The sequence below is a fragment of the Chiloscyllium plagiosum genome, unplaced genomic scaffold, assembly GCF_037043375.1.
Source record: "Chiloscyllium plagiosum isolate Xiang-an unplaced genomic scaffold, Cpla_swu_hap1 HiC_scaffold_45, whole genome shotgun sequence".
NCBI lineage: Eukaryota > Metazoa > Chordata > Chondrichthyes > Orectolobiformes > Hemiscylliidae > Chiloscyllium > Chiloscyllium plagiosum.
This window is the reverse complement of record NW_028270183.1, coordinates 50,224,155-50,368,333: the sequence shown is the minus strand read 5'-3', so window position 1 is coordinate 50,368,333 and position 144,179 is coordinate 50,224,155. Positions and strand designations below refer to the sequence as shown.

At 47.9% G+C, this 144,179-nt stretch overlaps 1 pseudogene; it reads right to left on the bottom strand.

Annotated features, from left to right (window-relative positions):
* Positions 1 to 52,620: 52,620 nt before the first annotated feature.
* LOC148136659 (putative G protein-coupled receptor 139) lies at positions 52,621 to 130,186 on the bottom strand (annotated as a pseudogene).
* Between the last annotated feature and the right edge of the window lie 13,993 nt (positions 130,187 to 144,179).

Sequence of the window (144,179 nt, the reverse complement as noted above, 5' to 3'; positions counted from 1 at the left end):
CTGTCATCCAGACCGCCTCACACTCATACCATCTCCGTCAACCTGACCCCCTCACACTCACTCCATCACGATCACCCTGACACCCTCACACTCTCTCCTTCGACGCCACCCTGATCACCTCACAATCGCTCCATCACCATCACCATGACCCTCTCATACTCACTCCATCACCGTCTCCCTGACCCCCTCGCACTCACACGATTACAGTCACACTGTACCCTCACACTCACTCCATCAGTATCACCCTGACCCCCTTACACTCACTCCATCACCGTCTCCCTGACACCCTCACACTCACACCATCAGCGTCATCCTAACCCCCTCACACTCGTTCCATCACCATCACCGTGACCTCCTCACGTTCACTCCATCACCATCAAACTAACTCCTCACATTCATTCCATCAGTGTCACCTTGACCTCCTCAAACTCACTCCGTCAGTGTCAACCTGACCCCCTCACAAACACTACTTCACCGTCACCCTGACCCCCTCACACTCACTCCTTCACCGTCACTCTGACCCCCTCACTCTCACTGCATCACAGTCTCCCTGACCCTCTCACACTCACGCCATTACCATCTGCCTAATCCCCTCACACTCACTCGCTCACCGCCACCCCGATTCTGTAAAACCCACTCCTTCACCGTCACCCTGACGCCCTCAAATTCACTCAATCAGTGTCAACCTGACCTCCTCGCACTCACTCCATCGGTGTCACTCTGACGCCCTCACACTCACTCCATCACAATCACCCTGACTCCCTCACATTCACTCCATCACCATCACCCTGACTCCCTCACATTCACTCCGTCAGTGTCCCCCTGACCACGTCACACTCACTTAATCACTGTCACCCAGACCGCCTCACACTCACACCATCACCGTCAACCTGACCCCCTCACACTCACTCCTTCACCGTCACCTTGACCCCCTCACACTCACACCATGAACATCACCATGACCCCCTCACACTCACGCCATCACCATCACCTTGACCCCCTCACACTCACTCCATCACGATCACCCTGACCCCCTCACATTCACTCCTTCACTGTCACACTGACCCCCTCACACTCACTCCATCACCGTCTCCCTGACCACCTCACACTCACACGATTACAGTTACACTGCACCCTCACACTCACTCGTCAACATCACACGGATTGCCTCACACTCACGCCATCACCGTCTCCCTGACGCCCTCACACTCACACCATCTCCGTCACACTGACTCCCTCACACTCACTCTATAACCGTCACAATGACCCTCTCACACTCAGTGTATCACCGTCATCCTGACCCCCTCGCACTCACTCCATTACCGTCACCATGACCCCCTCACACTCATTCCATCACAATCACCATAATTCCCACACATTAACTCCAACAGTGTCACCCTGACCCCCTCACAAACACTCCTTCAGCGTCACCTTGACCCCCTCACAAACACTCCTTCACAGTCACCGTGACGCCCTCACACTCACTCCTTCACCGTCACTCTGACCTCCTCACTCTCACTCCATCACTTTCCCAGACACTCTCACACTCACGCCATCACCGTCTGCCTAACCCCTTCACACTCACTCGGTCACCGCCACCCTGATGCCCTGAAACTCACTCCATCACCAACACCATGACTACCTCACATTCACTCCATCAGTGTCACACTGACCCCCTCACACTCACTCCATCTCCGTCACACTGATCCCCTCACACTCACTCCATCACCGTCACACTGACCCCCACACACACTCACTCCAACACCATCACACCCTTCCCTCACCCTCTCTCCGTCAACGTCACACTCATCCCCTCACACTCACTCCATCACTGTCACCCAGACCACCTCACACTCACTCCATCATCATCACCCTGACCCACTCACCCTCATGCCATTATCCTCACCCTGACCCCCTCACACTCACACCATCATCCTCACTCTGACGCCCTCACACTCACTCCATCACCATCACCCTGACTCCCTCACATTCAGTCCATCAGTGACACCCAGACCCGCCTCACACTCACTCCTTCTCCATCTCACTGACAACCTCACACTCACTCCATCACCGTCACCCTGACCCCCTCACACTCACATCATCACCATCACCCTGACAACCTCACATCACTCCATCACCGTCACACTGACCCCCTCACACTCGTTCCATCACTGTCACCGTGACTCCCTCACACTCACTCCATCACCATCAGCCTGACCCGTCACACTCGCTCCATCACCGTCACCATAATCCCCTCACACTCACCCCATTACCGTCACACTGACCCCCTCACACTCACCCCATCACCGTCACCATGACTCTCTCACACTCACTGCATCACCGTCATCCTGACCCTCTGGCACTAACTCCATCAACTTCACAGTGATCTCCTCTCACACATACTACATCAACATCTCCCTGACAACCTCACTCTCACTCCATTACCAACACCCTGTCCCCCTCGCAATCACTCCATTACTATCACCATGACCCCGTCACACTCACTCCATCACCCTTTCCATGACCACCTCACACTTTAGCGGTCCCAGTCACACTGCACCCTAACACTCACTCGGTCAACGTCACCCTGATTTCCTCACACTCACTCCACCACCGTCTCCCTGATACACTCACACTCATAGATCTCCGTCACACTGAACCCCTCACACACGCTCCATCACCATCTCCCTGACATCCTCACACTCACTCCATCTCTGTCACACTGACACACTCACACTGACTCCATCAACTTCACACTGACCCCCCCTCACACTCGCTCCATCATCGTCACCATAACGGCCTCGCACTCTCGTCATCACCATCACATTGACTCCCTCACATTCGTTCCATCAGTGTCACCCTGACCTCCTCACACTCACTCCATCAGTGTCACCCTGACCCCCTCACACTCACGCCATTACTGTCACCTTAACCCCCTCACACTCCACCACGATCACCCTGAGCCCCTCACACTCACTCCATCACAGTCAACTTGCCCCCTCAAACTCACTCCATCACTATCACCATAACTCGCTCACATTTACTCCATCAGTGTCACGTTGACCTCCTCAAACTCACTCCATCAGTGTCACTCTGACCCCCTCACAAACACTCCTTCACCGTCTCCCTGAACCTCTCACACTCACGCCATCACCGTCTGCCTAACACACTCACACTCACTCAGTCACCGCCACCCTGATTCCCTCAAACTCACTCCATCACCATCACCCTGACTCCCTCACATTCACTCCATCAGTGTCACCCTAACCCTCTCACCGTCACCCTGACGCCCACACAAACTCACTCAAACACCATCACGCTGATCCCCTCACAGTCACTCCATCACTATCACCCAGACCGCCTCACACTCACTCCATCATCATCACCCTGACCCTCTCACCCTCACTCCATCATCGATCTGACACCCTCACACTCATTCTATCAGTTACCCTGACCTTCTCGCACTAACTCCATCACCATCACCCTGACCGCCTCACACTCACTCCATCACCGTCACACTGACACCCTCACACTCGCTCCATCACTGTCACTGTGACCCCCTCACACTCACTCCTTCACCGTCACCCAGACCCTCTCACACGCGCTCCATCACCATTAACCTGACTGCCTCACATTCACTCCATCAATGTCACCCTGACCGCCTCACACTCACTCCATCACCATCAAACTGACAACCTCACACTCACTCCATCACCGTCACACTGACACCCTCACACTCGCTCCATCACTGTCACTGTGACCCCCTCACACTCACTCCTTCATCGTCACCCTAACCCTCTCACACTCGCTCCATCACCATTAACCTGACTGCCTCACATTCACTCCATCAATGTCACCCTGACCCCCTCACACTCACTCCATCACCCTCACCCTGACCCCCTCACACTCACTCCGTTACCGTCACACTGACCCCTTCACACTCACTCCATCACCGTCTCCCTGACATCCTCACACTCACTCCATCTCTGTCACACTGACACACTCACACTGACTCCATCAACTTCACACTGACCCCCCCTCACACTCGCTCCATCATCGTCACCATAACGGCCTCGCACTCTCTTCATCACCATCACATTGACTCCCTCACATTCGCTCCATCAGTGTCACCCTGACCTCCTCACACTCACTCCATCACTGTCACCCTGACCCCCTCACACTCACGCCATTACTGTCACCTTAACCCCCTCACACTCACTCCACCACGATCACCCTGAGCCCCTCACACTCACTCCTTCACCGTCACCATGACTCCCTCACATTCACTCCATCAGTGTCACCCTAACCCTCTCACCGTCACCCTGACGCCCACACAAACTCACTCAAACATCATCACGCTGATCCCCTCACAGTCACTCCATCACTATCACCCAGACCGCCTCACACTCACTCCATCATCATCACCCTGACCCCCTCACCCTCAATCCATCATCCTCACCCTGAGCTCCTCACACTCACTCCATCAGTGGCACCCAGACCCCCTCACACTCACTCCTTCTCTTTCTCCCTGACAATCTCACACTCACTCCATCACCTTCACACTGGTCTGCACACACTCACTCCATCACCGTCACACTCATCTCCCCACATTCGCTCCATCCCCATCGATCTGACATCCTCACACTCATTCTATCACAGTTACCCTGACCTTCTCGCACTAAATCCATCACCGTCACCCTGACCGCCTCACACTCACTCCATCACCATCACACTGACAACCTCACACTCACTCCATCACCGTCACACTGACACCCTCACACTCGCTCCTTCACCGTCACTCTGACCCTCTCACACTCGCTCCATCACCTTTAACCTGACTGCCTCACATTCACTCCATCAATGTCACCCTGACCCCCTCACACTCACTCTATCACCCTCATCCTGACCCCCTCACACTCACTCCGTTACCGCCACACTGACCCCTTCACACTCCCTCCATCACCGTCCCCCTGACCCCCTCACACTCACTCCATCACTGTCACCCTGACCCCCCACACACTCACTCCAACACGTTCACAGCGATCCCCTCACCCACACTCGATCACCGTCACACTGTTCTCCCCACAGTCACTACATCCCTACCCCTCTGACCCCCTCACACTCACTCCATCACAGTCACCCTGATCCCCTCACACTCACTCCATCTCCGTAACATTGACCCCCTCACACTCACTCCTTCAACGTCACCATGACCCTCTCGCACTCACTCCATCAACTTCACACTGATCCCGTCTCACACACACTACTTCACCATCATCCTGACAACCTCACACTCACTCCAATACCATCATCCTGACCCTCTCACACTCTCTCCATCACCGTCACACTGACCTCCTCACACTCACTTCATCACCGTCACACTCATCCCCTCACATGCAGCCCATCACCGTCACCCTGACCCTCTCACACTCACTCCATCACCGTCACACTGACCTCCTCACACTCACCCCATCACCGTCACATTGACCCTCTCACACTCACATCATCACCATTACACTGACTACGTCACATTCTCTCCATCAGTGTCACACTGACCCCCTCACACTTACTCCATCACTGTCAAACTCATCCCCTCACACTCACTGCATCTCCGTCACCCTGACATCCTCACCCTCACTCCATCACCATCACCCTGACTCCCTCACATTCATTCCATCAGTTCACCCTGACCTCCTCACACTCACTCCATCAGTGTCACCCTGACCCCCTCACAAACACTCCTTCACCAACACCATGACCCCCTCACAATCACTCCATCACTGTCACCCTGACCCCCCCACACACTCATTCCAACACCATCATGCTGATCCCCTCACCTCCACTCCATCAATTTCACACTCATCTCCTCACACTCAGTCCATCACTGTCAACAAGACTGCCTCATACTCATCCATCAGCATCACACTGACCCCCTCACAGTCACTCCATCATCCTCAGCCTGACCCCCTCACACTTTCTCCATCACCGTTACACTGACCTCCTCACACTCACTCCATCACCGTCACACTCATCCCCTCACACTCAGCCCATCACCGTCACCCTGACCCTCTCACACTCACTCCATCACCGCTACACTGACCTCAACACCCTCACCCCATCAGCCTCACCCTGACCCCCTCACACTCAATCCATCATCCTCACCCTGTCTCCTCACACTCTCTCCATCACCGTCACACTGACCTCCTCACACTCACTCCATCACCGTCACACTCATCCCCTCACACTCAGCCCATCACCGTCACACTGACCTCCTCACACTCACTCCATCACCGTCACACTCATCCCCTCACACTCAGCCAATCACCGTCACACTGACCTCCTCACACTCACTCCATCACCGTCACACTGAGTTCCCTCACATTCGCTCCATCACCTTAATCATAATCCCCTCACTCTCACTCCATCACCATTATACTCACTCCGTCACATTCGCTCCATCAGTGTCACACTGACCACCTCACTCTCACTTTATCACTGTCACCCAGACCGCCTCACACTCACACTATCACCGTTAACCTGACCGCCTCACACTCACGCCATCACCGTCACCTTGACTCCCTCACACTCACTCCATCACGATTACCCTGAGCCCCTCACACTCATTCCTTCACCATCACACTGACCCCCTCACACTCACTCCATCATCCTCACCCTGACCCCCTCACACTCAATCCATCACTGTCACACTCATCCCCTCACACTCACTCCATCTCCGTCACCCTGACCTCCTCACCCTCACTCCATCACCATCACCCTGACTCCCTCACATTCACTCTATTAGTGTCACCCTGACCTCCTCACACTCACTCCATCACCATCACCCTGACTCCCTTACATTCACTCCATCAGTGTCACCCTGACCTCCTCACACTCACTCCATCAGTGTCACCCTGACCCCTCATAAACACTCCTTCACCAACAGCCTGACCCCCTCACAATCACTCCATCACTGTCAAACTGACCCCCACACACACTCACTCCAACACCATCATGCTGATCCCCTCACCTACACTCCATCAATTTCACACTCATCTCCTCACACTCAGTCCATCCCTGTCAACCAGACTGCCTCATACTCACTCCAGCAGCATCATACTGACCCCCTCACAGTCACTCCATCATCCTCACCCTGACCCCCTCACACTCAATCCATCATCCTCACCTGTCCCCCTCACACTTTCTCCATCACCGTCACACTGACTTTCTCACACTCACTCCATCACCGTCACACTGAATTCACTCACATTCGCTCCATCACCTTCATCATAACCCCCTCACTCTCACTCCATCACCATTATACTGACTCCGTCACATTCGCTCCATCAGTGTCACACTGACCACCTCACACTCACTTTATCACTGTCACCCAGACCGCCTCACCCTCACACTATCACCGTTAACCTGACCGCCTCACACTCACGCCATCACCGTCACCTTGACTACCTCACACTCACTCCATCACGATCACCCTGAGCCCCTCACACTCACTCCTTCACCATCACACTGACCGCCTCACACTCACTCCATCATCCTCACCCTGACCCCCTCACACTCAATCCATCACTGTCACACTCATCCCCACACACTCACTCCATCTCCGTCACCCTGACCTCCTCACCCTCACTCCATCACCATCACCCTGACTCCCTCACATTCACTCCATCAGTGTCACCCTGACCTCCTCACACTCACTCCATCAGTGTCACCCTGACCCCTCATAAACACTCCTTCACCAACACCCTGACCCCCTCACAATCACTCCATCAGTGTCACCCTGACCCCCACACACACTCACTCCAACACCATCACGCTGATCCACTCACCTACACTCCATCAATTTCACACTCATCTCCTCACACTCAGTCCATCACTGTCAGCCAGACTGCCTCATACTCACTCCATCAGCATCACACTGACCCCTCACAGTCACGCCATCATCCTCACCCTGACCCCCTCACACTCAAAACATCATCCTCACCCTGCCCCCCTCACACTCTCTCCATCACCGTCACACTGACCTCCACACACTCACTCCAACACCGTCACACTCATCCCCACACACTCAGCCCATCACCGTCATCCTGACCCTCTCACACTCACTCCATCACCGTCACACTCATCCCCTCACACTCAGCCCATCACCGTCATCCTGACGCTCTCACACTCATTCCATCACCGTCACCCTGACCTCCTCACCCTCACTCCATCATCCTCACCCTGACCCCCTCACACTCAATCCACCATCCTCACGCTGTCCCCCTCACACTCAGTCCATCATCGTCAACCTGAATCTCTCACACTCACTCCATCACTCATCTCCCCACGCACACTCCATCCACACCACGCTGACCTCTTCACAGTCATTCCATCACTGTCACCCTGACCGCTTAACACTCACTCCATCACCGTCAACCTGAAAACCTCACACTCACTCCATCACCATCACCGTGACTACCTCACACTCACTCCACCACCGTCTCCCTGACCCCCTCACACTCACGCAATTACAGTCACCTTAAACCACTCACAATCACTCCATCACCGTCTCCCTCACACCCTCACACTCAGACCATCACCATCACACTGACCCCCTCACACTCACTCCATCAACTTCACACTGATCCCCTCACACTCACACCATCATCCTCACCCTGACCCCCTCACATTTACTCCTTCACCGTCACACTGAACTCCTCACACACACTCCATGACCGTGACAATGTCCCCCTCACACTCACTCCATCATCGTCACACGCATTCCCTGACACTCACTCCATCTCCGTCACCCTGACCTCCTCACACTCACAGCATCAACATCACCCTGACCCCCTCACACTCACGCCATCACCATCACCTTGACCGCCTCACACTCACTCCATCATGATCACCCCGACCCCCTCACATTCACTCCTTCACCGTCACACTGACCCCCTCACACTGGCTCCATCACCGTCACCATGTCCCTCTCATACTCACTCCATCACCGTCTCCTTGACCATCTCACACTCACACGATTACAGTCACACTGCACCCTCACACTCACTCCATCACCGTCACTCTGACCCCCTCACACTCACTCCATCACCGTCTCCCTGACCCCCTCACATTCACTCGGTCACCGCCACCCTGATTCCCTGAAACTCACTCCATCACCATCACCATGACTCCCTCACATTCACTCCATCAGTGTCACCCTGACCCCCTCACACTCACTCCATCTCCATCACACTGACCCCCTCACACTCACTCCATCACCGTCACACTGACCCCCACACACACTCACTCCAACACCATCACACTGATCCCCTCACGCTCTCTCCATCAACGTCACACTCAACCCCTCACACTCACTCCATCACTGTCACCCAGACCGCCTCACCCTCACTCCATCATCCTCACTCTGAGCCCTCACAATCACTCCATCACCGTCACCCTGATCCCCTCACACTCACTCCATCACCATCACCCTGACAACCTCACACTCGCTCCATCACCATCACAATGACTCCCACACACTCACTCCATCAACCTCACCTTGACCCCCTCACACTCATTCCATCACCATCACACTCATCCCCTCACACTCAAGCCATCATCCTCACACTGTCCCCCTCACCCTCTCTGCATCACCGTCACACTGACCTCCTCACACTCACTCCAACACAGTCACCCTGATCCACTCACAATCACTCCATCTTCACCCCACTGACCCCTCACACTCACTCCAGCACAGTCACCCTGATCCCCTCACACTCACTCCATCTCCATCACACTGACCCCCTCACACTCACCCCATCACCGACACCATGACCCTCTCACACTCATTGCATCACGGTCATCCTGACCCTCTCGCACTCCCTGCATCAACTTCACACTGATCCCCTCTCACACATACTACATCACTATCACCATGACCCCCTCACAATCAATACATTACCGTTTCCCTGACCACCTCACACTCACGCTATCCCAGTCACACTGCACCCTCACACTCACTCGGTCAACATCAGCCTGATTCCCTCACACTCACTCCATCTCCGTCTCCCTGACAACCTCACACTCACTCCATCTCCGTCACACTGACACACTCACACTGACTCCATCACCGTCACCCTGACACACACCACACTCGCTCCATCACCGTCATCATAAATCCCTCACATTTACTCCATCGGTGTCACCTTGACCTCCTCAATCTCACTCCATCAGTGTCACTCTGACCCCCTCACAAACACTCCTTCACCGTCTCCCTGACCCTCTCACACTCACGCCATCACGTCTGCCTAACCCCCTCACACTCACTCAGTCACCGCCACCCTGATTCCCTGAAACTCACTCCATCTCCCTCACGCTGACTCTCTCACATTCACTCCATCAGTGCCACCCTGACCCCCTCACACTCACTCCATCTCTCTCACACTGACCCCCTCACACTCACTCCGTCACCGTCACCCTGACGCCCACTCAAACCCATGCAAATACCATCACACTGATCCCCTCACAGTCACTCCATCACTGTCACCCAGACCGCCTCACACTTACTCCATCATCATCACCCTGACCCCCTCACCCTCACTACATCATCCTCACCCTGACGCCCTCACACTCACTCCATCACCATCAACCTGACTCCCTCACATTCACTCCATCAGTGTCACCAAGACACGCTCACACGCACTCCTTCTCTGTCTCCCTGACAACCTCCCACTCACTCCATCACCTTCACACTGCTACCCACACACTCACTCCATCACCGTCACACTCATCTCCCCACATTCACTCCATCCCCATCGACCTGACACCCTCACACTCATTCCATCACAGTCACCCTGATCTTCTCACACTCAATCCATCACCGTCACCCTGACCCCCTCACAATCACTCCATCCACTTTACACTGATCCCCTCACACTCACTCCATTACCATCACCCAGACAACCTCACACTCACTCCTTCACCGTCACACTGACCCCGTCACAAACTCCTTCATCGTCACCCTGACCCCCTCACACGCCCTGCATCACCGTCACCATGACCCCCTCACACTCGCTCCATCACCATTAACCTGACTGCCTCACATTCACTCCATCAATGTCACCCTGACCGCCTCACACTCACTCGGTCATCGTCACCCTGACCCCCACACACACTCACTCCAACGCCTTCACACCGATCCCTCACCCACACTCCATCACCGTCACCCTGATCTCCCCACACGCACTACATTCCCACCCCACTGACCCCCTCACACTCACTGCATCACCGTCATCCTGATCCCCTCACACTCACTCGATCCCCGTCACACTGAGCCCATTAAATTCACTCCGTCAGCGTCACCCTGACCCCCTCACACTCACTCCATCAACATCACACTGACCACCACACACTCAATCCATCACCGTCACACTGACTCCCTCACAGTCACTCCATCAGTGTCACCCTGACCCTCTCACACTCACTGCATCACCGTCACCCTGACCCCCACACACACTCACTCCAACACCATCACACTGATCCTCTCACACTCACTCCATCACCGTCACCCTGTACCCCGCACACTCAGCCATCAATGTCACCCTGATGTCCTCACACTCACTCCATCACCGACACCATGTCCCCATCACACTCACTCCTTCACCATGATCCCCTCACACTCACTCCATCTCCGTCATGCTAATCCCTCACACTCAGTCAATCTCCGTCACACTGTTCCCCTCACACTCACTTCATCACCATCATCTTGACCACCTCACACTGCTCCAGCCCCGTCACCCTGAACCGCTCATACTCATTCCATCACGTCACCCTGATGTCCTCACACTCACTCCATCACCGTCACCCTGACCCCCTCACACTCACGCCATCTGCGTCACACTGACCCCGTCACACTCATTTCATCACCATCACCCTTACCCGCTCACTCTCATTCCATCACCATCACCCTGATGTCCTCACACTCACTCCATCATAGTCACCCTGACCCCCTCACACTCACGCCATCTGCATCACACTGACCCCGTCACACTCACTTCATCACCGTCACCTTTACCCACTCACACTCATTCCTTTATTGTAACCCTGACCCCAACACAAGCACACCTTCACCATCTCACCAATCCCTACACACTCACTCCATCTCCATCGCACTGACCCCCTCACACTCACTTCATCACCATCATCCTGACCAACTCACACACGCTCCAGCACCGTCACTCTGACCCGCTCACACTCATTCCATCACTGTCACCCTGACCATGACACACTCACACCTTCTCCATAACTTTGACCCCCTCACACTCACTCCATGACCCTCACACGGACTCAATCACACTCGCTCCAGGACCGTCACCGTGACCCCCTCACTTACTCCATCACCGACACCCTGACCCCCTCAGACTCACTCCATCACCGTCAAACTGACCCCCTCACACTCTCTCCATCACCGTCACCATGAAACCCTCACACTCAATCCATCACTGTCACACTCATCCCCTCACACTCAGCCCATCACCGTCACACTGACTTCCTCATACTCACTCAATCATCGTCACACTGAATTCCCTTACATTCGCTCCATCACCTTCATCATAACCCCCTCACTCTCACTCTATCACCATTATACTGACTCCGTCACATTGGCTCCATCAGTGTCACACTGACCACCTCACACTCACTTTATCACTGTCACCCAGACCGCCTCACACTCACACTATCACCGTTAACCTGACCGCCTCACACTCACGCCATCACCGTCACCTTGACTCCCTCACACTCACTCCATCACGATCACCCTGAGCCCCTCACACTCACTCCTTCACCATCACACTGATCCCCTCACACTCAATCCATCATCGTCACCCTGACCCCCTCACACTCAATCCATCACTGTCACACTCATCCCCTCACACTCACTCCATCTCTGTCACCCTGACCTCCTCACCCTCACTCCATCACCATCACCCTGACTCCCTCAAATTCACTCCATTAGTGTCACCCTGACCTCCTCACACTCACTCCATCACCATCACCCTGACTCCCTCACATTCACTCCATCAGTGTCACCCTGACCTCCTCACACTCACTCCACCAGTGTCACCCTGACCCCTCTTAATCACTCCTTCACTAACACCCTGACCCCCTCACACTCACTCCATCACTGTCACCCTGACCCCCCCACACACTCACTCCAACAACATCATGCTGATCCCCTCACCTACACTCCATCAATTTCACACTCATCCCCTCACATTCAGTCCATCACTGTCAACCAGACTGCCTCATACACATCCATCAGCATCACACTGACCCCCTCACAGTCACTCCATCATCCTCACCCTGACCCCCTCACACTCTCTCCATCACCGTTACACTGACCTCCTCACACTCACTCCATCACCGTCACACTCATCCCCTCACACTCAGCCCATCACCGTCACCCTGACCCTCTCACACTCACTCCATCACCGCTACCCTGACCTCAACACCCTCACCCCATCAGCCTCACCCTGACCCCCTCACACTCAATCCATCATCCTCACCCTGTCCCCCTCACATTCTCTCCATCACCGTCACACTGACCTCCTCACACTCACTCCATCACCGTCACACTCATCCCCTCACACTCAGCCCATCACCGTCACACTGACCTCCTCACACTCACTCCATCACCGTCACACTGACTTCCCTCACATTAGCTCCATCACCTTCATCATAACCACCTCACTCTCACTCCATCATCATTATACTGACTCCGTCACATTCGCTCCATCAGTGTCACACTGACCACCTCACACTCACTTTATCACTGTCACCCAGACCGCCTCACACTCACACTATCACCGTTAACCTGACTCCCTCACACTCACTCCATCACAATCACCCTGAGCCCCTCACACTCACTCCTTCACCATCACACTGACCCCCTCACACTCACTCCATCATCCTCACCCTGACCCCCTCACACTCAATCCATCACGGTCACACTCATCCCCTCACTCTCACTCCATCTCCGTCACTCTGACCTCCTCACCCTCACTCCATCACCATCACCCTGACTCCCTCACATTCACTCCATTAGTGTCACCCTGACCTCCTCACACTCACTCCATCACTGTCACCCTGACCCCCACACACACTCACTCCAACACCATCATGCTGATCCCCTCACCTACACTCCGTCAATTTCACACTCATCCCCTCACACTCGGTCCATCACTGTCAGCCAGACTGCCTCATACTCACTCCATCAGCATCACACTGACCCCTCACAGTCACGCCATCATCCTTACCCTGACCCCCTCACTCTCAATCCATCATCCTCACCCTGCCCCCCTCACACTCTCTCCATCACCATCAGACTGACCTCCACACACTCACTCCATCACCGTCACACTCATCCCCACACACTCAGCCCATCACCGTCATCCTGACCCTCTCACACTCACTCCATCACCGCGACCCTGACCTCCTCACCCTCACTCCATCATCCTCACCCTGACCCCCACACTCAATGCACCATTCTCACGCTGTCCCCCTCACACTCTCTCCATCACCGTTACATTGACCTCCTCACACTCACTCCATCACTGTCACACTCATCCCCTCACACTCAGTCCATCACCGTCAGCCTGAACCTCTCACACTCACTCCATCACCATCACCCTGACCTCCTCACCCTCACTCCATCACCGTCACACTCATCTCCCCACACTCACTCCATCCGCACCACGCTGACCTCTTCACACTCATTCCATCACTGTCACCCTGACCGCTTAACACTCACTCCATCACCGTCAACCTGAAAACCTCACACTCACTCCATCACCATCACCGTGACTCCCTCACACTCACTCCACCACTGTCTCCCTGACCCCCTCACACTCACTCCATCAACTTCACACTGATCCCGTCACACTCACTCCATCACCATCACCCTGACAACCTCACACTCACTCGATCCCCCTCACACTGACGCACTCACACTCACTCCATCATCGTAACACTGACCCCGTCAAACTCACTCCATCACCATGACACTGACTCCCTCACATTCTCTCCATCCGTGTCACCCTGACCACCTCACACTCACTTCATCACTGTCACCCAGACTGCCTCACATTCACACAATCACCGTCACACAGACCCACTCACACTCACAGCAGCAACATCACCCTGACCCCCTCACACTCACGACATCACCGTCACCTTGACCGCCTCACACTCAATCCATCACGATCATCGTGACCCCCTCACATTCACTCCTTCACCGTCACGTTGACCCCCTCACACTGGCTCCATAACCGTCTCCATGACCCCCTCATACTCACTCCATCACTGTCTCCTTGACCATCTCACACTCACACGATTAAAGTCACATTGCACCATCACACTCACTCCATCAGTGTCACCCTGACTCCATCACACTCACTCCATCACCGTCTCCCTGACACCCTCACACTCACACCATCTGCGTCACACTGTCTCCCTCATACTCACTCTATCACCATCTCAATGACCCTCTCACACTCAGTGCACCACCGTCATCCGGACCCCCTCACACTCACTCCATCACCATCACCCTAATTCCCTCACATTCACTCCATCAGTGTCACCTTGACCTCCTCAAACTCACTCCATCAGTGTCAACCTGACCCCCTCACAAACACTCCTTCACTGTCACCGTGACTCCCTCACACTCGCTCCTTCACCGTCACTCTGACCCCCTCACTCTCACTCCATCACCATCTCCCTGACCCTCTCACACTCACGTCTTCAGCGTCTCCCTGAACCACTCACACTCACTCGGTCACCGCCACCCTGATTCCCTGAAACTCACTCCATCGCCATCACCATGACTCCCTCACAGTCACTCCATCAGTGTCACCCTGACCCCCTCACACTCACTCCATCACCGTCTCCCTGACACCCTCACACTCACTCCATCACCGTCACCCTGACCCCCCTCATATTAGCTCCATCACCTTCACCATAACCCCCTCACTCTCACTCCATCACCATTACATTGACTCCGTCACATTCGCTCCATCAGTGTCACGCTGACCACCTCACACTCACTTTATCACTGTCACCCAGACCGCCTCACACTCACACTATCAACGTTAACCTTACCCCCCACACTCATGCCATCACCGTCACATTGACTCCCTCACACTCACTCCATCACGATCACCCTGAACCCCTCACACTCACTCCTTCACCATCACCCTGACCCCCTTACACTCAATCCATCATCCTCACGCTGTCCCCCTCACACTCTGTCCATCACCGTCACACTGACGTCCTCACACTCACTCCATGACCGTGAACGTGACCCCCTCACACTCACTCCATCTCCGTCACACTCATTCCCTCACACTCACTCCATCTCCGTCACCCTGACCTCCTCACCCTCACTCCATCACCATCACCCTGACTCCCTCACATTCACTCCATCTGTGTCACCCTGACCTCTTCACACTCACTCCATCACTTTCACCCTGACCCTCACACACACTCACTCCAACACCATCACGCTGTTCCACTCACCTACACTCCATCAATTTCACACTCATCCCCTCACACTCAGTCCATCACTGTCTTCCAGACTGCCTCATACTCACTCCATCAGCATCACACTGACCCCCTCACAGTCACTCCATCATCCTCACCCTGACCCCCTCACACTCAATCCATCATCCTCACTCTGTCCCCCTCACACTCTCTCCATCACCGTCACACTGACCTCCTCACACTCAGCCCATCACCGTCACCCTGACCCCCTCACACTCACTCCATCACCGTCACACTGACTTCCCTCACATTAGCTCCATCACCTTCATCATAACCACCTCACTCTCACTCCATCATCATTATACTGACTCCGTCACATTCGCTCCATCAGTGTCACACTGACCACCTCACACTTTATCATTGTCACCCAGACCGCCTCACACTCACACTATCACCGTTAACCTGACTCCCTCACACTCACTCCATCACAATCACCCTGAGCCCCTCACACTCACTCCTTCACCATCACACTGACCCCCTCACACTCACTCCATCATCCTCACCCTGACCCCCTCACACTCAATCCATCACTGTCACACTCATCCCCTCACTCTCACACCATCTCCGTCACTCTGACCTCCTCACCCTCACTCCATCACCATCACCCTGACTCCCTCACATTCACTCCATTAGTGTCACCCTGACCTCCTCACACTCACTCCATCACCATCACCCTGACTCCCTTACATTCACTCCATCAGTGTCACCCTGACCTCCTCACACTCACTCCATCAGTGTCACCCTGACCCCTCATAAACACTCCTTCACCAACACCCTGACCCCCTCACACTTTTCCATCACTGTCACCCTGACCCCCACACACACTCACTCCAACATCATCATGCTGATCCCCTCACCTACACTCCGTCAATTTCACACTCATCCCCTCACACTCGGTCCATCACTGTCAGCCAGACTGCCTCATACTCACTCCATCAGCATCACACTGACCCCTCACAGTCACGCCATCATCCTCACCCTGACCCCCTCACTCTCAATCCATCATCCTCACCCTGCCCCCCTCACACTCTCTCCATCACCGTCCGACTGACCTCCACACACTCACTCCATCACCGTCACACTCATCCCCACACACTCAGCCCATCACCGTCATCCTGACCCTCTCACACTCACTCCATCACCGCGACCCTGACCTCCTCACCCTCACTCCATCATCCTCACCCTGACCCCCCACACTCAATGCACCATCCTCACGCTGTCCCCCTCACACTCTCTCCATCACCGTTACATTGACCTCCTCACACTCACTCCATCACTGTCACACTCATCCCCTCACACTCAGTCCATCACCGTCAGCCTGAACCTCTCACACTCACTCCATCACCATCACCCTGACCTCCTCACCCTCACTCCATCACCGTCACACTCATCTCCCCACACTCACTCCATCCGCACCACGCTGACCTCTTCACACTCATTCCATCACTGTCACCCTGACCGCTTAACACTCACTCCATCACCGTCAACCTGAAAACCTCACACTCACTCCATCACCATCACCGTGACTCCCTCACACTCACTCCACCACTGTCTCCCTGACCCCCTCACACTCACTCCATCAACTTCACACTGATCCCGTCACACTCACTCCATCACCATCACCCTGACAACCTCACACTCACTCGATCCCCCTCACACTGACGCACTCACACTCACTCCATCATCGTAACACTGACCCCGTCAAACTCACTCCATCACCATGACACTGACTCCCTCACATTCTCTCCATCCGTGTCACCCTGACCACCTCACACTCACTTCATCACTGTCACCCAGACTGCCTCACATTCACACAATCACCGTCACACAGACCCACTCACACTCACAGCAGCAACATTACCCTGACCCCCTCACACTCACGCCATCACCGTCACCTTGACCGCCTCACACTCAATCCATCACGATCATCGTGACCGCCTCACATTCACTCCTTCACCGTCACGTTGACCCCCTCACACTGGCTCCATAACCGTCTCCATGACCCCCTCATACTCACTCCATCACTGTCTCCTTGACCATCTCACACTCACACGATTAAAGTCACATTGCACCATCACACTCACTCCATCAGTGTCACCCTGACTCCATCACACTCACTCCATCACCGTCTCCCTGACACCCTCACACTCACACCATCTGCGTCACACTGTCTCCCTCATACTCACTCTATCACCATCTCAATGACCCTCTCACACTCAGTGCACCACCGTCATCCGGACCCCCCCACACTCACTCCATCACCATCACCCTAATTCCCTCACATTCACTCCATCAGTGTCACCTTGACCTCCTCAAACTCACTCCATCAGTGTCACCCTGACCCCCTCACAAACACTCCTTCACTGTCACCGTGACTCCCTCACACTCACTCCTTCACCGTCACTCTGACCCCCTCACTCTCACTCCATCACCATCTCCCTGACCCTCTCACACTCACGTCTTCAGCGTCTCCCTGAACCACTCACACTCACTCGGTCACCGCCACCCTGATTCCCTGAAACTCACTCCATCGCCATCACCATGACTCCCTCACAGTCACTCCATCAGTGTCACCCTGACCCCCTCACACTCACTCCATCACAGACTCCCTGACCCCCTCACACTCACTCCATCTCCGTCACACTGACACCCTCACACTCACTCCATCACCGTCACCCTGACCCCCCTCACATTAGCTCCATCACCTTCACCATAACCCCCTCACTCTCACTCCATCACCATTACATTGACTCCGTCACATTCGCTCCATCAGTGTCACGCTGACCACCTCACACTCACTTTATCACTGTCACCCAGACCGCCTCACACTCACACTATCAACGTTAACCTTACCCCCTCACACTCACGCCATCACCGTCACATTGACTCCCTCACACTCACTCCATCACGATCACCCTGAACCCCTCACACTCACTCCTTCACCATCACCCTGACCCCCTTACACTCAATCCATCATCCTCACGCTGTCCCCCTCACACTCTGTCCATCACCGTCACACTGACGTCCTCACACTCACTCCATGACCGTGACCCTGACCCCCTCACACTCACTCCATCTCCGTCACACTCATTCCCTCACACTCACTCCATCTCCGTCACCCTGACCTCCTCACCCTCACTCCATCACCATCACCCTGACTCCCTCACATTCACTCCATTAGTATCACCCTGACCTCCTCACACTCAGTCCATCAACATCACCCTGACGCCCTCACATTCACTCCATCTGTGTCACCCTGACCTCTTCACACTCACTCCATCACTTTCACCCTGACCCTCACACACACTCACTCCAACACCATCACGCTGATCCCCTCACCTACACTCCATCAATTTCACACTCATCCCCTCACACTCAGTCCATCACTGTCTTCCATACTGCCTCATACTCACTCCATCAGCAGCACACTGACCCCCTCACAGTCACTCCATCATCCTCACCCTGACCCCCTCACACTCAATCCATCATCCTCACTCTGTCCCCCTCACACTCTCTCCATCACCGTCACACTGACCTCCTCACACTCAGCCCATCACCGTCACCCTGACCCCCTCACACTCTCTCCATCACCGTCACACTGACCTCCTCACAATCACTCCATCACCGTCACACTTATCCCCTCACACTCAGCCCATCACCCTCACCCTGACCCCCTCACACCCAATCCACCCTCCTGACGCTTTCCCCCTCACACTCTCTCCATCACCATTACACTGAGCTCCTCACACTCACTCCATCACTGTCACCCTGACCTCCTCACCCTCACTCCATCACTGTCACACTCATCTCCCCAAACTCACTCCATCCGCACCACGCTGACCTCCTCACACTCATTCCATCACTGTCACCCTGACCACTTAACACTCACTCCATCACCATCACCGTCACCCCCTCACACTCATTCCACCACCGTCTCCCTGACCCCCTCACACTCACGCAATTACAGTCACCCTAAACCCCTCACAATTACTCCATCACCGTCTCCCGCACACCCTCACACTCACACCATCTTCGTCACACTTACCCCCTCACACTCACTCCATCAACTTCACACTGATCCCGTCACACTCACTCCATCACCATCACCCTGACTCCCTCACATTCACTCCATTAGTGTCACCCTGACCTCCTCACACTCACTCCATCACCATCACCCTGACTCCCTTACATTCACTCCATCAGTGTCACCCTGACCTCCTCACACTCACTCCATCAGTGTCACCCTGACCCCTCATAAACACTCCTTCACCAACACCCTGACCCCCTCACACTTTTCCATCACTGTCACCCTGACCCCCACACACACTCACTCCAACATCATCATGCTGATCCCCTCACCTACACTCCGTCAATTTCACACTCATCCCCTCACACTCGGTCCATCACTGTCAGCCAGACTGCCTCATACTCACTCCATCAGCATCACACTGACCCCTCACAGTCACGCCATCATCCTCACCCTGACCCCCTCACTCTCAATCCATCATCCTCACCCTGCCCCCCTCACACTCTCTCCATCACCGTCCGACTGACCTCCACACACTCACTCCATCACCGTCACACTCATCCCCACACACTCAGCCCATCACCGTCATCCTGACCCTCTCACACTCACTCCATCACCGCGACCCTGACCTCCTCACCCTCACTCCATCATCCTCACCCTGACCCCCCACACTCAATGCACCATCCTCACGCTGTCCCCCTCACACTCTCTCCATCACCGTTACATTGACCTCCTCACACTCACTCCATCACTGTCACACTCATCCCCTCACACTCAGTCCATCACCGTCAGCCTGAACCTCTCACACTCACTCCATCACCATCACCCTGACCTCCTCACCCTCACTCCATCACCGTCACACTCATCTCCCCACACTCACTCCATCCGCACCACGCTGACCTCTTCACACTCATTCCATCACTGTCACCCTGACCGCTTAACACTCACTCCATCACCGTCAACCTGAAAACCTCACACTCACTCCATCACCATCACCGTGACTCCCTCACACTCACTCCACCACTGTCTCCCTGACCCCCTCACACTCACTCCATCAACTTCACACTGATCCCGTCACACTCACTCCATCACCATCACCCTGACAACCTCACACTCACTCGATCCCCCTCACACTGACGCACTCACACTCACTCCATCATCGTAACACTGACCCCGTCAAACTCACTCCATCACCATGACACTGACTCCCTCACATTCTCTCCATCCGTGTCACCCTGACCACCTCACACTCACTTCATCACTGTCACCCAGACTGCCTCACATTCACACAATCACCGTCACACAGACCCACTCACACTCACAGCAGCAACATTACCCTGACCCCCTCACACTCACGCCATCACCGTCACCTTGACCGCCTCACACTCAATCCATCACGATCATCGTGACCGCCTCACATTCACTCCTTCACCGTCACGTTGACCCCCTCACACTGGCTCCATAACCGTCTCCATGACCCCCTCATACTCACTCCATCACTGTCTCCTTGACCATCTCACACTCACACGATTAAAGTCACATTGCACCATCACACTCACTCCATCAGTGTCACCCTGACTCCATCACACTCACTCCATCACCGTCTCCCTGACACCCTCACACTCACACCATCTGCGTCACACTGTCTCCCTCATACTCACTCTATCACCATCTCAATGACCCTCTCACACTCAGTGCACCACCGTCATCCGGACCCCCCCACACTCACTCCATCACCATCACCCTAATTCCCTCACATTCACTCCATCAGTGTCACCTTGACCTCCTCAAACTCACTCCATCAGTGTCACCCTGACCCCCTCACAAACACTCCTTCACTGTCACCGTGACTCCCTCACACTCACTCCTTCACCGTCACTCTGACCCCCTCACTCTCACTCCATCACCATCTCCCTGACCCTCTCACACTCACGTCTTCAGCGTCTCCCTGAACCACTCACACTCACTCGGTCACCGCCACCCTGATTCCCTGAAACTCACTCCATCGCCATCACCATGACTCCCTCACAGTCACTCCATCAGTGTCACCCTGACCCCCTCACACTCACTCCATCACAGACTCCCTGACCCCCTCACACTCACTCCATCTCCGTCACACTGACACCCTCACACTCACTCCATCACCGTCACCCTGACCCCCCTCACATTAGCTCCATCACCTTCACCATAACCCCCTCACTCTCACTCCATCACCATTACATTGACTCCGTCACATTCGCTCCATCAGTGTCACGCTGACCACCTCACACTCACTTTATCACTGTCACCCAGACCGCCTCACACTCACACTATCAACGTTAACCTTACCCCCTCACACTCACGCCATCACCGTCACATTGACTCCCTCACACTCACTCCATCACGATCACCCTGAACCCCTCACACTCACTCCTTCACCATCACCCTGACCCCCTTACACTCAATCCATCATCCTCACGCTGTCCCCCTCACACTCTGTCCATCACCGTCACACTGACGTCCTCACACTCACTCCATGACCGTGACCCTGACCCCCTCACACTCACTCCATCTCCGTCACACTCATTCCCTCACACTCACTCCATCTCCGTCACCCTGACCTCCTCACCCTCACTCCATCACCATCACCCTGACTCCCTCACATTCACTCCATTAGTATCACCCTGACCTCCTCACACTCAGTCCATCAACATCACCCTGACGCCCTCACATTCACTCCATCTGTGTCACCCTGACCTCTTCACACTCACTCCATCACTTTCACCCTGACCCTCACACACACTCACTCCAACACCATCACGCTGATCCCCTCACCTACACTCCATCAATTTCACACTCATCCCCTCACACTCAGTCCATCACTGTCTTCCATACTGCCTCATACTCACTCCATCAGCAGCACACTGACCCCCTCACAGTCACTCCATCATCCTCACCCTGACCCCCTCACACTCAATCCATCATCCTCACTCTGTCCCCCTCACACTCTCTCCATCACCGTCACACTGACCTCCTCACACTCAGCCCATCACCGTCACCCTGACCCCCTCACACTCTCTCCATCACCGTCACACTGACCTCCTCACAATCACTCCATCACCGTCACACTTATCCCCTCACACTCAGCCCATCACCCTCACCCTGACCCCCTCACACCCAATCCACCCTCCTGACGCTTTCCCCCTCACACTCTCTCCATCACCATTACACTGAGCTCCTCACACTCACTCCATCACTGTCACCCTGACCTCCTCACCCTCACTCCATCACTGTCACACTCATCTCCCCAAACTCACTCCATCCGCACCACGCTGACCTCCTCACACTCATTCCATCACTGTCACCCTGACCACTTAACACTCACTCCATCACCATCACCGTCACCCCCTCACACTCATTCCACCACCGTCTCCCTGACCCCCTCACACTCACGCAATTACAGTCACCCTAAACCCCTCACAATTACTCCATCACCGTCTCCCGCACACCCTCACACTCACACCATCTTCGTCACACTTACCCCCTCACACTCACTCCATCAACTTCACACTGATCCCGTCACACTCACTCCATCACCATCACCCTGACAACCTCACACTCACTCAATCTCCGTCATAGTAACACCCTCACACTCACTCCATCACCGTCTCCCTGACGCCCTCAAACTCACTCCATCAGCATGACACTGACTCCCTCATATTTGCTCCATCAGTGTCACCCTGGTCACCTCACACTCACTTCATCACTGTCACCCAGACTGCCTCACCCTCACACAATCACCGTCAACCTGACCCCCTCACACTCTCTCCATCACCGTCACCCTGACTCCCTCACACTCGCAGCTTCAACATCACCATGACCGCCTCACACTCACGCCATCACCGTCACCTTGACCCCCTCACACTCACACCATCATCCTCACCCTGACCCCCTCACATTTACTCCTTCACCGTCACACTGAACTCCTCACACACACTCCATGACCGTGACAATGTCCCCCTCACACTCACTCCATCATCGTCACACGCATTCCCTGACACTCACTCCATCTCCGTCACCCTGACCTCCTCACACTCACAGCATCAACATCACCCTGACCCCCTCACACTCACGCCATCACCATCACCTTGACCGCCTCACACTCACTCCATCATGATCACCCCGACCCCCTCACATTCACTCCTTCACCGTCACACTGACCCCCTCACACTGGCTCCATCACCGTCACCATGTCCCTCTCATACTCACTCCATCACCGTCTCCTTGACCATCTCACACTCACACGATTACAGTCACACTGCACCCTCACACTCACTCCATCACCGTCACTCTGACCCCCTCACACTCACTCCATCACCGTCTCCCTGACCCCCTCACATTCACTCGGTCACCGCCACCCTGATTCCCTGAAACTCACTCCATCACCATCACCATGACTCCCTCACATTCACTACATCAGTGTCACCCTGACCCCCTCACACTCACTCCATCTCCATCACACTGACCCCCTCACACTCACTCCATCACCGTCACACTGACCCCCACACACACTCACTCCAACACCATCACACTGATCCCCTCACCCTCTCTCCATCAATGTCACACACATCCCCTCACACTCAATCCATCACTGTCACCCAGACTGCCTCACCCTCACTCCATCATCCTCACTCTGAGCCCTCACAATCACTCCATCATCCTCAACCTGGACCCCTCACACTCACTCCATCACCATCACCCTGACTCCCTCACATTCAGTCCATCAGTGGCACCTAGACCCCCCTCACACTCACTCCTTCTCTGTCTCCCTGACAAACTCACACTAACTCCATCACCGTCACCCTGATCCCCTCACACTCACTCCATCACCATCACCCTGACAACCTTATACTCACTCCATCACCTCACACTAACCCCTCACACTCGCTCCATCACGGTCACCCTGACCCCCTCACACTCACTCCTTCACCGTCACCCTGACACCCTCACACTCGCTCCATCACCATCACAATGACTCCCTCACACTGACTCCATCACCATCACCCTGACTGCCTCACATTCATTCCATCAGTGTCACCCTGAACCCCTCACACTCATTCCGTTACCGTCACCCTGACCCTCTCACACTCACTCGATCACCGTCACCCTGACCCCCTCACACTCACTCCGACATCGTCACCCTGACCCCCACACACACTCACTTCAACACCATCACACTGATCCGCTCACCCACATTCCACCAACGTCACACTTATCTCCTCACACTCACTGCATCATTGTCACTCAGACTTCCTCATCCTCACTCCTTCAGAGTCAGCCTTACCGCCTCACACTCACTCCATCATCCTCACCCTGACCCCCTCACCCTCACTCCGTCAACCTCACCTTGACCCCCTCACACTCATTCCATCACCGTCACACTCATCCGCTCACACTCAATCCATCATCCTCACCCTGTCCCCCTCACCCTCTCTGCATCACCGTCACACTGACCTCCTCACACTCACTCCATCACAGTCACCCTGATCCACTCACACTCACTCCATCACTGTCACACTGATCTACCCACACTCACTCCATCTCCATCACACTGACCCCCTCACACTCACGCCATCACCGACACCATGACCCTCTCACACTCATTGCATCACGGTCATCCTGATCCTCTCGCACTCACTCCATCAACTTCACACTGATCCCCTCTCACACATACTACATCACCATTACTCTGACCCCCTCACAATCACTCCATTATCGTTTCCCTGACCACCTCAAACTCACGCGATCCCAGTCACACTACACCCTCACACTCACTCGGTCAACATCAGCCTGATTCCCTCACACTCACTCCATCACCGTCTCCCTGACACCCTCACACTCACTCCATCTCCGTCACACTGACACACTCACACTGACTCCATCACCGTCACCCTGACCCCCCTCACACTCGCTCCATCACCGTCATCATAACTCCCTCACATTTACTCCATCAGTGTCACCTTGACCTCCTCAATCTCACTCCATCAGTGTCACTCTGACCCCCTCACAAACATTCCTCCACAGTCTCCCTGACCCTCTCACACTCACGCCATCACCGTCTGCCTAACGCCCTCACACTCACTCAGTCACCGCCACCCTGATTCCCTAAAACTCACTCCATCTCCCTCACGCTGACTCCCTCATATTCACTCCATCAGTGCCACCCTGACCCCCTCACACTCACTCCATCTCTGTCACACTGACCCCCTCACACTCACTCCGTCACCGTCACCCTGACGCCCACTCAAACTCACTCAAACACCATCACACTGATCCCCTCACAGTCACTCCATCACTGTCACCCAGACCGCCTCACACTTACTCCATCATCATCACCCTGACCCCCTCACCCTCACTACATCATCCCCACCCTGAGCCCCTCACACTCACTCCATCATCCTCACACTGAGCCCCTCGCACTCACTCCATCATCCTCACCCTGACGCTCTCACATACACTCCATCAACATCACCCTGACTCTCTCACATTTACTCCATCAGTGTCACCCAGACCCGCTCACACTCACTCCTTCTCTGTCTCCCTGACAACCTCCCACTCACTCCATCACCTTCACACTGGTACCCACACACTCACTCCATCACCGTCACACTCATCTCCCCACATTCACTCCATCCCCATCGACCTGACACCCTCACACTCATTCCATCACAGTCACCCTGACCCCCTCACACTCACTCCATCACCATCACCCTGGCAACCTCACACTCACTCCATCACCTCACACTGACCCCTTCACACTCGCTCCATCACCATCACCCTGACTCTCTCACACTCACTCCATCACCATTACCCTGACTGCCTCACATTCATTCCATCAGTGTCACCCTGACCCCCTCACACTCACTCGATCGCCGTCACCCTGACCCCCTCACACTCACTCCATCACCATCACCCTGGCAACCTCACACTCACTCCATCACCTCACACTGACCCCTTCACACTCGCTCCATCACCATCACCCTGACCCCCTCACACTCTCTCCATCACCGTCACACTGACCTCCTCACAATCACTCCATCACCGTCACACTTATCCCCTCACACTCAGCCCATCACCCTCACCCTGACCCCCTCACACCCAATCCACCCTCCTGACGCTTTCCCCCTCACACTCTCTCCATCACCATTACACTGAGCTCCTCACACTCACTCCATCACTGTCACCCTGACCTCCTCACCCTCACTCCATCACTGTCACACTCATCTCCCCAAACTCACTCCATCCGCACCACGCTGACCTCCTCACACTCATTCCATCACTGTCACCCTGACCACTTAACACTCACTCCATCACCATCACCGTCACCCCCTCACACTCATTCCACCACCGTCTCCCTGACCCCCTCACACTCACGCAATTACAGTCACCCTAAACCCCTCACAATTACTCCATCACCGTCTCCCGCACACCCTCACACTCACACCATCTTCGTCACACTTACCCCCTCACACTCACTCCATCAACTTCACACTGATCCCGTCACACTCACTCCATCACCATCACCCTGACAACCTCACACTCACTCAATCTCCGTCATAGTAACACCCTCACACTCACTCCATCACCGTCTCCCTGACGCCCTCAAACTCACTCCATCAGCATGACACTGACTCCCTCATATTTGCTCCATCAGTGTCACCCTGGTCACCTCACACTCACTTCATCACTGTCACCCAGACTGCCTCACCCTCACACAATCACCGTCAACCTGACCCCCTCACACTCTCTCCATCACCGTCACCCTGACTCCCTCACACTCGCAGCTTCAACATCACCATGACCGCCTCACACTCACGCCATCACCGTCACCTTGACCCCCTCACACTCACACCATCATCCTCACCCTGACCCCCTCACATTTACTCCTTCACCGTCACACTGAACTCCTCACACACACTCCATGACCGTGACAATGTCCCCCTCACACTCACTCCATCATCGTCACACGCATTCCCTGACACTCACTCCATCTCCGTCACCCTGACCTCCTCACACTCACAGCATCAACATCACCCTGACCCCCTCACACTCACGCCATCACCATCACCTTGACCGCCTCACACTCACTCCATCATGATCACCCCGACCCCCTCACATTCACTCCTTCACCGTCACACTGACCCCCTCACACTGGCTCCATCACCGTCACCATGTCCCTCTCATACTCACTCCATCACCGTCTCCTTGACCATCTCACACTCACACGATTACAGTCACACTGCACCCTCACACTCACTCCATCACCGTCACTCTGACCCCCTCACACTCACTCCATCACCGTCTCCCTGACCCCCTCACATTCACTCGGTCACCGCCACCCTGATTCCCTGAAACTCACTCCATCACCATCACCATGACTCCCTCACATTCACTACATCAGTGTCACCCTGACCCCCTCACACTCACTCCATCTCCATCACACTGACCCCCTCACACTCACTCCATCACCGTCACACTGACCCCCACACACACTCACTCCAACACCATCACACTGATCCCCTCACCCTCTCTCCATCAATGTCACACACATCCCCTCACACTCAATCCATCACTGTCACCCAGACTGCCTCACCCTCACTCCATCATCCTCACTCTGAGCCCTCACAATCACTCCATCATCCTCAACCTGGACCCCTCACACTCACTCCATCACCATCACCCTGACTCCCTCACATTCAGTCCATCAGTGGCACCTAGACCCCCCTCACACTCACTCCTTCTCTGTCTCCCTGACAAACTCACACTAACTCCATCACCGTCACCCTGATCCCCTCACACTCACTCCATCACCATCACCCTGACAACCTTATACTCACTCCATCACCTCACACTAACCCCTCACACTCGCTCCATCACGGTCACCCTGACCCCCTCACACTCACTCCTTCACCGTCACCCTGACACCCTCACACTCGCTCCATCACCATCACAATGACTCCCTCACACTGACTCCATCACCATCACCCTGACTGCCTCACATTCATTCCATCAGTGTCACCCTGAACCCCTCACACTCATTCCGTTACCGTCACCCTGACCCTCTCACACTCACTCGATCACCGTCACCCTGACCCCCTCACACTCACTCCGACATCGTCACCCTGACCCCCACACACACTCACTTCAACACCATCACACTGATCCGCTCACCCACATTCCACCAACGTCACACTTATCTCCTCACACTCACTGCATCATTGTCACTCAGACTTCCTCATCCTCACTCCTTCAGAGTCAGCCTTACCGCCTCACACTCACTCCATCATCCTCACCCTGACCCCCTCACCCTCACTCCGTCAACCTCACCTTGACCCCCTCACACTCATTCCATCACCGTCACACTCATCCGCTCACACTCAATCCATCATCCTCACCCTGTCCCCCTCACCCTCTCTGCATCACCGTCACACTGACCTCCTCACACTCACTCCATCACAGTCACCCTGATCCACTCACACTCACTCCATCACTGTCACACTGATCTACCCACACTCACTCCATCTCCATCACACTGACCCCCTCACACTCACGCCATCACCGACACCATGACCCTCTCACACTCATTGCATCACGGTCATCCTGATCCTCTCGCACTCACTCCATCAACTTCACACTGATCCCCTCTCACACATACTACATCACCATTACTCTGACCCCCTCACAATCACTCCATTATCGTTTCCCTGACCACCTCAAACTCACGCGATCCCAGTCACACTACACCCTCACACTCACTCGGTCAACATCAGCCTGATTCCCTCACACTCACTCCATCACCGTCTCCCTGACACCCTCACACTCACTCCATCTCCGTCACACTGACACACTCACACTGACTCCATCACCGTCACCCTGACCCCCCTCACACTCGCTCCATCACCGTCATCATAACTCCCTCACATTTACTCCATCAGTGTCACCTTGACCTCCTCAATCTCACTCCATCAGTGTCACTCTGACCCCCTCACAAACATTCCTCCACAGTCTCCCTGACCCTCTCACACTCACGCCATCACCGTCTGCCTAACGCCCTCACACTCACTCAGTCACCGCCACCCTGATTCCCTAAAACTCACTCCATCTCCCTCACGCTGACTCCCTCATATTCACTCCATCAGTGCCACCCTGACCCCCTCACACTCACTCCATCTCTGTCACACTGACCCCCTCACACTCACTCCGTCACCGTCACCCTGACGCCCACTCAAACTCACTCAAACACCATCACACTGATCCCCTCACAGTCACTCCATCACTGTCACCCAGACCGCCTCACACTTACTCCATCATCATCACCCTGACCCCCTCACCCTCACTACATCATCCCCACCCTGAGCCCCTCACACTCACTCCATCATCCTCACACTGAGCCCCTCGCACTCACTCCATCATCCTCACCCTGACGCTCTCACATACACTCCATCAACATCACCCTGACTCTCTCACATTTACTCCATCAGTGTCACCCAGACCCGCTCACACTCACTCCTTCTCTGTCTCCCTGACAACCTCCCACTCACTCCATCACCTTCACACTGGTACCCACACACTCACTCCATCACCGTCACACTCATCTCCCCACATTCACTCCATCCCCATCGACCTGACACCCTCACACTCATTCCATCACAGTCACCCTGACCCCCTCACACTCACTCCATCACCATCACCCTGGCAACCTCACACTCACTCCATCACCTCACACTGACCCCTTCACACTCGCTCCATCACCATCACCCTGACTCTCTCACACTCACTCCATCACCATTACCCTGACTGCCTCACATTCATTCCATCAGTGTCACCCTGACCCCCTCACACTCACTCGATCGCCGTCACCCTGACCCCCTCACACTCACTCCATCACCATCACCCTGGCAACCTCACACTCACTCCATCACCTCACACTGACCCCTTCACACTCGCTCCATCACCATCACCCTGACCCCCTCACACTCTCTCCATCACCGTCACACTGACCTCCTCACAATCACTCCATCACCGTCACACTTATCCCCTCACACTCAGCCCATCACCCTCACCCTGACCCCCTCACACCCAATCCACCCTCCTGACGCTTTCCCCCTCACACTCTCTCCATCACCATTACACTGAGCTCCTCACACTCACTCCATCACTGTCACCCTGACCTCCTCACCCTCACTCCATCACTGTCACACTCATCTCCCCAAACTCACTCCATCCGCACCACGCTGACCTCCTCACACTCATTCCATCACTGTCACCCTGACCACTTAACACTCACTCCATCACCATCACCGTCACCCCCTCACACTCATTCCACCACCGTCTCCCTGACCCCCTCACACTCACGCAATTACAGTCACCCTAAACCCCTCACAATTACTCCATCACCGTCTCCCGCACACCCTCACACTCACACCATCTTCGTCACACTTACCCCCTCACACTCACTCCATCAACTTCACACTGATCCCGTCACACTCACTCCATCACCATCACCCTGACAACCTCACACTCACTCAATCTCCGTCATAGTAACACCCTCACACTCACTCCATCACCGTCTCCCTGACGCCCTCAAACTCACTCCATCAGCATGACACTGACTCCCTCATATTTGCTCCATCAGTGTCACCCTGGTCACCTCACACTCACTTCATCACTGTCACCCAGACTGCCTCACCCTCACACAATCACCGTCAACCTGACCCCCTCACACTCTCTCCATCACCGTCACCCTGACTCCCTCACACTCGCAGCTTCAACATCACCATGACCGCCTCACACTCACGCCATCACCGTCACCTTGACCCCCTCACACTCACACCATCATCCTCACCCTGACCCCCTCACATTTACTCCTTCACCGTCACACTGAACTCCTCACACACACTCCATGACCGTGACAATGTCCCCCTCACACTCACTCCATCATCGTCACACGCATTCCCTGACACTCACTCCATCTCCGTCACCCTGACCTCCTCACACTCACAGCATCAACATCACCCTGACCCCCTCACACTCACGCCATCACCATCACCTTGACCGCCTCACACTCACTCCATCATGATCACCCCGACCCCCTCACATTCACTCCTTCACCGTCACACTGACCCCCTCACACTGGCTCCATCACCGTCACCATGTCCCTCTCATACTCACTCCATCACCGTCTCCTTGACCATCTCACACTCACACGATTACAGTCACACTGCACCCTCACACTCACTCCATCACCGTCACTCTGACCCCCTCACACTCACTCCATCACCGTCTCCCTGACCCCCTCACATTCACTCGGTCACCGCCACCCTGATTCCCTGAAACTCACTCCATCACCATCACCATGACTCCCTCACATTCACTACATCAGTGTCACCCTGACCCCCTCACACTCACTCCATCTCCATCACACTGACCCCCTCACACTCACTCCATCACCGTCACACTGACCCCCACACACACTCACTCCAACACCATCACACTGATCCCCTCACCCTCTCTCCATCAATGTCACACACATCCCCTCACACTCAATCCATCACTGTCACCCAGACTGCCTCACCCTCACTCCATCATCCTCACTCTGAGCCCTCACAATCACTCCATCATCCTCAACCTGGACCCCTCACACTCACTCCATCACCATCACCCTGACTCCCTCACATTCAGTCCATCAGTGGCACCTAGACCCCCCTCACACTCACTCCTTCTCTGTCTCCCTGACAAACTCACACTAACTCCATCACCGTCACCCTGATCCCCTCACACTCACTCCATCACCATCACCCTGACAACCTTATACTCACTCCATCACCTCACACTAACCCCTCACACTCGCTCCATCACGGTCACCCTGACCCCCTCACACTCACTCCTTCACCGTCACCCTGACACCCTCACACTCGCTCCATCACCATCACAATGACTCCCTCACACTGACTCCATCACCATCACCCTGACTGCCTCACATTCATTCCATCAGTGTCACCCTGAACCCCTCACACTCATTCCGTTACCGTCACCCTGACCCTCTCACACTCACTCGATCACCGTCACCCTGACCCCCTCACACTCACTCCGACATCGTCACCCTGACCCCCACACACACTCACTTCAACACCATCACACTGATCCGCTCACCCACATTCCACCAACGTCACACTTATCTCCTCACACTCACTGCATCATTGTCACTCAGACTTCCTCATCCTCACTCCTTCAGAGTCAGCCTTACCGCCTCACACTCACTCCATCATCCTCACCCTGACCCCCTCACCCTCACTCCGTCAACCTCACCTTGACCCCCTCACACTCATTCCATCACCGTCACACTCATCCGCTCACACTCAATCCATCATCCTCACCCTGTCCCCCTCACCCTCTCTGCATCACCGTCACACTGACCTCCTCACACTCACTCCATCACAGTCACCCTGATCCACTCACACTCACTCCATCACTGTCACACTGATCTACCCACACTCACTCCATCTCCATCACACTGACCCCCTCACACTCACGCCATCACCGACACCATGACCCTCTCACACTCATTGCATCACGGTCATCCTGATCCTCTCGCACTCACTCCATCAACTTCACACTGATCCCCTCTCACACATACTACATCACCATTACTCTGACCCCCTCACAATCACTCCATTATCGTTTCCCTGACCACCTCAAACTCACGCGATCCCAGTCACACTACACCCTCACACTCACTCGGTCAACATCAGCCTGATTCCCTCACACTCACTCCATCACCGTCTCCCTGACACCCTCACACTCACTCCATCTCCGTCACACTGACACACTCACACTGACTCCATCACCGTCACCCTGACCCCCCTCACACTCGCTCCATCACCGTCATCATAACTCCCTCACATTTACTCCATCAGTGTCACCTTGACCTCCTCAATCTCACTCCATCAGTGTCACTCTGACCCCCTCACAAACATTCCTCCACAGTCTCCCTGACCCTCTCACACTCACGCCATCACCGTCTGCCTAACGCCCTCACACTCACTCAGTCACCGCCACCCTGATTCCCTAAAACTCACTCCATCTCCCTCACGCTGACTCCCTCATATTCACTCCATCAGTGCCACCCTGACCCCCTCACACTCACTCCATCTCTGTCACACTGACCCCCTCACACTCACTCCGTCACCGTCACCCTGACGCCCACTCAAACTCACTCAAACACCATCACACTGATCCCCTCACAGTCACTCCATCACTGTCACCCAGACCGCCTCACACTTACTCCATCATCATCACCCTGACCCCCTCACCCTCACTACATCATCCCCACCCTGAGCCCCTCACACTCACTCCATCATCCTCACACTGAGCCCCTCGCACTCACTCCATCATCCTCACCCTGACGCTCTCACATACACTCCATCAACATCACCCTGACTCTCTCACATTTACTCCATCAGTGTCACCCAGACCCGCTCACACTCACTCCTTCTCTGTCTCCCTGACAACCTCCCACTCACTCCATCACCTTCACACTGGTACCCACACACTCACTCCATCACCGTCACACTCATCTCCCCACATTCACTCCATCCCCATCGACCTGACACCCTCACACTCATTCCATCACAGTCACCCTGACCCCCTCACACTCACTCCATCACCATCACCCTGGCAACCTCACACTCACTCCATCACCTCACACTGACCCCTTCACACTCGCTCCATCACCATCACCCTGACTCTCTCACACTCACTCCATCACCATTACCCTGACTGCCTCACATTCATTCCATCAGTGTCACCCTGACCCCCTCACACTCACTCGATCGCCGTCACCCTGACCCCCTCACACTCACTCCATCACCATCACCCTGGCAACCTCACACTCACTCCATCACCTCACACTGACCCCTTCACACTCGCTCCATCACCATCACCCTGACCCCCTCACACTCTCTCCATCACCGTCACACTGACCTCCTCACAATCACTCCATCACCGTCACACTTATCCCCTCACACTCAGCCCATCACCCTCACCCTGACCCCCTCACACCCAATCCACCCTCCTGACGCTTTCCCCCTCACACTCTCTCCATCACCATTACACTGAGCTCCTCACACTCACTCCATCACTGTCACCCTGACCTCCTCACCCTCACTCCATCACTGTCACACTCATCTCCCCAAACTCACTCCATCCGCACCACGCTGACCTCCTCACACTCATTCCATCACTGTCACCCTGACCACTTAACACTCACTCCATCACCATCACCGTCACCCCCTCACACTCATTCCACCACCGTCTCCCTGACCCCCTCACACTCACGCAATTACAGTCACCCTAAACCCCTCACAATTACTCCATCACCGTCTCCCGCACACCCTCACACTCACACCATCTTCGTCACACTTACCCCCTCACACTCACTCCATCAACTTCACACTGATCCCGTCACACTCACTCCATCACCATCACCCTGACAACCTCACACTCACTCAATCTCCGTCATAGTAACACCCTCACACTCACTCCATCACCGTCTCCCTGACGCCCTCAAACTCACTCCATCAGCATGACACTGACTCCCTCATATTTGCTCCATCAGTGTCACCCTGGTCACCTCACACTCACTTCATCACTGTCACCCAGACTGCCTCACCCTCACACAATCACCGTCAACCTGACCCCCTCACACTCTCTCCATCACCGTCACCCTGACTCCCTCACACTCGCAGCTTCAACATCACCATGACCGCCTCACACTCACGCCATCACCGTCACCTTGACCCCCTCACACTCACACCATCATCCTCACCCTGACCCCCTCACATTTACTCCTTCACCGTCACACTGAACTCCTCACACACACTCCATGACCGTGACAATGTCCCCCTCACACTCACTCCATCATCGTCACACGCATTCCCTGACACTCACTCCATCTCCGTCACCCTGACCTCCTCACACTCACAGCATCAACATCACCCTGACCCCCTCACACTCACGCCATCACCATCACCTTGACCGCCTCACACTCACTCCATCATGATCACCCCGACCCCCTCACATTCACTCCTTCACCGTCACACTGACCCCCTCACACTGGCTCCATCACCGTCACCATGTCCCTCTCATACTCACTCCATCACCGTCTCCTTGACCATCTCACACTCACACGATTACAGTCACACTGCACCCTCACACTCACTCCATCACCGTCACTCTGACCCCCTCACACTCACTCCATCACCGTCTCCCTGACCCCCTCACATTCACTCGGTCACCGCCACCCTGATTCCCTGAAACTCACTCCATCACCATCACCATGACTCCCTCACATTCACTACATCAGTGTCACCCTGACCCCCTCACACTCACTCCATCTCCATCACACTGACCCCCTCACACTCACTCCATCACCGTCACACTGACCCCCACACACACTCACTCCAACACCATCACACTGATCCCCTCACCCTCTCTCCATCAATGTCACACACATCCCCTCACACTCAATCCATCACTGTCACCCAGACTGCCTCACCCTCACTCCATCATCCTCACTCTGAGCCCTCACAATCACTCCATCATCCTCAACCTGGACCCCTCACACTCACTCCATCACCATCACCCTGACTCCCTCACATTCAGTCCATCAGTGGCACCTAGACCCCCCTCACACTCACTCCTTCTCTGTCTCCCTGACAAACTCACACTAACTCCATCACCGTCACCCTGATCCCCTCACACTCACTCCATCACCATCACCCTGACAACCTTATACTCACTCCATCACCTCACACTAACCCCTCACACTCGCTCCATCACGGTCACCCTGACCCCCTCACACTCACTCCTTCACCGTCACCCTGACACCCTCACACTCGCTCCATCACCATCACAATGACTCCCTCACACTGACTCCATCACCATCACCCTGACTGCCTCACATTCATTCCATCAGTGTCACCCTGAACCCCTCACACTCATTCCGTTACCGTCACCCTGACCCTCTCACACTCACTCGATCACCGTCACCCTGACCCCCTCACACTCACTCCGACATCGTCACCCTGACCCCCACACACACTCACTTCAACACCATCACACTGATCCGCTCACCCACATTCCACCAACGTCACACTTATCTCCTCACACTCACTGCATCATTGTCACTCAGACTTCCTCATCCTCACTCCTTCAGAGTCAACCTTACCGCCTCACACTCACTCCATCATCCTCACCCTGACCCCCTCACCCTCACTCCGTCAACCTCACCTTGACCCCCTCACACTCATTCCATCACCGTCACACTCATCCGCTCACACTCAATCCATCATCCTCACCCTGTCCCCCTCACCCTCTCTGCATCACCGTCACACTGACCTCCTCACACTCACTCCATCACAGTCACCCTGATCCACTCACACTCACTCCATCACTGTCACACTGATCTACCCACACTCACTCCATCTCCATCACACTGACCCCCTCACACTCACGCCATCACCGACACCATGACCCTCTCACACTCATTGCATCACGGTCATCCTGATCCTCTCGCACTCACTCCATCAACTTCACACTGATCCCCTCTCACACATACTACATCACCATTACTCTGACCCCCTCACAATCACTCCATTATCGTTTCCCTGACCACCTCAAACTCACGCGATCCCAGTCACACTACACCCTCACACTCACTCGGTCAACATCAGCCTGATTCCCTCACACTCACTCCATCACCGTCTCCCTGACACCCTCACACTCACTCCATCTCCGTCACACTGACACACTCACACTGACTCCATCACCGTCACCCTGACCCCCCTCACACTCGCTCCATCACCGTCATCATAACTCCCTCACATTTACTCCATCAGTGTCACCTTGACCTCCTCAATCTCACTCCATCAGTGTCACTCTGACCCCCTCACAAACATTCCTCCACAGTCTCCCTGACCCTCTCACACTCACGCCATCACCGTCTGCCTAACGCCCTCACACTCACTCAGTCACCGCCACCCTGATTCCCTAAAACTCACTCCATCTCCCTCACGCTGACTCCCTCATATTCACTCCATCAGTGCCACCCTGACCCCCTCACACTCACTCCATCTCTGTCACACTGACCCCCTCACACTCACTCCGTCACCGTCACCCTGACGCCCACTCAAACTCACTCAAACACCATCACACTGATCCCCTCACAGTCACTCCATCACTGTCACCCAGACCGCCTCACACTTACTCCATCATCATCACCCTGACCCCCTCACCCTCACTACATCATCCCCACCCTGAGCCCCTCACACTCACTCCATCATCCTCACACTGAGCCCCTCGCACTCACTCCATCATCCTCACCCTGACGCTCTCACATACACTCCATCAACATCACCCTGACTCTCTCACATTTACTCCATCAGTGTCACCCAGACCCGCTCACACTCACTCCTTCTCTGTCTCCCTGACAACCTCCCACTCACTCCATCACCTTCACACTGGTACCCACACACTCACTCCATCACCGTCACACTCATCTCCCCACATTCACTCCATCCCCATCGACCTGACACCCTCACACTCATTCCATCACAGTCACCCTGACCCCCTCACACTCACTCCATCACCATCACCCTGGCAACCTCACACTCACTCCATCACCTCACACTGACCCCTTCACACTCGCTCCATCACCATCACCCTGACTCTCTCACACTCACTCCATCACCATTACCCTGACTGCCTCACATTCATTCCATCAGTGTCACCCTGACCCCCTCACACTCACTCGATCGCCGTCACCCTGAACCCCTCACACTCACTCCGACACTGTCACCCTGACCCCCACACACACTCACTTCAACACCATCACACTGATCCGCTCACCCACATTCCACCAACGTCACACTCATCCCCTCACACTCACTCCATAATTGTCACTCAGACTTCCTCATACTCACTCCTTCACAGTCACCCTGACCCCCTCACACTCACTCCATCATCCTCACCTTGACCCCCTCACCCTCACTCCATCAACCTCACCCTGACCCCCTCACACTCATTCCATCACCGTCACACTCAGCCCCTCACACTCAATCCATCATCCTCACCCTGTCCCCCTCACCCTCTCTGCATCACCGTCACACTGACCTCCTCACACTCACTCCATCACAGTCACCCTGATCCACTCACACTCGCTCCATCACTGTCACACTGATCTCCCCACACTCACTCCATCTCCACCCCACTGACCCCTCACACTCACTCCATCACAGTCACCCTGATCCCCTCACACTCACTCCATCTACATCACACTGATCCTCTCACACTCATTGCATCACGGTCATCCTGATCCTCTCGCACTCACTCCATCAACTTCACACTGATCCCCTCTCACACATACTACATCACCATCACCCTGACCCCCTCACAATCACTCCATTACCGTTTCCCTGACCACCTCACACTCACGCAATCCCAGTCACACTACACCCTCACACTCACTCGGTCAACATCAGCCTGATTCCCTCACACTCACTCCATTACCGTCTCCCTGACAACCTCACACTCACTCCATCTCCGTCACACTGACACACTCACACTGACTCCATCACCGTCACACTGACCTCCCTCACACTCGCTCCATCACCGTCATCATAAGTCCCTCACATTTACTCCATCAGTGTCACCTTGACCTCCTCAATCTCACTCCATCAGTGTCACTCTGACCCCCTCACAAACACTCCTTCACCGTCTCCCTGACCCTCTCACACTCACGCCATCACCGTCTGCCTAACCCCCTCACACTCACTCAGTCACCGCCACCCTGATTCCCTGAAACTCACTCCATCTCTCTCACGCTGACTCCCGCACATTCACTCCATCAGTGCCACACTGACCCCCTCACACTCACTCCGTCACCGTCACCCTGACGCCCACTCAAACTCACTCAAATACCATCACACTGATCCCCTCACAGTCACTCCATCACTGTCACCCAGACCGCCTCACACTTACTCCATCATCATCACCCTGACCCCCTCACCCTCACTCCATCATCCTCGCCCTGAGCCCCTCACACTCACTCCATCATCCTCACACTGAGCCCCACACACTCACTCCATCATCCTCACCCTGACGCCCTCACACTCACTTCATCACCATCACCCTGACTCCCTCACATTCACTCCATCAGTGTCACCCAGACCCGCTCACACTCACTCCTTCTCTGTCTCCCTGACAACCTCACATTCACTCCATCACCTTCACACTGCTACCCACACACTCACTCCATCACCGTCACACTCATCTCCCCACATTCACTCCATCCCCATCGACCTGACACCCTCACACTCATTCCATCACAGTCACCCTGATCTTCTCACACTCAATCATCACCGTCACCCTGACCCCCTCACACTCGCTGCATCACCGTCACCATGACCCCCTCACACTCGCTCCATCACCATTAACCTGACTGCCTCACATTCACTCCATCAATGTCACCCTGACCCCCTCACACTCACTTTGTCATCGTCACCCTGACCCCTACACACACTCACTCCAACTCCTTCACACCGATCCCCTCACCCACACTCCATCACCGTCACCCTGATCTCCCCACACGCACTACATTCCCATCCCACTGACCCCCTCACACTCACTGCATCACCGTCATCCTGATCCCCTCACACTCACTCCATCACCGTCACACTCATTCCCTCGCACTCACTCCATCACCACACCCTGACCTCCTCACCCTCACTCCATCACCATCGCCCTGACTCCCTCACATTCACACCATCAGTGTCACCCTGGCCTCCACACACTCACTCCATCAGTGTCACCCTGACCCCCTCACAAACACTCCTTCACCAACACCCTGACCCCCTCACACTCACTCATCACTGTCACCCTGACCCCCACACACACTCACTCCAACACCATCTCACTGATTACCTTAGCTACACTCCATAAATTTCACACTCATCCTCTCACACTCACTCTATAACTGTCACCCAGACTGCCTCATACTCACTCCATCACTATCACACTTTTCCCCTCACACTCTTTCCATCATCCTCACCCTGACCCCCTCACACTCACTCCATCATCCTCACCCTGACCCCCTCACACTCAATCCATCATCCTCACGCTGTACCCCTCACACTCTCTCCATCACCGTCACACTGACCTCCTCACACTCAGTCCATCACCGTCACACTCATCCCCTCACACTCAGTCCATCACCATCACCCTGACCCTCTCACACTCACTCCATCACCGTCACCCTGACCGCCTCATACTCACTCCATCATTCACACCCTGACCCCCTCACATTCAATCCACCATCCTCACGCTGTCCCCCTCACACTCTCTCCATCACCGTTACACTGACCTCCTCACACTCACTCCATCACCGTCACCCTGACCCTCTAACACTCACTCCATCACCATCACCCTGACCTCCTCACCCTCGCTCCATCACCGTCACACTCATCTCCCCACACTCACTCCATCCCCACCGCGCTGACCCCCTCACACTCATTCCATCACTGACACCCTGACCCCTTATCACTCACTCCATCACCGTCTCCCTGACCCCCTCACACTCACGCAATTACAGTCACCCTGATTGCCTCACACTCACTGCATTACCGTCTCCCTAACGACCTCACACTCACTCGATCACCGCCACCCTGAATCCCTCACACTCACTCCTTCCCCATCACCCTGACCCCCTCATACTTGCTCGACGCCCGTTACACTGACCCCCTGACACTCACTCCATCACCATCTCCCTGACCCCCTCACACTCAGCGCATCACCGTCATCCTGACCCTCCCTCTCTCACTCCATCAACTTCACACTGATCCGCTCACACTCACTCCATCACCATCATCCTGACAACCTCACACTCACGCGATCCCAGTCACACTGAACCCTCTCACTCACTCAGTCACCATCACCCTGATTCCCTGACACTCACTCCATCACCATGACACTGACCCCCTCACACTCACTCCATCACCTTCCCGCTGATTCCCTCACAGTCACTCCATTACCGTCACTCTTACCTCTCACACTCACATCATCACGGTCACCCTGACCCTCTCACACTTACTCAATCTCAATCTCACTGAACCCATCACAATCACGCCATTATACTTTCCCTGACCCCTTCACACTCCTCCATCACCGTCACACCGACCCCCTCACATTCACTCCATCACCGTCACCCAGACCCCCTCACACTCACTCCATCACTGTCACCATGGCACCCTCACACTCGCTCCATCACCATTAACCTGACTGCCTCACATTCACTCCATCAATGTCACCCTGACCCCCTCACACTCACTCGGTCATCGTCACCCTGACCCCCTCACACTCACTTTGTCATCGTCACCCTGATCCCCACACACACTCACTCCAACTCCTTCACACCGATCCCCTCACCCACACTCCATCACCGTCACCCTGATCTCCCCACACGCACTACATTCCCACCCCACTGACCCCCTCACACTCACTGCATCACCGTCACCCTGATCCCCTCACACTCACTCCATCACCGTCACACTCATTCCCTCGCACTCACTCCATCACCGTCACCCTGACCTCCTCACCCTCACTCCATCACCATCGCCCTGACTCCCTCACATTCACTCCATCAGTGTCACCTTGGCCTCCACACACTCACTCCATCAGTGTCACCCTGACCCCCTCACAAACACTCCTTCACCAACACCCTGACCCCCTCACACTCACTCATCACTGTCACCCTGACCCCCTCAAACTCACTCCATCACTGTCACCCTGACCTCCACACACACTCACTCCAACACCATCTCACTGATCACCTTAGCTACACTCCATAAATTTCACACTCATCCTCTCACACTCACTCTATAACTGTCACCCAGACTGCCTCATACTCACTCCATCACCGTCACCCAGACCCCCTCACACTCACTCCATCACTGTCACCATGACACCCTCACACTCCCTGCATCACTGTCCTCCTGACACTCTTTCACTCACTCCATCAACTTCACACTAATCCCCTCACACTCACTCCATCACCATCACCCTGACATCCTCACACACACACCATCATTGTCACCGTGACCCCATCACACTCACTCCATCACCGTCACCCTGACCCTTTCACCCTCACTCTATCATCCTCACCCTGACCCATCACACTCACTCCATCATCATCACGCTGTCCCCCTCACACTCTCTCCATCACAGTCACCCTGATCCCCTCACAATCTCTGCATCACCGTCACACTAACAACCTCACACTCACTCCATCACCGTCACAATGACCCCGTCACACTCACTCCATTACCGTCACCCTGACCCCCTCACACTCACTCCATCATCGTCACTCTCACCCCCTCACCTTCACACCATCTGCGTCACACTGACCCCCCTCACGCTCACTCCATCACCGTCACACTAACAACCTCACACTCACTCCATCATCGGCACCCTGTCCCCACACACTCAATCCTTCACCGTTACCCTGAACCCCTCACCCTCTCTTCATCACCGTCACCCCGACCCCCTCACACTCACTCCATCACCGTCACCCTTACCACCTCACACTCAATCCATCACCCTCACCCAGACGCCCTCACACACACTCCATCACCGTCACACTGACCCTTACACACTTACTCCATCACCATCACAGTGACCCCCTCACACTCACTCCATCGCCATCAGCCTGATCCCCTCACACTCACTCATCACCGTCACACTGACCCCCTCACACTCACTCAATCACCGTCACACTGATCCCCTCACACTCACTCCATCACCCTCACCGTGACCCCCTCACACTCACTCCATCACCGTCACCCTGACCCCCTCACACTCACTCCATCTCCATCACACTGACCTCCTCATACTGACTCCATCACCGTCAACCTGACACCCACACAATCCCTCCATCATGGTCACCCTGACCCCCTCACACTCACTCGATCTCCGTCACACTGAGCCCATTAAACTCACTCCGTCAGCGTCACCTTGACCCCCTCACACTCACTCCATCTCCGTCACACTGAGCCCATTACATTCACTCCGTCAACGTCACCCTGACCCCCTCACACTCACTCCATCACTATCACCCTGACCACCACACACTCCGTCCATCACCGTCACCCTGACTCCCTCACAGTCACTCCATCAGTGTCACCCTGACCCTCTCACACTCACTGCATCATCGTCACCCTGACCCCCACACACACTCACTCCAACACCATCATACTGATCCTCTCACACTCACTCCATCACCGTCACCATGATCCCCTCACACTCACTCCATCTCCGTCATACTAATCCCCTCATACTCACTTCATCACCATCATCCTGACCACCTCACACTGCTCCAGCACCGTCACCTTGACCCGCTCATAATCATTCCATCACGTCACCCTGATGTCCTCACACTCACGCCATCTGCGTCACACTGACCCCGTCACACTCATTTCATCACCATCACCCTTACCCGCTCACTCTCATTCCATCACCATCACCCTGATGTCCTCACACGCACTCCATCATAGTCACCCTGACCCCCTCACACTCACGCCATCTGCATCACACTGACCCCGTCACACTCACTTCATCACCGTCACCTTTACCCACTCACATTCATTCCATTATTTTCACCCTGACCCCAACACAATCACACCTTCACCATCACACCAATCCCCACACACTCACTCCATCTCCATCGCACTGACCCCCTCACACTCACTTCATCACCATCATCCTGACCAACTCACACACGCTCCAGCACCGTCACCCTGACCCCCTCACACTCAATCCATCACCGTCACCCTGACCCCCTCACACTCGCTCAATCACCGTCACCATGAACCCCTCACACTCACTCCATCACCGTCACACTCATCTCCCCAGACTCATTACATCCCATCACCCTGACCCCCTCACAATCCTTCCATCACAGCCACCCTGACCTCCTCACACTCACTCCATCACCGTCACACTGGTCCCCTCGCACTCTCTCCATCACCGTCACACTGACAATCTCACACTCACTCCATCACCGTCACACTGTTCCTGTCACACTCAATCCATCACTGTCACCCTGACCACCCCACACTCACTCCATCACCGTCACACTGACCCCCTCACACTCACTCCATCATCATCACCCTGACTCCCTGACACTCACTCTATCACCATCTCCCTGACCTTCTCACACTCACTCCATCACTGTCGCCCTGCCTCCCTCACATTCACTCTATCATCGTCACCCTTAGCCTCTCACAATCATCCCGTGACCGTCACCATGACTCCTTCACACTCACTCCATCATCTTCACGCTCACCGCCACACACTGATTCTATCACCGTCAAACTGACCCCCTCACACTCAATCCATCGCCATCACCCAGACCCCCTCACACTCACTCCATCATCGTCACCGTCAACCCCTCACCCTCACGCCATCTGCGTCACACTGACCCTCTAAAACGGACTCATCATCGTCACCCTGACCCCAACACACTCACTCCATCACCATCACCCTGACCCCCTCACACTCACTCATCACCGTCACCCTGACCCCCACACACTCACTCATTACCGTCACCCTGACCCCCTACACTCACTCCATCACCGTCGCCCTGACCCCCACACACTTACTCCATCACCATCAAACTTACCCATAACATTCACTCCATCACCGTCACCCTGACCCCACATACGCACTCCATCACCATCACCCTGACCCCATCACACTCACTCCATCTCCGTCACACTGACTCCATTGAACTCACTCCGCCAGCGTCACACTGACCCCCTCACACTCACTCCATCACCCTCACAGTGACCCCCTCAGATGCACTATATCACTGTCGCATTGACCCCCTCACACTCACTCCATCACTGTTACACTGATCCACACACACTCTCTCCATCACCGTCACCCTGACCCCCTCACACTCACTCCAACGCCATCACCCAGACCCCCTCACATTCACTTCATCGCCGTAAGCCTGACCCCCTCACACTCACTCAATCTCCTTGACACTGACCCCATGAAACTCACTCCGTCAGCGTCACACTGACTCCCACACTCACTCCATCACCCTCACCCTGACCTCCTCACACTTACTCCATCACCATCAAACTGAGCCCCTCACACTCACTTCATCAACGTCATTCTGACCCTCTCACACTCACTCCATCTCCGTCACGCTGACCTCCTCACACTGACCCCATCACTGTCACCCTGACACCCTTACACTTACTCCATCATGGTCACCCTGACCCCCTCACACTCACTCCATCTCCGTCACACTGAGCCCATTAAACTCACTCTGTCAGCGTCACACTGACACCCTCACACTCACTCCATCCCAGACACACAGACCCCCTCACAAAATCTCCATCACCATCACCCTGACACCCTCACACTCACTCCATCACCGTCACCCAGACCCCCTCACACTCATCCATCATCGTCATCCTTAACCTCTCACAATCATCCCGTCACCGTCACAAGGACCCCTTCACACTCACTCCATCATCTTCACGCTTACCGCTGCACACTCACTCCATCACCGTCAAACTGACCCTGTCACACTCACTCCATCACCGTCACCCAGACCCCCTCACACTCAGTCGATTGTCATCACCCTCACCCCCTCACCCTCACGCCATCTGCGTCACACTGACCCCCTCACACTCACTCATCACCGTCACCCTGACCCCCAAACACTCACATCTTCTCCATCACCCTGACCCGCTCACACTCTCTCCATCACCATCACCCTGACCCCATCACACTCACTCATCACCGTCACCCTGACCCCCACACACTCACATCTTCTCCATCACCCTGACCCGCTCACACTCTCTCCATCACCATCACCCTGACCCCAACACACTCACTCCATCACCGTCACCCTGACCCCCAAACACTCACTTCTTCTCCATCACCCTGACCCGCTCACACTCTCTCCATCACCATCACCCTGACCCCGTCACACTCACTCATCAGCGTCACCCTGAACCCTGCACACTCACTCCATCACCGTCACGCTTACGCCCACACACTCACTCCATCACCGTCACCCTGACCCCCACACACACTCCAACATCGTCACCCTGACCCCCTGACACTACTCCGTCACCGTCACCCTGACCCTCTCACACTCACTCCTTCACCTTCACTCTGACCGCATCACATTCACTCCAGCTCCGTCACACTGACTCCATTAAACTAACTCCGTCAGCGCCACACTGACCCCCTCACACTAACTCCATCACCCTCACAGTGACCCGCCAGATGCACTATATCACTGTCAGATTGACCCCCTCACACTCTCTCCATCACTGTCACACTGACCCACACACACTCACTCCATCACCGTTACCCTGACCCTCTCACACTCACTCCGTCGCCGTCAGCCTGATCCCCTCACACTCACTCCATCGTCGTCACCCAGACCCTCCCACATTCACTCCATCACCCTCACATTGACTCCCTCACACTCACTCCATCACCCTCACCCCGACCCCCTCACATTCACTCAATTGCCGTCAGCCTGACCCCCTCACACTCACTCAATCTCCTTCACTCTGACCCCATTACACTCACTCCATCAGTGGCACACTGACACCCTCACACTCACTCCATCACAGTCACCCTGACCCCCTCACACTCACTCCATCACCATCACCCTGACCTCCGCACACTCACTCCATCACCGTTACCCTAACACCCTCACACTCACTCCATCACCGTCAGCCAGACCCCCTCACACTCGCTCCGTCACCATCAAACTGACCCTCTCACACTCACTCCATCGCCGTCCATCTGAACCTCTCACACTCACTCCATCACGTCAAACTGATGCCCTCGCACTCACTCCATCACCATCACCCTGATGTCCTCACACTCACTCCATCATCGTCACCCTGACCCCCTCACTCTCATGCCATCTGCGTCACACTGACCCCGTCACACTCACTCCATCACTGTCAGCCTGACCCCGACACACCCACTCCATCTCCGTCACTTTGACCCCCTCACACTCACTCCATCACCGTCACCCTGACCCCCTCACACTCACTCCATCTCCGTCACACTGATCCCCTCCCACTTACTTCATCACCATCATCCTGACCACCTCACACTCTTTCCCTCATCGTAACCCTAACTCAATCATACTCGCTCCAGCACCGTCACCCTGACCCGCTCACACTCATTCCATCACCATCACCCTGACCACGACACACTCACTCATTCTCCGTCACTTTGAGCCCCTCACACTCACTCCATCACCCTCACCCTGACTCAATCACACTCGCTCCAGCACCGACATCCTGACCCCCTCACTCACTACATCTCCGTCACACTGACCCCCTCACACTCACTGCATCACCGTCACCCTGACCCTCTTGCACACACTCGTTCAACTTCACACTGATCACCTCACACTCACTCCATCACCGTCAACCTGACCCCCTCACACTCTCTTCATTACCGTCACCGTGACCCCCTCACACTCACTCCATCACCGTGCCGCTGTCCCCCTCACATTCACGCGATCACAGTCACAATGACCCCCTCAAACGCACTCGGTTAATGTCACCCTGATTCCCTCACACTCACTCCATCACCGTCTCCCTGACCCTTTCACACTCACTCGGTCACCGTCATCCTGATTCCCTCACACTCACTCCATCAGCGTGACATTGACCCCCTCACACACACTCCATCGCCTTTACTCTGATCCCCTCACAGTCACTCCATTATCTTCACACTGCCCCCCCCGCACTCACTCCATCACCGTCACACTGCCCCCCACACTCACTCCATCACCATCACACTGACCCCCTCACACTCATTCCATCACCATACCCTGACCCATTCACACTCACTCCGTCACCGTCACCCTGACTCCATTAAACTCACTCTGTCACCATCATTCTGACCCCCTCACACTCATTCCATCTCCATCAAACTGACCCACTCACACTGACTCCATCACCATCAAACGGATCCCCTCACACTCACTCCATCACCGTCATCCTGACACACTCACACTCACTCTTTCAACGTCACCCTGGCCCCCTCACACTCACTCTTTCAACGTCACCCTGTCCCCAACACACTCACTTCCTCTCAATCACTTTGACCCCCTCACACTCTCTCAATCACCGTCTCCCTGACCCCCTCACTGTCACTCCTTCACTGTCACCCTGACCCCCTCACACTCACTCCATCTCTGTCACACTGACCCCATTAAAATTACTCCATCAAGGTCACACTGACACCCTCACACTCACTCCATCACCGACACATTGACCACCTCACACTCACTCCATCACCCTCACCCTGACTTAATGACACTCACCCCCACACATTCCACCACCGTCAGACAATTTGGCCCACACCACCCTCACCATCACGCTCACCCCCACACAATCCACCAGCATCACACACACTGCCACACACCACCCCCACCATCACGCTTAATCCCATTCAAACACTACACTCATACACATTGCCCCAGACCACCCTCACCGTCACACTCACTCCCACACACTCCACCACACTCATACACACTGCCCCACACCACACCCACCGTTATGCTCACCCCCACATACTCCACCATCCTCACACACACTGCCACACACCACCCCCAATGTCACTCTCATCCCCACACACTCCACCACCATCATACACACTGCTACACACCACCCTCACCATCACTCTCACCCCCACACACTCCACCAACCTCACAAACACGGCCCGACACCACCCCCACTGTCATGCTCACCCACACACACTCCACCACCCTCACACACACTGCCCCACACCATCCCCACCGTCATGCTCACCCCCACACACTCCACCACCATAACACACAGAGCCACACACCACCCTCATCGTCATACTCACCCCCACACTTTCTGCAACCATCACACATGCTACCCCACACCACCCCCACCATCACACGTCACCCCACACACTCCACAACCATCACACACACTGCCCCACACGACCACCACCATTACGCTCACACCCATACACTCCACCACCATCACACACACACTGCCCCACACTACTCCCACCATCACGCTCACCGCCACACACTCCACCACACTCACATACACTGCTCCACAGCACCCTCACCGTCACATATACACCCACACACGCCACCACCATCACATACACTGCCCCATACCACCTCCACCGTCACGCTCACCCCACACACTCCACCACCCTCATACACACTGCCCCACACCACCCTCACCATCATACTCACCCACACACAATCCACAACCATCACATATGCCGGCACACCCCACCCTCACTGTCACGCTCACCACCATACACTCCACCACCCTCACAAACACTGCCCCACACCACCCTCACCAACGCGCTCACTCCCACACACTGCCCCACACAACCCCCACTGTCACACTCACCCCCACAAACTCCCCTACCGTCATGTTCACTCCCCTGCATAGTCGCACACCTTCACACACCCTCCACCACACATAACCCCACTGTCATGCTCACTCATCCTGCACAAAGCCTCACCATCAGACTCACTCAAGCACACTCTCCCCCACTGTTTTGCTCACTCCCCCACACACAGCCCCACCCTGAGTCTCAGACCCCGGGCACTGCCCCACCATTATGCTCACTCTCCCGCACATTCCCATTGTCCCGTTCACTCCCCTAAACACGCCCCCATCGTCACTCTCACTTCCCCACACTCTCTCCCACCGTCACGCTCTCTCCCCCACACATTCCCCCACCATCACGCTCACTCTCTCGCACACTCTCCCAGCATCATACTCACTCCCCCACACATTCCCCCACCATCACGCTCACTCCCTCGCACACTACCCCAGCATCACACTCACACGCCCACGCGAGTGTGAGACGCACTCTCCCACCATAACATCCCTCACGCGCCTTAAACTGAGCTCCTGCCTGTGAACACCGACCGAGTTCATCCCCTCTAAATGGCCTTTAACCCCATCCCCATTCTATTCCCTGAGTAACAGACAGTATGTCCCACACAATGTGTTCTGTTTGTCATATCCTGTTGTACCAGTCTCAGGCACAGCCTACGGTGCCACTCCACCTATTACCCCCAAGTAACGGCTCGTGTTCTCACACACAATATGTCCCCGAGCAATGGCGTTTGTCCCAAGCTCCATACTGTTGCACTGGCAATGGCCTGATATGGCGTCCCAATCTCTGTTCCCTACCATCGGCCTGAAGATCGAAACCCTCTTCTGTTCCCCCAGCACCGAAGATTCGAGGAAGACAGTAACATTGGGAGGTTATGATCGCAAGCTGGAGAGAGAGTGAATGAGATTGGGGAAGGCAACGACAGTGGAATTGAGTGTGTAAATGGGAAAATGAGAGAGAAATAGCAGTGCAGTGTGAGAGTGGGAGGGATATATGGAGGGAGTGGGACAAAGGGAGCAAGGTGAATACTGCTGAGAGCAAAGTTGGAGTGGGAGACCCAGAAGGGAAAGTAAGGACAGAGGGAGTTAAACCCGGCTCCTGAGCTCAGGGCGCGGTGCCCTCCCCTTCCCTGAGGACCAGGACTTGGGGCTGAGTCTGTCTCTCTCCAGCTCAGTTTCTCCAACACAAAGACACACAACAACATCGGTCACTCTGCTACTCGGCACGCGTTAATCAACATTTTTATTGGTTACAAATGGAAGTGATGGATACAGTCAGTGGGATGGTGCCTTTTCTCACTGGCCCCTGAGTTGTGAGAAACATTGAAATATTTCCCTGTAACCCCCCTGTGGGATAAGGATGGACAAACCAGCACTACCCTCAGTCTGTTACCACAGCGACAGGCTGCTCCATCGCTGAAACACTGAACTGAAATGGGAAAGTCCCGGATGGTGTGATTAATGAGGGAATTTGATGGATCGATGGATGTGGGTCAAGGGATATTTCAGCACATTCTTCAGCTGCTGCCTGAACTTGGTCTGTGTCACGGCATAAATCACGGTGTTTGTGCAGCAATTGAGGAGCTGCAGCATGAAGCCCAATTCCTGCACAAACCAATCGAGATACACAGACTGATAACCAATCCAAGACATCCGTGTCCAAATAGAAAACAGCATTAACATTGACCATAACAGGATGAAATTGGCCGAGATCACAAACAGTAAAATGATGGATTTTTTTCGGTTTCTCATTTCTGTGTCAGACTGAGCATCCCCATTGGTGTGAGCGCGGAGTCTCCTGCGGGCTCTGCTGGTCACTAAAATGTGTCTGACGGTGAGAACATTGAGCAGCAGAATCAGGAGAAATGGGGCACACGGGATTAGAATGTGGTGGAGGAACTCGATTGTGACCCAGACACTGGATAATAGAACAGCGTCTGTTACATCACAAAACCAGGGGAGGTTCCACAGCCGGTACCGAGCCGTGAGCATAAAATACCAGGAAATGTTCTTTAAACAGCTCAGCACAGTCACTGCTCCCAGAACCACAGCCGCCGTTTTCTCACTGCAATATTTACTTTTCAGCTTCTGGCAACAAATGGCCACAAACCGATCAAAGGTGAAAGTGACGGTGAACCAGACAGAGCAGTCAGTGGCTGCATAAAGCAGGACGGCGTGGATATTACACACGGGGATGGAGTACAGGAAATAAAACTGTTCCCGATAAACAATGGGAATGTGTCTCAGGATCAGGTCGAGGATAATGACCAGGAGATCCGCCGCTGCCATGGCCCCCAGGTAACATCTGACACATGGAGACAATCCACAATCTTTATAAAGCAGGACATAGATGGTCACTACGTTAACTATGAGGAAGGAAAACAAACCCATTATCCATCAGCCTGGAGGCAAAGGGACCCGTTTGATTGGGGACCCAGTGAGATTTTCAAATGTGTCCCAGTATTCAGGGATTTATTAAAATAATTGGAGCTGGAATAACAAATGGGAAGGACTGAATTACTGACAAAATGTGACATTAACCACAAGAAACCCTCCCTCCCCAAACACACAGAGACACATCCATAAGGACAGATGGTTTCTCGAACATTCCCACACACTCGATCACTCGAGACCAGACACAGGTCATTCCTTCCCAGTTCCTAATACAGAGGGTGGAAACGTTGCTGTCCTGAAGGATTCTCTCCCAGTTTCCTGAAGACAAACGGAGTTTGGGAATTCCTGTATTTTGGTCTAAATTGTGTCGACCCTGTGTCGTGGAGAAATGTAAACGCAGGGAAAACGTATTGACCCCTTTAACTGCCTGAGGGGCCTTCGGAACAGTGTCTCCTTCTCCCTGGAACGGGATCTCTTCCCTTGGGATATTATCGTTGTTAAATTCACTGAAGTCCGGCCGTTCACAAACAATGTCAGGGACAGAACGTTCAGGGGACTGTTAGTTATAGAATGTCAGGGACAGAGCATTCCGGGGAACTCCTTGATCTGTCCATCACCTTTCCACCCTATCCACCCACCAACATGATGTAAAGTGCCTGGGAACACTGTAACATTAATGGGGTGAGAGACGGAGGGTCCACTCACAGTAATGGGAACTAAAAGCATTGCCAGATCAGCTGAAATGGTTTGATATACCACATTCTCAATCCACCTCACAGAACCAGCCCAGACCCCAAAAACCCAGTGGAGATATCTGTTCACCGTGGAACACTCTGTAGACCAGGCCCGTGTACTGCTCAGTACAACCCAGCAATCTGTCCAGAATGGAACATTGCACAGATAAGATCAGGGCATTGATCGATAAACCCAGACCATATATCTTTCCAGCGTGGTGAGCTGTGCAGACCACACCCGTGCATTGATCTATAAACCCGGACAAGACATCTGTCCAGCAACTGGAGAAGTGCAGACCACAGCAGGGCATTGATCTACAATCCCAGACTAGATATCTGTTCAGCAGTGGGAGGTGTGCAGACCACAGCAATGCACTAATGTGCGAACCTGAAACATATATCCATCCAGCATGGCGAGCTACACAAACCACATCATTGCATTATCTATAAACCTCAACCAGATAGTCTGCCCAGCACAGCGACCTGTGCAGTGATCACCCGTGAATTAATCTGTAAACCAGGAGCAGTTACCCCCCCCCCCCCACACACACACACACACACACAGCATGTAGGACTGTGTACACCACCCCAGTGCATTGATCTGTAAACCAGGAGCAGTTACCTTCCCAGCAAATAGGACTGTGTACACCACCCCAGTGCATTGATCTGTAACCCAGGGGTAGTTACCCTCCCAGCATGTAGGACTGTGTGCACCACCCCAGTGCATTGATCTGTAAACCAGGAGCAGTTACCCACACAACATGTAGGACTGTGTACACCCCAGTGCATTGATCTGTAAACCAGGTGCAGATACCCACCCAGCATGTAGGACTGTGTAACCCACCCCAACGCATTGATCTGTAAATCAGGAGCAGTTATCCCACCAGCATATAGAGCTGTGTACCCCAGCCCAGTGCATTGCTCAGTAACATGTGTTAGATCACTGCCCTGCGTGGGGAAAATTACAGTCCATGCTGGAAGTGCAAGGATGTGCAACTCCCATCCATTTACAGCTCCATATCTCCATTGTGCCATGACAAGGGGGTGCTGTGGGTGTAAACATCACTGCCAGAGAGTGATAGCGGGGGCATCAGTTTAAATATCACCACATGGGAGGGGTTTGAGATACAGACAGAGAGGGGGAGACTGAGAGACAGTGTTATGGAAAGATGTGTTCCCAGGTTTCAGAATGCTGAAATGTAGACACTTGGATAGCATCCTGTGACATGAGCCAACTTCCCAGGAAAGTTGGGAAAAAGGGATATCGGAGTGACGTCAGATGAGCATTTGTTCTGCATCTTTTTAACTGGAATTGGTTTCGATACAATCTATGACTCATTGGGCAGTTTCTAACAATAATTTGTCTCAATGTGACAGAAGGATTATCTGCACGAGGTTGAACTAGTTTCCTCGTGCTTTCTTATCGAACTCATTAACTACCCATCCCACCCCATGGTGTCCCTCTTATTCAATACCAGACCGATTCTCCCATCCATCATGGTTGGAGGTACACACCATCGCCTGATTTTCCCTGGATATTCCGTGATCCCTGACACAGGTGCCATCTTTGAAAGGCAAATGGGGATACAGTTGAACTTTCTTATTTCGGAACTGCCCTGCACAGTTTACCCCGAGCATGGGGGATAAGGGACAATTACACTACAGTTTGTCGACAGGGGCATGGAAGTCCTGGTACAGAGGGGGACCATTCTCTTCCCAGAGTAAGGCACACCACCAGACCCACCGAGCATGGTCTGAGCTCCCCACTCAGCTCAGTGCAGTATCTGCGGTCTGAAGAAATGCCCAGCAACACAGGACAAGCATCAATAACCTTCCCCATTCTGTCAGGGTAAGGGTCGCTGTATTCTCTCTGCTCCCGCACACTCACGGTATATCTATTATAGCGCTGACCACCGAACAAGGCTCATGCTCCACCACTCACACTACTGGATGCAGTACCTTCTCTCTGTCTCTGTCTCTGTCTCTCTCTGTCTCTCCCTTCACCCTCTCTCTCTCACCCTTCCCTCTCTCTCTCTCTCCCCCTCTCACTCTCTCTCCCTCTCTCCCTCAACTTTACCTCCTACACCAATAACACTGCCTGGATACAACACTGTGGACTGACTCCCTCCGGACACCTCACCAAATCTCCCCCATCCCCACCTACACCGATGCTAACAGCAGGACCACCCACTCCCACCCTCACTCCCTCCATCCCTTTCTCCCATTCGAGGAGAAACAGGAATAGGACAGGTAGGGCCTATCCGGGTGGTGGAGTGCCCGATATCCGTTCCCTCACCCCCCTCCCCCTGCCATGTGGGGAGGACCCTGGTAGGAGCCGGAGAGGACCGGGACGCCTCGTGTGGAGATTCTGAAACATCCACGTTCCACCGACCGAGTAAGGAGCAATGTTCAGTGAAGGGCAATTCTCACTTTAAGCCCACTGGCAGCTCCGTTTCCCCCCAGCACAACTTAGAAGCCGTGGTCCTGATGCCATCTCCCTTTTGTGTCGAGCTGGTACAAATGGAATCCCCACGGTCTCAGTGGACAGGAGGGTGGGCTCACAACCCACATCGTCTCCCCCACCTCCCAGGAAGGGAGCATGGAGGCTCCCTCCTGCACCACCTCCTGTAAACAGCTCAGAAACTGAAACTAATCTGTGATAGTTCCTGCTCTCCTCATTTGTCCTGACATCTTCAACAATCTTGCTCATATACACCCAGCGCTCTCTGCTCCTGCACCACCTTTATAGCGGTGCAGCCTGTTTTGTTTTGTCTTTCATTGTCCTTCCTACCAAAGTGCATCACCTCACACTCCTCTGCATTGATCCCCATCTGCGTGAAAACTACACCAATGAGTGATTTCACTGTTAGAGTTCCACACTGTCCTCCATAGCCTTCAGAGTTCTTCCAGTTTCGGTGCCATTTACAAACATTGAAATTGTCAGAGCATCACAGACCCCAAGAAACAACTGAAATCCTGCCACACTCACGAGTGCGAGCAAGTGAAATACTGATATATTCCCACGGAGGGAATTAAATAATGACATACTGTCAACAGACAACAAAAATCCTGACACCCACCAGGCACAGTAAATGAAACATTGACAAACCATTGGGCAAGAAAAATCTGGATGTGCTCTGCTTATCTTCATTGACATCATGGTATTAATGTTATGAATTTGAAAGTGTGTATTGTACCTTTAAGAGAGTTTGAATACGGTTCTGAACTGAGAACTTCCAAGCTCCTGTGTATATGAGAGTATAGCAGACACAGAGTGTCAAGGACAACTGAAAATATGTCGCATTTGGCTGTGAAATTGATCCCTGAGTTGGTTGCTTTTTGGACAACAATTGGAATTTTACCAATCCGTATCAATTATGCCCCAGGATACTCAAACCAATTCAAGTTTGAATTTATTGGTTTTCGATAAATGATCCTATTTTATGGGATATCAAGAATGCAGGCATTTTGAAAATTGCAAACAGAGCAAATGCCATCAACACCGATCCAAGAAATTGGAAAATAATCTCTATCAAAGGTACCTTTTCATATGAAACATATTCACAGTAAAAAGAAAGAAGATAACCCAGGGAGATCCTCAGCTGAACGAAAACACCGAAAACAACAGCTGCTCTGTGGTTTTGAAATTAAGTTGATGTAATTTTAATAAGTGTCTTATTGAAATAGTATATTGCTATAGAGTTGGAGTGGGGTAATGGGCGGTTAAGAGATTGGGGGTCCCAGAGTTGTGACTAGTTGATGTAAAATGTTCACTTTCAGAGTTAAAAAATAAATTGATGTTTTTATTTAAACAGTGGAATTTGTGAGTTCTCTGTCACTCAGATTTTAAAAGTTTATGATACAAATTGAGCTTTACTTGGTGTTTAGGGTAAATTACCAGAGGAGCTTCACGCCGTGTCCTAACAATTGCTGTTTGTGTATCTGTCTGTCTCCGTGAGGGGCAGATCCAGCAGTCACTGTGGTGTTTAAAGTGATGCAATACTACCCTCTGCTGGCCTTACCACGCCACTGCACAGGCAATGGCAGAGGGTGACAATCAACAGGGATTCATTCAGAGAGGGGGAGGGAGAGGGCAGCTGCCCAAAGCACCATCCAAACTGATGTCTTATCCATGTACTGATCTAAATGTCCTTTAAACGTTGTAACTGTCCCTGCTTTCACCACTTCCTCTGGAAGTTCATTCCACACCCAAGCCAGCTTCTGTCTATAATAATTACCTCTCATGACTCTTATAAATCTTTTTTCCTCGCATCTTAAAATGTCACTCAGTTTTGAATCCCCAACTCGAGGGAAAAGACATCAGCTCTTCAGCTTATCTGTACCTCATGATTTTATAAACCTCTGTAAAGTTACCCCTTAATCTCATACTCGCCAATGAAAAAATGTCCCAGCCTATTCAGCCTCTTCTTATAGCTCACTCCCTCCATTCCCAGCAACATCCAGGTTCATCTCTTCTGAACCCTCTCCAGCTTATAATATCAAGGTCAATAATATCAAAATGAATAGTCAAGGTGTTTTCGAAGGGTACGGGAAGTCCAAAACTAGAGGACATAGGTTTAAGGTAAGAGGTGAAAAATTTAACAATGACATAAGGGGCATCTTTTTCACCCAGAGGATGGTGTGCCTATGGAATGAGCGGGCAGGATGACCAGACTGGACACAGTATTCCAGAAGAGGTCTCACCAATATCCTGTACAACCACGACATGACGTCCCAATTCCGATACTCAAAAAGTCTGACCAATGAAGACAAGAGTGCTATACACCTTCTTAACCACACTATGTATATGAGATGCAAATTTTAAAGAATTATACCTGACGGCCTAGGTCTCTGTTCTATGACACCGCCAAAGGCCCTACTTTTAATTGTATATGTCCTGCACTTGATTGATTTACCAAATCCAACACCTCTCATTAATTCAAACTAAACTCCGTCTGCCACCCCTCAGCCCAGTGAGTGATATTACCACCTTCTCACCTTCCCCGTTTAAATTTACAATTATCTCCCCCTCTCCAGGAAGCCTGCACACTTCGGCCTTGATTTTCACAAAGACCCTGAGCTTGGTTTGCCTTGTGTGGTTAGGGGAGGAGGGATAGATTGCAGACACAGTCAGTGCGCGGAGAGGCTGGACAGTATTCAGCAGCCTGGTATCAATTCATGGTTTTAGGAAGAGGGCAGTTAGAGGTGGGTAATCGTGATCGTTTTTTTGGGACCAGAAATTATAGTCTTTCTTGGTCTGTGGTGTTCAGTAATAAATATCTATTCGAGACCCATCATTGTGCAGAGTGTGTCTGCATGATTTATGTCCTTAATATTGCATGGACCAGACGGTCTGGATTCAAGTGCTATCTGCTGTGGAGGTGTGTCACAGCATGTCAAAACAGGCTGATGAACAAACACACAGGAGAATAATATTGCAGCTTTGGGCCTATTGCTCTATCTCTGGGCACAAGGTTCTCATTTCAAATCCCACAAAGGTGTTTCATGGTGTGTGTGTGTTTAATCAAACTGATGGAGAAGGAAGAGGTGTCAGTATTGAATTTCAGAATTTCGGCCCAGGGTGACTGAAAGTACATCCATTCGTGTTGATTGGAGTCACTTTTCGCAGTAGTGGAGGTTTATAAAATCTTAACCGTCATGGATAGGGTGAGCAGTCAGGATTTTTTCCCTCCAAGGTAGGGGCGTCTAAAACGAGAAGTCATTGGTAAAAAGCGAGAGGGAAAAGACTTGGAAGAGGCCTCAGGGGCAGCTTTATATGCAGAGTGTAGAGCATTATGGAATGAGCTATCAGAGGAAGTGACGTAGATTGGTATAATTACAACATTTAAAAGACATCTGGATGCTGTCAGATCTGCTGAACTTTTCCAGCAATTTTTGTTTGTGTTAGTAATAAGATGCATTCATTTTAACTCAGGTATTCTGAATACATTAAACATTTTATTTTTAAATCACGCAGTGACACATGAACACATCTCTGAATCAACTTGGCCCATTTTCTGTTAAGGGTATGGCTCTGTGTATGACAGTAGAAATGCTGCACCTACATTGAAGAGAGAATGTGATGGAGTCATAGTTCGGACAATGTGCAAGGAGACCTCACATGGTCCAGTTTGGGAGAGGATGACATTACTGTGTGATTCAACTCAGAGAGGGAGAAAATGTAATCTGCCTAAGGAGGAACGGCCTGTTGAACTCTCTTGCACTCATTGATGCTCACCAGAGCAATGTTAGAAAAAAGAAAATCTCTGTCGTCTTTGCCACTCTTTTTTTTATAAAATCCCCACAGTGTGAAAACAAGGCCTTTGGCCTCCCCAGACCCATTCTCCCACCTTATATATATACCCCTGACAAATGCAGCTAAACTAGAAATCCCTGAACACTATAGATAACTTAACACGACCAATCCACATAACCGACATATCTTTGGACCGCCAGAGGAACCTGGAGCACCATTTACAATCCCACGCGGCTATGGGGAGAATGTGCAAAGTGCAATTCACACAGACAGTCACCCTAGGCTGGAACAGAACCCAGGTCCCTGGCATTGTGAGGCAGCAGTGCTAACCACTGAGTCACCTTCATGCAGGAGTCCTGACCAGAAATTGTTGGAATCTCCTGACTGCCTAAAAAAGGGAATTCAGTCAAATCGAACTCTTCCAGAATAAAATCCCATCATAAGTACTTTGTGTGAGCAGAATCACCTCAGAAGAAGAATAACATTTTGGACATTTTCTCAACTTTTCGTTTTGTCATGAATTACACTAATATCTGGACAAAGTTCTTTCAACTTAAAATTGCAGATATTTTATGTGTCGGGTGTGTGTGTGTGTGTGTGTGTGTGTGTCAGTGTTTTTAGAAAGCAAATAATCGATTATATATTTGCAATATCCAAATTGTTTGCCATTCATCATTTCATCAGATTTTGACTAACATTGCTCTGGATCATAAACATTTTGCTTTAGCAGATTAAAAAGAACCAGCCTGACTTGTTCCTAAAACTTACCCTGACCCAGTCTGAGACCCTTACCGTCGGACATATCATCAACCTGGTTACATTTAACATTTATCGTGAGCCGTCGAGAAGTAGGATTTGAAAAGGAGACAGTGACCCAAAAAGTTGGGGAACTCTTAACAGGTGAGCCTGACTTCTGTCATGCCTAACAGGATTCAAGTACATTTGGGAAAGCAAGGGCTGATTAGAGGTTGGCAACATGGCTTTTTGCATGGGCAATCATGGGTCATTAATTTGATTGAGTTTATGATGAGGTGACAAAGAAGATTGTTGAAGACAGTTTGACAGACGTTGTCTGTCTGGATTTCAGCAAGGTGTTCATAACATTCCGATTTGTAGACAGATGAGTAAGGATCGGTCACATGGGATACAGCGGAAGCTGGTCGGTTGGATTCAAAATTGGCTTGAAGGGTGAGAGCTGCTTTTCCGACTGGAAGCTTCTGACCAGCAGTATGCTGCGAGAATCAGTACTACGTTCACTGAATTGCAACACTTACGTAAAGTATTTGGATATGAATATCGGAGGCATTGTTAATAAGTTTACAGATGACGTGGTGTAGTGAATTATGTCAGAGTACAACAAGACCACAATTACACGGGCCAAAGGGGCAGGGAGTGACAGATGAAGTTTAATTTAGATAAATATGAGTTTTTGCATTTTCGGAAGGCAAATCAGGGCAGGAATGGTATGCTTAATAGTAAGGTCCTGGGTAGTGTTCCGGAACAAACGGACCTAGGGCTGTGGGGGCATAGTTCCTTGAAACTGGAGTCGCAGGTAGAGAGTGTGCTGCAGAACCCATTTGCCACATTTGCCTTCAGCAGGCAGAGTACTGAGTATAGGAGTTGTGGTGGCATGTTGCATCTGAACAGGATGTTGGCGACGCCACTTTAAGAATACTGCATACAATTGAGTTGGCAGCAGAGAAGGTTGACAGGGATGTTCCAGGACTGGAAGGTTTCAGCTTTATGGAGAGGCTGAATAAATTGAGATGTTTCCCCCAGGAGTGTCACTGGCTGGCGGGTGACATTTTAGAGGTTTACAAAGTCATCCAGGGCACAGATATTCTGAATATCCACGGTCTGTTTCCCAGGATAGGGGAGTCCAAACCAAAATGAGATAGGTTGAAGACAAGAGGGAATGATTTAGAGGGGACCTGAGGGAAAAATGTTTCACACAGAGAGTGGTGCGTGTACAGGAAGTGCTGTCAGAGGAAGTGGTGAAGGCGGATACAATCGCACATTTTAAATGTATCTGAAAGAGGAGGGATATTGACCAAATTCTGGGAATTGGGACTAGATCAGATTTGGTTCTCTGGTCCCAGTGGACAGATTGGACTAACGGGTCTGTTTCCATGCTGCGTGACTCTCCAATTCTATACGAGGGATGAGGAGGAATTCTGAAAGGATGTTTGGAGAGGGAATTCTCTTCACTGGAAGTTTATCGTGCCTCTATGTTTACAATGATTGAAAGCTGAGTTAGATAAATCTTGACAGAGAAGTGAGTCATGTATAATGGGATACAGACAGGAAAGTGGGGCTGAGACCCCAACCTGATCAGCCACAATCTTAGTGCCTGTTGGAGAAGGGTCAAAATGTCTAATGACACACTCCTGTTTCTCAGTCCCATATTTCTGTGTTCCATTCAGCCCCTCATACCTGCTAGACAGGAACAGTTGGAGGCTACTTACTGCTATATCCTGGTGCACAGAAACAGAGGAGACCATTCAGCCCCTCAAGTCTGTCACACAGGTTTGGAGTAGATTGGGAAACGTAATTGGAAAAACACAGATTGAGTATGAAAGATGCCCCTCCTTTCTCTTTACTGAGCTCCACCTCTCTGCAACTTGTGTTCCATTTTTTGGTCACGTTATAGACCCAGATTCACAAGAGACGGATCACACAATTCTCTGGTCTCCCTGGCTGCAACATTCAATAACAGATTTTCGAGGACAATAACACCCACTAACTTTGCAATAACAGAATGTGAGAACATCAGAAACAGGAGCAGGTCGTTCACCACCCCCCCCCCCCCACCCCCCCCCCCCCCCGCCAAGCCTACCTTGCCCTTCACTGAGATCATGACTGATCTGCTTTTGGTCTCTAATCCTCATTCATATCCAATTTTTCACAGTCCTCAACTCTCTGATAGGTCAAAAGCTATTTTCTTCATCTAAGTATTTAGCTCCCTTACCATTGTGGAAAAGAGAATTGCTAACATTCAGAACTCTGTTCTACCTGTTGCTACGAATAAAAGAGGTGAACACAAGATCTCAGAAAAGAATGATTGGCCCTGATATCAAAGCAATGTTTGACTGAGGAGGCCATCAAGGAGCGAAACATCTGGATTTATTTGGGAATCAGTGTAACTCCCCTACTGGTTGGAGTCAATCATAGGAAAACGAAGATATTTATGGTGTGTGGATGTCCATCATCTCAATCCCGGAACGTCTCTACAGGGGATCCTCAGGGTAGCTTCCTCAGAACAAACTTTCGCAGCTTCATTAATGTCTTTCCTCAAAATAAGATCAGAAGTTGGGATATTTGTTGAAGATTACACAATGTTCAGAACAACGTGTCACCCCTCAGCTCCTGAACCAGTCTGTGTCCATGTGCAGCAAGACCTGTACAATATTCAGCCTTGTGCTGTTAAAGTGTTTGTAGCATTCATGTAACATTACTGCGAGATGCTGCTTAATTTCACAGGGGAAGGAGGACCTCATTCAGCACCTCAAGCTCACTTCACAGGACTAGGAGGAAGCCATTCAACCCATTGAAACTACCGAACAAGAAGAGGAATGGCCCATTCAGACTCTGCTGCCAATTACACAGGAAGACAAGGAATCCAGTGTTACGGAGCAGGCCAGAGCCCCTTCAAAATATTTTAAGGTGCTAGCTTAAATCCAACAGTTTTGTTACTCTAAAGGCAAATGCAGCATAACTGGTTCAGATGTAATGTGATTGGTGAAACTACTCAATGTTAAGCACAACACAGTTTATATAAACACTGTCATTAAAATATAATCAATGAAAGAGGAACTTAGAATAACTTAAGACGATTGTAAAACTTAACAGAATAATCGATAAAGTGCATTTTACTAACTAACTGTACTGATATAGTAAGATCCCGTTAAAACAACCACTTGGCAAAAAGGCAATTTCAGACGCAAATTCAAACATACATTCTCCAGGAGAATACTTTTTTAAAATCCAGAAAAATTCAGAGAGAGTAGCAGCCACAAGACATTCACTGGACCTTCCAACTCTGTTGAGACCCCAATAGCCTCTGATATTACTGAGAAAACAAAACTTAGAAATTCTAATCTGTGAGAGATGGTCACGCTCATTCAGGCTGCATTAAAATAAACCCAACAATTCCAAAGCTGTTTACTTTAGTATCACAACTAGCCAGCTTGGTTTCTATTGTTCAATTTGTCTCTTAAAAGAAATCAGAAGAAAATAACAAGTTACAGCATCATCACACCCGTCAACACATCGAGTTGTTCGACAGGAACCGGGGTTAACCCAATCAGGCTCTTAAACTTGTCCAATCGGACGATGAAGAAGCCATTCACTAATTTGGGTCACTTACACAGAAATAGAAGGAGTCAATTCAGCCCCTCGAGTCACTTACACAGAGACAGAAGGAGGTAGTTGATATTCCAACTTGACAAGCCAATGGAGCAGAGACTGTAAGACAGACTGCACGATGGTGTTCCTTGTGCCTCCATTGCTCTTGGTACACACGTGGAACTTTAACGTGGTGTTGTAGCATTGAGGGGAAGGCAAATGTTATGTGTGAAATCTCAAGGAGTCACCTTCCATCTCCGAGAAGGCAGCCTGGAGTTCTCTATAGAGGGCAGAAGCTGGTGAGAATGGCTGACTGTGTCAGAAAGAAGGTGTAGTGGCTGCTGTCGAGGATTGTGAACAACATAATGTTCAACACACGGTCACACCGTCTTCACATTAATGTGGGGAAAGCTTATTGAGGCATATTAATTATTCAGAATGTCCGATTAGAATGATGAGTGGACTGTCTAACATCAACTGATGCTGATATTGCTTATGTTGATCTTGTCTCGTGCACGTCTTGCGCAGTGTAATCTGGATGCATTACTCTATCTGTTTATTTTCACCCTCTGATCTGTACGCCTTTGTTTACTATAATCTGCCTGTACCGATCACAAACAAACCTTTTCACTGTACTGAGGTGCACATGACAATTAATCATATCAATCAATCCTGCGTTAAATATAGAATGTATCACCCTATTAATGTCTCTCTTGGAAATAAGTGATCATCGCTAACCCTCAAGTTTCAACACAAACATCCCTTCGTCTCTCATTGCTCTACTGACTAAACAGTCAGTTTCTTCACTCTCTCCTCATGGTAACATCATCTGTGACTGTGGTAAGGGCCTTATTCCTTACAAAGGAGATCAAACCTGTGCACAGTGCAACAAATATTCTGTCATCAAGGGTCTACAATTACAGATAACTGGCTTTACTTAGGTACTTCAATAATCTTACAACATCATTTTATGCCCTCGTAACTTAGTTAGAGTTTGATTAAGACGAGAGAGTGTGTTGCTGGGAAAGCACAGCAGGTCAGACAGCATCCGAGGAGCAGGAGAATCGATGTTTCGGGCAGAAGCTCTTCATCAGGGTTGGTTAGGAGTACTCAGCATGGCGTTTTTAGTGGGAGATCATGCCTTGCAAATTTGTTAACATTCCTCCAAAACGTGACCAGGAAGGCTGACGAGGGCAGGGTGGTAGACGTAATTGATCCAGATGTTAGTGAGGCCTGTGATAAGGTTCAACATGGTCAGCTGCTTTGGAAGTTACATCGCATGGAATCCAGGACGAGCTGGCAAATTGTATACACAATCGGCTTGATGGAAGCAAGCAGAGTGTAATAGCGGAAAGATGCTTGTTGGACTGGAGGCCTGTGACTAGTAGAGTGCCTCAGGGATCAGTGCTGGTCTTATTGCTGTTTGTTATCTATATCAATGATTTGGATGAGAATTGAATAAGGCACGATTAGTAAGTTTGCAAATGGCACTAAAATAGGTGGTATCGTGGACAATGAGGAAGGTTATTAGAAATTGCAGTAGGACCTTGATCAGCCCTTGATAGGCTGAGAAATGGCAAATGGAGTTTAATATAGGTATGTGTGAGATCTTGAATTTTGGAACATCAAATCATGGCGAATATTAGGGCCTCAAGGAGTGAAGTGGAACAGAAGATGCATGGTTCTCTGAAAGTGGAGTCACAGGTAGACAGTAGACAGAAGGCCTTTAGCACACTGGCCTTCATCAGTCAGGGCTTTGCATATAGAATTGGGAAGTTATGTTCTGGTTGTACAAGTCTTTGGCGAGTCCGTACTTGCAGAATTTTGCTCAGTTTTGGTCACCTTGTTATCGGAAGGATGCAGTTAAACTGGAAATAGTGCAGAAGGAATTTGCAAGCATGTTGCCAGGACTCAATGGTCTTAGTTATATGAAGAGTTTGGACAAGCTAGGACATTTTCTTGTGAGCAGAGGAGACTGAGCGGGGTCTTAGAGAAGTGTATCAGATCATAAGAGACATGGATAAGGTGAATGCACTCATTCTTTTTCCATGGGTTAGAGCATCGAGGACGAGAGGAGAAGGAATAAAAGGGAAACTTAGGAGCAAGTTGTTTTTTTACACAGAGGGTGGTACGCATATAGAAAGAGCTAACAGTGGAAGTCGTTGAGGTGAGTATATTTTCAACAATTAAACGGAATTTAGATGAATATTTAGACTGGGAAGGAGGAGAAGGGCATGTGGCAAGTGCAGGGAAACAGGGTTAGTGTGGATGGACATTTACGATGAGGAGTCGAACCCCTCTGTTAATTAAACCAAACACCCAGAACGCCTCGCCTCTTCCCGTAATCTATCAAAATATGAGTGACAGAGATTCCTAAATTCCATTATTTAAAGAAAATTAACAATTTATTTTCTTAAATCTAACGTTGAATACGAAACAACAACTGCTCATAAAATTCAAGCCCCTTTTTTAACAACTTACTATCTGATTCCATTTCTATAAAAATATTATGTTCCACTTATTGAACATTACATTAACATAATCTCAAGACCACACAGTCTCTGTCTTCTCCGCTATCTTCAATCATCCATCTGCTGATTTCTCTGTGTTGTTTTTCATTTTGTATTAACTTTTCTTATTATGATGTGATTTAATTGAGTAACGTAACTGCAAAGACATGAGGGAGGAGCTGGCCAGAGCTAATTGGAACGGGAGCCGAGCAGGGAAGGCCATGGTACATCAATGGCAACAGTTTCTGGGGATAATTCGGAGGCACATCACAAATTCATCCCAAAGAAGAAGAAACGTACACGGGAATGGACAAGGCAGCCGTGAGTGATAAAAGTCAGAGACAGCATCAAACCAAAAGAGAAAGCATACAATGTAGTGAAGATGATTGAGAATCCGAAGGATAGACAGACCTTTAATCACCAGCAGAGGATAACTACTCAAAGCAATAAGGAGGCGAAGATGAAATAGGATGGTAAGCTTGTAAATGATATAACAGAAGAGTGCAAAAGGTTTTTAGATATGTAACAGTGAAGGGAGGGAGGGAAGAGCAAATATTAGACTGCTAGAAAATGAGGCTGTGATAGTTTGTGGGAAAGAAAGAAATAACAGAGGAGTTGAATAGATACTTTTCATCAGTCGTCAAAGTGGAAGACACCAGCAGCCTACCAGAACTTCAAGAGAGTCAGTGGGCAGAAGTAATGGTAGTGACCACCACTAAGGAGAAGGTGCTGGGGAAGCTGAAAGCTCTGAAGATGGATAAATCACCCACGCATGATGGACCTCACCTCATTCTTCTAAGGAGATAGCGGAGGTAGTTTTAGAGGTCCTGTTGGTGATATTTCAGGAATTTTTCAGGAATCACTGGAGTCAGGGAGGGTCCAAGAGGACTGGCCAACATATCCCCTGTTTCAGGAGAGAGGGATGCAGAAGACAGGAAATTACAGGTGGCCAGGCAAGTTGAAATTATTGTTAAGAAGGCTTAGTGGATCCTTGGGTTTGTGGATAGTTGTATAGAGTATAAAAAAAACAAGGAAGGCACAGAGTTCTGTGTTTAATCTATAGCATTACAAGGGTTGAATTTACAAACGCTATTGCAAAGAGCCGACTTGCAAGTACGTTTGAAACAAAGCAAATTAGTTCGAAACAGACAGGAGCATATGTGACAAACAGACTTTTATCTAGACCCTGTTGTTAAGATGTGAGAAACAGCTTGTGACTAAAGAGACAGAAAAAAACACTGTCAAAAAATAACGACTAAAGCTGTTGCTGCTGGAGTCCCAATGATGTCAGCCAGATATTTGGAAAGATGGCTGACACATTCCTCATTCCTGAGCAACCCAACATATACCTTCCAGATGAAGCAGCATTTCTCTTGTACCCTTTAAATCCAGTCTCCTGTCATTGCTGCTCACAATGGTGCCTCCCTTACATTGGGAAGACCAAACAGAGATTGCACTGAGCAACATTCTCACTCTGCCTGTAGGAATAACCCTGACATTCTCATTGCTTCCCATTCCAATAACCTATTTTGCTGGCATCTTAACTTTTCGTTCTGGGCTGCTGCAATGTTCGAAGGAAGGACAACCTAAGATCGAGTAACACCTCATTTTTACTTTGGTGCGTTAAAGCCTATAGGTGTTAATATTCAATTCCATAACTTCACAACCCAACCCTATTATGACTGTTAAAACATTTGCATACATTCTTCCTTCAAGTCTACCTATGACCGTGTCTTGTTTTTATTGCACTCAATAGAGGGAACCCATTTCTCCCATTCGTACATTAATTTACAACTATTTTATATCTATTTCTCTTGCACCGTCATTAAAAGCGCACTTACCTTTTGCACTGCATCTCCGCATCCTTTGATTTCCGTCACCTCAATATTCACCTCTGCAGGGGATGGAAAAGCTCATTTCAAATCCTTATAGTTGTGAAGAAATGGCACCCTTGACTGGTAAGGTTTACTCTGTTTCTCTGTCTTCGCAGATGCTGCCAGACTTGCTGAGTTTCTCCAGAAACGAATAGGCACTTCAAATTTTCAATAAAAGAAGAACTATGGATAATGGAAATCTGACACAAAAACAAAAGTTGATGAAGAAACTAGAAACTGTGACAGGTCACTGAACGTAAAAAATATCTGCATTGACTCCAGAGTTGCTGCCAGGCCTGCTTAGCTTCTTCAGCAATTTCTGTTTGTGAATATGTTCCACAGGCGTGTATCAAAGCTGCTCACCCATTTACAATCCCACATCCTTTAGCGCTGTCAGCAGGCTGAGATATATTGTATTTAACTTCCTCAACCGAATGTTTAATTGGTATTGTGAACAGCTGGGGCCCAAGCACCGCTCCCTGCGATACCTCAGCAACCATTCTCTGTTAAAAAAGAGTTTTTTTTCAATTTTTATATTTTTTGGATCTGGGTGTCACCAGCCTTTATTGCCTGTCCCTAGTTGCCATTGAGAAGGTGGTGCTGAGCTACCTTGTTGAACCGTTGCAGCTGTGAGTTAGGAAGATGGTGTCTGAGTATCTTTGGTGTATCTTTTCAGTGCAGCTTGTCGATAGTGCACACTGCTGATGCTGAGCGCTGATTGTGCAACATTTGGATGAAGTGACAGTCAAACTGGCTGCTTTGTCCTGGATGGTATCACGCTTCTTGAGTGTTGTTGGGGATGCACTCATCCAGGCAAATGGGGAGTATTCGATCACACTTCTGACTTACGCATTGTAGATAATGGACAGATTTTTGGAAGTGAGGAGGTGAGTTACTCGCCGCAGAGTAGCTTCTGACCTGCTTTTGTGTTTATGTGGCAAGTCCAATGAGTTTCTGAGCAATGATTACCCCCCAGGATTTTGATATTGGGGGATTGATAGTGGTGGTACCACCATTGAATGTCAAGGGACAGTGATTAGATTGTATTTTAGTGGTGATGTTCACAGTCTGGCATTTGTGTTGCGTGAATATTACTTGCCACTTGTCAGCCTGGATACTGTCCAGATTTTGTCGCATTTAGACTCTTCAGTATCTGCGGAGCCACAAATGTTGCTGAACATTGTGCAATCATTGGCGAACATTCCCACTTCTGACCTTTTAATAGAGGGAAAGTCATTGATGGAGCAGCCCTGAAGATTTTTTGGTCCTAGGTCACTGCCCGAGGGACACCTACAGACTTGTCCTGGAGCTGGGTTGACTGATCTTTATCAACCACGACTATCTTTCTACGTGTCAGGTATTATTCTAATCAGCGGGGTGTTTGCCCTGGATACACATTGATTCCCGTTTTGCCAACACCCCTTGATGCCACACTTGGTCGAAGGCAGCCCTGTTTTATAGGGCTGTCACTCTTACCCAACCTCTGCAATTCAGCTCTTTTGTCCCTGTTTGAACCAAGGTAATGAGATCAGGAGCTGAGTGACTCTGGGGCAGCCCAGGCTGGGCGTCACTGAGCAGGTTGTTGCTGAGCAGGTGCTTCTTGAAAGCACTGTCACCTTCCATCACTTTACGGATGATCGAGAGTAGACTGATGGGGTGGTAATTGCATGTGTTCTGCTTTTTATGTATCGGAGATACTTGGGAATTTTCCATGTAATCGGGGAATTGTCGTTGTTGTAACTGTATTGGAACAGCTTGGCTCGGGCAGTGACAAGTTCTGGAGCACATGTTTCCAGTACTATTGCCAGACTGATGTCAGCATGTGTCCCCTTTGGGGTATCCAGTGTCTCCAACCGTTTCTGGATATCACGTGGACTGAATCGAATTGGTTGATGGCTGGTAACTGAATTGCTGTGGACCACTAGAGGGGGCTAAGTTGATCATCTACTCAGCATTTCTGACTGAAGATTGTTGCGAATGCATCAGCCTTATCTTATGCACTGAAGTGTTGGGTTTTTCCATCGTTAAGGATGGGGATATTTGAAGAATCTCTTCCTCCAGTGAATTGTTTAATTTTCCCCACCGTTTCTCGACTAGATGTGGAAGGATTGCAGAGCTTAGATCTGATCTGTTGCTTGTGGGATCACTTAGCTCTGTCTATTACTTACTGTTTATGCTGTTTGGTGCACAGGTAGTCCTGTTTGGTGGCTTTTCCAGGCTGACACCTCATTGTCAGGTATGCCTGGTGCTGCTCCTGCCATCCTGCACACTCCATTGAACCAAGGTTGATCCTGTGGCTTGATGGCAACTGGTGCGAGGGGGATATGCCAGGCTATGAAGTTGTGCGGGAGTACAATTTTGCTGCTATTGATGACCCAATACACCTTATGTACACCCAGACTTGAGCTGCTAGATCTGTTTGACGTCTGTCCTATTTAGCACCGTATTTGTACCACCCATAATGTTGGAGGTTATTCTCAATGTGCAGGTGTGACTTTGTCTCCACAATGACTATGCGGTGGTCACTCTTACCGATACTGTTATGGACAGATACTTCTGTAACTGGCAGATTAGTAAGGCTCTGGTTAGGTATGTTTGTTTTCTCTCTTGTTGGTTCCTTCACCATCTGCTGCAGACCCAGTCTAGCTGTTATATCCTTTATTACCCGAGCAACTCGATCAGTAATGCTGCGACTGAGCTACTCTTGGTGGTGGACATTGAAATCCTTCACCCAGAGTACATCTTCGTCCTTGCCACCCTCAATGCTTCCTCCAAGTGTTGTTCAGCATGGAGGAGCACTGATTCATCAGTTGAGAGAGGCCGGTACATGGTAATAAGCAGGAGGTTTCCTTTCCCATGTGTAAACTAACGCCATGAGACTTCATGGGATTCTGAGTCACTGTTGAGGACTGCCAGAGCAATTTCCTTCCAACTGTATCCCATTGTGCCGCCACTTCTGCTGTGTCTGTCCTGTTGGTGAGATAGGAGACATCTGGGGAAGGTGATATGTGTCTGGAACATAGTCATACTTACAGAATCATACCTTACAGGCAATGTCAGGCTGTTGCTTGTCGAGTCTGTTTATTTCAATTCACTGTTTCCTACCAGCTGTCCCATTCTAGAAACCTGTCCATACATTATCCCCAATACGCTCAGATTTAAGTTTGCAAGGCTTGGTGCTTTATCAAAATGTTTCTGAAAATCCAAATGTTTTACATCTATTGCTTCTCTTTCATTTGTCTCTCAGTCTGTTTCTCAAACATAATTCCCATTTCATAAATCTATTTTAGTGTTGTCTAAGCCCTTTACTTCCTTTTCCAACAATTTCCCGTAAACAATTTACTTACTATGTTCTATGTTCCATGTACTCTATCATTTTTACACACCAGACATGTTTTTCCTAGTATTGTTAGAAATTTCCGTGAAGACAGAATTGAAGTGGTGGCTTCATTGTTCTGCATTTCCCTGCTCCCCATTCTCTATTCCCTGGTTTTAAAATGTAAGGAAGTTGCACGTGTTTTCTCATATTTCTCACATTGACATAATTTTACAAGCTATTACAGTTCACTCTTATAACCCTTATGAAAATACTCTTCTGAAACCCATCAATTCCTGCCTTAAGCTGCTCAATGATTGACCTTCCAAACCATACACTCACAGGAGCAGAGAATCAGTGCCAACAGAAATACAACACGATCTATACTAGTCCCACTTTCCTACACCAGACCCATAGCTTGGAATGTCATGACACTTCCAATTGCTTGTTCAAGTCCTTTTTAACCATTGTGAGGTTACCCGTGATAATTTACCTCTCAGGCAGTACATCCCAGACCCCAACATCCTCGGGGTGAAAAAAAAACTATCGATAAATCCTCTCTAAACCTCAAACCCTTCACTTTAAAAGTGTGCTGCCTTGTTCTTGACTCTCTGGCTAAAATGAACTGCTGTTATCCATCTCCCCTCTCCATGCTGCTCATAATCTTATCCTGCTGAATCACGTCCCCCTCAGTATCTTCTGCTCCAAATGAAACAACCCGATCTTACCCAGCCTCTCTCCATAGCTGATATGCGCCATCCCAGGGAACATCCTGGTGAATCTCCTCTGCACCCTCTCCAGTACAATCGCGTCCTTCCTGTAATGTGGCTCCCAGAATTACACACGGTACTCCATATTGGCCTAACCAAAGCCCTGTACAGCTCTTATAATCTACGCCCCTATTAATAAATGCTACACCCAAGGTCCACTTCTTAACTAACCTATTACCCTGCCCAGTCACATTTAGGGATGAATGGACTTGAAATCTCTGAGCTTCCTAGTGTGCTGTCATTTATTGAGTACTCCCCTGTCTGCTTCTTTCTTCCAAACCGCATCACCTCATACTTATCAGGGTTACATTCCAACTGGAATTGATCTGCTCATCTGACCAATCCATCTGTATCTTTCTGTAACATAAGTCCTTCCTCCTCAATGCCAACCAACCAGACAAACACAAATTTACTTATCACAACCCCTAACCCCTCCATTCACATCTGTACCACTCATGAATACTTCAAATAATAAGGGATGCAGCCCTGATGTCTGTCGTACACCAGGGGACATTGGCCTCCAGTGACTCATACAGCCTTCTCCCATCACCCTCTGTCTCCTGCCACAAGACAATGTTCGTTGTAACTTGTTAAATTATCCTTGATTCCATGAGATTTTACTTTATTCTTCACTTTCCCATGTGGAGATTTGTCAATGTCCTTGCTGCAAAACTAAATAAGCGACCTCCTCAAACTAAATCAAATTCGTTAGTTTTGATGTCCCTCTGATAAAGTCATGATGATTATCCCTGATCACACCTTGCCATTCTGATTGGAGTTCAATTTTCTCCTTCCCTATTTTCTCCAGTTGTTTCCCTAACAGTGTTCTAATACTCGCTTGTCTATAGTTCCCTGGTCTATCTCTCCCACCCTTACTGTAAAGTGAAATCACATGAGTAGTTCAGGTCTATAATCTCAAGTTTATAATAATGAAAGGAGATCTCATTGAGGTCTGTAAAATGCTAAAATAAATTGACAGTGCAGATGTGGAGTGGATATTTTATCATGTGCAGCAATCTACAACAACAGACCAGAGTTTCAGGATGGAGATCGGCAGGAAAGTGGAACAGAGGCCGCAATGAAATCAGCCATGATTATATTCAGTGGTGGAGCAGGCTGGAGCGGCTGAATTACTGACCGATGTTCCTTGTTCTTATTTAGTTCTTTGAATATGTTACACTGGAATGAGGGAGGAATGGGTATCAAACACAAAGCACGCACTCCGGATAAATCAGTCTAAACCAGTGCTAGGTCCTCAACTATTTACAAGCTGTATCAATAATCAGGAGGATGGAACAGATGCACTGTAACTACGTTTGCTGATGACTCTGTGATAAGCAAGACATTAAATTATGAAGAGAGGCAGGTGGAATATAACATGATGTAACCTGTCATTTTATTTACAGGAAGAATGGAAGGGAATATGTCACTGAAATGGAGAGAGATTACAGGGCTTAGTAATACTGTGTACTGGGGAGTTCACTCAGACCAGTTGAGAGGTTTTGCTCCATCTCCCTGATGGTCTGCTAAGTGACATTCCCAGGGGCCCAGTTGCTCTCAGTATATACCGGATATTTTGATGTTGTTGGTTGGCAGTGGGGACAATGTTTTGAAACGTGTAGCAAGGGGATGGCCATTAAGATACATTCTTTTTTTCTACATGGAGACCGATGATGAAGGAATGGTCTCACTGCGTCTGAATGAAGAGGCTGTGGCTTCTGCAAGGACAGTGGGTATTCACCAACATAATGTACTGTGCATGGGCGCACTGTAACATTAGACGAATGAGATGTCATTCAGTTCCCCTCCATCTCCTCAATGACATGGGGACCCGCAGAGCCATGTACATCATTGGGAAAATTACTGGGAAAACAAGGATACACTCGGCAGCTCCCAGCTGGGGGAGAAAACATTGTGTTCACCCCATCCAAATATATATCCTCCGTCTCTGAATGGTGACATTGATGTCGAGATGTAGAGATGTGATGGATATGTCACCCAGGAAAGTTCCGGATCTAGGTGTCACAACTCACCCTTTGAAAAAAAAAATGAACAATCAATACGTAAAGGTGACATCATTTTAAACTCCTTATTCTGACTGTTTAGCAGACTATAATAGATATATATTGTATTGACACTAAGTATGCAAATATTCACAATTTCATTTTATTACAGTCAGTTTGCTCTGGCCACAGAACGCCTCTGTCTTTCTTCATCCAAGTCTCGACAACTTGTCAGCAAGTACAGTTTCTCATCCTGTCACCTGTTATAACTTCCAAATTGAATGGCAACAATAATAACCACTATCTGAATAGCCCGGAGGTTTTCTCCCTAAATTTCGCCAAAAACGTTTAGGAGTTATGATCATATGTAAATTTGTCTCGGGCACGCTGTAACGCCAACACCATGCTCAAGGCCTCCTTCCCAATTGTGAAATATTCCTGTTGATGGTTTCACCGGAAACTCCAACCACACATTACATAATGGAGCAAATCCCATCTCTCCAATAGTCCTTCTCAATGACATGTCTCCTCATGTCTCAGCTTACAAGATTTCCATGCTTCTGTACCGCTCAATGCTGAAACCTCTTTACCTGCTTCTCCTGGCCTATGCCAGTAAACCCTACTCTCACAGGTATATATTTTAAGATCTCGCACATTTACTCCATCCCTCACATAAGTTGATTTATGGACCACCTGCTAATCATTAGACATTTCAGCTTCTAAGCTTGCCATTTTAACTCTCTGCTCTTCCACACGAGTTCTCACGACTGCAGAAAGTGAATTTTTGAACTCCTCCCAGGTACGAATCTCTTTACGAGTGTCATAGGTTGCTTTGTTTTTAATACCCTTATCGACCATTCAAAATTATTTTGTTTGATTCTTTCAAACCCAATGTACATTTAAACAGGGATGCTATTTTAGATCCTAAAATGCTGTCTGTCGGCTTCTGGCACAACTCACGTGCACTTCAGATGGCTTTCTTCACCTCCTCATACTTGCCAGATACCTCTTCCGACAGGGATGCTAATACCTCACTCCTTATGCCTACCAGCTTTGTTTGGATCAACTAAATCCAGTGCATCCGTTTAGCCACTTTCTCAAATGAAATTAAAAAGGCCTCCCCATCCTTCTCATTAAATGTAGACAATGCCTGGATGTATTTAAATAGATCCCCATCAGGCCTTTGGCTACCATAATGTTTCTCATCCTCGCTATCCTCCTCATTCAGCTTACTGTCCACCTTAATCTCCACCCTGCAAAGTCGACTTTCCTCTCAAATTATTTCCTTTTGAAGTTTACCTCTCTCCCTTCCTGTTCTTCCTATTTCTTTTTCTGTCTTTCTTCTTCCTCTCCTTTTCTTTTAATTATACTTGAAATCATATTTCAAATTGTTTTAATTCCTTTTTGTGTTCAAGCTGCCTCATCTGCCATTGAATTCTAGCCATTTTCAAAGATTCTGATGGTGAATTTAAATGCCAAACTATAGCTCTAGTCATCTCCTTTTCTCACAGATAAACACAAACCCAAATCCAGCTTGTCTGCCAATTCTAAAAACTTTGCCTTGCTCACCTTTTGTAAAATTTCCAACTTCACTTCTTCCACATCCAGAGAACTCTTAGAAACACAAAGAACCATTACTACACAAAGCACTGTTCAAAAAAACCGAATTCTACACTCGGAACAAAAGACACTAACAACTACCAAATGCCGTGTTTGAGCCCAACAATCTCCCTGTGCACATTCTCCCGGTCCCTGTGTGGGTTTCCTCTGGGTGCCCAGTTTTCCTTCCACAGCCCAAAGATGTGCAGTTCAGGTGAACTGGCCATGTTAAATTGTCCAGACTGTTCAGCGATGTGCAGGTTAGGTGCATTAGTCAGGGGTAAGTATGGAATAATAGGGTAGGGGAACGGGTTTTGGTGGACTGGTGTGGACTTGTTGGGCTAAATGGTTTGATTCCACACTGTAGGGATTCTGAACCTGAACCCAATTTGGAAATAACTGATTCGAAATGGACAAGAGTCCCCTCTTTGCAATGGACCAGACCAGACTGCGTTAAAATGCTTTCAGATGCAGTCTGGACGCCAACTTTTTCTTATGGTAAAGGTGGATGTGCAATGGGTGTTCCAGATATGATGCAGTTGTTCAAACCACTCAACTTAAAGCAAACACAGTTTATTTAAACACTCTAATGAAAAATACATGCAAAAAGAAGAGGAATGTATACTAACTTAACTACTGGAAATCTTAACAGAATAATAGTCATAGTACCTTCCACTAATGAACTGTTCCAATGTACGGTCATCCCATAATCTCATCCCTTGGCAAAAAGACACATCCAAGGCCAGTCAGTCATGCATGCAGTTCTCCAATCCAGGGGGAAAGAGCATCAGGACAGATCTCAGAGAGATTAGCAGCTCGGGATCATTTGCTGAAGCATGAAACCCTGCTCCCACTCCAGGCACCTGCTGATTGTTCCAGCTCTGAAAAACTGGAAAGCCTGGTCTGTGCGTTCTGACCATTGTTATTACTATTTATAAAGAAAGAACATAAACGCCTCCTATGTTATTTACCTCAGCCGTTTGCAGTAGGTAGTTCGGCCTTTAAGACCTCTCTTCAAAGAAAAGGAGCAAATAACCTTTTTTTAAAGTGACAGCATTGTCAGAGATGTTAGGTACTTTGTCCTTTACAATAATACTCAAGGGGCTTCCTCGTGTTACTGACCACACGATCAGCTCAAAGGCACAAACACAGAAGTCAGACGTTCAGTGGATAGGCACAGATGAAGTTTAAAAGATGTGAGTCAAAGCTGCTGAAACCCCTATCCAACATAGAGCAGCACATGACACACACCGGAAAGTGAACAACTGCCTGACACACACATCCCTGAACATGGAACATCACATGGATCACACCGGGAAGTGAACAGCAGTCCGACACACGCCTGCCCGCCCCACATCCAACATGGAGCACCACATAGTACACACCGGGAAGGGAACAAAAGCCCAACACATACCGCATCCACCCCCGTCCATGGACCACCACATGGGACACACCGGGAAGTGGACAGCAGCCTGACACACACCATTTCACTGTTTTTGAGCTGAACAATGACAGCGCGTGATACATTAGCGAGCCAAAAACCAAGACCAGGGAAAGATACAGAGGGACAGAGAGATTCACATTAAAAACAGAAACAGACAGTTAATTAACTGAGATCGTGTTGTGGAAATACGTAGAAAAAGACTGGGTAGTGGGATTAACTGTAGGATTGAACCCTTAGAGAGCAAAATTACGAGAATGAGAACATTAAATAGACTTATTTTCTGATCAGCTGAAATAGTTTGTTTCATCACATTCTGAATCGGCTTCACAGAATATTTCAAGCAGCATAAGCTGGGACAAGATGTCAGATCAACATGGAGAGCTGTGCAGGCCATGAGGGTGCATTCTCAGTAACCTGGATTATCTACCCAGCAAGAGGAGCATTGGTAACCTTTACTAGCATATGGGAACGATACACATATCAAATACACACAGCAGGGGAAGGTTTCTACCTCCATTGGACCAGTATAAAGTGTGTGTGTATGTGTGTGTGTGAGTGGGTTGGGGGGTGGGGCGTGCATTTGGGGTGGCTGAATGTGAAAATAGTTGCTTGAGAGAAAATGGACTTGAAGGAAAACAGGTCAAATATGAACAACTGGCAGAGATTTGGATAATCGACACAGAGAGACTGAGGGACGTTTAATGGACAGATGAGATAAAGTGCTAAAGAATATTAAAATACAGGCATTGCTAGACACAGCAGCGATATGGATCAGCGTGCACAGGAACGTCAGATGGATGGTATTTTGATATGATTTCGATTCAGCTTTATTTCTGCAGGTTTCAACCCGAGAGTGTCAGCAGCAGATTGTTGTCATCATTAACTCTGTATTTCACAGCTCAAGGTTCAAACAATAGATGGGTTAAGACAGTGAATTATATTATGGAGTAGTGAATATTTAAAGTTAATAATGGTCAGGGCAAAGGGATAATCAAAGTTGTGATTCGCCTGTTTCAAACAACACCTGCATGTTTCACCTCCCACCTCCCTCCCCACACCCACCCAAGCCACTCACCACCCTGATTTGGAAATATACAACTGTTCCTTCACAGTCGTTGGGTCAAAGTCCTGGAATTCCCTCCCTATTGGCATTGTGGGTCAACCCACAGCAAGTAGACTGCAGCGATTCAAGAAGGCAGCTAACTCTCAAATAGAGTTAGCTGCCTTCTCAAGGGCAAATAGAAATGGGCTATCAATGCTGGCCAGCCAGCAACACCCACGTCCCACAAATGAATGAAAATAAAATATATTGGCCAGGGATAGAATGGAAACCCAGGAAGGAAGTCGAGTTTGTAAACATAATAGATGACAATGACCTCCAATGTCACAATATTTAAATAACAAGGGCATTGAGACAATGGTTCACATCTGCAACTGAGTAGGTCAACATAGAGACCCATTAATAATACTGACAGAAGCATGGAGGGACACAGGAATTAAATTGGATTCCAAGTATCACCAGGAACACTATTGGTCAAGAAGTGTAAACTATATGAAAGAACAGAAATGCAGTCATAACTGGTTTCCAGAAAAAAAATCTGGACAGTGAGACATACCAGGGACACCAACAGGAGACAGGAGAGGATAATAAATATATTGAATAATGCGAAGAGCATAATAGATCCGCCATGATAACGAGAACCGATCAGAATATGTAGAAAGATACCAAATAGAATCGGATAAACCCCTGTCCATTATTGGAACATTCCAGTCTAAAGTTCTCAGATTATGATCTCTCTTCTCCGTCTCTCTGGAGCCACTGATCCCTGTTAATGTTGTCTGTGATTCCCCCCGCTCATACCGTGGAATAACATGTTGACGGAGCCCATTTATCCGTAAAAGATAAAAACCCTCCACTGGAATAATTATAATACATGGAGACTGACATTAATCACAGTCACTGAATGAACAGGTTCAGTTAACCCCTTCCTTACATCACATTTCATATCATACTAAAAGGGAATATTTACTCAGTCTGGATGGAATGGATGAGGGTTACTGACGGACCGACTATAAAGCTTTCAATCTTTCTTTTCACTATTTCCTTGTATCTGGGAGAATTTCCAGAGCTGTGCAAGGCTGTATAAGTTCCACTCTGTTTATAATAGGACACTGGGATAAAATAACAGATCAGCTGCATAAAATGGCTGCTGGGGAAATTTCTGGATATATTAATTCAAGGGAGAAACTGAGGATGGCAGATGCTAGAGGTCAGAGTCGAGTATGTGGTGCTGGAAAAGCACAGCCCTTCAGGCAGCATCCGAAGAGCAGAAGAATCCACTGTTCGTGTGTCAGCCCTTCATCAGGAATGAGGCTTGTAGCCCTAAGATGCTGAGAGATAAATGGGAATGGGCTAGGAATGGGGGAAGGTGGCTGAGAATGTCATAGGTAGATGAAGTTGTGGGTGGAGGTGAAATGTCGGAGAGGATGGTGGAGCAGAAAGTTGGGAAGGAAGATGGGCAGGTAGGATAGGCCATGGAGGCTATGCTGAGTTGGAAGGTTAATGTGTGGGAAAGGAAAATGAGGAAACTAGTGAAATCAACATTGATCCCGTGTGGTTGCAGGGTCCCAAGGTGGAAGATGAGGCTTTCTCCCTCCAGGCATCTTATGGTTAGGGGGTGGTGGTGGAGGAGGCCCAGGACCTTGGCGGAGTGGGAAGGTGTGCTGAAATGTTTGGCCATGGGGCAGTGTGGAGTTGGTTGGTGCGGGTGTCCTGGAGATGTTCTCTGAAGAATGCCGCATGTTAGCGCCCTGTCTCCCCAATGGGGAGGAGACAACATTGGGAGCAACGGATACCGTAGTTGGTATGTCTGGAAGGGCAATTAAAACTCAGATGGATATGGAAGGATCCATTGTGGCCTTGGGCGGAGGTGAGAGGGGGGTGAGGACGCAGGTTTTGCAATTCCTGCGGTGGCAGGGGAAGGAGTTGCGATGGGAGAGTGTTTTGGTGGGGGATGTTGACTTGATGGGGTAGCCACAGAGGGAACAGTCTTTATTGAATGCAGATAGGGGTGGGGAGGGAAATATATCTCTGGTGGTGGCATCTGTTTGTAGGTGGCACAAATGGGGGAAATGTATTGTATCTGGAGTTTTGGTGGGGTGGAAGGTGAGGAACAGGGATATTATTTTTCTGTTGCATTAGGAGGGGTGGGATTCGAAGGCAGAGGTATGGGAATTGGATAAGATACGCTGCAGGGCATCGTCGATCATGTGGGAGGGGAAATTGCGTTTTTTGAAGAAGAGAGCCATCTGAGATATACACTGGGTTCAGAGTGTGGTAGTGTAAAAGCAGGCTAGATCAGACAGCATCCGAGGAGCAGGATAATCGATGTTTTGAGCAAAAGCCCATCAGCAGGTATCGGACGTTTGCCCGAAACATTGCCTTTCCTGCTCATCAGTTGCTGCCTAACCCGCTGTGCTTTTCCAGACCACACTCTCGACTCTAATCTCCAGCATCTGCAGTACTCACTTTCGCCTACTCATTAGGTTCAGCCACTTCTGTAATACTGCCTGGAATTTTGTTCTCCCTGCTATAGAAAAGATGTTGTTAAGGGTGCAGTAAATATTTACAAGTGTGTTGCTGATGTTGAGGTAGAGAGTGATGTTGAGCTACACGGAGAGTGTGAATTGGCAGGGGCTATGATCCCTTGAGCGTTGAGTCTGAGGAGTGACATTAGTGAGGTTTATCGCGGTGAATCCCGATGCTCCAGGGTGAGCAACGTCAAAGATCAGGGCAATAGACAGGACAGTTATTCACATTATAACTGGACAATTACTCATGGGGCAAGTTGCCGAAATATGCAAGTAGACTGAAGAATGGGACTGGCCGGAGGATTCAGAATTTGGAGGGTCCAATCACAAGAATGAGAAGAAAAATAAAGTCATTGCCATATCGACTAGAATGATTAGTTATATCACATTCTCAATCCACCTCAACCAGCCGTGACACCATAAATCCGGAGGAGATATCTGTTCAGCATGAAGCACTGTGCAGACTAGGCTCGTGTACTGCCGAACATAACCCTGCAATTGTTCCAAAGAGGCACACTGAGCGGACCATAGCAGTGCATTGATCTATAAACCCAGATCAGAAATATTTTCAGCATGAAGCACTGTGCAGACCGGGCTGATGTACTGTACAATGAAAGCCACAATCTACCCAGAGTGGAAAGGTATGCAGACCACAGCAGTGCATTGATCTATAAACCCAGGTAAGACATGTGACCAGGGTGTGGAACTGTGTCCACCACCCCAGTACATTGCTCAGTAACACTGTTTTAGATCACTGTCCAGCGTAGGGAAACTTGCAGGCAATGCAGGGAGTGACAGAATGTGCAGCTCCCATCCATTTACAGCTCTATATCTACACTGTGCCATTATAAGGGGTACTGTGGGTGTGAACATGACTGCCAGAGAGCGATCGCCTGGGAATCAGTTTAAATACCAACAAATGGGAGGAGTTTGGGGTAGAAACAGAGTGGGTGAAATTGAGAGACAATGTCTTGGATGGATGTGTTCCCAGGTTCCAGAATGTTGAAATGTAAACTTTTCAACAGTATCCTGCAACATAAGCCAGTGTTTCCAGGAATGCTGGGTGAACGGGATATTGGTGTGAGGTCAGATGATGGAAAGTATTGGATGAGCAATTGTTCTGCAGCTTTGTAACTTGGAGAAGGGTCAGCACAGACTTCGATTCATTGGGCTGAATATAACAATAACTTGTCTCAGTGGCATTTTCATTGAGTGTGACAGAGGGATTGTCTGCACGGGGTCATGTTAGTGTCCTGGTACTATCCTATTGAACTCACCACATTAACTACCCAGCTCACCCCATGGTGTCCCACTCATTCAATGCCAGCCTGTTTCTCCCACCCATCATGGCTGCAGGTACTCACTTTCGCCCGGATATCCCTGGATAATACATGATCCCTGGCACTGGTGCCATGTTTAAAAGGCCAAAGGGCACACGGTTCAGCTTTCTCAGTTCAGAGCTGTCCTGCACAGTTTACCCCGACCATGGCAAATAAGGGGCAAATATACTATGGTTTGTCGACATGGGCAAGGAGGTCCCAGTTGATGGGCTAGTACAGAGGAGGACCATTCTCTTCCCAAAGGAGGCCACACCACCAGACCCACCGAGAATGGTCTGAGCTCACCACCCAGCTCAGTGCAGTATCTGCGATCTGAGGAAATGTCCAGCAATACAGGACAAGCATCAATAACCTTCCCCGTTCTGACATGATAAGGGTCACCGTATTCTCTCTGTTACCTCACAGTCACTGTATATCTGTTATAGCACCAACTCCCGAGCAAGGCTCATGCTCCACCACTCTCACTGCATCGCCTTCTCTGTTCCCCCCCACCCTCTCGCTCTCTCTTCTCTCTTTCTCTCTCCCTCCACTAGCCCGCCTACACTAACAACATTGCTGAACACATCACTGTAGACTGACTCCCTCTGGACACTTCACCATGTCCATCCCCCCCACCTGCACCAACGTTAAGAGCAAGGTCACCTGTCTATGTGTATATTTCTGATGAATATCCAATAATTCCTGTGTTGACTGTATAGAGTGTCATAGACAAGGAAGAAACTGTGGTCTCATTCGATGTCACGGCACTGTTCACCTCTATCGACAAAACCCTTGCCAGAGAAATAATAGCCAACCTGCTGTACATACAGAAGAGACAACAAGACGGGGAACATATCAACAAAAGTGGCATAATCAAACTACAGGATCTGTGCCTCACAACACACTTCACATTCAACAACCAAATATATGAACAAATCAACGGCATACCCATGGGCTCACCCATCTCTGGACACATAGCAGAAGCGGTAATGCAAAGGTTAGAACAAACAGTCTTACCGCAAATTCAACCCAAACTCTGGGTCAGTAATGTAGATGATACCTTTATAATCATTAAAAACACAGAAATAGAGAACACACACCGGGTCATCAACGCCACACTCACAGGAATCCGATTCACTAGAGGAAGAAAGGACAACCAACTCTCATTCCTAGACGTGATGGTACAGCGAACACCGAACGGAGAATTCACCACAAAGGTATACACAAAAGCCACACACACAGACCAAGTCCTGAACTACAAAAGCAACCACCCCAACACACACAAAATAAGTTGCATCAAGACATTGTTCAAAAGGGCCACAACACGCTGCAGTACACCAGAACTGCAAAAAGAAGAAGAAGAACTCCTATACAATGTATTCGCCAAAAACGGATATCCCCGCAATTTCATTAACAGATACCTCAGGGAAAGACAACAGAATGAGTACATGCCACAACCCAAAGGACTAGCCACACTACCATGCATCAAAAACATTTCCGAACTGACAGCCAGATACTGCGACCACTAGGACTCATAACAGCACAAACCAACAGCCACTCTCAGACAACAACTCACCAGGACGAATGACCCGATACCCAGCATGAACAAAACCAATGTAGTGTACAAAATCCCATGCAAGGACTGCACAAAACACTACATAGGACAAACAGGAAGACAGCAAATGATCCGCATCCATGAACACCAACTGACCACAAAACGACACGACCAGCTATCCCTAGTAGCCACACACTCAGATGAAAAGCAACACGAGTTCGACTGGGACAACACTACGATTATAGGACAAGACAAACAGAGAACAGCCAGGGAATTCCTAGAGGCATGGCACTCATCCACAGATTCAATCAATAAGCACAACGACCTGGGTTCAATATACTGGCCACTGCAGCGGACAGCTGGAACTGACAACCAGAAGCGGCAGATGCAAATCACGATAAATGCCGGAGGAAACATCACCGAAGCGCTTCATAGGAGGCTCCCAAGCACTGAGGATGTCACCTAGACAGGGGACGAAACGTCTGCAACACAAATTCCCAGCTCGGCGAACAGAACCACAACTATATTCGAGGTGAGTACCTTTCATCCATTAAACAATGCAATTCTTTTAACTGTGTAATTCAGTAAAAGTGAACCAAATATTAATGAATCCACACCGAGCTGAAAGCTGGCATTTAAAATGTGACCCAAAATCTGGGCATGGTTTCAGTCTTGTGAAGTGGGTAACGTCCATGTCTCTGAGCCAGAGCTCTGGGTTAGATTCTAATACCTGAACTTGCATGGTAGTGCCTCTCACTCTGGACCAGAAGGTTTAGATCAAGTCCTGCCTGTCAAGGAGGTATGTCACAGTATTTCAAAACAAACACGCAGGAAAATAATGTTACAGCTTTAGGGGTTGTTGCCAAATGGTTGTAGTGTCCCAACCTCTGACCCCAAAAGTCTACATTCAAATCCCGCAGAGGTGGTTCAAAATGTGGCTGAACAATTTGTTTAAAATGGTTTTAGAACTGTGATTTGATGCAGAAGAAAGAGGTGTCAGTATTGAATTTCAAAATTTAGCCCTGGGATGATTGAAAACACAGCCATTCGTGTTGATTGGAGTCACATTTGCACTTCTAGTGGTTTAGAAAATCATGAAGACCATGGATAGTGTGAATAGTCAGGGTCTTTATCCCAGGGAAGCGAAGTTCACAACTAGAGGAAGTAGATTTCAGGTAAGATGGACAGAGGGTGGTGCATGTATGCAATGAGCTGCCAGAGGAACTGGTGGAGGCTGGTACAACTACAACATTTAAAAGGTATCTGGATAGGGACATGAATTAGAAGGATTTAGAAGGATATGGAACGACTGCTGAAAAATGAAACAAAGTTAATTTACGACATCTGGTTGGCACAAATGAGTTGGACCAAACTGTGTGCTGTACAACTTTATGATTCATTGATGCAATTAATTATGATCTCTTTATAATCTTATGGGACCTTCTTCACCTTCCACGATATAACTAATCTTGATGTCATCCATAAACGTGCTCACGATACCTTCTATTATTTACATCTAAATTATTGATATAAATGACAACCAAAAGTGGATCCAGCACCAATTCCTGTGGAGCGCCGCTGGTCACAAGCCTCCAGTCCAAAAGATAACCCTCCCTCATTACCCTCTGTCTGCCACCAATAAGCAGAAATACACATACACACATACAGACACACAGAGACACAGACACAGTTCTGTCTTAAAGGCAGAGATAGATATGATTTGATAGATCAAACATTACAGAGGGAAGGCGGAGAATTTTGTTGCGAAACATGTTAGCCATGATCGAACAGCTGATCAGACTCGATGGACCAAACACTCTAGTTATGCACCAATTTGGTATGCTCTATGGTTTACGCTATCGGAAATGTCTACCTCAGAGAGCAGTGCGGCTGAGTTTGATAAATACTTTACTGAACAGAGTCAATGGGAATGTGGGATAGGTTTGAGGGGCTGAATGGTCAATTTCTTTCCTATTCGTTGTGCCCTCATTTCTCAAAAAAGAAAACCTGACTTGTTGTGAAGTTCACACAGTTTTAAGTTTAGAGGTTCCCCCATTTAAGATTGAGATAAGGATGTTTCTATCTCCTTAGGGTTGTGCTCTCTGTGGTATTCTCATCCCCAGGGAACAGTGAAGACTGGACCATTGAAGATATTCAAGGCTGATCTTGACTGAGCTTTGTTGGACAGGGGAGTCAGTGTTTATTGGCAATAGACAGGAAGAAGAGTTTTCAGCCGCAAACAGACCAGCCATAATCTTTATAAACTGGTAGGCCGGCTGGAGCTCCTATCTCATCTGTTGTTCTCTCACTGCACCCCTTGAGCCTGTTACAGAGGGAGAGGAAGACATCATTCATCCAGTCAGTATCGCTGCAATGAGGTAGGAGGAGCCCATTCTGCCCCTCTAAGGAGATACACAGGAATTGAATGAAGGATTTAGTCATAGTGTAGTAGAGATATACATCAGGAAAACAGACTCTTTGGTCCAACTCATCTGTGCCAACCAGATATCCTACAGTAATTTAGTCTCATTTGCCAGCATTTCGCCCACATTCCTCTGAATCATTCCTTTCCATATATCCATCTGGATGACGTTAAATATTGTAATCATACCAGCCTCCATCACTTCCTCTGGAAGCTATTTCCATCCACCCACCATACACTTTGTGAACAGGTTGCCCCTTAGGTCCCTTTGATATCTTTCCCCTCTCACCTTAAACCTATGCCCTCTAGTTCTGGACTCCCTTACCCAAGGGACAAGACCTTGCCTATTTACCCTATCCATGCACCTCGTGATTTTATAAACATCTATAAGGTCACCTCTCAAAGACAATAGTTTATTTTCATGTGTAGTGACTGCGACAATTTTTCAACACAGCACTAACAGTCAAAAATGAAATTAATGATTAAGATTATTGCTTGTGTTGTTAAGGGGACGCATGTTAATCAGACTAATAGGAAATCTCTCCTCTTCCTCAGTGTCTGTCTGGCGAAAATTGAGCACATGACTGATATTGCAGAATAATTCCATTGCTGCATCTGAAAGACCACATTTCTGACAGGGTAGCGATCCCCCCAAATCTTAGCCTGTATCCTGTGCTCATCTTTAAACTCTCAGGGATCAGGATCAATGACGGTATGAACTATACCTGATCATCTGACAACAAATCGCCGGAAGGAGGATCACTGAGATCAGAAACAATTCGACACTCAGCTACACAGCACAACAGGAGGCCATGCAACCTTTCTGTGCAGGTACACAGGAACAGGGAAGCCCTGGTCAGATAGCAGGAAATACAGAATAGAGATAATAACTTAGTTTCAGGTTGGAAAGCTGAAACTAGTGGAATTCCTCCGGGATCGGTATGGGGTCATCAACAGATTGAAATCTAGATTATTGAGTTGGATGAAGGGGCTGAATGGACTGGAGCTCAATTTGCTCAGACACCAGAATAGTCATTCCATAAGATGTCAAGTGGTGACACGGTGTCTGCAATGGGATACAGACAGGGGAGGGTCGTGAGCAAACCTTCAGCAAAAAGAATGGCACAAAGTCGGTGACGGGAAGTTTGTGTTTTGGAGGAAGCAGAAACCCACCAACACTCTCAAACAAAAACTAATAAACTTAAAAGACCCAGTACATCCCATGCACAAAACCAACGCCGTCTACAAAATTCTATGCAAGGACTGCCAGAAACACTACGTAGGACAAACAGGAAGAAAGTTAGCCACCAGGTAACACGAACACCAGCTAGCTACAAAAAGACACGACTCTCTCTCTCTCATACCCAAAACATGGATAAAAAACAAAACACCATTTCGAGTGGGACAACACATCTATCCTGGGACAGGCTAAGCAAAGACATTCCAGAGACTCCTAGAGGCCTGGCACTCCAACCACAACGCCATAAACAAACACATAGATCTAGATACCATCTATCAACCCCTTAGAAAACGAACAGGAAATGACATCACCAAAAACCCAACAATCCCATCCAAGACAAATATATAAATAGAAAGCAGGAGACAACAGCTTCGCTTCACTTGGAGGTCGCCACTGATTATATTACCTAGCCAGGTAATGAAACGTCTGGATAACAAACCTACAGCTCAGCGACCAAACCTACACCCCATATAACACCATAAACTAACTGGAGGCAGATTCAACTCAGGAATGCAGGAACTGTATTCTTCCTGAGAAGGAACAGCCTGTTGCTCCCTCCCTCTCCGTGTTCCTCTTCCCAGCAATGTGTGTGAGCTGAAAACTCCTCAGTCATTTTTGCCACTCATGGAGGATTCCTGTTGAGGATTCACTGGAATTGCCCCACTGCCTGAAGTAAAGGGAATTCAGCAAAATCATCTATTCCAGGAAGTGATCCCATTACCAGTAGCTTGTAAGAACAGAATAGCTCCATAAGTTGAATGATATTTGGAACAATCACTAATGTTTCCTTTCATCATGAGTTCAATTAATATTTCGGCAAAGTTTTTCCAAATTAACGGCTCTGCCAAGATTTTGTTGTTCTGTTGGTCATCAAACGTGTGCATGTGTCAGTACTTTTAGAAAGAGAAACATTGGTGCTCAGATTTGTAATATCCAAACTGTTTGTCATGTATCTTTCCAACGTAATTTGACTAACTTTGCTTGGGTGATGAATTTGTTAATTTTGGCTGATAAAAGAATCCTGCCTAATTTGCTCCTAACCCTGACCCAGTCTGCGACCTATATTGTTGGTCAAACCACCAACCTGGTTACATTAGCATTTGCAGTGAGCAGTGGAAGGGTGGGACGAGGGAAATGAATAGTGACCTGAAGGATAGATCTGTGAGCCTGATGTTAATAGTGTGCACGTTGTTGGAGAGGATTGTGAGGGATAGGATTTACATGCAATATGAAGAAGCAACTACTGATTAGGGATAGTCAACATGGCTTTGTGCATGAGAAATCATTTCTAACACAATTAATTGCGTTTTTTGGAGAGGTGACAAACAAGTTTAATGAAGGTAGTGTGGTAGACGCTGTCCATACAGCGTTCAGCAAGGCATTCGCATGACAGACAAATTTCGAAGTTTAGATCATAAATTGATCCAAGGTAAGCTAGCCAATACACTGCAAAATTAAAGTGAAGGTAGGAGGCAAAGGTTGATAGAAGACTGTTTTTCAGATTGGAACCCTGTGACCAGTGGTGTAACACAAGGTGCTGAGTCCACTGCCTTTGTCATTTATATAAATGAATTGGATGTTAATATTTGCCTGCTTATTAGGTTTACAGATGGCATCAAAATTGGAGGTGCAGTGGCCAGCAAGACTTACCTTGGAGTACAATGGGACATTGATCAGATGGGGCAATGGGCGAAGGAGTTAAATTTAGATAAATGTGAAGTGCTGCGTTTTGGAAAGGAAAAATACGGCAGGACATATACAATTAATGGTAGGGTCCTGGGGAGTGTTGTTGAACAAAAGGGTGCAGGATCAATGTCCCTTGAAAGTGAAGTCGCAGGTCGACAGCGTGGTGAAGAAGGGGTTTGATATGCTTGCCTTTATTGGTCAGTACATTGAGTATGTGAGTTCGGAAATCACATTGCAACTGGTCAGGATGTTGATGAGGTGACGTTTAGAATATTGTATCTAATTTGGTTCTCATTGCTATAGGAAAGATGTTGTAAAACCTGAGAGGGTGTAGAAATAATTTACAAGGATATTGCCGGGCATGGAGGGATTGAGCTACAGGGAGAGGCTGGACAGACTGGGGATTGTTTACTCTGGAGCATCGGAGGCTGAGGCGGTTTATAAAATCATGAGGAACATGGATAAGCTGAATACCCAAGATCTTTTTCCCAGGATCGGTGAGTCCAAAACTATCAGAGAAAGGCTTAAGGTGAGAGGAGAAAGACATTAATGCGGCAACATTTTCATGCAGATTGTGGTGTGTGTATGAATTGAGCTGTCAGAGAAAGTGATGCAAGCTGCTAAAGTTACAACATTTCAAATGTATCTGGATGTGCATATTAATAGGAATGATAGAAGGATATGGGCCTAATGTTGGCAAATGAGTTGAGATCAGATTAGGATGTCTGGTTTATGTGGACAGGGTTCCAGTGGCACTGTAAGAGAGATGACATGTAATTCTACAAGGTCCATTTGAGTGGGAATTCTCTTCCTGAGAGGTATGTGTTACCTCTTTGTTCACATTTATTCAAACTGAGTTCATTAAATATTTTACAGAGATTGAGTCATGGATAATGGGATACAGACAGGAAAGTGGGGCTGAGACCACAACCTGATCAGCCACGATCTTAGTGCCTGGTGGAGAAGGCTCATAATGTCGAACGACCTAACACTGCTCCTGAGTGCGATGCTCTTTTGTTCCATTCAACCCCTCTAACCTCCTAGACAGGAGCAGTTAGAGGCCACTTACTGTATCACCTGGAGCACAGAAACAGGGAAGACCATTCAGAGGTATTTCAGTGATCCAGTTCCCCTGACTCTCCTGAATAGAGAATTCCTGACATTCACTACCCTCTGTTTGAAGAAACCATTGTCTGCTCTTACACCGTGATATATTGATGTGAGCGATAGAGGTGAATACAAGGGCTTAGCTAAGAGTGACTGGTCATGTTATCAAGGCAGTATTTAACTGAGGATGGCATAAAGGATCCTGGGCAAAATCGCACTTCATAAGAATCCATTGCAAACTCTCCCGTGCTTGCAGTTATTCACAGCACAATGGAAGATCTTCATCATCAGTGGGCATTAATAATCTCAGCTGTGGGACATCACTGCAGGAGAACCTCAGTGGAGCTCGCCCAGTTCAGGCATCTCTAGTTTGTCGGCGGGGAATCCAAGCAGTGTGGAAGCAGGCCAGTCAGCCCATTGAGGTCTCACCAAACAGAAGTGGGGATATTCACTGTAGGTTATACAATGGTCAGAACACTTCCCTCAGGTCCTAAAGTAGTCTGTGTCCATGCGCAACAAGACCTGGACAGCATTTAAGTTAACATGTCGGCAACATTCATGGAAAAGCGCTGCCAGACACTGCACTTTTCGGCAGTAAACGGAGGAGTTCATTCTGTACCTCAATCTGGCTTCACAAGAATGTGGGAAAGTCATTCAGCCCATCAACACTATTGTGCAAAGGAGGGACAGCCCATTCAGTCCCTCTTGCCTGTCACACAGGAAGACAAGGAGTCTGTCCAACACCACATGCCAGTTACACATGATCAGAAAGAGGCCATTTCACACCTGGAGTCATCAAAAAGAAACAGGAAAAGATCATTCAGATTCTCAAGTCACTAACTAGGCACAGGAAGATGTCAGAGATGCTCCAACATCACAAACAAATGGAGCAGGTTCTGCACAGATAAGACTGCTCCACCTTATTCCTCGTGGCGTCATTACTCATACATAGGTGTTAATTTAACATGATATCCTGGGAGTAGGAATGAAGCCAATTTTTAACCAGTTTCAAAGGCATCTTCCATCGCTGAGAAAGCAGACCCATGTTCTCTCTGGAAGTAAACAGCTGGTGGCGAATGGCTAACTGTTTCAGAATGAAGGCATTATGGCTTCTGACAGGATTGAGTGAAGTCTAACATTAAGTGCAGGCTCACACAGTAAGTGTGCATAAAACTGTTCAGAGTTCATTCAGAACCTGCACCTCTCCGTCAAGTACTATGCACAGGCATGTAAACTATGAGGAAACGAGCATCCTATGGAAAATATGGAATTTCTCACCTTATCAATGGCTGCTTGAGATGTAATGAGAGTCCGTCCATAACTATCAAATTTCAACTTCTTATTCTCTCTCAAAGCTGCAGAGTAAACACGTAGTTTCTGTATTCGCTCCTTATGTTAACACCATGCCAGGGTTCAGTCTGGTGAAACTCCTTTGCACTGTCTTGTTGACATGGAGATCATTATTTACAAAGCAGACTCTGTCTATACGCAATGCCCTAAATACTGGCTCAACAAAACAGTATAATTGAGTAAGATATATCTCCTCTGGTACTTCAATAATTTTCCATGATAGACCACATATCCTTTACAGTTAGTTTTACTTCCTGCCCCATACGAATTCTGTTAGTGACTTATAACCAAGGATATCCAGGTCCTTTTCAACAACAGCCCTTCCTAAACTCTCACCATTTAATAAACTTAAATGTGAATGATGGCATTTGTTATTAAAATCTGAATCATTGTTATATCTTGTGCACAGCAATTGCACAAGAGCTGATCCCTCTGTGACCCGACAAGCCTTCCGTCCAGAGAGAAAAAAAGCCACTCTGTTCATTTTGCCTATTATCCAATTTTTAATCCATTTGGTGTATTACACCCTTTCCTACCCATGGACTCTAACATTCTCCACCCACCTGCATTTAAAAATGTCAAACTTCTTCTGAAAATTCAAATACGTCACTCCCGCAGGTTCTCAGTTGTCACTGATACAATGGACAGAGTCCACAAACTCCAGCAGGTTTAGCAAAGATCATTTCCCTTTCCTGAATCTCAGCCAAATCCATCAAATTATATCATTGTTCTCCAGGTGTCTAGTTAACACATTTATTATAAGAGACTACAATGTTTTTTTCTCACAGCTGACATCAAGCTATTTAGTTTAATGTTTTCACTCTCTGTCCTGTTTTAAATATTTATGTTTATAATATTTATGTTGTCCAGTCTACAGGATCCTTTCCAGACTCAAACCAGCTCTGAAGAATAATTAGTAATTCTTTCACTGGTTCTGTTGCCACCTCCTCAATACTCGGGAATGGAACTCATCAGATGTAGCACCTTACCAACTTTTAATTCGAATGGATTTTCAAAAACATACTCTTCATTAATTCTAGTTGCGTGCAGTTCCACGTGTTCACCAGTCTCCCTGTTCCCTAGTATATCTGGAAGTTTGCTTCTGTACCTTCCACAAGGAGAGGGACTCAATGTCTTCCTCTCAGCTGGCAGATGGCTTCTGACAGCTAGTGAATATTTCAGAGGACTGCACTTCGGAGATGATGAATATGTTAACATCTCCTGCCTGGAAAGTTCCAGAATTAATACAGTTCATTTCATGGTGAGGGGCAGCACAGTCCTGTTTCTAGTGTGAGTTTATAGGTTATACTGATGGAGGGGACACAGCTCAGTGACCACCTCATTGTTGAAATGTTCATATTTTACGTTTGGAATTGGTTCAGCTAAGACAACTATTCCTGGAAATCCCAGGGAGGATAGTATAATACCCAGGCCTTGCCCGTGTACAGACCTTCCTTTCTGTTTAATCGTGGCTCTATTTGTTTCCCAAACACCCTATAAATGCAGTGTCCAGAGTGGGGTCACCAGGCCCTCAGGTCTCTCTGAATACATGCAGCAGCTGATAATACACAAACCCGAGGAAAGCACCCACTGAACCTCCCTTTACTGTCTAATGACAGGCGCAAGTCAAAACCTCTCACACACACACAGTGCACCCATTCCGTGTTGAAAATGCTTCTCTTCCTGGCTGAAAAAGGCATCACATCTCTGCACAGTCCTACAGTAACAGTCCATTTTTCTGAAGAAGCAGTTGACAATGTCACATTACGTTTACCAGGATGTTGCCTGGTATGGAAGGAAAATCGTATGAGGAAAGACTGAGGCACTTGGGGCTGTTTTCACTAGAGAAAAGAAGGTTTAGGGGTGACTTGATTGAGGTGTACAAGATGATTAGGGGGTTAGATAGGGTCGACAGTATGAACCTTTTCCCGCGTATTGAGTCGGGTATTACAAGGGGGCATAGCTTTAAATTAAGGGGGGGTAGATATAGGACTGATGTTAGGGGTAGGTTCTTCACTCAGCGAGTCGTTAGTTCATGGAATGCCCTGCCAGTAACAGTGGTGGACTCTCCCTCTTTATGGGCATTTAAGAGGGCATTGGATAGGTATATGGAGGATAGTGGGTTAGTGTAGTTTAGGTGGGCTTGGATCGGCGCAACATCGAGGGCCCAAGGGCCTGTACTGCGCTGTATTCTTCTATGTTCTATGTTCTATGTTTCTCTGTACCCCACCACCTATAAGGACAGCATCAGTATTGCCAATGGAGTTGATCATCACACTCAGAGAAGAGCGATAGAGGGAATATAACTCACTTTAACAGGGGCATATCTAGATTAAATTGATATTCAGGAACAAGGGAAAAACGAGTTATGTTAGAAGAAGCTCTCTTTTTATTTTCTTTCGACTTCATATCAGCTGTCCCTTTTTTGCTTTTCATTTCTTTCCCTCTCTCTCTCTCTCTCTTTCTCTCTCTTGCTGGACATTTGTCCATCCATTCAACTAACTTCCCCTTCATTCATCCAGCTATCCCTGATAGAAATAATATTATTTCTCAGTTGCTTTCAGTGTTGATGTAGGGTCACTAACCTTGCAACTTTATCTGTCTTTCTCCTGACAGAGGCTGCCATACTTGCTGAGATTCTCCTATTTTTTCAGACGCTGGAGAATTTTATTTCAAATCTCCAACATCCATAGTTCCTTGGTTTATTTCACCTTTAATGTTGTTGTTTCACGGGATGTCAACATCACCAACAATGGCAGCATTTGTTGTCCATCACTAAATGCCCTTGACTGTGAGGCCATTTGTCAAGACAATATGGAGCCACCATATGGTCGTGTGTCTGAAGTCACGCTTAGTTTCTTTACCAAAGGCTCTAAGTGAAATAATGAAAGAAATCCCGAAGGTTCATGGTTACCGTTAGTAAAATGAGATTTCAATCCAATTTTTGTCATTCGAATTTAAGTTCTGTCATTGGCTGTGATAGGATTTGAAACAATCCCTTCAAGGCTATAACCTGTGCCTCTCAATTACCCGTCCAGTAACATTGTTACTCTGATATGTGGTCCCTATTATGAAATAGCTGGAGAGGCAAGAACAAGCATGTATTCAAAATATTTGCAATTGGAGGAGAGGTCAGAAGAGAACTGGAGCCGTAAATCTGAAGTTGACAAGGGGACAGATGATGGCTAATTCAACAACAGCACTGAGGCAGAGCTGGAGACTGGGGATATTACAGAGCTGGGTGTGGGCAGGTTTGATGGCAGAGAAAATATAGAGAAACAGTTGAGGGTGAAACGAAGACTAAACGTTCTAAACAATTTTGTTCCTTCTTAGATATTTATGAGTGAGGAGTCTGAGATTGGAGGAAATGAAGTGTAGCTTGTGACTGAACTGAAGATTACAGTTTATGCATTTGTTAAATATTAATAACTGAAATAGCAATAACCATCACCACAGTTTATAGAAATGACAAAGGTAGGCTTACAAGGAACACCAATAATAGCGAGGATGGGATAGTAACCTGCTTGAATAATCATCAGTACGGCTTGTATCCGCAACTCTAATCGTGCCCAATCCAGTGAAAGAAAGTAAAGACCATCGGATAAACTTCTGTCCATTATTGGAACATTCCAGTCTAATGTTCTAAGACTCTTTTCCTCGCCCTCTCTCTGCAGCTGCCGATCCCAATCATTGTCAGGATGACTCTGCCGCTGATACTGTGAGATAACAGGTTGAAGGAATCCCTTTATTAATAGAAGAGGAAATCCTCCAGTGACACAGTTAAGATCCATGGAGACTGACATCAATCACAGTCACTGTATAAACATCTCTGGTTAACCCCTTTCACAACAACCCTGACATATGTCAATAATACTTGGTCTTCCTGAGATGTTGACACCGCTGACTATTGGGCTAATGGCACATCTCCAATTGTAAAGTTAGAGGTGAGGCAGAGAGATGATGCTTTCACTTCACAAGCGCGATGATTCTCTTGCACTTTGGCAGGGTCGGAATTGCTGTGCTCCAAAGGCCATCTGTGTCTGATCACCAGGCCTGTGCATCCTTTGGCTTTATTTATTTATATTTAACTTTGACATTTATCTTATCAACATTGCACGGTTCAGCTGGGGTTAGGCATTTTTGAGAGGCTCCTACAGTGGCATAAGCGGTGTAGATACAGTCCATTCCTTGTGGTCCTTCCAGCCGAAACCTGGTCCAGTGGAATGATGGACAAACTCTCCCAGAACCAGGTTTCTCAGTTTTCCCTTTTGCCAGTTTTTGCTGGCGTCTCAGCAGAGTTGGAAGTCAGTTAATCTCTCCCGGCTGCTACACACTCTGAGATTTCTCTGAGAATTTGCTTCTGATGTTCATTCCTCCTGGATTGGAGAACTGTTTGCGAAACAGTATGTTTCCTGAATTTGTTTTGTGACAAGTGTGTGTTTCAAGGATGTTACCATGTTGGAGCAGTTACTGTTTAGTTATTAAATAACCGTCACGTTTTACAATAAATTAAGTTATTCCAAGTTCCTCTTTTTTATTGTATTTTGTCTACAGTGTTTGGATAAATTGTATTTTGCTTAATGTCGAATATTTTGTCCAAACGAATTGCATCTGAAACACAGCACCTGACAAATGCCTTTAAAATAAGAAAATGTTCGGGTCAAGACTGGAGGAGCGTTTTCTCGCCTCCATAGCAAGAAGGACAGGTATTCATGTTGTAATTGGATAATTACTCAATGGTCAATAAGTTGCAGAAACACGGGGTTTAACAACTGAATGCGCCGAGCTGGACCAGTGATACCTCCGTCAGGAAATATATCAGATACACAATCCACCTCACAGATCCAACCCAGACAGGTATGAGACCAGATGAGATGTCTGTTTAGCACGGAACACTGTGCAGATCAGGCTCAGTACAACTCAGCAATCTGTCAAGGATGGAATACTGTGCAGCTCTCACAAATCCATTAGCTATCGGTCCAACATGGGAGCAGTACAGACCACACCAATGCATTGATTCAGAAACCTGGACGAAACGGACTGTCGAGCATGATGCGATATGCAGCCTACACCAGTGTCTTGCTCTATAAACGGTGACAAGGTAACTGTTCAGTATGGGGAGCTGTACAGTGAATAGCATTGCATTGATCTGTAAACCTGGAGCAGGTACCCTCCCAGCATATAGAGCTGTATACACCACCCCAGTACATTACTCAGTAACACGGTGTTAGATCGCGGTCGAGCTAGGGGAAACTTGCAGCCCATGCTGGAAGTGACAGAATGTGCAGCACTCAACCATTTACAGTTCCATATTCCGTTGCAACGTGACAAGCGGTGATGTGGGTGTGAAACTCACTGCCAGAGAGAGAGGTCAGGGAAATCAGTTTAAATACCAATAATCAAAGGAGTTTGGGGAAAAGGAGAAAGGGAGATTGAGAGACAATTTCATGGAAGATCACAGGTTTCAGAATGCTGAAGTGAAGATATTTCAACGGCAGTTTGCAACGTGAGCCAGTATTCCCAGGAATGATGGGTGAACGGGATATCGGTGTGAGTACAGATGACAGAGAGTTTTGGATGCGGATTTGTTCTTCAGCTTTGTAACTGGGAGTCTGGTCAGAAGAGTCTTCGACTCATTGGGCTCAATCTAATAATAACTTGTCTCAGTGTCATTTTCATTGAGTGTGACAGAAGGATTGTTTGCACGAGGCTGAGCAAGTTTCCTGGTGTTATCTTATCGAACTCACCTCATTAACTATCCACCCCACCCCATGGTGTCCCTCTCATTCAATGCCAGCCCGATTCTCTCACCCATCATGGCTGGTGGTACTCACCATCGCCCGGATGGCCCTGGATATTCCATGATCGCTGGCACTGGTGTCATGTTTAAAAGGCAAATGGGCAGACGTTTGAGCTTTCTCACTTCGGAGCTGCCCTGCACAGTTTACTCATAGCATTGCAGATAAGGGGCAATTACACCACGGTTTGTCGACAGGAGCACGGAGGGCCTGGTGGATGGGCTAGTACAGAGGGGGACCATTCTCGTCCCAGAGGGGGCCACACCACCAGACTCACCGAGCATGGTCTGAGCTGGCCTCAGTGCATCTATGGTCTGAAGAAATGTCTAGCAAGACAGGACAAGCATCAATAACCTTACCCGTTCTGTCAGGATAAGGGTCACCATATTCTCTCTGCTACCTCACACTCACTGTATATCTGTTACAGCACCTACCCCTAAACAAGGCTCATACTCCACCACTCTCACTGCCGCATGCAGCAGCTTCCCCCTCTGCCTCTCCCCCTCTCTCTCGCCTTTTCAATACCACCACAAGGCAGCAGAATTTTCTGGAGAGTGCTGATTATGGAATGTTCCAGATAATACTCTAATTTTCAGGAAAATGTCAGTGCCCCAGTATGAAACTCATAAGGGGAATGAGTAGAGATGTAAACTTTTGTAAATCACATGTTATGCAAATCCATCATGAGGCCATTAAGCCCTTCAAATGTGTTCTACCATTTAATAAGATCGGGGTTGATCTGATGCTTTTCGCAATTCCATGTCACAGGAACTTTCAGCCATTCAAACCCCTGGGTTCCAGTCACTGACCAGACGACACTCAGGCACTTTTACCCGGTTTTCTTCAAGCACCTATTCGAAGGCATTACCCATGTAGATGGACTCTCCAAACACTGTATTCCATCAGCTTTATACTTTTATGTAATGGTAAGCACATTTTACATAGCGCAATCAAAAATATACACTCATTTGTGGAGATCGATATCAAATTTCAATTAATAATTCTGATTATTTCAATTGTCTCACCTTATTTATTCAGCCTAAGACAACTTCTAAACACTTGTCTCGTTATAAAGTACTATTTATAGCAGAGGACGATTTTATTCTCAGCTGTTATATTTACCGTTATCTAAACTGCACCTGTTTTCCTTGTTATGAAAGTTTATCTTGCCTTTTGTCTATGCCTGTTTCTGTCTGTAACGGTTACACAGTCTCCCACTCAGTTGTCTGGACGGCTGGTTTGTGATGCATAGGTAGGTCAACAGCGCTGGTTCAATTCCCCACACTGACAGAGGTTACCATGAAGAGGACACTCTCTCACCCTCACCCCATCACCCGAAGTCTGGTGACCCTCAGGTTAAACCTGCTCGAGTGGTCTCTCTCTAATGACAGAGCAGTCCCATTGCCCTTTCGAACTGTACTCTATCACTGCTACATTTTAATTTTGTTTTCTATATTATAATTTTGTTTTGCATTATATTCCTGTATGTTTTAGAATCTGTGTCATTTGGTACCACTGTCAGCATTTCCCCCATACTGCATATTCCTGCCTGATAATCCTTGACTCCGTTGTTATTTATGAAACTTCTGTCTTTGCCTAAAAAAAGAGAATTCAATATCTCTGTCTCCAATGCTCTGCGGGGAAGAGAGTTACAAAGACTCACAACACTGAGAAAACAAACATAAAAATCATCTGAGATTATTTTCTGTACCTTTACCTGAATAACGATATAATGACATTGGAAGCAGATCAGATATGGTACGCTTCACATATTCCAACGATGAAGAGCATATATTATGAAGGCTTTAACAGGTTACTCTTGGAGCTGATCTTATTGATACATACAAAACCTTGCGGAGAGCGGATCAGGTAGATGCCCACTGGGTGTTTGTATAGTCAAAACTTGTTGTCATTGTCATAGAATCTCTACAGAGTGGATGCAGGCCAGTCTGCCCATCGAATCCACATCAACTAACAAAACAGCATCGCACACAGACCTGCCCCCCATGTAACCCTATATTTCTCATGACTAACCCACCTAACCGACACATCCCTGGCACTATGAGCAATCTAACATGGCCAATCCACTCTAAGCTGCATATCTTTGGTCTATGGGAGGAAACTGGGGCACTGGGAGAAAACCCCTACAGACACGTGGAGAATGTTCAAACTCCACATAGAGGTTGCAATTGAACCCTTCCATTCCTGATGAAGGGCTTTTGTCTGAAATGATGATTCTACTGCACCTCGGATGCTGCCTGACCTGCTGTACTTTTCCAGCACCAGTCTAACCGAGACGTTGGAGTTGAAACCAGCCGTGCTATCCACAGATCCACCATGCCCCTCTGTTAGATATATACGTTACATGTGTCTGACGAAAGAAATCTGCCTGACTTTTTCCTATCACTGAACCTGACCCAGTCTGAGACCTTTATCATCAGCCATTTCACCAATCTGGTCACATTTAAAATCTGTTGTGAGCAGTGGAGGAGTGGGACTAGAAAAGTAAATAGTGACACCCTCGAACCTCAGTCAGAACCGGAGTGAAGAGCAACTCACAAAGTGGGGATTCATTCAAGTGGGAATTCTCTTTCCCAGAAGTTTGGGATGGCTGAATCTTAATATTATGTCAAGGCTGACTTCGTCTTATTTTCCATAGACAGGTACATCAGGGGTAATGGTGCATGGAGAGATAAGTGCAGCTGGGACCACAATGAGATGAGTTTTAACCTTATTTAGTGGCGGAGTAGTGTCAAAGTGTCGAATGGCCATCTCGTGTCCCTCAGCCCTGTGTTCTGATGTTCCATTCAGCCCTTCGGACCTGCTACACTGGAGCAGATCGAGGCCACTCCGATGGTTCGGTGTAATTTCGGAAATGTTCTTGGAAAATCCAAGCTGGGTCAGGAAGTGACCCTCAGGCCCCCCAATCCCTCTTTCCAGGCTTCCCCTCTCTGTAATTTCTGCTCAAAATGTGGGTCATGTTACAGACCCAGATTCGCTGTGAATAAAGCCTACAATCCAAGCCAGTGTTAACAGAAACAAATCCTCTGTTCTCCCTGAATGCAACATTGTACAACACGACCTCTGGGAAAATGACCATTTTCCAACAGCATAACTTTAGAACGTTACAAACGGGAATGTGCGTGGGTCATTCGGCTCCTCAAGCCCGCACTGTCAGTCAGTAAGAACATGGCTGATCTATTCCACGGCTCAACTCCACTTTCCTGCTAACCCCTTGTATCCCTCAACTCGCTGATGTGTCAAAAACCAATCCACCCCGTCTGTAAATCCATTCAGTGACCCAGCCCCCACAACTGTCTGGGTTAGGGAGTTCCGGATATTCACTATCTTCTAAGAGGAGACATTTATTTATATCACAGGCTGAAATCGATATCCCTAATTCTGTATCTATGTCCCCGAGTTCGAGACTCTGCCCAGGAATGGAACCACATTCTCAACATTTACCTTGTCAAGCCCCCTCTGTAACTTGTACGTTTCAGTCATATCACCCTCATTAATTTCAGCCACAATGAATAAACGCCTCACCATTTTACATGTACTCAATAATTGAACCCTTTTATCCCAGGAACCCGCCTAATGAACTAAACTAGTTACTTGCAGCGTCACCATACTGACTTTATCGTTCTTTCACAGAAACACCCCCTTTGTACTGCTCTTCAGTTTGGGAGACCTCTTCATGAAGCAAAAGACTGTGCTTTGGTTCTCAGTGTCATCCCCAAATTCGGAAGTATGTTGCACTCTGCTCCCACCATCAGGCTATCAGTGTGGATTGTAAATAACTGAAGCAACCGGGCTGATATTTGTGGTACTCCAGTAGAAACGTCTTTGTCAGAAAGTTTGATTAATCCTGACTCTCCGATTGCTATGTGTTAACCAACCATCATCCAATGCTAATATATTATCCAGCCTGCTATGACCTTCTGTATTGTGTAAGAACCTTACTCTTGTGATACCATGTGGAAAATCTCTGGAAAGCCTCGTGTCGACAAGTGCCCCTTCATCGCGTCCACTTGTTAGATTCTCAGGGATCTCCAGAAAAGCTTTGCATGCTTTTACAGACAAAATTTGGACCCCCTTTCACAAAACCATGCTGACTCTGCGTGAAGCTTTTCAAAATGCCCTGCAATTCCTTCCTTAATAACAGACTCTCGCAGATTCTCAGCAATAATGGTGAGGGCTAAATGGTTCCTGCTTCCTGTCTCGCTCCTTTCTTGAAGACAGGCACCACATTGAAGGTTCTTCAGTTTCACTGGAACACTCTTGCAATCCAGAGAGTGATGGAATATTTCACACAGTGCCACCAGTCACTCTGTAACCACTTCTATTAAAGCCAGTTATGAATTACTGCTCACCTGCCTATCGTTAATCATTTCAGTTTGTTAAAGGCAGTTCAAGAAGTCCTCTCCTATTGGTTAGAGGCAGTTCAAGAAGTCCTCTCCTATTACCATTTTGTTTATATCATTGAAATGCCTGCAGTGCCTTCCCCTGCCAGGAATGAATGTAAAATATTGGTGTAAGCTGTCTGTCTGTTCCCAGTATCCAGTTCCCCAGTCACACACTCTAAATGTCCTCAATATGCTTTCCCGACTTTATTTCTACCAAAGGTCACACACTCACCTTGAACATGTTTTCATTTAGACGGAAAAGCTCGAGATGCTTGCTTTTATATTTCTTGCCAATTTAATTACATCATGTATTTTCTTCCTTTTCTCTCGCTTTCTAGATTCACACAGTCATATGGAACACAAACAGACCCTTTGTTCTAACTTGTCCATGCTGGCCAGGTTTTCCAAAACAAACTAGTCCCATCTGCTTGCACGGGTCCCATATGCCTCCAAACATTTCCTATTCATATGTTTGTCCAAATGTCTTTGAAATGTTATAGCTGTATTTCCATCTACCACGTTTCCTCTGGCCTCTCATTCCAGACACACACCATTCTCTGCGTGAAACCGTTGCCCCTTTGTCACTTTTAAATCTTCCCCGTTTCACCTTAAACCTATGTTCTTTATGTTGAACTCCCCTGCCCTGTGGAAAAGACCTTGACTATTCACCCTATCCATGCCACTCATGATATTATATATTTCTAGAATGTCACCCCTCAACCTCCTACACTCTATCTGTTACTAACTTTAAGAACAAGCATTTAAAGATAAGCACTGCAAATTTGAAACAATATCCAACATGACAGGTAAACAAACATCATATTGTGATTTGTGTTTTTCTCTGTTACAATACTAAGGCAGCATGAAACGCTAACTCGTGCCAAGAAGTCAAACACCTGAATTCCTTTTTCTAAAGGGGATGATGATATCTACAGTGAAAACATTTCTCTGGCCAGATCTTTGTGAGAAACGGAATTATTATACCAGACGGATAGCATGCAGTTGCCTTTAGCAGAGTAAGATGAAGGCTAAATATACTTTTGGAAATTGGGATTGACTGTGAATTCAGTGCAAAGGGGGAGAAGTGTTTTCAATTATGTTTATTCCAAGAAGAAAATTTTCTGGAATGAGATGTGACTGGGAGGTGTAAAACAGCAAGAATGGAGAGGCCGAGCCACACTGAGGCCAGAGGCAAAGTGGCAGCACAAGACACAGCTTGATGCGAGAGCAGGGAAGGTCGACTTGATCAAAGAGTTTCCGGTGAAGTGGGTAGGGTCCCTAATGTGAGAGAATGTGCTCTGTAATTTGAGAGGGAGAACCTGCGGTCAGGAAGGGGAGACGAGCAGGGAAGAGGATGGCACAGCAATGGCGGGGGTTTCTGGGGGGAATTCAGGAAACACAGCTGAAATTCATACCTAGCATCTGCTTCCGGTCCCTAAAATAAATATCCTAAACCCGGCCCCTCACTAATACTCATCAAATTGTGATTGAATAGTATCCTTGACAGCTTTTGTCAAATCTGGGTGATTCGTCTCCTTATCAAGTCCATCTTTTTGAACAAAAACAATAATTTCTGAGCAGTATTGGATATCTGCTTGAATGTGTGCCCATGTACACCCACTGACCTTCCTCTGGGTCTACTTACACATCCCACTTCAGAGCAGGTGTGAGACAGAAGTCCTCAATTTTGATGTCTGTTTCTTTTCAATCATTCAGGGGGAGCTTCTGCATGTGGCTGAACACATGATCAGCGGAGGCTGACTCCATTCTTCCAGTTTCCCCATCTCTGTTGTTTCTGGTTGATGATGCCACATTCCAGTGAACTGCCTCTGACGTGACCTCCTTTTCCTAACAAACCAGAAACCCCCAAACTCCGATTACAGGACCTTCACCTGTCACTGGCCCATCTCCCTCACTTCTGCCCTCACTCCATCCCATCCTTCCCAGAAAAATGATAGCTCCCCCTTGTCCTCATTTCCTACTGCACTAGATTCCACATTCACAGAATCATTCTCCACCACTTCCACCACCTCCAGCAGGACACCACCATCAAACACATTTTCCCCTGCCGTCCACTGTCAGCATTTCACAGGGACTGTTCCCTCTGTGACACCCTCCTTCACCCCGAACACTTCCCCACTCCTTCCGTGGCACCTTCCTATGCAATTGCAGAAGCAGCAACACATGCTCATTCACGTCTTCCCTCCTCGCTGTACAATGCCCCAACCACACTTCTCAGGTGAAGCAGCATTTCACTTGTACTCTTTCAATCCAGTCTGCTGTCATTGATGCTCAGAGTACAGTCTCCTTTACACTGGGGAGACCAAACAGAGACTGCATTGAGGAACACTCTCACTCTTTCGGAATAACCATGACACTCTCATTGCTTTCCATTTCAATAACCTACCTTGATCTCATGCTAACGTATTGGTGCTGGGCTGCTGCAATGCTCCAATGAAGCACAACCCCAGCTCGAGTAACACCTCACTTCACACTTTGGTACGTTTCCACCTAGATGAGTTAATATTCAATTCCATAACTTCACAGACTGACCCCATTATGACTGTTCTCCATTCTTCATTCATTCTGCTTCCTGGTTTCCCTATCTTCCTGGTCTCCCAATGATCTTGTCTGCGTCTTGTTTATCTTACGCACAATACAAACAACCAATTTCTCCCATTCACACTTTAATTTACACCCATTTTACGTCAGTTTCTTTTTCACCACAATCAAAAGCCCCTCCTCTATGGCATTGCACCTCGACATGCTCAGTTTCCCATCATCCTTTGTCCACTTTTGCTCTGAAATGTAGACTTGAAACATTGTCCACCTTGTCCACTTTTCAATGTAGACTTTGTCCACTTGAAACATTATCTCTGTTTCTCTGTCTCCACAGATGCAGCCAGACCTGCTGAGTTTCTCCAGCAATTTCTGATTTTGAGAAAGTTTCAAAGACGTGTGTCAAAGCTGCTCAAACGCCCTATCTAACATGTAGTGCCATAAACCAGGAAGTGAACAATAATGCAGGATGCACAAATTCAGTACTATACTAAGGAAGACACCAAGGAGTCTGACCAAAAGCGCACTTAATTAAAAATGATTTTGATCACTCCACTGTCTGGAGTCATTCATAGCACAAGTGAAGATGTTCATTATCAGACGGCATCAATCATCTCAGCCGTGGGACATCACTGCAGGAGATCCTCAGGGTAGCTCCTTTAGACCAGGCATCTGTAATTTATCATCAAATAATCCCTACAGTGTGGAAGGAGGCCATTCAGCCAATTGAGTCCACACTGAGCAGAAGTGGGGATATCGCTGAAGTTTGCATAATGTTCAGAACAAATTGTCCCCCTTCAGCTCCTGAAGCAATCTGTGTTCATGTGCAACAAAACCTGGACAACATTGAATATCGTGCTGTTAACATTCATATAACAGCACTGTACGTTTTCACAGTAAAAGAAGGAGCTCATTCAGCACCTCAATCTGGGTTTATAGGAATATGGGGAAGTCTTTCAGCCCATCAAAACTACTCAGCAAGACGTATGATAGCTAATTCTGTCCCTCCTGCCGTTACACAGGTAGAGAAGGAATATGCTCACTCCCACACGTCACTTACACGGGATCGGAAAGAGGCCATGTCACACTTGGAATCACTTACAAAGGAGCAGGAGGAGGTAATTCAGCTTCTCAAGCCACTAACACAGGAACTGGAAGATCTGAGAGATGCTCCAACATCACAAACAAATAGCGCAGGAACTGAACAGATAGACTGCTCCAAATTGAACTAAGTGGCTTACTTACTCATATTGCTTAAATGTTTTTTTCTGACAGTAGGAATGAAGCCGACATTTTCAGCCATTCTTCAAATTGTCTTCCATCTCCAAGAAAGCAGGCCCATTGTCGCCATGGAGGTCAGAAGCTGGTGGGGAATGGCTAACCGTTTCAGAGTGAAGTGATTTTAGCTGCTGATAGGATTGCATTCAAATGACAATCAATGCAGTGTCTGGCAGTAACTGTGCAATAACGTGTTCAGAGTTCATTCAGAGCCTGCACCTCTCTGTCAATCGACATGGGTGCTCTGCTGATGCATGTAAACTATCGGGAATCAAACATCCAGTGAAAAGTATTGAATTTTCACTCTATTCAGCTGTTTGAGACATAATGAGTGTCCGTCCATAACCATCAACTTTCAACTTCTTATTCTCTCACAGCGCTTCAGATTAAGCACACAGTTACTGCACTGTCTCCTGATGGTACTATCATGCCAGGGTTCAGTCTGGTGAAACTCCTTTGCATTGTATCTGTGACAAAGAGATCATTATTTATAAAGCAGATTCTGTCCGTACACAATACCCTAAATACTGGCTCAACAAAACACTACCAATGGGAAAGCTATTGTCCAATATGATCCATCTGATACCCAACAAGACTTCAGTCCAGAGAAAAACACTACTCTTCTCGTATCTTCATTACCCAATTTTTCATCCATATGGCACATATTCCACCCCTACCTACCCATGGACTCCAACATTCCCCACTCACCTGTATTCATCCATGTCAAACGTCTGCTGAAAATTCGAATACTCCACTCCCATTGGTTCTCAATTGTTGATGTCACAACGGACAACCTCGGCAAACACGAGCAGGTTTATCAGAGATCATTTCCCTTTACTGAATCTAGGCCGACTCTACCAAATCATATAATTATTCTCCAAGTGTAAAGTAGTCACATTCTTATAACAGGCTACAATTATTTTTTTTTCCCTCACAGCTGACATCATGCTATCCAGTATCTACTTTTCTGTTTTTTTCTCTCCGATATGATTTAAATATTTAGTTTCACTATAGCTGCTTTCCAGTCTGCAGGATCATTTCCAGAATCCAAGTAGCTTTGAAAAATAATCAATAATTCTTTTACTAGCTCTGTTGCTACCTCGTCAATACTCTTGGAAGTAGCTAATCAGATGCATCACCTTACAAACCGTCAGTTCAATGAGATTTTCAAAGACATACGTTTTATTAATTCTAATTTTCTGTAGTTCACCTTTCATACCAGCCACTCTGTTTTCTAGTTTGATTCTGTACCTTCCTCTGTGGAGACAGAACCAATACATTCCTCTCAGCGGGACAGATGGCTTCTATCAGCGAGTGATACATCAGAGGACTGCACTCCGTAGATAATGGATATGTCACATACTCCTGCCTAGAAAGTTCCAGAATCAATCCAGTTCACTTCATGGTGAGTGTCAATACAGTCCTGTCCCTGGTGTGAGGCGACAGGTTATACTGAAGGAGGGGACACAGTGATCACCTCATATTTTAAACAAACTGGTTTCGCACTTTACACTTGGAATGAGACCAGCTTAGACAAATGTTCCGGGAAATCTCAAGGAGGATAGTGCAGTTCCCTCCTCCTCCCTATTATAGAGCTTCCCTCCTGTGTAGTCTCAGCTCCATATGTTTACCATGGACCCAGACACTCTGTAAATGCAGTATCCAGACTGGTGTCACTGGACTCGAAACGTTATCATTGTTTCTCCTCACAGAACCTGCCAAACCTGTTGAGATTCCCCAATACTTTCAGACGCTGACGGATTTTATTTCAGATCTCCAGATCCACACTTCCTTGGTTTATTTCACTTTTAATGCTGTTGTTTCCTGGGATGTCAGCATCAATGTCAAACGCAGCATTTGTTGCCCATCACTAATTACCCTTGACTGTGAGGTAATTTGTCAAGGCAATATGGACACAACAATTTTGTTTGGGATCTGAAGTCACACTAAGTGCAGACTGGGCAATAATGTTAAGTTTCTTTACCAAAGGCTATCAGTGAAACATAAAAATAAACCCAGATGGTTTCTCTTTTCCATGAATGAAATTAGGTTTCATTCCAAATTTTGTCATTCGAATTTAAGCTCTGTTGCCGGCTGTGTTAGGATTTTAAACATTGCGTTTGGAGCCATAGCCTCTGCCGCTGAATTACCGGTCCAGTTACATTATCACTCTGATACACAGTCCTTATTCCATAGTCGATATTCCCTATTCCCTGCCAGAGAGAGGTGGCGGGGGAATCAGTTCACATACCAACAAACAAAAGGATTTTAGGAAAAATGAGAAAGGGAGATTGAGAAAAAAAATCACGTATGATCACAGGTGTCAGAATGCTGAAATGAAGTTAATTTGACAGTATCCTGCAACATGAGCCAGTATTCCCAGGAATGATGGATGAAGGTGATGCTGGTGTATTTTCAAATGATGGAAAGTCTTGGCTGAGCATTTGTTCTGCAGCTTTGTAACTAGGAGTGGGGTCAGCAGAGTCTTCTACTCATTGGGCTGAATCTAACAATAATTTGTTTCAGTGACATTTTCATTGAGTGTGACAAAGGGATTGCCTGGCCGAGGCTGAGCTAGTTTCCTGGTGCTATCTTATCGAACTCACCACAATAACTAGTCACCAGTTTTCACCAGTTTTCTCATTTCCCCTCCCCCCAGCCTGTCTCAGTCAAATCCATCAAATTCAGCACCGCCTTCCTAACCTGCAATCTTCTTCCCGACCTCTCCGCCCCCACCCCAGTCTGACCTATCACCCTCACCTTGACCTCTTTCCACCTATCACATTTCCGACGCCCCTCCCCCAAGTCCCTCCTCCCTATCTTTTATCTTAGCCTGCTGGACAAACTGTCCCCATTCCTGAAGAAGGGCTAATGCCCGAAACGTCGATTCTCCTGTTCCCTAGATGCTGCCTGATCTGCTGCGCTTTTCCAGCAACACATTTCCATCCACAATAACTAGTCACCCCACCCCACGATATCCCCTTCATTCAATACCAGCCCGATTCTCCCACCCATCATGGCTGAGGTACTCACCATCGCATTGATGCCCCGATACTCCATTAGCCCGGCACTGGTGCCATCTTTAAAAGGCCAATGGACACACAGTTGAGCTTTATCGGTTCGGGGCTACCCCGAGCAGGACAGAAAATGGGCAATTACACCATGATTCTTTAACAGGAATACGGAGCTCCTGGTGGATGGGCGAGCACAGAGAAGGACCATTCTCTTCCCAGAGGAGGCGGCACCAACAGACCCACTGTGCATGGTCTGAGCACACCACCCAGCTCAATGCAGTATCTGCGGTCTGAGAAAATGTCCAGCAATACAGGACAAGCATCAATAACCTTCCCCGCTCTGTCAGGATAAAAGTCACTGTATTCTTTCTGATCCCTCACACTCACAGTACATCAGTTATAGCACCTACCCCCGAACAAGGCTCACGCTCCACCTTTCTCATTACTGCAGGAAGCACCTTCCCTCTCTCTCTCTCTCTCTATCTATCTGTTGCCTTTCCAATACTCCCACATGTTGACAGAGTGCCAAATATGGAATACGACAGATAATGTTCCAAATAATTCCCATTTTTAGGGTAATGTCGATGCCCCAGTAGGTAACATACAATTGGAAGGAGTAGAAATGTACACATCTCAAATGACATACAGTTCAAATCCATCATGAGGCCATTCAGCCCTTTAAACGTGCTCGAAATGAACTTAAGGTTTTCTCAGTTCCATGTTGGAGGAACTTTTAGTCAATCAACCCCCTGGGTTCCTGTCACTGAGCAGACGACACTCAGGCACTTTTAATTCGGTTTTCTTCAAGCGCCTGTTCGAGGGCATTTTCCATGTGGACGGACACTCCAAACAATATATTGCATCAGCTTTATACTTCGATGTAATGATAAGTACATTTTACACAGAACAATCAGTGTATACACTTATTTTATGGTTATTGATATCCAATCACATTTAGTAATTCTGGTTATTTCACTTGTCTCACCTTATTGTATTCAAGAAAAGGCAGCTTCAAAACACTTGGCTCATTATAAAATACAATTTCTAGCAGAGAACGTTTTTATCCTCAGCCGTTATCATGACCTTTAACTGAATTGTACCTTTTTTCCATGTTATGAAATTTTCTCTTGCTCTTTCTCTGTGACTGTTTCTGTCTGTAACAGTTACACAGTCTCCCACTCAGTTGGCTGAACAGCTGGTTTGTGATAAAGAGGGAGGCCAAAGCGCAGGTTCAATTCCCCACACTGACAGAGGTTAGCATGAAAGGGACGCTCTCTAAACCTCACCCCATCATCCGAGGTGTGGTGACCCTCAGGGTAAACTACCACGAGTGGTCTCCCAGTAATGACAGAGCAGCCCCATGGTTTTTGGAACTCTATTCTATCATTGCCAGCATTTTAAATTATTACCTTTGTTATAATTCTGCTTTGCATTATATACCTGGATGTTCTGACGCAGTGTGGATTTGTACCACTGTCAGCGTTTCCCCGACATTGTACATTCCTGCACATTCCCTGATAATCCTTGACTCCATTGGTATTTATGAATCCTCTGCCTGTGCCTCAGAAATATTCAATATCTCTGCCCCCAATGCTCTGCGGGGAAGAGAGTTAAAAAGACTCACAACACTGAAAAAACACAAACATAAAAGTCATCTGTGTGGGAGAATTGTTTTTGTCTCCTTGCCTGAGAAACAATATAATTACGTTAGAAGCAGTTCAGAGATGTTTGAATTCAGGTATTCCAGGGATGAAGTGCTTTAACAGGTTACTCTTCGAATGAAAGGCGATCTGATTGAAACATACAAGACCTTGAGGAGAGTGGGTCAGGTCGATAACCCCTGGGTGTTTGTATAATCCAAACTTGTTATCATTTTCATAGAACCTCAACAGTGCGGAAGCAGGACAGTCTGCTCATCGAGTCCACACCAACTCACCAATCAGCATCGAAACCAGATCTGCCCCCCCCCCCCCCCCCCCCCGCCCCAACCATGTAACCCTGCATTTCCCATGACTAACCCACCTAACCTATTTATCTCTGGGTACTATGGGCAATCTAGCATGACCAATCCACTCTGAGCTGCACATCTTTGGACTGTGGGAGGGAACTGGGGCACTGGGAGGAAACCCACACTGACACAGGTAGTGTTCAAACTCCACATAGACGTTCACCCGAGGTTGCAATTGAACCAAGCTCCTTGGTGATGTAAGGCAACAGTACGAACCACAAACCCACTATTCTCCTCTGTTAGTTCTATTAATTACTTGCGTCCGACTAAAGAAATCTGCCTGACTTGTTCCTATCACTGAAGCTGACCCAGTCTGAGACCTTTATCATCTGCCATATCACCAACCTGGTTACAATTAAAATTTGTTGTGAGCAGTGGATGAGTGGGGCAAGAAAATGAAACAGTGACGGTCTACAACCTCAGCCAGAACAAGAGTGAGAAGAAATTCACAAAGTGGGAATTTATTCACGAGGGAATTCTCCTTCCCAGAAGTTTAAGATGGCTTCACCTTTATAGTATATCGAGGCTGCCTTCATCTGATTGTCCACAGATAGGTGAATCAGGGATAATGGTGCATGTTGAGAAAAGTGTGGCTGGGGCCACAATGAGATGAGCCACGACATTATTTACTGGTGTAGTAGTGTCAAAGTGCCGAATAGCCATCTCGAGTCCCGCAGCCCTGTGTTCTGATGTTCCATTCAGCCCTTCGGACCTGCTACACAGGGTCAATTCGAGGCCACTGCGATGGTTAGGTGTAGTTTTGGAAATGTACACGCAAAATCCAGTTTGGTTCAGGAAATGACTCCCACCCACAATCCCTCTTTCCCAGGCTTCCCCTCTTTGTAACTTCTGCTCCAGATATGGGTCATGTTACAGACCTAGATTCGCTGTGACTACAGCCCCATACCCCACCGAACGTTAACTCAAACAAGGCCTCTGCTCTCCCTGGATACAACATTGTACAAGGTGACTTCCAGGAAAATAACCAGTGACTTTGCAAAAGCATAAAGACGTAAGAAATGGGAACACGAGTAGGCCATTCGGCCCCTCAAACCTGCACTGTTATTCAGAAGAACATTGCTGATCTACTCCACGGTTCAACTCCACTTTCCTGCTAACCCCTTGTATCCCTCAACTCGCTGATATGTCAAAGCCCAATCCGCCCCGTCGGTAAATACATTCAGTGACCCAGCCCCCATAATTGTCTGGGTTAGGGTATTCCAGATATTCACTACTTTGGGAGAGGAGACATTTCTTTACATCCCAGTTTGAAATCGATATCCCTTATTCTATGTCCCCAAGTTCGAGACTCTGCTCAGGTGTGGAGCCACGTTCTCAACATCTACCTCGTCAAACCCCCTCTGTATCTTGTACATTTCAGTAACATCACCTTCATTCATTTCAACCACAATGAATAATAGCCTCACCATTTTAGATGCGCTCAATAATTCTCAAACTCGGATGTATGTTGCACTGAGCTCCCGCCATCAGGCTATCAGTGTAGGTTGTAAATAACTGAACCTACCAGACTGATATTTGTGGTACTCCAGTAGATACATCTTTATCATAAGTCGATGAATCCTGACTCTCTGATTTTTATGTGTTCACCAATCGTCATTCCATGATAATGCATTATCCGTCATCTGTTTTGTGTCAGAATCTTTATTTTTTAATACCTTGTGGAAAATCTCTGGAAAGCCTCGTGTCTACCAGTTCGCCTTTATTAAGACTGATTGTGACATTCTCAGGGATCTCCAAAAAATCTTTGTATGATTTTACAGGACAAAATATAGCTTCACCTTAAAAAAAACATGTTGACTACGTGAAGCTTTTCTAAATGCCCTGCAATTCCTTCTTTAAGAACAGATTCCAGCAGATTCCCAGCAATAATGGTTCGGCTAAATGGTTCCTGCTTTCTATCTTGCTCCTTTCTTGAAGACAGGCGCCACACTGGAGGTTCTCCACTTTCGTTGGAACATTTCTGTAATCCACAGAGTTATGGAATATTTCACACAGTGCCGCCAGTCACTCTGTCGCCACTTCTTTTAATCCAACTATGAATTACTGCTGACCTGTCTACCGTTAGTTTTATCTGTTTGTTAAAAACCTTGTTTCTTTTGATAAAAACAGCTCATGAACTTCTCTCCTATTCCATTTTCATTATGTCATTGAAATAGTCACAGTGCCTTCCCTTTGAGGAACGATGTCAGATACTGGTGTGAAATATCTGCCTGTTCCCTCCAGCCAATTTCACAATCACACCCGCCAAATGTCCTCAATATATTTTCATGACTTCATTTCTACCCAAGGTCACACACTCATCTTGCACTTATTTTATATGCACCGAAAAGCTCGAAATGCTTGTTTTTATATTTCTTGCCAATTTGCTTACATCATATCTTTTATTCGTTTTCCCTCGCTTTCTAGACTCATAGAGTCATATAGCGCACAAACAGACCCTTTGATCCAACTTGTCCATGCTGGCCAATTTTTCCAAATTAAACTAGTCCCATCTGCTCGCATTTGGCCCATATTCCACAAAACATTTCCCATTCATACGTTTGTTCAAATGTCTTTGAAATGTTGTAGCTGTGCATGCATCCACCACTCTCCGCCTGGCAGCTGATTCCATAGACACATCCCCCCTCTCAGTGAAAAGGTTGCCCCTTTGTCCCTTTTATATCTTCCCCCTTCCACCTTAAAGCTATGTCCTCTATGTTCAACTCCCCTACCCTGTGGAAATGTCCTTGGCTATTCACCCTATCCATGCCTCTCTGGATTTTGTACTCTTCTGTAATGTCAGCCCCCAACCTCCTACACTCCGTCTGTTACTAACTTCAAGAACAAGCATTTAAAGATAAACACTGCAAATGTGACACAGTATTAAAATGACCGGTAAACAACTCAGCCCAAACTTAATACTGTGATTTGTTTTTCTGCATGGTACAATACTAAGGCAGCATGAAACTCTTATTGGTGCCAATAAGCATGTAAACAAAATAAATCCTTTGCCTGAAGGGGTGATGATCTCGACAGTGAAAACGTATTTGTGGTCACGTCTGTGTAATATCATATGGTCCACATTCTCCCTTCTGGTCTCCCTGTGCCCTTGTGTAGCAGTGTCTTCTTTATCTTGCTCTCAATCGAGAGAACCTCTTTCCACTACTCACACCTTAATTAAAGTCCAATTTACATTATTTTCTAATTAACCACAGCTAAAAGCCCACTTACCTTTTGACACACCGCCTTTTCCCTGTCATTCATTCCCCCACCTCTGTCAATGGATTAAAAATCCCAGTTTCAAATCCTTTTCAGTTCTGAAGAAGAGTCACGCTGGACTTGAAACGTTAACTCTGTTTCTCTGTCTCTACGGATGCTTTCACACATGTTGAGTTTCTCCAGAAATGAATAGGCACAACACAGATTTTCAATTAAACAAGTAACTATGGATACTGGAAATAAAAATGCAAACATTGCTGGATAAACTGAGCACTTTGTAAAAGGGTCACGGGACCCGAAATATTAACTCTGCTTTCACTCCACAAGATGCTGCCAGACCGGCTTAGTTTTTCAGCAATTTCTGTTTTGAACGAGTTCCAGAGACAAAGGTCAAAGCTGCTCAAATGTCTTGTCCAGCATGCAGCATCCTACAACAGGAAGTGAGCTATAACACATGGTGCACAAATTCTTAGGTTCTGAAACTGCATAAGGCTGGCACTACGGACCTCTTAATCATGGTCGGGGAGAAAACCAGAGGGAAACACATCCACATCAATCACAGAAGATGGCATGACAGGAAAGGAAAAGATTCAGATGCATATGTTAAAGGTTTGAGTATTGTAACAAAGTGGAGGCGTAACGCTAGGGAGAAACCCTCAGCAGAATGAGAATATGAAAATGTGACCACATCAGAAAAATGGTTAGGTCACTGCGTACGGAGCTTATGGGTGAATGGGTCTCGATGTGAAGTAGGGGACAGTCAGTAGAATTTAATTGAAGATTTTGTAGCTGAGACTGTGTTATCATGTGATATTGTAGACCACAGCAGCAGTACAAGTTGAACTGCATTCAACCACAATCTGTAATTCTACCCCCGGATAATCCGTCAGCCTACCATAATCATCAAGCCAACCCATGTTTCAGTGACGAGTGTGGGTGAATATTGTAGAGTCAGAACCATGTGTACCTAAACCTGATGGCAACGTACTTGACTGGTTACATTCCAAACAGCAGGACTAACATCGGATGGAGAGGGGGAAATTATCTCAAGACTAACAGGTCAGATCTAAGCTCTGCAGTTCAGCCACATCCAAGCATAAATGTCGATGGACTGTTAAAGAACTCATTGGAGGAGATGTCTCCATAAATATCCCCATTCTAAGTAATGGAATAGCACTGTACATCAGTGTAAAAGACAAGGTTGTGTTATCTGTACAATCCTCAGCGAGAAGTGTCGAGTCGATGATCTACCTCACCCTCGCCATGATGTCCACAGAATCACAGATGCAAGTTTTTAATCAACTAGATTCGCTGCACGTGACATGAAGAAACAGCTAGACACAGTAAATACGATAAAAGCAATGGGCCTTGACACCATTCCTGCAGTAGGACTGAAGACATGTCATGCATATAAAGCCGTGTCCTTTGGGGAGGCTGTTTCATTCCAGCTCCAACTCTGACATCTCCCTGGCAATGTGAAAAATTACTCAACTGTCTCCAGTCCTCGAAGAGGAGAATAATTGCAATCTGACCAATTCCCACGTTGGAAGTCCCATCACGATAGTCACATTGGTGGGAGATCTTGTTGACAGAGCTGTCAAGCAGCACCTGTGCAGTGTGGTTTCCGACGGGTCCCCATGTGGAAATGATGCTGTTCTGGAAATGTCACTGGATTACTAATCCAGACCAGGCTAATGGTCTAGCCACTGGGAGAAATTAAAAAAACAATTAATAAAACTGCTGCCTCACAGCGCCAGAGACCGGGTTCAATTACCACCTCAGTCGACTCTCTGTGTGGAGTTTGCACATTCACCCCGTGACTGCGTGTGTTTCCTCCGGGTGCTCCGGTTACCTCCCACAATCAAAAAATGTGCAGATTAGGTGAATTGGCCATGCTGCATTGCCCCTAGTGTTAAGTGTAGGGGAATGGGTCTGGGTGGGTTGCTCTTCGGAGGGTCGGTGTGGACTTGTTGGGTCTGTGGCCTGTTTCCATACTGTAAGTAATCTAATCTAAAAATACCTGGTGTCAGTAACAGTGACCTTGAAGCCAATGTCGACTGTAAACACCAATTTCCTTCCTTAATGTACTTTCAGGAAATGAATCTCTCGTGCTTTCCTGGTCTGTGGCTCCAGACACACAGACAATTGATAAACTCTACAATGGTCTCTGAAATGATCAAGCAAGACACTCAATTGTATCAAACTGCTCCGAGGTCTTAAAGAATAAACCCAGACACAACACCCAGCACCAAGCTTGATTTCGGAAAAAGGAATGGAAAACACAGTGTTGTCGACCGGACAGATGCTGCCTTCCTAATGTTTGAAAGCTTGTGACAACAGCTACAGAGCTTCACCGCAGACTGTAGAGAAACATCGGGAAAGGTGAATTCCATTCGACGCATTGATCCTTCCTCATTCTAGCTCATGGAGAAATCTTGTCAATGCACTTTACCCCACACAGTGTTCATATCCCTTAGTATGTTTAAACATCAGTCCATCAATTTTGCTCCTCCATTCCATGTACAGGCAGTTCTCCGAAAACGCATGTTTATTAAACACGATTTGGCTGCAATGCGATTGGTGAATTGCACACCTTTCTTTTGAAAGCGAGCTCCCGTTTACTGTGACACGATTCCATCCCCAGCACCAGCTGAACAGGAAAACCCAGCCTCAGGATCCTCTGTCTGCAAAATACATCCTCAGTGTGTTGAGCTACAACAGGAATGAAATCCGCTCTGCAAGCCTTGAACCTTAACCTGAAACTGGGAATTGTAGTCAACACTTAAAAAGGAAATTTCGTTTCAAACCAGTGGGAGAATCTTGGGGAGAACTGGAAATCCGTGCCAGCATCAGTGGTCAGTCGGCCTGCGTGCTTTCTGGTCAACAGCTTGGTGAAAGTTATAGGGTTGTAGTCAGTGACTATAGTGCGAAAGTGTTGCATTTACTGCACTATTTCATGACAATCCATGATTTCAAGATTTACTTAAACTTTACTAGTGTTTGTGCGTTAGACTAACTTTAATTTTTGGTTTTTACTCATATCTTGGGGGCTCGCCCTTTACTCTCTTTTTCTCATAGGCCTCATAAATAATATTGTTCGATTTTCTACAACACAGTGTTGCACAGGAACATAAATACCGTGTCACTGGAAAACAACATATATTGGTATCTGATCCTCTATCTTCACCCCATATTCCTGCTCTCTCTCTATCCCTTTAGTGTTGGATTCCACAGATTGGGGTGGGAGAGAATTCCCCAGTTTCACCAGTCTCTGATTGCAGACATTTATTCCCATCTCAATGCAGAGTGACCTACCTGTACCTAATAGCGTGTTTTAGACGTCCTGGCCAGGAAAATTATCATCCTCGCTTCCAATCTGTCTCACCCTGTCAGCGTTTTAAATATTTCACTGTGATCGCCACTCGTTTCCTAAAGCCCATGGAATACAGGCTCTCTCAGTTTACATTAGCCCCACTTCCCGACACGAGGTACACAGTCAAATGCTCGTCCATAGTCCTTTTAACAGTTGTGAGGTTACCTTGACAACTCCTCCCTCATGAAGTGCATTCCAGACCTCAACACCCCCTGGGTTAAAAAAAAAAGCAATCCTCATATCCTCACTAAACTTCAATCCCTTCACTTTAAAAGTGTGCTCTCTTGTTCTTGAGTCTCTGACTAAAAGGAACAGCTGTTGTCTATCTACCTTCTCCATGCCCCTTGTAATCTCATCCTTCTGAATTACATCCCCCTCAGCCTTCTCTGCTCCAAAGTAAACAACCTCAGCTTACCCAGCCTCTCTTAATAGCTGATATGCTCCTTGCCAGAGAACATTCTGGTGAATCTTCCCTGTTCCCCCTCCAGTGCAATCACGTCCTTACTATAATGTAGCTACTAGAACTACACACAGTACTCAAACCTGGCCTAACTCTTATAATCTATGCCTCGATGAACAAAGGCTATGTTTATGGTCTCGATGCTTTGTCAACTTGTGTACTAACCTACCCAGTCACATTCGGTGATGTGTTGAGAAGCATCCTCTGACCTTCCTAGTGTGCTGCCATTCATTGAAGCCTCCCCTGTCTGGTTCCTTCTTCCAATGTGCATCACCTCATATTTATCAGGTTTACATTCCATCTGCAATTGATCCACCCGTCTGACCATTCCTTCTATATCTTCCTGCAAGAAAAGGCCTTCCTCCTCACTGCCAACCACCCGGCTAATATTTGTGTAAAACACAAACTTACTTCTCACTCTCTTCACCACCCTCCTCCATATTCACACCTACATCATTTATGAATATCACAAATAATAAGGTTAAAAATCACACAACATATCAGCTTATAGTCTAACAGGTTTATTTGGAGGCACTAGATTTGGAAGCGCTGCTTTTCACCAGTTGATTGGGCGCTTTGAATGCTCGTGACTCCGGATAACCCTGCTGGACTATAACCTGGTGTCGTGTGATTTTTAACTTTGTCCACACCAGTCCAACACCAGCACCCACCGAATTACCAATAAAAAGGGATGCAGCATTAATCCCTGTGGGTAACCATTGGGCACTGGTCTCCAGTCACACAAACAGCCTTCTACCACCACCCTCTGTCACCTACCACTAAAGTTGATTTGGATGCAACTTGGCAAGTGACTAATGAGTCCGACCTGGTCCCTGGTTATTCTGTTCCATTCAGCATGCTTGTTGATTACCTGGGGATTCTCCCTAATCTTGCCCTGCCAGCCTGGTTCCATGCCCCTGTGTTAGACAGTCCTCACTGAGTGATGAACTTTCGCCTTATTGCAGTCTTAAATGGCCTGTCCCAGATTCTCCCATTATTCGCCTAGAATGTGGACTGGACAACCAGGGAAACATTCCAACTTGTCTTATGTTTAGTGAATTTTATAAGTTTAACTGCGACCCACCTCTCATTCTTTGAAAATCACGAGAACACAGGCCGAGTTTCTTCATCAGGCAATTATGCCATGTGAGGATTTAATCTGGAGAATGTCCATTACACTTCCCCTTGGTCAGTATATTCTTTCTCAGATTGGGTCAACAAAACTACACTCAATGCTCCAGCTACAGTCTCATCAACGCGCTGTGAACCTGCTTCAACTTGTCTTTCCATCAATGTTCTGACTCCCTTAAATGAAGGCATACCAAACTTTTACTTTCCACTTACATATATTCCTCCAAATACCCTCCACATTCATTGTATTTACGAACTCACTGTTTGAGTTCTTACAGAAAGCCTTCTGAAAATCTATAATGTGCCCATTTCTACTGTTTCCCATTATCACTCGTGTAAGAAATAACTTCAAACAATTCCGAAGTTTATCAAATCTGATTTCTCTGTGAGAAATACATACTGATTCTTTGCAATGTTGCTGTTCGCTTCTAAATATCCAATATCTCATCCTGTATAATAGATTCCAAAAGTTTCCCTACAGATGTCAAATTAATTGGTCTGCAGTTCTCCACACTGTCTGTTCTTCACCTTGTCGTTGATTGGATCACTTCCATTCATTAACAGTGCTTGGATCACATTTACTACCTTCCATTTATCCACAATGTCTTCCAGCCTCTGCAGAATGTACAGGAAAATAAAACACAGTCATTGACAGCACAGTTAATACTTTTTTTGCTGATTTATTTCTGAAGATTTTGATAAGAAGTACAGCTGGTCTGTCAGACTTAACAATGCTCAATCAGGCTACATGTTCACGTACTACCTTGTTACTCAATATAAATTGACTTAATGTATATTGGTCCACAACTTCTAGATGATCATTTGGTATTTCTGGGTGATTTTCTGGATCTTCCTCCATGAAGACTGATGCAAAGTAACTGGTTATTTTCTTGGCCATTTCCCTGTTCTCCACAATGACCTCTCCTCTCCCGATTACAAATTTCCACATTTGACTGCTTTTATTTTGTTTTCTTCGAAATATAAATTGTAGATATATGCAGTCTTTGTGTTCCTGTTTGTCGGCATGCATGTTCTCTTTTTCATTTCCGTGTCAGTTTCTCGGCCCTCCTTTTCTGGATCGTCAATGTGTGAGAATTCTCAGGATTCCACAATGTCTGGAATTCTTCTGAAGTCACTTCCTATGATTAATATAATCTTTAGTTTGTTATGTTGATAATCGTTAAGTCACTTTCTCACTCTTTGGTGTTTTTACCTGAAAGAAATAGACGTATTTTTCATACTTCGCAGTATTTCTGTAAATCTCGTGTTCCTGACCAATTATATTCACGAACACAGCAGGAGGACAGAGAAGAAATTGCGGGGGTCCTTGTTGGTACTTTTGAATCATCCCTGGCCAACGGGTGAGGCCCCGGAGGACTGTAAGGAGAGCGAATGCTGTGCCCTTACTCAAGAAGGGCTACAAATAAAAACCTGGGAACGAGGGACAAGTAAACATAAAAATTTGTCATCAGTAAGATACTTGAGAAGATTCTGAGAGATAAGATGTATACGCATTTGGAACGGCAAATGTGATTAGGAGCAGTCAGCACGGCTTTACATATCGGAGATCATGGCTCACAAATTTGTTAGAGTTCTTTGATGAAGTGACTGGCGACGTTGCCGAAGACAGGGTGATATATGTAGTCCATACGGATTTCAGTAAGTTCTTCAACAAAGTTCAATAAGACGTTGCTCTGGAAGGTTAGGTCATATGGAATTTAGGGGGAAACTGCCAAATTAGATCCAAATTGGGATTGATGGTAGGAAGCCGAGAGGAAGGATGCTTGTCAGACTGGAGGTCTGTGACGAGTGGAATGCCTCGGAGGGTCGGTGCTGGCATCATTGCAGTTTGTTTTATGCATGCACATAATACTTATATTTACATATTATTTAGATGAGGAGGTACAGGCATGATTTGTAAGTTTGAAGGTGACACTAAAATAGGCATGGTTTGGAGGTGCCGGTGTTGGACTGGGGTGTACAAAGTTAAAACTCACCCAACACCGGGTTATAGTCCAACAGGTTATAGTCCAACTAAAATAGGCGGTATCGTGGACAGTGTGGAAGGTTCTCAGAAATTACTGTAGGGCCTTGATCAGCTGGGGAAGTGGGCCGAGAAATGGCCAAATTAATACAGACAAGTGTAAGTTCTTGCATTTTATAAACTCAAATCAAAGTAGGAATTTCATGGTAAATGGCAGGGCTTTCGTGAGTGTAGTGGAACATAGAGACCTTGGAGTTCAGGTGCATAGTTCTCTGAAAGTGGAGTGACACGTACACAGCACAGTGAAGAAGGCTTTTGGCACACTGGCCTTCTTCAGCCAGAGCACTGAGTATCGAAGTCGGGTGAGTTATGTTGCAGTTATACAGGTTGCTGTTGAGCATTGTGAGCCAACTTGTAGCATTTTTTTTCCAGTTTTGTTCACATTGCTATTTGAAAGATTTTATTAAACTGGAAAGACTTCAGAAAAAAAATCAAGGACCTTGCAAGGACTCAACAGTTGAGGTACAAAGAGAGATTGGACAGGCTTGGACATTTTACTTTAGAGTGCATGAGACCGAGGCGGTATCTGATTGAAGTGCATAAGATCATGGGAGGCATAAATAGAGTGATAGCGCTCAGTCTTTTTTCCTAGGATTTGGCTATCCCGAACTAGTTGGCATCAGTTTAAGGTTAGAGGGGAAAGAATAAAAGGAAACCTGAGGGGCAAATTTTTACACAGAATGTGGAAAGCATATGGAATGAGCTGCCAGCGGAAATGTTTGAGGCGGGTACATTAACACCATTTATAACGCATTTGGACAATGACATGGATAGGAAAATATTAAAAGGATACGGGGCAATGGCAGGGAAATGGGGTTCATGTGGATGGACATTTTGGATGGAATGTACCACTTTGGTTCGAAGGACCTATCTCTGTGCTGTAAGACCCTATGACTCTCATAATTATTGCTTTTCTCCTACTGAATGTTATATTGTACTTTCCCAATTCACTGGAGCGAACTTGGCCCTCTTGCCTTCAGGATTCCATAATGTTTGAGCAGAATGTTCAACCATTCTACACTGTATACAGACGCCGTGTAAAATGCAACGTATTAATGTCGCTATTCCTCAAAAGCTTCATCAGAGCAAGGTTATTAATTAGTCCTTCTGACCACAGAACATCAAATCAAATTAACCTGCTTTCTAGTTTGATTCACAAAATACACTTCAACTCACCTCACATACACTTACAGAGTTTATTTTTCACAACCTTCTTTGAAGGTGAGTCTATGTGTTTAATAACTTTACTTCAGACATTTGGGCCTCCATTTGCCGAGAGGTGTGAGGGAGGAGCGAAGCACTTACGGGAAATCATATATTTGTGTGACTGTGTTATCCGAAACACTACTCGGATAGTGTCTCCCATCCATCCTCCTCCACTAACCAAAAAAAAGGTACTGTGCGCCAGATTGGTAAGGTAATGAGTTTATGTTTTATTCCTTATTTTTCAACAGTCTATTTGGGAATTTAGAATAGTGGGAATGGACCTTAGAGCATTTGAATGTTCCTCCTGCAAAACGTGGGAGGTAAGGATCACGACTAGTGTCCCTACTAATTACATCTGCGGGAAGTGCACCCAACTCCAGCTCCTCGAAAACCTCGTTAGGGAACTGGAGCTAGAGCTGGATGAACTTTGGATCATTCGGGAGGCAGAGGGGGTTATTCGGAGGAGTTACAGGGAGGAAGTAACTCCTCAGGTACAATACAAAAGCAGATATGTTACAGTCAGGGGACGCAAGGGGAACCGGCAGGCAGTGCAGGGATCCCCTGTGGCCATACTCCTCAACAATAATTATACTATTTGGATACTTTTGGGGGTCGACTTATCAGGGGAAAGCAGTGGGGCACGGCGCGCTGGCACAGCCTCTGTACCTGCTGCTTAGAAGGGAAGGGGAAGAGGAGCAGAGCAGTAGTCATTGGGGACACCATAGTTAGGGGGTTCTATGGGGACGAGATAGACTCGCGGTTGGTGTGTTGCCTCCCAGGTGCCAGAGTTCATGACGTTTCTGAGCGTGTTTTTTGGGACCCTTAAGGGGGAGGGGGAGCAGCCCCAAGTCGTGATCCACATCGGCACCAACGACATAGAGAGGAAGAGAGATGGGGATTGAAGGCAGAAATTCAGGGAGCGAGGATGGAAACTCAGAGCTAGGATGAACAGAGTTGTTGTCTCTAGTTTGTTGTCCGTGGAATAGGGCGAGAGAGGAGTTGAACATGTAGCTACCGGGATGGTGCAGGAGGGAGGGCTTTGAATTCTTGGATAATTGGGGCTCTTTCTGGGGTAGGAGGGACCTCTACAAGCAGTATGGTCTTCAGTTGAATCAGATGGGTACCAATACCCTGGGGGGAAAATTCACTAAGGTTATTAGGGTGGGTTTAAACTAATCCAGCAGGGGGATGGAAACCAAAATTTTGGTTTGAGCATAGGAAAGGTTGAGCGTAGGGAGGTCCAAAATCACGTTTCAGGGACACAAGATGGCACCAGCAAGCAAGAAGTTGGTTTTAATGCCAGGAGTATCCGGAATAAGTTAGGTGAACTTGCAGCATGTGTTGGTCAACCTGGGACGTCAATGTTGTGGCTATTTCGAAGATATGGATAGAGCAGAGACAGGAATGGTTGTAGCAGGTTCCAGGATTGAGATGTTTCTGTAAGAGCAGTGAAGATGGTAAAAGAGGGGGAGGTGTGGCATTGTTGGTCAAGGACAGTATTACAGTTGCAGAAAGGATGTTTGAGGACTCGTCAACTGAGGTAGAATGAGCTGACGTTAGAATCAGGAGAGGAGAGGTCACCCTGTTGGGAGTTTTCTACTGGTCTCCGAATAGTTCCAGAGGTGTAGAGGAAAGGATAGCAAAAATGATTCTCAATAGGAGTGAGAGAGACAGGTTAGTTGTCATGGGGGACTTCAACTTTCCAAATATTGACTAGGAACACTATAGTACGAGTACTATAGATGGGTCAGTTTTCGTCCAGTGTGTGCAGGAGGGCAGCCTGACACAGTATTTCGACAGGCCAACAAGGGGCGAAGCGACAGTAGATTTGGTATGGGTAATGACACTTAGTGTTAGACTTGGAAGTAAGTGAGCACTTTGTTGATAGCGATCACAATTCCGTTATGTTTACTTTAGTGATAGAAAGGGATGGGTGCATACCACTGGGCAAGCGTTACAGCTGGGGGAAAGGAAATTACGATGCCATTCGGCAAGATTTAAGAAGCACAGGATGGGCAAGGAAATCACAGTAGATGGGCACATGAGAAATATGGAGCTTATTCAAGGAAAAGCTCATGTGTGTCCTAGATAAAAATGTACCTGTCAGGCAGGGAGGAAGCTATAGATCGCGGGAGCCATGGTTTATGAAGGAAGTGGAATCTCTGGTCAACAGAAAGAAGTAGGCTTATGTCAGGATGAGATGTGAAGGCTCAGTTAGGTCGCTTGAGGGTTACAAGGTAGCCAGGAAAGACCGAAAGAGAGAGCTCAGAAGAGCCCGGATGAGACATGAGAAATTATTAGCGGATAGGAACAGGGTAAACTCTAAGGGTTTCTACAGGTATTTAAGGAATAAAAGAACGACGAGAGTAACATTAGGGCCAATCAAGGATAGTCGTGGGAAGCTGTGTGTGGAGTCACAGGAGATAGGGGAAGCACTAAATGAATATTTTTCCACAGTATCCATTCTAGGAAACGACAATGTTGTCGAGGAGAATACTGAGATACAGGCTCCTAGACTGGGATGGGATTGAGGTTCACAGGGAAGAGGTATTAGAAATCCTGCAAAGTGTGAAAATAGATAAGTCCACTGGGCCCCATGGGATTTATCCTAGGATCCTCTGGGAAGCCGGGGAGGAGATTGCCGTGCCTTTCACGGTGATCTTTAAATCGTCATTGTCTACAGGAATAGTGCCGAAGACTGGGGGATAGCAAATGTGGTTCCCCTGTTCAAGAAGGGGAGTAGAGACAACCCTGGTAATTATAGACCAGTGAGCCTTACTTCAGTTGTTGGCAAAGTTTTGGAACAGGTTAGAAGAGATAGGATTTATAATCATCTGGAAAAGAATAATTTGAATAAGGATAATCAGCACGGTTTTATTAAGGGTAGGTCGTGCCTCACAAACCTTAGTGAGTTCTTTGAGAAGGTGACCAAACAGGTAGATGAGGGTAAACCGGTTGATGTGGTGTATATGGATTTCAGCAAGTCTATTGTGCAAAATGCGGAGGAATGGATTGTGGGAGACATACAATTTGGAACAGTAATTAGCTTGCTGAAAAAAGACAGAGGGTGATGGTTGATGGGAAATGTTCATCCTAGAATCCAGTTACTAGTGATGTACTGCAAGGGTTGGTGTTGGGTCCTCTTCTATTCATCATCTTTAGAAACGACCTGGATGAGGGCGTAGAAGGGTGGCTCAGTAAATTTGCAGACGGCACTAAGGTCGGTGGATAGTGACGAAGGATGTTGTAGATTACAGAGAGACATAGATAAGCTGTAGAGCTGGGCTGAGAGGTGGCAAATAGAGTTTAATGCGGACAAGTGTGAGGTGATTCACTTTGGTTGGAGTAACCGGAATGCAAAGTACTGGGCTAATCGTAAAATTCTTGGTCGTGTAGATGCGCAGAGAGATCTCGGTGTCCAAGATACACAGATCCTTTAAAGCTGCCACCCATGTTGATAGGGTTGTTAAGAAGTCATACAGTGTTTTAGCTTTTATTATTCGAGGGATCTAGTTCCGGAACCACGAGGTTATGCTACAGCTGTGCAAAACTCTGGTGCAGCGGCACTTGGAGTATTGTGTACAGTTCTGGTCACCGCATTATAAGAAGGATGTGGAAGCTTTGGAAAGGGTGCAGAGGAAATTTGCTAGGATGCTGCCTGGTATGGAGGGAAGGTCTTACGAGGAAAGGCTGAGGGGTTTGAGGCTGTTTTCGTTGGAGAGAAGGAGGTTGACAGGTGACTTAATAGAGACATATAAGATAATCAGAGGGTTAGATAGGGTCGACAGGGAGAACCTTTTTCTAAGTATGGTGACAGTGAGCACGAGGGGGCATAGATTTAAATTGAGGGTGATAGATATAGGACAGATGGCAGAGGTAGTTTCTTTACTCAGAGAGTAATAAAGAATGCTTTCCTGCAGTGGTAGTAGATTCGCCAACTTTAAGTTCATTTAAGTCTTCATTGGACAAGCATACGGACGTACATGGATTTGTATAGGTTAGATAAGTTTCAGATTAGTATGACAGGTCGGCTCAACCTCGAGGGCCAAAGGGCCTGTACTGCGCTGTCATGTTCTATGTTCTATGTTTCTTCTTCGGTGGGTTGGTGTGAGCTTGCTGGGGCAAATGGCCTGTTTCCAGACTGTGTAGGGATTCTAACTCTGAACCAATTTGGAAACATTGTTTTCGAAACGGACAAAAGGCCCCAGTTTGCTAAGGAACAGACCAGATTGCCTTAAAATTCTTTAAGATGGTAGCCTTAACGCCATCCTTGTCTTATAGTAAAGGTAGATGTGTAGTAAGTGTTCCAGATGTGATGTGGCTGGTCAAACCACTCAACTTTATGCAAAACACAATTTATTTATACGCTTTAATATAAATACATACAAAAAGAAGAGGAGTTTAGAATAACTGAACTACTGCAAACCTTACCAGAATAATAGATACAGTACCGTCTGCTAACGAAATATTCCAATGTACTAACATCCCATAAACCCATCCCTTTGCAAAACGACACATCCAAGGCCAATCAGTCACGAATGCAATTCTCCAATACAGGAGGAAACAGCATTAAGTTAGGTTTCAGACAGAATAGCAGCGAGGGATCATTTACTTGAATGATTCAACCCTTCTCCCACGCCAGGCACCTGGTAGTTGTTACAGCTCAGAAAAACAGGAAAGCCTAACCATTGTTGCCACTGTTTATAAAAAAAACCTAAAAGCCTCCTAAGATTTTTTTACTTCAGCCGTTTGCAGGAGGCAGTTTGGCCTTTAAGTTCTTTTTTAAAGAAAAAGAGCAAATAACCTGTTTTAAAGTGACAGCATAGTCAGAGATATAAGGTACCTGGTCCTTAACAATAATACTCAAGAGGATTCCTCGTGTTATTGACCAAATGATCAGTTCAAAGGGACAAATACAGATGTCAGACGGCCAGTGCACAGGCATAGAGCAAGTTTCAAAGACGTGAGTCAAAGCTGCTGAAGTGCCTATCCAACATGGAGCACCACATGGGAGACACCGGGAAGTGAACAACAGTCCGACACACACACCCAACCCAGACATGGTACACTACATGGCACACGCTGGGAAGTGAACGACAGCCCGACACACACTCCACTAAACATGGAACACCACATTGGACACACCGGGGAGTGAATAACAGACCAAGACGCATAATTTCACTGTTTCAAATTTTCCCACTGTCAGCACTTGATACACGAGGGAACCAAAAACCAAGGTGAGGGAAAAAAAAACAGAGGGACAGAGAGATAAACATGAAAGACAGAAACAAACAGTTAATTAACTGAGAGCGTGTTGTGGAAATATGGAGAAAAAGATTGGATAGTGGGACTAACTGGAACATTGACCCTTTAGAGAGCAAAATTACAAGAATGAGAACATTGCATAAAGGTATTGTCAGATCAGCTGAAATGGTTTGTTACATCAAATTCTAAATTGGCTTCACAGAACACTTCAAACAAAATAAAATTGGAGAGCATGACAGACTAACATGGAGAGCTGTGCAAGCCATGCTAGTGCCCAGTAAACTGGATTATCTGCCCAGCATGGGGAGTATTGCAAACCTTTACTATCATATGGGAATGATACACCCATCAAAGCAGGGGAAGATTTATATCTCCATTGGACCAATATAAGATGTGTGTGTGTGTGTGTGTGTGTATGTGCGCGAGTGGTGGCGGGCGGGGGTGTGGGAGTCGTGCACTTGGGGTGGTTGAGTGTGAAAATCATTGCTTGAGGGAAAATACACTTAAAGGAAATCAGCTAACGTAAGAACAACTGGCAGGGATTTGGATAATCGACACAGAGAGATTGAGGGCAGTTTCATGGACAGATGAGTTAAAGTACTCGATGATATTGAAATTAAAGCATTGCGAGACACAACATCGATATGGATCAGCGTGCACAGGAATGTCAGATGAATGGGATTTTGGTGTGAGTTCGAATCAGATTAGTTTCTGCAGGTTTCAACCCGAGAATGTCAGCAGCAGATTGTTGTCATGATTAAGTCTGTATTTCACAGCTCAAAGTTCAAACAGCAGATGAGTTAAGCCAGTGAAGTATATTCTGGCGCAGTGAGTAGTTAAAGTTAATCATGGTCAGGGCATGATGTCAGGAATCAACTCATGGCCAAAGGGATCATCAAAGTTGTGATTCGTTTGTGTCAAAAACCACCTGCAAGTTCCCCTCCAAGCCACTCACTACCCTGACTTTGAAATATACCGCTGTTCCTTCACCGTCGTTGGGTCAGGTTCCAGGAATGCCCTCCCTAATGGCATTGTGGGTCAACCCACAGCAAGTGGGCTGTAACGATTCAAGAAGGCAGCTCACCAACACCTTCTCAAAGGCAAATAGAAATGGGCTGTTAATGCTGGCCAGCCAGCGATGCCCAGGTTCCAGAAATGAATAAAAAAGATATTAGCTAGGGATGGGATGGAGTCTCATGAAGGAAGTGGAGTTTGTGAACATAATAGAGGGCAATGACATCCGCACTCCCAATATTTAAATAGCAAGGACAGTGAGACAATATTTCACATCTGAAACTGAGTAGGTCAACACAGAGACCCATGAGTAACACTGCTAGAAGCAAGAAGGGAGACAGTAATTGAACATGCTCCCTGATGCAGTTAATAGTGGTCTGCAGAGTGAATATCTGGATTAAGAGTCTCAACATGAACAATAATAGTGGCAAGAAGTGAAGACTACATGAAATAACAGTAACACAGTCATAACTGGTTTATAGAAAAAAACATTTCTGGACGGTGAGACTTACCAGGGACACCGACGATAAACAGGAGAGGATAATAAAAATATTGAATAATCCGAATGACATAATAGATCCGCCATGATAATGACAACCGATCATAATATGTAGAAAGAGACCAAACATAATCGGATACACCTCTGTCCATTGTTGGAACACTCCAGTCTAATGTTCCTAGATTCTGATCCATTGTTGGAACATTTCAGTCTAATGTTCTCAGGTTCTGATCCATTGTTGGAACATACCAGTCTAATGTTCTCAGATTATGATCTATTCTCCCATTCACTATCTGGAGCTGCTGATCTCTGTTTGTGCTGTCGGTGATGCTCCGACTCACACTTTGCGATAACACATTGAACGGTGCCCATTTATCATTAAAAGGTGGGAACTCTCCACTGTGATAATTAGAATCCCTGGAGACTGACATTAATTACAGTCATGTTAACCCCTTCCTTCCATAACATTTCATGTCATAATAAAAGGCAACATTTACTCAGTCTCGATGGAATGGATGAGGGTTACTGATGGACGGACTTTAAATCTTTCCTTTTTTTACTTTGTCCTTGTGTATGGGAGTATTTCCAGAGCATTGTAGGGCTGTATATGTCCCACTCTTTTTAGAAAGGAAGCAGGGACAAAATGACAGACCAGCTGCATAAAATATCAGGTGGGGAAATTTCTGGATACATTAACTCATGGGGGAAAGTGAGGATTGCAGATGCTGGGGATCAGAGTCAAGAATGTAGTGCTGGAAACACACAGGAAGTCAGGCAGCATCAGAGGAGCATCGACATTTCTTGTGTAAGCCCTTCATCAGGAATGTGGCTTGTGGCCAAAGGGTACTGAGAGATAAGTGGGAAAGGGATGGGGTTGGGGAAGTTATCTGATAACGTGATAGGTAGATGAAGTTGGATTGGGAGGTGATATGTTGGAGAGGAGGATGGAACAGATGGAAATGTAGGGCAGGTTATGGGGGAGGTGCAGAATTGGAAGGTTGGATCTGGGATAAGGTGGGGTTAGGGGAAATGAGAAAACTGGTGAAAGCCACATTGATCCTTTGTGGTTGCAGGGTCCCGAGGCAGAAGATGAGTCTTTCTTCATCCAGACGTCGGGTGGTTAAGGTTTAGCGGTGGAGGAGGTCAAGGACCTGCATGTCCTTGGCAGGGTGGGAGGGGGAGTTAAGTGTTTAGCCACGGGTTGGTAGGGTTGGTTGGTGCAGGTGTCCCAGCGATGTTCTCTGAAGTGTACGGCACATTGGCATCCGGTATCCCCAATGTCGAGGAGACATCAGGAGCAATGGATACTGTAGGTGACGTGTGTGGATGTGCAGGTAAAACTCCAAAGAATGTGGTGAGGGTCCAGTTTTTCCAATTCTTGCGGTGGCAGTCAAAGGTGCCAGGAGTGGAGGGTGTGTTGGTGGATGGTGTGGACCTGACAAAGGAGTCGCCTGGGAATGTTCTTTATAGAATGCAGATCGGGGTGGGGAGGGAAATATACCCCTTGTGGTGTGGTCTGTTTGTAGGTAGCGCAAATGGGGGAGGGTAACGCGTTGTATCTGGAGGTTTGGTGGGATGGAAGGTGAGGAACAGGGTGTTCTTTCCGAGTTGCATTGGGAGGGGTGGGATTCGAAGGCGGAGATGCAGGAAGTGGATGAGATGGTCTGGATGGCATCGTCGACTATGTGGGAGAGAAAATTGCAGTCTTTGAAGAAGAAGGACATCTGGGATATACACTGGGTTCAGACTGTGGTGAGCGTAAAGCACAACAGGTCGGTCAGCATCCGAGGAGCAGGAAAATTCGACTTTTGCCCGCCACATCCTGCTCCTCAGATGCTGCCTGACATGCTGTGCTTTTCCAGCACCACACTCTTGACTCTAATCTCCCGCATCTGCTATACTCACTTTCGCCTGCACGCTAGGTTCAGCCACTTCTGTAATACTGCCTTTAATTCTGTCTCACTGCTATACGGAAGAGATTGTTAAACTTGAAAGCGAGCAGAAAAGATTTCCAAGTATATTGACAATGTTGAGTAGGGTGGTGGTGGCGAGTGATGTTAAGCTGCATGGAGAGTATGAATGGGCTGGAGCTATGTTCCCTGGAGCGTTGGTTCTGAGGAGTGACCTTACTGAGGTTTATTGCGGTGAATCCCGATGCTCCAGGGTGAGCAATGCCAAAGCGCAGAGAAATAGACACAACAGTTGTTCACATTGAAATAGGACAATTACCCATGGGACATCACGTTGCTGAACTATGGAGGTAGAATGAATAATGGGACTGGCCGGAGGAGTCAGAATTTTGAGGGTCCAATCACATGATTGAGAACAAAAAAAAGGCATTGCCATATCAACTGAAAGGATCAGTTAGATCACATTCTCAATCTCCCTCACAGAACCAGACCAGACACCATCACCCCAGAGGAGATATTTCCTTCAGCATGGAGCACTGCACAGACAAGGCTAGTGTACTGCTCAACACCATCCTACAATCGGTCCAGAGTGGAACACTGCGCAGACCTCAGCAGTGCATTGATCTATAACCCAGATGAGTATGCGTTCAGCAGGGAGCACTGTGCAAATTGGACTGGTGTACTGTGCAGTACAACCCGTAATCTACCGAGAGTGGAAAGGTATGTAGATCACAGCAGTGCATTGATTTATAAACCCAGATGAGATACATGACCAGGGTGTGGAACTGTGTCCATCACTTCAGTACATTTCTCAGAACACTGTGTTAGATCACTGCCCAGCGTGGGGAAACTCGAAGCCCATGCTGGAACTGACAGGATGTACATCTCCCATCCACTTACCCATATCTCCATTGTGCCGTGACACAGGAATGCTGTGGGTGTGAACATCACTGCCAGAGAGAGATGGCGGGGCAATCAGTTTAAGTATCAACAAATAGGAGGGTTTGGGGAATGGACAGTGAGGGGGAGAGTGAGAGACAAAGTCATGGAAGGATGTGTTCCGAGGTTCCAGAATGGTGAAGTGAACACATTTCTACAGTATCCTGCAATGTGAGCCAGTGTTTCCAGGAATGATGGGTGAATGGGATATTGGTGTGAGTTCAGATGATGGAGAGTATTGGATGAACATTTGTTCTACAGCTTTGTAACTGGAAGTAGGGTCAGCAGAGTCTTCGACTCATTTGATTGAATCTAACAATAATTTGTCTCAGTGATATTTTCACTGAGTATGACAGAGGGATAGTCTGTATGAGACCGAACTAGTTTGCTGGTGCTATCTTATCAAACTCAACTCATAAACTACCGACCCCACCCCATGGCGTCCCTCTCATTCAATGCCAGCTCGATTTTACTTCATGGCTGGAGGTACTCACCATCGCCCTCATGAGCCTAGATATTCCGTGATCCCTGGCACTGGTGCCATCTTCAAAAGGCCAATGGGCATACGGTTGAGCTTTCTCAGTTCGGAGCTGCCCTGCACAGTTTACCCTGAGCATGGCAGATAAGGGGAAATTACACTACGGTTTGTCGACAGGGCCACGATGGATGGGCTCGTACAGAGGAGGATCATTCTCGTCCGAGAGTGGGCCATACTCCAGACCCACCGAGCATGGTCTGAGCTCACCACCCAGCTCAATGTAGTATCTGTGATCTGAAGAAATGCCTAGAACACAGGAAAGGCATCAGTATCCTTCCCCGCTCTGTCAGGATAAGCATCACCGTATTCTCTCTGCTCCCTCACACTCACTGTATATCTGTTATAGGACCTATCCCCAAACAAGGCTCATGCTCCATCACTGTCACTACTATTTGCAGACTCTCTCTCTCTCTCTCACTCACTTTCTCTCTCGCTCCACTTTACCCCCTCCATCAATAGCACTGCATGGATACAACACTGTGGACTGACTCCCTCCAGACAAACATCAGGGCCACAGACTCCCTCCCTCCCTTTCTCCCATTCCAGACGAAACACCCTGGAATAGGACAGAAAGAGCCAACCCAGGTGGTGGGGTGCTCAATATCCGTTCCCTCACCCTCCTCCCCCCACCATGTAGGGAGGACCATGGTACGAGCCAGACAGGACCGGGACGTCTCTTGTCGAGATTCTGAAACATCCACAAATCACCGACAGAGTAAGGAGCAATGTTCAGTGAAGGGTAATTCTCACTTTAAACCCACTGGCTGTTCCATTCCCACCCACCCTCCGACACAACTTAGACTCTGTGACCCTGGTGCCATCTCCCTTTTATGTCTACATGGCATAAATGGAATCCCCACGGTTTCAATGGGCAGAAGGCTTATAACACATAAGCAGTACCACCTCAAGGAAGGGAGCACGGAGACTCCCTCCTATACCTCCTCCTATAAACAGGTCATATATTGAAACTAATCTGTGATATTTACTGCTCTCCCCACTTGTACTGACATCTTCAATAATATGTGCTCATATACACCCAGCGCCCTCTGTTCCTGCACTCCTTTATCATGGTACAGAATGTTATGTATTGAACTTTAGAGTTATTCCGTCCAACGTGCATCACCTCACACTGTCTGCATTGATCCTGATCTGCCATAAACCTGAAAACTACACCAACGTGTTATTGTCCTTATGGGGTTCCACACTGTCCTCCATAAACCTTATAATTCTTCCAGGTTTGGTGTCTGCAAACATTGAAATTGCCCTACAGTCACACTTCACACTGAAGTACTGACTCACTCACTATTTTGAGCAAGTCCAAAACTAACAAACTCCCTGAGGACAGACCGACATACTGGCAACCACCAGGAGAATGGTTACCGTGGAGCAAGAGAAATACTGACACACATTCCATGTCTGCATTAGTTTCTGTGTATTCGTGAGTGTCTCCACGTCTCTGTATTAGTGTGTGTCTATGTGTGTGTATCAATGTGGAACGAGTGTGGCTGTCTCTATTGTGCTTAAAGTGATGTAATGTTCCCCTGACATGAGATCCGAGGAAGGGTCCTTTCGTTTCTGTCCACAGATGCTGCCAGACCTGCTGAGCTTTCTGTTGCTGTCAGTCTCTGCTGGCCTCCCCACACCACTGTACAGGTGGGAATGGAGGGTGAATATCATCAGGGATTCAGTTTGGGAGGGACAGAGGGAGGGCAGCAGCTCACAGCACCATCAACACACACATACGCACACACAGACACAGACACACACAAAAACACAGACACATACCCGCACACACAGAGACACACACACATCCACAGATACAAACACACAAACGCACACAAACACACACAGACACACATACACAGACACACACACACATACACACAGACACGCACAAACACTCACAGAAACTGACACACATAGAAGCAGACACACACACAGTCAGGCATAGACACACATTGAAAGGAACAGACACACATACAGACATACTCAAACAACCACGCACAGTCAAACACAGATACATTCACAGATGCACATACACTCTCAGAAACAGGCGCACATGCATTCACACATACAACTGCACACAGACACACACACATACTCACAGAAACGTCGAACCACACAGACACACCCATACAGACACGCCCACACACACTCAGATGCAGAGAGACACACAGGCGCACAAACAGACACTCAGAGACATACACACGCCGACCGAAGCACGCGCACACACACAGGACACACATACAGCCACAGATTTCACCAGTTTCCTCATTTTCCCTCGCTCCCACCTTATTCTAGACCCAACCCTCCAACTCGACACTTCCTTCTTGAACTGTATTAGCTGTCTACCTTCCTTCACACCTATCCACTCGACCCTCGGTTCCGACCTATCACCTTCACCGCATCTTCATTTAACAATCGCCTTCCCAGCTACCTTCCTCCCAGCACAACCCGCTCCCATTCATCCTTTGGCCAACAATCCTCATTCTTAATGAAAGGATTATGTTCGATGTTTCGATTCTCCTGGTTCTTCGGATTCTGCCTGAAAGGTTTTGTTTTTTTAACACAAACTCTTTCAACACAGACACACACACACGCACAAACACAGACACATAAACACACACACACATACACAGTCACAGACGCAGACAGACATACAAACACACACATACACAGACTGACACCCGCATAAACACACAGACAGCCACACTCCCCATACACGCACACATACGCTCTCACACAGGCACACACTGACACACACATACAGACAGACATACTCAAACAACCACATACACAGCCACACTCCCCATACATGTACACATACGCTAATATATGGGCAGCACAGTTGCACAATGGGCAGCACGGTGGCAAAATGGTTAGCACTGCTGCCTCACAGCGCCAGAGACCCGGGTTTCATTCCCGCCTCAGGCGACTGACTGTGTGGAGTTTGCACGTTCTCCCCGTGTCTGCGTCGGTTTCCTTCGTGTGGTCTGGTTTCCTCCGACTTTCCAAAGACATGTAGGTAAGGTGAATTGGCCATGCTAAATTGCCGATAGTGTTAGGTAACGGGTAAATGTCGGGGTTTGGGTGTGTTGCGCTTCAGCGGGTCGGTGTGGACTTGTTGGGCTGAAGGGCCTGTTTCCACACTGTAATGTAATCTACAAAAAACACAGACACACACAAACAGATATATACACTCAAACAGACACACACTAACAAAGACGCAGACATACGCAAAAGACACACATACATATACACACACACACACTCATACAGGCACACATATACACATACAGGCAGACATACACACACAGGCACACAGACAGAGGCACACACGTATTGACATACACCACACAGAAAACACACACATACAAACCAACACACGCGCACGCTCACACACACACACACACAAACAGACAGATATCCATAACCAGCAATACACAGACACCCACATTCCCCACACACATGCACACCATGCACACACACAGATATATACAGACACACAGGCATGAACGCACACAGAACAAGGACACACACTAACACACACAGATACACAGAGATGCACAAAGACCTGGACACACACAGACGCACATATATATACACAGCTGCACACACAGACATACAAAACATAGACACACACATTGATACACACGCACACACATCTTGCAAAATGCAATGTTTAGTGACTTACCCTTACAAATAATCTTACACGTAAGAAAGGATTTAAAAGTCCAGCAGAGCATGGCATAGTATCACTTTCAGCAAAAGATGGAGAGGGGAGGGAGGAAGGGAGGCTTTGAACCCCATTCAATGATTCACCCCAAAACAAAATAGTTCCCATTGCACACAGATGCAGAGTTGGAGATACAAACGTATGCACACACACTAATGCAGAACACACAGAGAGATAAATAGATAGCGATACACATATAGACACATACAAATCGACAAGAGCGGACATACAAAGACACATGAAACCATAAGGTTTGAAAACAGATCTATCAGCCCATACACTCAATGCTAACGATAATTTCAAACTAAACTCGTCCCACGTTCCTGCGCTTGGACCATATTTTTCGAAACATTCTCTTATCCTTTTACTTAATAAAATGTCTTTTAAACATTGCAACTTTACCCCCATCCATCACTTCTGAGGATGTTCATGCCATACGCGAACCAAATTATTTATAATCACAATGTACTTCAGAGGTCCCGATCAGGTGTACACAAGTACTCTGTGGGAAGCTCGAGAAGTGATGGCTGGAAATCTTGATGAGATGTTCTTATCATCAATTGCCATAGGTGAGGTGCTGGAAAACACGAAGCTGACTAACGTGGTGCCATTATTAAACAAACTGGCCAGGAAATGCCAGGGAACAAATGAGCAGTGAGCCTGACATTGGTGGTGGGCAAGTTATTGGAGAGAATCCTAATGACATGATTTAGATGTAGTTGGAAAGGCAAGGACTGATAAGGGATAGTCAACAAGACTTTGTGCTTGGTCGGTCATGTCTCACAAACTTGATTACTTTCTTATTGAAGAAGTAACAGAAAGCATTGATGAGGGCAGAGCAGTGGACGTTATCTATATTGATTTCAGGGATGCATTTGATAAGGTTCCCCATGGTAGACTGGTTGATAGGTGAGATTTCATGGAATACAAGGAAAACTAGCCATTTGGATACGGAACTGGCTCAAAGGTGGAAGACAGAGGGTAGTGGTGGAGGGTTGTTTTTCAGACTGGAGACCTGTGACCAGTGGTGTGCCACAAAGATTGGTGCTGGTTCCACTGCTGTTCACCATTTACATAAATTATTTGGATGTGAACACAGAAGGTATGTTTCGTAAGTTAACATTTGACACCAAAATTGAAGGTGCAGTGGACAGAAAAAATGATTACCACAGTGTATAACGGGATCTTGATCAGATGGACCAATGGGCTGAGGAGTTGCAGATGGTGTTTAATTTAGATAAATGTGAAGTGCTGCATTTTGGAAAAGAAAATCAAGGCTTGGCTTATACATTTAATGTTAAGTCCCTTGGGAGTGTTGCTAAACAAAGAGACCTTGGAGTGCAGGGTCAGAGTACTTTGAAAGTGGAGTTGTAGGTATATAGGATAGTGAAGAAGGCGATTGATATGCTTGTCGTTGTTTGACAGTGCATTGAATGTAAGAGTTGGAACGTCATATTGCGGCTGTACCAGGACATTGGTTAGACCACGATTGAATACTTCTTGCAATTATGGTCTCGCACTTCGAAGAAGGATATGTGAAACCTGAAAGAATTCAGAAAAAAATTACAAAGATATTGCCAGGGTTGTATGTTTGAGATTTATGTAGAGGCTGAATATACCGGGGTAATTTTCCCTGGAGAATCAACGGTTGAGAGATAATCATAGAGGTTTATATACTCACAAGTGGAATGGATAGTGTCAATAGCCAATGTCTTTTCACCAGGGTAGCACGTTCCCAATCTCGAGGACAAATCTAAATTGAAGGTCAGAGGGGAAAGACTTAAAAGGATCTAAGGGGCAAAGTTTTCAAAGGGAGGGTGATTTATATGTAACGAGCTGCCAGAGGGAGTTGTGCATGCTGGGACAATTACAGCATTTAAAAGGCATCAGAACTGGCACATGTATAGGAAGTGTTGAGGGGGACATGGGTCAAATGCTGGCAAATAGAAATACATTAATGTAGAATATCTGTTTGGCAGGGAGAAGTTGGGTAGGGCTGGGTAGCTCTATGACACTATGTCTTCTGTAAACCTTTCTCCTGTCATCTTAAAATTGCCCCATAGTCTTGAAATCAACCACCTGAAGGAAGGGGCACCTTCCATTCAACATTATCTATACCCCTCATTGTTTCATAAACCTCTATATGGTTGATAAGGTTTCAACCTTCCAAGCTGCAATGGAAAAGGTCCTTGTCCATCGAGCCTGTCCTTATAACTTAAACACTCCATTCCCAACAACAGCCTAGTAAATCTTTTCTGAACCCTCTCCAGTTTAATAATATCCTCAATGTAACTGGAGATAGAACTACACAGCACTTCAGGAGAGACGTCACGAATGTCCAGCACAACCTGAAGATATTGTTCCAGCTCCACTCAAAGGTCTGAGCAATGAAGGCCACCAAGACAAACGCCTTCATAACTACCCTGCCTACACATGATGCAAGCCTCAAAGAAATCCACCAGAACCCTAGATTTCTCTGTTCTACAACACTACCAATAGTCCGACATTTAATTGTAGACGTCCTCTCCTTGTTTGTTTTACCAAATTGCGATACATTGCATTTATTGAAATTAAACTCCATCTGCCACTTCTCAGTCCAGTGAGTGATAGAACTGGGAAGAAAGGCTGGACAGTAATCAGCTGCCTTGAATTCCTTTGTGGTTTTCAGAAGAGGGCAGTCACACGTTAGAGGCAGGTAAGAGTGATTTGTGTCTTTGATCCAGAAAGTATGCTCTTTCTTCATCTCTGTTGTTCAGTAATAAATATCTATTCCAGATCATATATACTGCAAAATGTGTCTGCATATGTCTTTCCCTCATATTGCACATGTCAGATAATAGCCACTTAAGGCGGAAATCATAGCGAAACATTTAATGATCTTCATAGTTTATCTCGAAAGCAGATCACATAAACTCAATATCCTACATTTGAGCTGAGTACCTTTCATCTGTTGAACAATGTAGTTCGTTTAACTGTGTAATTCAGTAAAGTGAACAAAATTTTAATGAATCCACACTGAGCTAAAAGCTGACATTTAAAATGTGACCCAAAATCTGGGCACGGTTTAAGTCATGTGTAGTGAGTAACGTCCATGCCTCTGAGCCAGAGCTCTGGGTTAGATTCCAATACTTGAACTTGCGTGGTAATGTCTCTCACTCTGGACCAGAATGTCTGGATTCAAGTCCCGCCTGTTATGGAAGTATGTCACAGTATTTCAAAACTGCATGATGAACAAACACACGAGAACAATGTTGCAGCTGAAGGAATTATTGCCAAGTGGTGGTAGTGTGCCTACCTCTGAGTCCAAAAGTTTAGATTCAAATCCCACAGAATTGATTCATAATGTGGCTGGACAAGTTGTTGAAATGATTTTGGAATTGTGATGTGATGGAAAAGGAAGAGGAGAATTGAATTGAATTGAATTTCAGAATTTAGGCCCAGGTCTATTGAAAACACAGCCATTCGTGTTGATTGGAGTCAAATTTGCACATTCTAGAGGTTCATAAAATCATGAAGGCCATGGATAGGGTGAATAATCAGGGTCTTTACCCCAGGTAGGGAATTCCAAAGCTAGTGGACATAGAATTAGGATGAGATGGACAAGATATAAAAGGGACCTAAGGGGACAATTTTCACACAGAGAGTGGTACGTGTATGCAACGAGCTGCCTGACGAAGTGGTGGAGGATGGCATGATTACAACATTTAAAACGCATATGGATGGGGACATGAATTGGAAGAGTTAAGTGGGATATGGTCCAAATGCTGGAAAATAAAACCAAGTTAACTTACGACATCTGGTTAGCACGGATGAGTTTGACCAAAGCGTCCATTTCTGTGCTGTGCATTTCTATGATTAATTGACCCAATTAAACATGATATCATCGTAATCTTATGTCACCTTCTTCACCTTCCACTATATAACTAATCTTGTTGTCATCTGTAAACTTGCTCACCATACTTTGTATAATTCTCATCTAAATCATTGATATAAATGACAACCAAAAGTGGATCCAGTACCAATCCCTGTTGAACGCCACTGGTCACAGGCCTCCAGTCCAAAAGTCAACCTTCCTCCACCACCCTCTGACGCCTGCCAATAAGCTGAAACACGCACATGCATACAGAAATAGAGACACAGACACAGTTCTGTCTTTAATACAGAGATAGGTATATTCTGATTGATAAGGAGATCAAGATAACAGTGAGAAGGCGGGATAATTTTGTTGAGAAACATACCAGCCATGATTGAACAGCAGATCAGGCTTAATGAACCAAACAGTCTAGTTCTGCACCAATTTCATACGCTCTATGGTTTACACTATCTGAAATATCTAACCAAGAGAGCAGTGGGGACTGCATTTGATAAATACTTTACTGAGCGTAGTCAATGGGAATTTGGTAGAGGTTTGAGTGGCTGAATGGTCTATGTCTTTCCTATTGGTTGTGCCCTCATTTTTAGAACATAGACAATACAACATAGAACAGTACAGCACAGAACATTGCCGACTATTGATCCTCATGTGAGGTAAACCTAATATACGAAATCTCAAGTCTCTGTGACCATATGCATGTCCAGTAGTCTCTTAAATATCGCAAATGACCTCGCTTCCACAACTGCTGCTGGCAACACGTCTCTGCGCAAAGGACCCGCCTCTGACATCCGCTCTATACTTTCCGCCAAACAGATTAAAACTATGACCCCACATGTTAACAATTTATGCCCTGGGAAAAAGTTTCTGGCTATCAACTCTATCTATGCCTCTCATTATCTTGTACACCTCAATTAGGCCCCTCTCTTCCTTCTTTTTTTCCAATGAAAAACGTCCGAGCTCAGTTAACCTTTCTTCGTAAGGTAAGCCCTCCATTCCAGGCAGCATCCTGGTAAACCTCCTCTGAACCCTCTCCAAAGCATCCACATTTTTCCTATAATAGGGCGACCAGAACTGGACACAGTATTCCAAGTGTGGTCTAACCAAAGTTTTATAGAGCTCCAACAAGATCTCACGGTTCTTAAACTCAATCCCCCTGTTAATGAAAGCCAAAACACCATATACTTTCTTAACAAACTTGTCCACCTAGCTGGCACTTTTAAGGGATCTATGTACCTGCACAGCAAGATCCCTCTGTTCCGCCACACTGCTAAGAATCCTGTCTTGAATCCTGTACTCAACTTTCATATTCGACCTTCCAAAATTCACCACCTCGCATTTATCCAGGTTGAACTCCATCTGCCACCTCTCAGCCCATGTCTGCATCCTGTCAATGTCACGCTGCAGCCTACAACAGTCCTCTATACTGTCAACGATACCTCCAAACTTTGTGCCGTCTGCAAACTTGCTAATCCATCCTTCAATCTCATCATCCAATCATGAATAAAAAATACAAAGATTAGAGGCCCAAGAACAAAGCCCTGTGGAACACCACTAACCACTGACTTCCAGGCAGAAAATTTTCCTTCCACTGCCACTCGCTGTCTTCTGTCGACCAGCCAATTCTGTATCCAGACAGCAAAATTTCCCTATATCCCATTTCTCCTGAACTTCTGAACGAGCCTACTATGCGGAACCTTATCAAATCCCTTACTAAAGTCCATATACACAATATACACCACTCGACCCTCATCAATTTGTCTAGTAACATCCTCAAAGAACTCAATAAGATTTGAGAGGAATGACTTGCCCCTCACAAAGCCGTGTTGACTTCATTTAATCAAGCCATGCTCTTCCAGATGGTCATAAATCCTATCCCTCAGAATCCTTTCTGACACTTTGCAGACGACAGACGTCAGACCGACTGGTCTGTAATTGCCGGGGATTTCGCTATTTCCTTTCTTGAACAGAGGAATTACATTTGCCTCACTCCAGTCCTCGGGTACGATCCGGTGGAGAGCGAGGATGCAAAGATCTTCGCAAGTGGCGAAGCAATCACATTTCTTGCTCCCCAAAGCAGCCGAGGATAAATCTGATCTGGCCCTGGGGACTTGTCAATCTTAATGTTTGTCAAGATTTTCAGCACATCAGCTTCCTCAATCTCTATCCGTTCCAGCATGCTTACCTGCTCCTCAACGGTTCTATTCACTACAAGGTCCTTTTCCTTTGTAAAGACAGAAGCAAAAAACACATTTAGGGCTTCCCCTACCTCCTCAGACTCTATACACAAGTTCCCTATGCTATCCCTGATCGGCCCTACTCTTTCTTTGAACATTCTCTTATTTCTCACATATGTGCAAGAAATGCCTTTGGATTCTCCCTAATCCTTCCTGTCAAGCCTTTTTCGTGCCCCCCCTCCTGGCTCTCCTCAGACCATTTTTAAGTTCCTTCCTCGCCTGCCTGTAATTCTCTCGAGCTGAGCAAGACCCTTGATTCCTCCACCTTACGTAAGCTGCCTTCTTTCTTTTGACGAGAATCTCAACAGCTCTCGCCATCCAAATTTCCTTTATCTTACCTCTTCTTGCCTGTCTCAGAGGAACACATTTATGCATCACTTGCAACAACTGTTCCTTAAGCAGTCTCTACATGTCTATAGTGCCCTTTCCATGGTACAATTGCTCCCAGTCCATGCTTCCCAACGCACGTCTGATAGTATCATGGTTTCCTTTAACCAATTAAATATCCTCCCATTGCGCCTGCTTCTCTCATTCTCCATAGCTATGTAGAATGTGAGGCAGTTGTGGTCACTTTTACCAAAATGCTCTCTCACCGCAAGATCTGACACCTGCCCGCATCATTGCGGAGCACCAAATCCAAAATGGCCTCTCCCCTCGTCGGCCTGTCAACGCACTGAGTTAGGAAACCCTCCTGAACACACCTTACAAAAACAGTTCTTTCCAAACCATCTGCTCGAAGGCGGTTCCAATCAATATTGGAAAAGTTAAAGTCACCCATTACAACAATCCTACTACATTCCCACTTTTGCAAAAAGGGGAAGCTGACTTGCTGTGAGGCTCATACACTTTTGCATTTAAAATTTAAGATTGAGACAAGGATGTTCTTATCTCCTTAAGGTTGTGGTATCCTCATCCCCAGGGAACAGTGAAGACTGGGTCATAGAGTCCAAGAGTCCTCGATATGAACAACATGGAAACAAACCTTTCGGTCCAACTCA